General features: G+C 43.2%; 1 long non-coding RNA gene across 1 annotated transcript; it reads left to right on the top strand.

The window, feature by feature from the left end:
* The first annotated feature begins 83,516 nt into the window (after positions 1 to 83,516).
* On the top strand, positions 83,517 to 119,205 carry LOC132397778 (uncharacterized). Its single transcript, XR_009513444.1, has 3 exons — positions 83,517 to 83,653; positions 117,723 to 117,857; positions 118,175 to 119,205. It is a non-coding gene; the product is annotated as an uncharacterized LOC132397778 (long non-coding RNA).
* Positions 119,206 to 144,179: the final 24,974 nt, after the last annotated feature.

Below are 144,179 nucleotides of genomic sequence, written 5' to 3'. Positions count from 1 at the left end.
ACCAATAATTATGAATATTATCACTGCCGTTACTATTCCAGTTGTGGGTATTTTTTAAACCTCCTCCAGCACACCCATTGTATCTTCAGGTCTTTGGCATGTCTTCAGTTGTGTGAGTGCATTCTTTTTTCTCCCTAATCCATCTTGCTCTTTGATCATTCATCACTCTGACCAGATATTAGACCAACATTTCATTATCTGTGTGGTTGTTGGTAATTCTGTGCTAAGTGGGGTGACATTTTGGTGCATCAAATGTAGCTTCAAGGTCCTGTATAAACATATTTCACTTACTGCTATCAGAGGACGGTGTCTGTGTGTAACTGTCTCTCTCTCTCTCTCACTCTCTAGTCCGCTGCTATCAGAGGACGGTGTCTGTGTGTAACTGTCTCTCTCTCTCTCTCACTCTCTAGTCCGCTGCTATCAGAGGACGGTGTCTGTGTGTAACTGTCACTCTCTGTCTCTCTCAAAGCTGTTGGAGGATAGTGATGGAGTCTCGGGCCTTGGGCAAGGTTTAGTCCACCCAGCTTGTGTATTGGTCTCTGTAGTTCACATTCCTGGCTTCTGGTCACTTCTTGTTTATCATTATTTTTGTGTGATTTTGATAACTGAAGTTAAACAACACAGCACTAGATTGAAGTGAACTGAGCTGGACTGAATATGCCTGGATGTTTCAGTGTTTTGTGGCGTGTATCTATTTAGATTGTCCATGTATGCATCACGCTTTTGTTTTATTTCTCAACTCTACAAAGTGTTTGTTAGGTTGATTGTATCTCGTATGGACCTTATTTCCTTAGCTTTTCTCTAAGCTTTCCTGCTCGGTTTATCCGTTCTCTACTCAATTAGCCAGGCTGCTTCTTGAAGTTTCAGTTTTCTGCTTCTTTTTATTATTATTATTATTATTGTATTTGTTCAGATTATTTTCTTTTTTACATGTTGGTTATTGTTAGCTTTGTATGTAGTTTTGTCACTGATTCTATCATGTTTCTTTATTCCTTTGTGAATACCTGCAAGAAAATGAATTGCAGGGTAATACATGGTGACATATATGTTCCAAACACAAAGTACACTGCAGATGCTGTGGTCAAATCAACATGTACAAACAAGCTGGAGGAACTCAGCAGGTTGGGCAGCATCCAGTGAAATGAGCAGTCAACGTTTTGGGCTGAGACCCTTCTTCAGGACTGAAGAAGGAGGGGGCAGGGGCACTATAAAGAAGGTGGGGGGAGGGGGAAGGTGCCAGGTGAAAAAGCAATCGGAGGAAAATTCAAGGGATGAGGGAGAGGAAGCAGGGAGGGGATAGGCAGGAAAGGTGAAGAAGGAATGTAAGGGGAAAGCACTAGGGGTAATAGAAGAAGGCAGAATCATGAGAGAGGTGATAGGCAGCTGGAAGAGGAGGCAGAGTGAAAGTGGGATGGGGGAAGGGAGAGGGAGGGAATTACCGGAAGTTAGAGAATTCGATGTTCATACCAAGGGGCTGGATACTACCCAGACAGTATATGAGGTGTTGCTCATCCAACCTGAGTTTAGCCTCATCATGGCAGTAGAGGAGGCCATGTATGGACATATCCGAATGGGAATGTGAAGCAGAGTTGAAGTAAGTGGCAACTTACTGTCTGTTGTGATGGATGGAGCGGAGGTGCTCAACGAAACGGTCCCCCAATCTGCGTCGGGTCTTGCCGATGTAGAGGAGGCCGCACTGGGAGCACCAGATGCAATAGGTGACCCCAACAGACTCTCAAGTAAAGTGTTGCCTCACCTGGAAGGATTGTTAACAGAGGAGGTGTAGGGACAGGTGTAGCACTTACACTTGCAGGGATAAGTGCCAGGTGGGAGATCTGTGGGGAGGGACGTGTGGACCAGGCAGTCGCAGAGGGAACAATCCCTGCCGAAAGCGGGGAGGGGTAGAGAGGGAAAGATGTGCGTAGTTGTGGGGTCCTGTTGAAGGTGGTGGAAGTTGCGGAGGATAATATGCTGGATCCGGAGGCTGGTGGGGTTGTAAGTGAGGACAAGTGGAACACGCTTCCTGTTGTGATGATGGGAGGATGGGGTGAGGGCCGAAGTGTGGGAAATGGAGGAGATGCGAGTGAGGGCATCATTGATGACGGCAGAAGTTGCCACCCACTTCAACTCTGCTTCACATTCCCATTCGGATATGTCCATACATGGCCTCCTCTACTTCCATGAGTGTTGTACATGTTTATATGTTCCAAAGTTACTTTGAACTTTGACCTTTCTTGCCGTGTTGCTACAACATGCTACTCTGCTGCTGTGGTTCCCATTGTGTGAAACTTTAATCCTCTCGTTGACTTTTCTTTTAAGGCAATGGACTCTCTTTCAGTACTATTTCATCTTTCTTGCCAGTTTCTTCTCATTTTCTATCTTACCCTTGTTTAAAATTAATTTCTTGGTGCTCCTTGGCTAAAATATACCAAATTTACAGGACACCTGCCCTTTCTAGCAATTTTTGGAAGCTTTTTTTGGATTTAATGTTCACTTTAATATCTCTCTTCTGTCATGAACTTTTTGTATTTAGGTTTCAAGCCTTAGAAAATACTATTTCAGCAAACACTACATTACTTCTTTATACGCCAGCCAATGTCAATCTAACAATATAACTTCTGTGTATTTTCCCAAACAAACCACAGCACCTCTGCAGTCATTTTGATTGTCCATTGGGGCAGTACATGTGTCTGGACAGAAGCGAGTCTGTTTAGGAGTCCGGAGTTTTGGCTCAGTTACCACAGGGACAGTTACTCCAGCGGGGATGTTCTCTAGCAGTACGGCTGAACAAGCTTCTTTTGTCTGCTTCCCAGTCTGACACAGGGTTTTTGAACAATCATTAATGCTGCTTCTTTTCCCAAAGGTGTAGCCTAATCTGCTGAGTGGTTCCAATATTTTTTATTTTTATTTTACTTATTTAAAATATGTTGAATTTGCCTATTTAGAAACCTTTAATTGGAAGATCTGCTCCATTTCCGGATACTGAGTGTTAATTAGTGGACAGAAGCAGGGAAGAAGCAAAATGGATAATTTTCATTTGTGACTTGGTATGCTTCAAGAATTATTTCTTTGCCCTTGGCTGCAGACAATCTATATCATAGAACATAGAATAGTACAGCACATTACAGGCCCTTCGGCCCTCAATGTTATGCTGACCCTCAATCTCTGCCTCCCATATAACCCCGCACCTTAAATTCCTCCATATACCTGTCTAGTAATCTCTTAAACTTCACTAGTGTATCTGCCTCCACCACTGACTCAGGCAGTGCATTCCACGCACCAACCACTCTCTGAGTGAAAAACCTTCCTCTAATATCCCCCTTGAACTTCCCTCCCCTGCCCTTAAAGCCATGTCCTCTTGTACTGAGCAGTGGTGCCCTGAGGAAGAGGCGCTGGCTGTCCACTCTGTCTATTCCTCTTAATATCTTGTACACCTCTATCATGTCTCCTCTCATCCTCCTTCTCTCCAAAGAGTAAAGCCCTAGCTCCCTTAATCTCTGATCATAATCCATACTTTCTAAACCAGGCAGCATCCCGGTAAATCTCCTCTGTACCCTTTCCAATGCTTCCACATCCTTCCTATAGTGAGGCGACCAGAACAGTACTCCAAGTGTGGCCTAACCAGAGTTTTATAGAGCTGCAACATTACATAGCGTCTCTTTAGCTCCATCCCTCGACTTATGAAAGCTAACACCCCATAAGCTTTCTTAACTATCCTATCTACCTGTGAGGCAACTTTCAGGGATCTGTGGACATGTACCCCCAGATCCCTCTGCTCCTCCACACTACCAAGTATCCTGCCATTTACTTTGTACTCTGCCTTGGAGTTTGTCCTTCCAAAGTGTACCACCTCACACTTCTCCGGGTTGAACTCCATCTGCTGCTTCTCAGCCCACCTCTGCATCCTATCAATGTTTCTCTGCAATCTTCGACAATCGTCTACACTATCTACAACACCACCAACCTTTGTGTCGTCTGCAAACTTGCCAACCCACCCTTCTACCCCCACATCCAGGTTGTTAATAAAAATCACAAGAAGTAGAGGTCCCAGAACAGATCCTTGTGGGACACCACTAGTCACAACCCTCCAATCTGAATGTATTCCCTCCACCACGACCCTCTGCCTTCTGCAGGCAAGCCAATTCTGAATCCACCTGGCCAAACTTCCCTGATTCCCATGCCTTCTGACTTTCTGAATAAGCCTACCATGTATCCATGGCCTTAATGGAACTGATGGCAGTGCTCCCACGTTTACTGATAGAATATAGGTAGATAAGAAAGTAATCTTGGAGAAGAATTCAGAGAAGCTACCAAAGGGTATCAACAGGTGAGAGGAATGGGAAAGAAAATAGCAGGTGGAGTAGAAAGTGCAAAAATGTGAAATGATACATTTTGGGCAAATAGGTAGAACATAAAATGTTGAGAAAAGGTTGAGAAAAGCTGATATTCAGTGGGAATAACAAGTACAACAACCAATTAAGGAAACAAATCATATTTTGGCTTCAAGAGAAAACATTTTACTGTAATTAAACAGGACTTTATTGAAAGTGCATGCTGGACACTATGTACAGATTGGTCATTTCACTGAAGAAAGGTTAATCTTATCTTAGGAGGATGACAGAGGTTGCAGATTGAAACAATGGAACTTTCCTTTGAATATTGAGTCAGCACATTAGCCCAGAATCTATAAAATTTAGAAGAAATAAAGTTGCTCTCACTGACAAGGGAAATGCTGGGACAATATCTCACCTGCTTTGAGAATTGAGAGCAATGTAGTCCCAAATGTTTAGAGGCTAAAATGAGGAGAAATTTCTTAAGTCAAAGGCATGCCAACTTTGGAATTGCCTACACAGGAGGTTAGTGAATACTTAGTTAATTTATTTTTTTTGAGACCTGAAGGGAACTGACAAATTTGTCTTCAATACAGGAAAGAACCTAGATGATAAACACAGAAATGAATGGTCACTGTGGGTTAATGGAAATGCTGAGATGAAACTGTAATCAGATAAGCCATGATTTTATGACACGGCAAAGGAAGATAGAAAGGTTGAGTGATCTTTTGCAGCTTCTATCTGATCTTATTCAACAACAGAAAAGGCTTGAAGCACCAAATAGCCTGATTTTATTTATGACTGTTCGCCAGAGGTGCTCTGATACAACACTTGCTCTCTCATACTTCATCCTGAGTTGGTATGGCTTCATGAGGAACAATTAATGCTACTGTCACACAAGTTAAGAAGCTGGTTGTCGTTTCTGCATTCTCCCTCTGAACATATGGGATTCCGCTACAGGCTGCAGGTTCTACCCCACCCCTGCTGCCCATATGCCAAAGACTCATAAGGGAAGGGGCGGGTAGTGTTAAGTAAGCAGTGAGTCTTTGGAAAGACTTGGACAGATTAGGACAATGGAAAAAGAAGAGGAAAATGGAATACAGTGTAGTGAAGTATATGGTCATGCACTTTGGGAGAAGGAATAAAGGTGTAGACTATTTTCTAAATGCAGCATTAAATTCAGAAATGAGAGGTGCAAAGGGACTTGAGAATCCTAGTGAAGGATTCCCTATAGGTTAACTTGCAGGTTGAGGAAAGCAAATGCAATGTCCATATTCATTTGGAAGAGACTGGAATATAAAAGCAAGCTAGGATGTAATGCTGAGGCTTTATTGGGCATTGGTCAGACTGCACTTGCAGTATTGTGAACCCCTTATCTGAGCAAGCATGCATTCACATTGGAGATGGTCCAGAGGAGGTTCATGAGAATGATCCTTGGAAAGAAAGGGTTAATGTCTAAGGAGTGCTTTATGAATCTGTGACTACAGTCACTAGAGTTTAGAAGAATGAGGTGGGGTTATCATTGAAACCTACTGAATGTTAAAAGGCCTTGATAGAGTGCAAGTAGAGAGAATGTTTCCTACAGTTTCCTAAAGACTAGGACCAGAGGGTACAGCCTCAGAAAACAAGGATGTGCCTTTAAAACAGAAATGAGGAAGAATTTCTTCAGCCAGAGGGTGGTGTATCTGTAGAATTCATGGCCACAGACAGCTGTGGAGCCTAAATCATTGGGTATATTCAAGGTGAAGGCTGATAGGTTCTTGATTAGTAAGTATGTCAAAGGTTACAGTCAGAAAGCAGGAGAGTGAGGTTGAGAGGGATAATAAATCAGTCATAATGGTATACCACAGACTCGATGGGCAGAATAGCATAATTACCCTATGGTTTATAGACTTAAAATAGCAGCTAACCATTAGGTGATCATCGTGAGGCAATAGTAGTGTTTCATTCTTGATATGATACTCGTAAAACAGCAATTACTGGCAACAGTAGTGTTCCATTGTGATATGATTCCAGTAAATCAGCAATTACAGACAGGAATTGTGTTCCAGTCTTGATATGATCACAGTAAATCAGCTCACAGTGAAAAGAACAGTTGAAATCACTATATCAATGCAAATAGCAGAGACACAATGGAATTGGAGTCAGGAATGGAAGTAAATGTGAACAAAATTGCAATACGAACTTTGACTGGCTAAATAAACCAGAGCTCACAAACACAAGACCAGTGCAGCTATCAAGGTGAAACCTGCGGAAAATACACACAAACAGCCTGTTGGGCAGTTAGAAACAGATTGACAGCACAGGGAAGAGATGAAGATGAAAAAGTCAAGTCGCAGTTAAAAAAAACACAAATCTGCTGGCTATTGAAATCATAAATCAGCAATTAGAGACAGGAGTAGTGTTCCATTCTTGATATGATCCTGGTAAATCAGCAATTACAGACAGTAGAAATGTTACATTATATTGATGCACCATCAATAACTCTCCGAGACGTGAGGCAAGATATAGGTTTTTATTGGCTGGAAGAAAGAACAAGTAGCAATTGACCACCATACTACATCCTGGAGACTGAGGGCAGGGCCCAGGCCTCAATCGCCTTTATACCGGGGTCTGTGGGAGGAGCCACGGTCAGTGGGAGGGGCCACAGGAGCAGTCAGTGGGTGGGGGGGGGGGGGGGGTGTGTCCAGACAGGTATATATAGTTCACCACAATTATGAAATGATCATCTGTGATATGATCCCAGTAAATCAACAATTACAGGCAGGAGTTATGTTCCATTCTTCATATGATTCCAGTAAATCAGCAATCACACACAGGAATAGTGTTCCATTATGATATGAACCTCATAAAACAGGAATTACAAACGGGGTAGTGTCCATTCTGGATATGATCCTAGTAAATCAGCAATTACTGGCAGGAATAGTGTTCCATTATGATATCAACCCAGTAAATCAGCAATTACAGACAGGAGTAGTGTTACACTCTTGAAATGATACCAGTAAATCAGCAATTACAGACAGGAGTAGTGTTACACTCTTGAAATGATACCAGTAAATCAGCAATCACAGACAGGAGTAGCGTGCCATTATGATATGATCCTTGTAAATCAGCAATTACCAACAGGAGTAGTGTTACATTCTTGATATGGTATCTGTAAATCAGCACTTACAGGCAGGAGTAGTGTTACACTCTTGATCTGATCCCAGTAAATCAACAATTACAAACGGGGGTAGTGTCCATTACGATATGAACCTCATAAAACAACAATTACACACGGGGTAGTGTACCATTATCTAACAATTACAGGCAGGAGTAGAGTCCCATTTTTGATATGATATGATCCCCAGAAATCAGCAATTATACACAGCTGTAGTGTTCTATTCTTGATATGATCCCAGTAAATCAGCAATCAGAGAGGAGCAGCGTGCCATTCTTGATATGATCCTGGTAAATCAGCGATTACAGACAGTAGAGACAATAGACCATAGACAATAGACAATAGGTGCAGAAGTAGACCATTCGGCCCCTCGAGTCTGCACCGCCATTCTGAGATCATGGCTGATCATTCACTATCAATACCCAGTCCCTGCCTTGTCCCCATATCCCTTGATTCCCCTATCCATCAGATATCTATCTAGCTCCTTCTTGAAAGCATCCAGAGAATTGGCCTCCACCGTCTTCCGAGGCAGTGCATTCCACACCTCCACAACTCTCTGGGAGAAGAAGCTCTTCCTCAACTCTGTTTTAAATAACTGACCTCTTATTCTCAATCCTCAATTATTCTCAAGAGGTGTTACATTATGAAATGATCAGCTGTGATATGATCCCAGTAAATCAGCAATCACACGCAGGAATACAGACAGACAGACAGACATACTTTATTGATCCCGAGGGAAATTGGGTTTGGTTACAGCCGCACCAACCAAGAATAGTGTAGAAATATAGCAATATAAAACCATAAATAATTAAATAATAATAAGTAAATTGTTCCAAGTGGAAATTAGCCAGGACCAGCCTATTGGCTCAGGGTGTCTGACACTCCGAGGGAGGAGTTGTAAAGTTTGATGGCCACAGGTATGAATGACGACCTATGACGCTCAGTGTTACATCTTGGTGGAATGAGTCTCTGGCTGAATGTACTCCTGTGCCTAACCAGTACATTATGGAGTGGATGGGAGACATTGTCCAAGATAGCATGCAACTTGGACAGCATCCTTTTTTCGGACACCAACGTCAGAGAGCCCAGTTCCACCCCCACAACATCACTGGCATTACGAATGAGTTTGTTGATTCTGTTGGTATCTGCTGCCCTCAGCCTGCTGCCCCAGCACACAACAGCAAACATGATAGCACTGGCCACCACAGACTCGTAGAACATCCTCAGCATTGTCTGGCAGATGTTAAAGGACCTCAGTCTCCTCAGGAAATAGAGACATCTCTAAGCCTTCTTGTAGACAGCCTCAGTGTTCTTTGACTAGTCCAGTTTATTGTCAATTCGTATCCTCAGGTATTTGTAATCCTCCACCATGTCCACAATGACCCCTTGGATGGAAACAGGGGTCACCGGTGCCTTAGCCCTCCTCAGGTCCACCACCAGCTCCTTAGTCTTTTTCACATTAAGCTACAGATGATTCTGCTCGCACCATGTGACAAAGTTTCCCACCGTAGCCCTGTACTCAGCCTCCTCTCCCTTGCTGATGCATCCAACTATGGCAGAGTCATCAGAAAACTTCTGAAGATGGCAAGACTCTGTGTTGTAGTTGAAGTCCGAGGTGTAGATGGTGAAGAGAAAGGGAGACAGGACAGTCCCCTGTGGGGCCCCAGTGCTGCTGACCACTCTGTCTGACACACAGTGTTGCAAGCTCACGTACTGTGGTCTGCCAGTCAGGTAATCAATAATCCATGACACCATCACTGTCAGCTTCTCACCCAGCAGAGAAGGGTGGATGGTGTTGAACGCACTGGAGAACTCAAAAAACATGACCCTCACAGTGCTCATCAGCTTGTCCAGGTGGGTGTAGACACGGTTCAGCAGGTAGACGATGGCATCCTCAACTCCTAGTCGTGGTTGATAGGCAAACTGGAGGGGGTCTAAGTGTGGCCTAATCATGGGCCGGAGCTGCTCTAGAACAGGTCTCTCCAGGGTCTTCATGATGTGGGAGGTCAATGCCACTGGTCTGTAGTCATTGGAGCCACTGGGGCGCGACGTCTTTGGTACAAGGACGAGGTAGGACGTCTTCCACAGCACAGGAACGCTCTGGAGACTCAGGCTCAGGTTGAAGACATGGTGAAGTACTCCACATAGCTGGGGGGCCACAGGCTTTGAGCACCCTGGGGCTGAAACCATCCGGGCCTGCAGTCTTGCTTGGGTGGAGATGGTTCAGCTGTCTTCTCACCTGTTCAGCTGTGAAGCCCACCGTGGTGGTTTCAGGTGGGGGAGGGGTGTAGTCATGAGAGCAGGGTGGGGGGCTGTGAGGAGGGGTAGGAGGGGAGAGTGGAGTATGTGTTGGTTGGGGGCCGACAACAAATGAATCATGTGGGGGATGGGCAGGGGCCACAGTGTCAAATCTGTTGAAGAACAGGTTAAGTTTGTTGGCCCTGTCCACACTGCCTTCAGCTCCTCTGTTGCTAGTATGCCGGAACCCAGTGATGATCCTCATCCCACTCCAGACCTCTCTCATGTTGTGCTGCTGGTGTTTCCACTCAAACTTCCTCCTATACCTCCCTGATCTTGGCTTTCAGGTCCCTCTGTATTGTCCTCAGCTCTTCCCTATTTCCATTTCTAAATGCCCTCTTTTTAGCGTTCAGGATGTTCTTAATGAACTTTGTTACCCATAGCTTGTTATTTGAATAACAAAGGACAGTTCTTGCCGGAACATTGCAGTCCACACAGAAGTGGATGTAACCAGTGATGCATTCTGTGAGCCCATCAACGTCCTCTCCATGTGGCTCACAGAGTGCCTGCCAGTCTGTCACCTCAAAACAACCCTGGAGTGCCTCATAAGTCTCCCCCGACCATTTCCTCGCTGACCTCGAGGTTGCAGGTTTACTCTTCACCAGAGGCACGTAGCAGGGTTTGCGATGCACCAGGTTGTGACCTGACCTTCCCAGTGGGGGAGGGGAGAGGAGTTGTAAGCATCCTTAACGTTAGCGTACATCCAGTCCAGGGTCCTCTCCCCTCTGGCTGTACAGCTCACATACTGCGTGAAGCTGGGCAGTGTTCTAGCCATGGTAACGTGGTTGAAGTCCCCCGAGATGGTAATGAGGACACTCGGGTGCTGGGTTTGTAGTCTGGCTGTGACAGTGTGAATGATGTTACATGGCGACGTCGGATTGGCAGAGGGAGGGATGAACACAACAACTACAACTGCATGTGAGATTTCCCTTGGCAAATAATATGACCGGAGTCCAACAGCAAGAAGTTCAATATCCGGGCTACAAACACATTCCCTGATCATAATATGACCAGGATTGCACCATCTGTTGTTAACCAGAACAGCAAGCCTCCCTCCTTTACACTTACCACTCTCAGTGCAATTTCGATCAGCCCGAACAGTCTGGAAGCCCTCTATAGAAACGTTTTGGTCGGGTATGTCCTCGTGCAGCCACATTTCAGTAAAACGCATAACATTGCTCTCCTGAAAAGTCCTCTGACTCCTAGTTAGCACTGTCAACTCATCCATTTTATTACCCAGAGTAATAAAATCATAACAGTGTTCCATTATGATATGAACCTCGTGAAACAGGAATTATAAACAGGAGTAGTGTCCATTCTGGATATGATCCTAGTAATTCAGCAATTACAGACAGGAGTAGTTTTCCATTATGATATAATCCCAGTAAATCAGCAATACAGACAGGTGTAGAGTTACATTCTTCATATGATCTTCGTAAATCAGCATTTACAGACAGGAACAGGAATAGTGTTCAGTTGTCATATGATCCCAATAATTCAGCAATTACAGACAGGAGTAGAGTTCCATTTGTGATATGATTCTGGTAAATCAGCAATTACACACAGGAGCAGTGTTACATGATGATATTACCCAGTATATCAGGAATTACAGACAGAAGTAGTGTTCCATTATGATATCATCCTCGTGAAACAGGAATTACAAACGGGGTAGTGTCCATTCTGGATATGATCCTAGTAAATCAGCAATTACTGGCAGGAATAGTGTTCCATTATGATATCAACCCAGTAAATCAGCAATTACAGACAGGAGTAGTGTTACACTCTTGAAATGATACCAGTAAATCAGCAATCACAGACAGGAGCAGCGTGCCATTCTTGATATGATCCTGGTAAATCAGCGATTACAGACAGTAGAGGTGTTACATTTTGAAATGATCAGCTGTGATATGATCACAGTAAATCAGCAATCACACACAGGAATAGTGTTCCATTATGATATTAACCTCGTAAAACAGCAACTTCAGACAGGTGTAGTGTCCCATTCTTCATATGATCCCAGTAAATCAACAATTACAGAAAGGAGTCGTGTTCCATTATGATATCATCCTTGGAAAACAAAAATTACAAACAGGAGTAGTGTCCATTCTGGATATGATCCTAGTAAATCAGCAATTACGGGCGGGAATAGTGTTCCATTATGATATCAACCCAGTAAATCTGATACTCGTAAATCAGCAATTACAACAGGAGTAGTGTGCAATTTTTGATCTGATCCTAGTAAATCAGTAATTACACACAGGAATAGTGTTCCATTATGATAATGAACCTTGTAAAACAACAATTATAGACAGGAGTAGTGTTCCATTCTGATCTAATACTCCTAAATTAGTGTAAAGGGTTTCTTATGTTATTGAGTACGTTAATCAAAATAAGTTCTTTGTTAAAAGTAAAAATGCTTCTTTGTTATGCTGCTTTCTCTTGCAGCTTGTTTGGGTTATGGTTACTGATAATGGGAATTGTATTCTTTTGTTAACCAATTGGGAGAGACGTTATTCTTTCTTGTGGGTCTGTGAGCTGTGGTTTTGTGGCTTTTTGGGGAGTTGCAGAGGCGATCGTGAGGAAGGTGGACGGTGCTGGAGACGCTACTGGTCAACCACCGAGGTCGTGGAGGTCGGAGAAGATCGAATAGTGGACCGAATACTTCGATGATTGAGCTCCAATGATTGTGCACTAATTGACTGAACCCTGATAAATTTTAGCACCTTTTCTTTCATATATATTGTATTGCTATTAATCACTTAGTTCTGGTAAGATTTATAAAGTGTATTCTGTAAACGTGTGTGGTATGCAGTTTGATATAGGTGTGCGAGTTTGTATTAGTGTGCATTTCACAGCATCCACGTATACGGGAGGTGCGGTTTGGCGGGTGGATGAATCTTCCCCTAGACGTACACCAGCTGATCGCATGAGCGTTACATTTGTGGGGTGCTCGGCCCAGATTGAATTTTCGGTAAGCTGTGTAAATCCCGCACGTTCAGTAGTGCGGAGATGGATCGAGATAAGATTGTAAACTGGTGCAAGTTAGAGGACGTACCGGTAAATTATGCGTGTGTGTTAAGCGGGGTGGATTTCCGCATTTCGGAAGATGTGTTAGTGCAGGGGTTGAGTTTGGTCAAAGGTATGGGGCAGATAGAACTGGTGGTTAGAAGGTGCAGTAAAGAAATAGAGGCTAGCTGGGTGTTGATTCGTACGAGTGCTTATGTCCTGACGTTGGAACTGCCAGCGATGGTCTGTGTCCAGGGGAAGGCGTGTGGGGCCTCCACGCCCTCCCAGAGGACGAAGGTGAGGAGACACCAGAGGAGGAGCTAGATGTGACCGTAGGGGAGGTGCCAGTAACCAGTAACGGGGGGTCTGAGTGGGAAGGCTTGGCCAGGCCCTGCCCCCCAGCTGGAGGGGAGGCCTCTGAGCTGGCAGCCGCCCTTAACTCCCTGGTGAGGGTGGCCGAGAGGCCACGGCTGAAGCTGGGGGTTTTCTCAGGAGCCACGTACTCCGGGCAGGGAGGTTGACTATGATAACTGGATCGAAAACACGCCCCTGTTGTTAGAGGAGTGGCCAGGCTCAGATGAGGAGAAGAGACAGCGATTGATGGGAAGTTTGAGGGACAGGGTGGCCAAAGTAGTCCGGGAGCTGAAAGCTGAACAGCCCTTGGCTTCATTGGAGGATTATTTAGAAGCTTTGGAGGGAGCGTTTGGGTTGTCAGGGGATCCCTGTCTGCTTTCAGCAGAGTTTCACCACTTGGAGCAAGAGAGAGGGGAAAAGCTCTCAGAATACATATTTCGGCTAGAGAGAATGCTTACTGGGTTGTGGCGCCAGGGGGTAGTGAAGGCACACGAAGTGGCAAGGCTGAGGTTGAGTCAGATATGTAGTGGTTCCCTGGAGGAGGACAAGGTGGCGTGGAGTCTCTGACCGTCCTATAAAAAGAGCCCCCCTCCATCATTCAGGTAGCTGATTAGAGAGGTGCGGGAGGAAGAGAGTGTGTTGGGCCAAGAAAGGGGCTCGGGCCACTGGGGGCAATCCTCAGCGGTACAGAAAGTGGTGGCCAGGTTGAGGACCGAGAAACCCAAGGGGTCCCAGGGGAGTAGGGACCCCCCCCCGTTTGAGGGGATGGACAGGGAGAGTACACCCCCCGGGGGACGACCCACGCAGTGGGCTGGGAGTCGCGGGCATCCTGGCAGAGGAGGGGCGGCAGGTAGCATGTGCTATAACTGTGGGAAAGAGGGGCATTTCCAGCAGGAATGTGAGTGGCGAAGGGTGTGCTACAGCTGTGGGGAAGAGGGACACTTTCGGAGGGATTGTGAGAGACAAGGTGCCCCGCGGAGGGCAAGCCCCCGGGTGACTAAGAAGGGAGAGGTGTCGGGAAACTTCGGAGAGACTCAGTGAGGGAACGGACTGGAGTCTCTGGAGGAACACGTTCCCAGAAATCAGCCAGGGGGCCACCGAAAGCCCAAGCCTTTATTCTGGCTGGGCTGGTGGGACCCCGTTCCAGTGTGTGCCTATGGATAGAGGGAGTTTACACCAAAGCCGTTCTCAACACAGGATTGCAGGTTACCTTATTGTACCAGTCGCTCTACAACAAATATCTAAAGCACTTGCCATTTGACGCCCTGGAGATTTGGAGTGTGAGTGGGGGTGATTATCCATATGATGGGTACCTGTCAGTGAGATTGGAATTCTCGGAGGGCGATGTGGGAGTGTCTGAAGCTATTGAGACGTTGGTGTTGGTTTGTCCGGACCTGGTGGAAACTGGTGGTGCTGCCCTTCTGGTGGGGACTAACTCCCCCCTTGTGCAACGGCTTCTCGGAGCCTGTAAGAAGGTGGGGGAGAAGTTTCTGGAGACCCTCTCAGTACACCCAGTGTTTCGAGCAGTGTTCGAAGAAGTGGGTGACCCCCAAGGGCTGGATCCTGAGTGCAAACAAGGGACAGTGTGGTGTACGCAGGCAAGGCCTAAAGTGATATGGCCAGGGGAGGTGGCTCTAGTGATGAGGATCGCTACATCAACTACTCAGGCGTTTCCCACTAAGGATCTGAAAGCGACTACAGTGGCGAAGGTGTTATGGGAGAAGTACTTTGTTCACTGGACTGGACTGGTCAAAGAACACTGAGGCTGTCTACAAGGGTCAGAGCCATCTCTATTTTCTGAGGAGACTGAGGTTCTTTAACATCTGCCGGACAATGCTGAGGATGTTCTACGAGGCTGTGGTGGCCATGTTTGCTGTTGTGTGCTGGGGCAGCAGGCTGAGGGTAGCAGATACCAACAGAATCAACAAATTCATTTGTAAGGCCAGTGATGTTGTGGGGGTGGAACTGGAGTCCCTGACGGTGGTGTCTGAAAAGAAGATGCTGTCCAAGTTGAATGCCATCTTGGACAATGACTCCCATCCACTCCATAATGTACTGGTTAGGCACAGGAGTACATTCAGCCAGAGACTCATTCCACCGAGATGTAACACTGAGCGTCATAGGAAGTCATTCCTGCCTGTGGTCATCAAACTTTACAACTTCTCCCTCGGAATGTCAGACACCCTGAGCCAATAGGCTGGTCCTGGACTTATTTCCACTTAGCATGATTAACTTATTATTATTTAATTATTTATGGTTTTATATTGCTATATTTCTTCACTATTCTTGGTTTATGCGACTGTAACGAAACCTAGTTTCCCTCGGTATCAATATAGTATGTCTGTCTGTCTGTTCATTATGACCTTCCCAGGCGGATCCATAGTGATCAGGGATGGGACTTCGAGAGCTGGCTTATCCATGAATTACTGGGTTGAGAAATCCAGGACCACCCCCTCTCACCCATAGGGTGATCCTCAGCCCAAGAGGTTTAGCCGGACCCTGTTGGATATGCTCAGGATGCTGGAGATTGGTCAGAAAAGTAAGTGGAGTTGGCATATCGGGCATTTGGTTCACTGTTACAGTTGTACTCGCCTTATTATATGATGTTCAGGCGGGAAGCAAGGATGCCCATTGACTTGTGTTTTGGGACTGAGGCGGGTGAATTACCTTCGAAGCACTATCTGATGTATGTGTCCGATATGAGGAGAGAGTTGAAAAGGGTGTACGAGTTGGCTGAGGTGGCGGCCACCAAGCAGAATCAGAGGAATAAGAGGAGGTATGATCAGAAAGTGAAGTTCGCTCAATTATTGCCGGGCAACCGGGTCCTTATACGGAATTTAGGACTGCCTGGTAAGCACGTTGGCGGATTGCTGGGCGGCCACCCCCTACGTGGTAGAGAGCCAGATGCTGAATCTACCTGTTTACCGGATGAAACCCGAGGATGGGAAGGGGCCTGTCAAGGTACTCCATCGGAACCACCTGTTGCCCCGGGTCAAGAAGTGCAGGTGGATCGAGAGTCCGAGTGGGAGGTTACGCCTAGTACCAGGACTCTGAGAGGGCGCGGGGCGAGAGAAGAGCCCGCTGCGGAAGAGACGGGACTGGTCCTCACCCTGTAAAGGGATACCGATTCGGAAGACGATGATTCAGATATATGGCCACTGTTTTTGTTTCACTAATTCCCCAGTACCGGAAGAAGAGGCTCCTGGCTCTCAGCTCCCCGCTGAGTTAGGTGAGAGGAGGGAGGGTGTTGAGGGGCAGACTGAGATACAGCCAGCATTAGGGCGAGAGAGGGTGGAACCCGAACACGAGACAGAGGGCCCTCAGGTGAAGAGGGATCCCAGTGAGGGAGAGGGTGAGGGTCCAACAGGTAGACCTGCGGTGTCCCCCATGGTGTCTGATCCAGAATGGTCAGCAGAGGAGGTCTCAGAGAAGTAGGCACCCCCAGAGCGATTGACCTATGCAGTGCTGGGAGAACCAAGTGTGATATCTACCGCCCTGGGAAGTTATGTCACTGCTTTCTGCACCTAGGTTAGGTTTTTTGTTTTGCAAGAAGCATTGGGGAGCTTTGTTAATGTCTTGAGGGTATGAATTTTGTTGGTGGGGGGAGAGTATAAAGCTTTTCTTATGTCACTGCGTATGTTAATCAAAATGGCTTCTTTGTTAAAAGTAAACATGCTTCTTTGTTATGCTGCTTTCTCTTGCAGCTTGTTTGGGTTATGATTACTGATAATGGGAATTGTATTCTTTTGTTAACCAAAGACGTTATTCTTTCTTGTGGACCTGTGAGCTGTGGTTTTGCGGCTTTTTGGGGAGTTGCAGAGGAGATCGCGAAGAAGGTGGACAGTGCTGGAGGCGCTCTCGTCGATCACTGAGGTTGGTCCCAGGCGCGGGTTGTGAAGGTCGGAGAAGATCAAATAGTGGACTGAAGACTTCAATGGTTGAGCTCCAACAATTGTGCACTAATTGACTGAACCCTGATAAGTTCTGACGCCTTTTCTTTCTTTTCTTTCATAACCATATAACAATTACAGCACGGAAACAGGCCATCTCGGCCCTTCTAGTCCGTGCCAATGTTCACACTCACCTAGTCCCACTGGCCCGCACTCAGCCCATAACCCTCCATTCCTTTCCTGTCCATATACCTATCCAATTTTACTTTAAATGACAATTCATGTATATTGTATCGCTATTAATCACTTAGTTCTAGTAAGATTTATGAAGTGTATTCTGTAAATGCACATGGTGTGCAAGTTTGTATTAGTGTGCATTTCACAGCATCCACGTATACGGGAGGGGCAGTTTGGCGGGTGGATGAATCTTCCCCTGGATGTACACCAGCCGATCGCATGAGCATTACATGAGCAATTACCAACAGGAGTAGTGTGCCGTTCTTGATATGATCCTAGTAAATCGGAAATTACAGGTAGGATTCGTGTTGCATTCTGGAAATGATTCTCGTAAATCAGCTATTACCAACAGGAGTGCTGTGCCATTCTTGATATGGTATCTGTAAATCAGCAATTACAGGTAGGAGTAGTGTTACACTCTTGATCTGATCCCAGGAAATCAAAAATTACAGATGGGAGTAGTGTTCCATTATGATATCATCCTCGGAAAACAGCAATTAACACAGGTAATGTTCCATTCTGATCTGATACTCGTAAATCAGCAATTACCAACAGGAGTAGTGTGCAATTTTTGATATAATCCCAGTAGATCAGCAATATAGACAGGTGCAGTGTTCCATTCTTGATATGATCTTCGTAAATCAGTATTTACATACAGGAATAGTGTTCAGTTGTCATATAATTCCAGTAATTCAGCAATTACAGACGGGTGTACTGATCCTTTCTTGAAATGATCTGCGTAAAGCAGCAATTACTAATGGGTAATGTGCCATTCTTGATATTATCCCAGTGAACCAGCAGTTACAGACAGGTGTAGTGTTCCATTATGATATGATTCCAGTAAATCAGCAATTATAGAGAGGAGTAGCTTTACATTCTTGATATGATCCCAGCAAATCAGGAATTACAGACAGAAGTACTGTTCCATTCTCGATCTGATCTTCGTATATCAGCAAATACAGAAAGGAGCAGTGTTCCATTATGATATGATCCCAATAAATCAGTAACTACCGACAGGAGTATGGTCCCATTATGATATAGAACATAGAATAGTACAGCACAGTACAAGCATTTTGGCCCACAGCCCCTTCAATTATGATATGATCCTGTTATATCAGCAGATTCAGACAGGAGTAGTGTACCATTCTTGATATGATCCTCGTAAATCTGCAATCAGACATAGGAGTAGTGTTGCATTCTTGATATTATCCCAGTAAATCAGCAATTACAGGCTCAAGTTGTCACAGGAACATGTCTGGGGACGAACCCAGGTGCAGGACACAGGCACTGAGGCAGAGTTCTTAGGCGTTAGCACCACTGTGAACGGAGAGCCGGTATCTCAGAGAGTCTTTATGCAAGACAAGGTTCATGTGAAAAATCCAGGAGATTTAGAACTTAGAGATGCAGAACTTAGAACTGGCAGTCCTAAGAACCATGAAACGAGATTACTCACACTGGAGATGACCAACAAACTGGCAGTTCCTTGTGTTTCCAGGGTTTTTATCCTGCAGTTCCTGATGGGAAGCAGGTTTGGGTAATTTGCTGAACTGGGAACGATTGGAACTCAGACAAGGGGTTTAGGGCCCAATTAAAGAGGTAATAGGGAATTGCCAGACGGGACCATGACAGGAGTAATGTTCTATTATAATATGATCCCAGTAAATCAGCAATTACAGACAGGAGTAGTGTTCCATTCCTTATATTATCCAGGTAAAACAGCAATTACAAATTGTAGTGTCCATTCTTGATATGATCCTAGTAAATCTGCAATTACAGAAAGGAGTCGTGTTCCATTATGATATGATCACAGTAAATCAATATTTACTGACAGCAGTAGTGTTCAATTCCTTATATTATCCAGGTAAATCAGCAATTACAGACAGTGTTCCATTCTTGATAGGATCCTAGTAAATCAGCTCACAGTTAAAAGAACAGTTGAAATCACTGTTTCAATGGAGATGGCAGAGACACAGTTGAATTGGAGTCAGGAATGGAAGAGTGTGTGAAGAAAACTGTGTGCAAATTTTGCCTGGCTAAATAAACAGGGTCTAACAAACACAAGACCAGTGCAGGTTTAATGGAGAAACCTGTGGAAAATACACACAAACAGCATGTTGGGCAGTTAAAAACACATTGACAGCACAGAGAAGAGATGAAGATTAAGAAGTTTAGTTGCAGTTTCAGAAAGAACACAAATCTGCAAGCTATTGAAATCATAAATCAGCAATTACAGGCAAGAGTACTGTTCCATTCTTGATTTGATCCCCTTAAATCAGCAGTTACAGACAGGAGTAGTGTTCCATTGTTGATATGGTCCTTGTAAATCAGCAATTACAGACAGGAGTATTGTGCTATTCTTTATATGCTCCCAGTTTATTAGCACTTACAGACAGGGGTAGTGTTCCTTTATGATATGATCCCAGTAAATATGCATTTTTTTCATTTTTAAATTTTTTTTTATTGATTATTACTGAAGATCAACTAAACAAAATTAAGGTGATCAAGTCAATATATCATTATGTACAGTGAAGAATTAATTATCAAATAACTGAATAACAAAGCTAAGCAATATATCAATAATAATAAGAAAAATAAAGTATTAAGAATATTTTTTGTTAGATAGAAAAGAAAGAAAAAAAGAACCTCTACTAACGAAAAAAAAACGAAAAAACAAACCATTGGGAGCAGAACCCTGGAGCTATACATCATACAAGCTTCCATAGAAGAAAAACATCAATCCGCCAACTCAAATCCATTTAAACAAAAATCAGAAGGAAACCATATTAATTAACTCAAATCAGATGATAGTAACGGGCAAATGAACCCCATCTTTTCTCAAAATCAAATCGAGGATCAGAAGTTTGACATCTGATTTTCTCCAAACTAAGACATAACATCAACAGAGAGAACCATTGTATCAAAGTAGGAGCAGAAGCATCTTTCCATTTCAACAGAATAGCCCTTTTGGCCAATAATGTAACAAATGCAATTACATGTTGCGCTGATAGAGAAATACTATGAATATATTGAGGGATTACTCCAAACAAAACTGTCAATTTATTAGGTTGTAAATTAATTCTTAAAACTTCAGAAATTGTAGAGAAAATAGATTTCCAAAAAATGTTTTAATACAGAACATGACCAAAACATATGTGTCAATGTGGCTGTCTTGGTTTAATATCTATCACATTGACTATCAACATTAGGAAACATTTTAAACAGTCTCTCCTTTGTCAAATAGTAACGATGTACAATTTTAAGTTGAATTAAAGAGTGACTGGCACAGATCGAAGAGGAGTTAACCAACTTCAAAATCTGCAACCAATCCTCTGTCATCAAGTTCGTGTTAAGCTCTCTCTCCCAATCTTGCTTAATCTTCAGTGAAGGGTAATTGTGCTGTTGTAACAATATCCCAATAAAACCTTTCACTAAAGGGTTCATTTTAATAATAATATCTAACAGGTCAGAAGCCTGTATATATGGAAAATTACTTAAATATTCTTGTAAGAAATGTCTGACCAGAAGATATTGCAGGAAATGTGAATACGAGAGAGAGCATTTAGTTACTAATTTCTCAAAAGACATCAATCAACCATCTTGGAACAGATCCATGAAGGAATAAACTCTTTTATTCCTCCAAAGAAGAAAGGTAGGACCACTTAATGAAGGTTTAAATAAGTAATTTTGAAAAATTAAACTAAAAAGTTTAAATTTTTTAAGATTGAAAAAATTACGAAACTGGAATCAAATTCATAATGACTGATTAATCGCAGGGTATAATTTTAAATTAATAATTTTGGCCAGTTGTACAGGTAGAGAAGCTCCTAATAATGAGGTTAAGAGAAACTGTTTCACAGCATTCAATTCCAAATCAGTCCAAGGTGGTCGTTCATTTTTATCAGCACAATATAAACAAAAACATATATAACGTATATTAACAGCCCAATAATACATTCTTAAATTAGGCAAAGCAAGACCTCCATGCTTTGGTAATTTTTGTAAATGATATTTACCAATTCTTGGTTTTTTATTATTCTAAGCAAAGGATGAAATAGAGTCAACTTGATCAAAAACCTCTTAGTTAAGAAAATAGGGACATTTTGAACTACATATAAAAATTTTGGTAAAATCATCATTTTAACTGCATGAATTCAGCCAGCAATGTAATTCTATCTACAAAATAATTGTTTCATAAAATCCACTAAAGGAACCAAATTAGCTTTATAAAGGTCTTTATAATTTTTAGTAATATTAATACCTAGATATTTTAAAGAGTCCGTAACTCTAAAAGGAATGTCATCATATATAGAAGCAGAATCATTTTGGGAAAATAATTCATTTTTACGAAGGTTTAGTTTATATCCCAAAAACTTTCCAAATTTGTCTAATAGTTTCAATAAGCTAGGATTGGATTCTTCAGGATTCGAAATATAAATTAAGAGATCACCAGCATAAAGGGGGATCTTATGAGTCCCATTTATGAAAAATCCATGAATATCTTTAGCGTATCTTTTTATATTTATATATTTTATATATTTTTATATATTTAGAATATCTTTTTGGATTCTTCAGGATTCGAAATATAAGTTAAGAGATCACCAGCATAAAGGGAGATCTTATGAGTCCCATTTATGAAAAATCCATGAATATCTTTAGCGTCATGAAGTGCAATAGTCAAGGGTTCCAACACCAAATTAAATAACAAGAGACTTAACGGACATCCTTGTCTTATACCTCGCAAAAGCCGAATAAAAGGAGATCTGCAATTATTAGTAATAACAGTAGCAATAGGGCTTTTATATATAATTTTAATCCGCTTATTAAAATTAATACCAAAGCCAAATTTCTCTAAAACATTAAATAAGTATTTCCATTCAACTCTGTCAAATGCCTTTTCAGCATTGAGAGAGACAACACATTGGAGAATCTTGGAAAAGGGTGAATACATTACATTTAACAGTCTTTGAACATCAGAGAATGAATAATGGCCCTTTACAAAACTGCTTCGTTTTGAGAGATAATTTTAGCTAGTATATTCGCCAGCTGATTAGCCATTATTTTTGAAAGAATTTTAGCATCCACATTTAATAATGAACTAGGTCTATAAGAAGCACAGTCAGTAGAGTCTTTATGTTTCTTAAGAATTAAAGAAACAGAAGCTTCATAGAATGTGGGAGGTAACTCTCCTATCAAAAAACAATCTTTAAACATTTCCAACATATAAGGAGAAAGCAATTTTTCAAATTTTTTATAAAATCCTACAGAATAGCCAACCAGTCCAGGAACTTTACCAGATTGTGTTGAAGGAATAGCTTTCTGAATTTCACTTTCAGTAATAGGAGCATCAAGAGTTTGTTGATCTGCAACAGAAAATTGAAGAAAATTGATCTTTTGTAAAAAGACATTCATTTTAGAAGAATCAACTGGAAACTGAGATTTATAAATGTAAAAGTCTTGAAAAATTTTATTTTATTAATATCTTCATAATTACATGTTAAACTACCGTCTCCCTTACGAATTTTTAAAATTTGTCTTTTAGCTCTAGCTGCTTTCAATTGAGATGCTAATAGCTTATTATTTTTATACCCAAACAAATAAAATTGACTTTTCAATTTAAGCAAATTTATTTCAATAGGATAAGTTAATAATAAATGACATTGTGATCGGAGTTCAACTCTTTGTTTGAATAAATCAATGTTAGGAGAGATTGCATTAACATTATCCAAGTCTTTAATTTGTTTTGAAATCCTATCTAACTCTGTTTTTGGCTGTTTCTTAAGCTTAGCTAAATAGGAGATAATCTGACCACACAAAAATGCTTTAAATGTATCCCATATAATCAATTTCAACACATCTCCCGTATTATTAAAAAGAAAAAAAAACCTTTTGTCAATAAATTTAACAAAGTCCGAAATTTGTAATAAATTTTCTGAAAAACGGCAAGGCAAATTTGCAATAATGACATCATTCAATTCAAAGGCTAAGCTCCGAGAGAACAAGAGCATCATATTCACATTTCTGGACTTTGGACAAAAGTCAGGGATCAGCTATAAAATAATCGATTCTCGAATATTTTTTGTGAGCATGTGAAAAAAGAATAATCTCTATCATTAGGATGTAAACATTTCCAAATTTCAACCAGGCCAAAATCAATTAAAAAGGAGTTAATAAGTGATGCAGAATAACTTGGAAGCAGTTGTCAATCAAAGGATTTAAAGAACAGTTTAAAATCACCCCCCCTCCATTAACAACACATTTAAATCCAGCAATACAGCACATACATTTTTAGAAAAAGAGGGTTAATCTATATGGACATTAGGTCCATATAGATTAACCAGGACAATTTTTCTATTACAAATTGTTCCTTTAACAATTAAAAATCTACCATTAACATCTGAAACAATGTCTTCTTGGATGAATAAAATATTACATTTAATAAAAATAGATACTCCCTTTGTTTTATTTTGACAAGCAGCATGGAATTGAGGGTCCTTCCACATCTTAAAAAATCTATTTTGATCGCCCATTCTGATATGCATTTCTTGAGCAAAAATTATATCGGGTTGGAATCAATTAATGATTTTAAAAGTCTTCTTGCGCTTAATAGGATGATTCCAACCATGTACATTCAAGCTTATAACGTTTATCTGTTTGGTTACCATAAAAAATTTGTTGCCCTGTTTTGTGATTCACATAATATTTATCAGAGGTATACACTTACAGAAAAGAGAGGAAAGAAAGAACAAGCAAAAGGAGAAAACTATGTCCAAGTAGAGAGTGATTTTTTTTACAACATATTCATTGATTTGTGAGAATAAAATCAGGCCTATGATGCGTTGTGTAGTTAAACCATTTTTCCAGAATGAATCAAATTGTTCTAACTTATGATTAACGGATTCTGTTATTGTCTCCATTTTGTAAATGTCCATTGTAATTTCCAGCCATGCATTTAAGGTTGGGCTCTGCTGTGATAAACATTTCCTAGTAAGAGTTTGTTTAGCACCCACCAGCAGTATTTTCTTCAAATGTTTATCTCTTTTCAACCATTCTTGAGCTATATTCCCAAAATATATGTTCTTACTTTCAAGGTGTATTTCGCTTTTAAAGATGTCTTGTAGGACCTTGTGTATCCCACTCCAATAGTCTTTGATAATGGGGAATTCCCAGAAAATATGATAATGGTTTGCATTTTGATTTCCACAATTGCCCCAGCAAACAAGGAGGTTACTATCATAATGGGATTGTTAGGGTCCGGTCCGGAGCCCGTCTTCTGGGTCTTGCTCCGGTCCATGGACTCCGGACCCCGGGCCTTGCAGCCAGCCCTCTTGTCACCCGGAGCCATTGGATCATCTTGGCTTAAGATCATCCTGTCGCCTATTAGGGGGTAAGTGTTTATTAGGGGCTCGAGCACTGAGCCTAGTTGTTGGGGCGGGGGGAATGTCCTGGTCCCTGTCCCAACCTGCTCTGTACCTGGTTCGTCTGCTCTGTATCCTGTTCTGCCTGGGTTCTGACCTGCTCTGTATTGGTTCTGTCCAAGTTCGTCTTGTTTTCCTGCTTTTCTTGTGTGTGCTGGTCCTGCTGTTCCACTGTATTTGCCTTGCCCGCACTGTCATGCTGTCTGCTTGCTTCTCCATATTTACCAGTGTATCCTGGTTGTTCTGCTGCTCACCCTGGACCTAGCTCCCTTCTGTTCCCTTGCCTCTGTTGGGTAAGCCAGGCTGTCGCCATTACCCCTCAGGTGGTTCTGTCCCTTCCTGTCCCTTTCTTCCGTCAGGGAAGCCAGGCTGTCTGCCGTTGCCCGGTGGGGGCACTCCGTCCCCTTCCTACCCCTCACCTCAGATGGGTTGCGCTCCGCACCTCCCAGGTGTCCACGCCTTGCCCAAGCCTCCGTGTTTCCGCCTGGGAGGTGGCCCTGCCAGGGATCCATGCGGCCTGCCCTGAGGACTCCTACCCTTTCCTCCCCTCGTTTCCGATGGGTTGTGCCCTGCACCTGCCCAGGTGTTCTGCGACTTGCCCAGGCTTCCGTGTTCCTGCCTGGGAGGCAGCCCTGCCCAGGAGTTAAGTGCCCACCCCAGGGGGCTCTTCTGCCTGCCTGAATTCTGGGATCCTCCTGTCTGCCATGAACTCTGGGATCCTGCTCCACCTGCCTCATTGGAACGCTGGGATCCTCCTGCCTTGCCAGAACTCTGGGATCCAGCCCCACCTGCATTACCCCTTACATGCCATGGCATCCCCATCCTGTCCTACCCCTAGTACTTCAGTGCCTGTGTCCTGCATTTGGGTCCTGTCCCTGTTCATGACAGGGATTTCTGAGAGGGTGTAATAAAATATTTTATTAAGTTTTTCCATCTGAACTCCCTCCATTTCTGTGAACTGGTACACTTCCATTGATACCTCCATATTGTTGTCCATTCTTCCTCAGATATAATTCTCCCTCCTTCCTTCTCCCATTTTGTTTTAATGTATGAAGTCAAGCGTGTTTTAAGATTTGACAACCCCTTAATACATGTTTGAAATGAGTCTACTACCATTATCTGAATTGTATGCTTTTCTAAAGAGCTCTATCAAGCATGTACTTGGCTGTGGTGAACTACGTATACCTGTCTGGACACGCCCCCCGCTGACTGCTCCTGTGGCTCCTCCCACAGACCCCGGAACAAAGGCGATTGAGACCTGAGCCCGGCCTCTCAGTCTCCAGGATGTAGTATGGTGGTCACTCACTGCTTGTTCTTTCTTCCAGTCAATAAAAGCTGATAGCTCGCCTTCACGTCTCAGAGAGTTACTGATGGTGCACCAATTTTATTGACAGGAAGTTTTAAAACATGGAAAGTATTTTATGTCCGGAAAAATTGGATTTGGACCCCCAAGCCCCTGATGCAGCTCTTGCCTTTGAACTCTGGCTTGCATGCTTCCAATCATACTTGGAGGAGGTTAGTGCAACTGAACCTGCTGTTATGCACAGAATTCTCCTCTCGAGGGTCACCCCGAAAGTTTACTCACTTATCAGAAACCTGGCGACCTACGAAGGGGCACTGGACGCCCTCAAAAGACAGTACCTGCGGCCGGTGAACACCGTCTATGCAAGACATCGTTTAGCTACCCGGCGGCAGCGGCCTGGCGAATCGTGCGCTGAGTTTCTCCGAGCACTACAGACACTCGTCAGGACTTGTAACTGCAAAACGCTCACGGCGGAACAGCGTGCAGAGCTGCTAGTACGAGACGCCTTTGTTACAGGAATTAGGTCAGTGTATATGCACCAGCGGCTGCTGGAAAATGCCGAATTTACCTTACGCTCGGCAATCGAGATGACCGACATGCTGGAGGCTGCTCTGCACAACGCTGACGCTGTCCAGCTGTGCGATTCTCCACTGGTTCTGTGGACACCTCGGACCCCACTGCCGCCGGTTCCCATGAGCGAATTCGCCAACGCCACTGCCAGTCATGATTCCACGAACTCCCCGGACCCGACCACGGCTGCGGCCAGGCGAAAGCCCGAGCTGTGTTACTTCTGCGGACTCGAAAAGCACCCCCGAAAACGCTGCCCGGCCCAAGAAGTGACCGGCTCCAGCTGCGGGAAGAAGGGCCATTTCGCCAAGGTCTGTAAGTCTAATCCACGAGCGAGGTCGAGCAGCACTGCATGCGAGGCACGGGGGCCACCATCTTGCATGCCCGGATGGGGGCGGCCATCTTTGTCGGCGCCAACATGCCCGGCCTCCTACCCACCGGTGCTTACCGGGCACCAAGACGGCAGTTCAAATCTGGTCTCCGTAACCCTCGACCAAAGCACCCCACACCAGCTTGCAAGGTCAATGATGGACATCCGGGTGGAGGGGCACAGGACTAGCTGCCTGTTTGACACGGGCAGCACTGAGAGTTTTATTGACCCGGACACGGTGCAACGCTGCGGACTCGTGACACGGCCGGTAAGTCAGAGGGTCACCTTGTCTTCTGGGATGTATTCCACAGACATCCGGGTGGGTTGTGTAGCGACATTGGTGGTGCAGGGCACAGAATATCGGAACTTTGCGCTACTAGTCATGCCTCAACTGTGCACACCTGTGCTATTGGGGCTGAATTCCAGAGACACCTCGAAAGTGTGACTATGGCATATGACGGGCCCCTCCCACCACTCACTGTCAGGAATCCTGAATTTTGTGGGACTTTGTCCTATACCCCGCTACTGGCCACACACACACACCGAACCACACATCCCACCCAGCACCATGCCAACAGCTGTGCTACTGACACCACTTGCAACCTCTCCACCCTCAAGATCTCTCCCCACTGCTGTTCGCCAACCTGACCCCCGACTGTAAACCTGTGGCAACTAAAAGCAGGAGGTACAGCGCGGGGGACAGGGCCTTCATTCAGTCGGAGGTGCAGCAGCTGCTCAGGGAGGGGATCATTGAGCCAAGCACAAGCCCTTGGAGGGCCCAGGTGGTTGTTGTTCGGACCGGGCAGAAAAATAGGATGGTCGTGGACTATAGTCAAACCATCAATAGGTTCACGCAGCTTGACGCGTACCCCCTACCCCGCATCGCGGATATGGTCAACCAGATAGCTCAGTACAAGGTGTACTCGACAATTGATCTGAAATCCGCTTATCACCAGCTCCCCATTCGCCCAGAGGACCGCCCCTACACCGCCTTCGAGGCGGGCGGCTGGCTCTATCACTTCCTGCGCGTCCCATTCGGTGTCACAAATCGTGTCTTGGTCTTCCAGAGGGAAATGGACCAGATGGTGGACCAGTGCCAACTGAAGGCCACATTTCCCTATCTGGATAACATCACCATCTGTGGTCATGACTGGCCGGATCACAACGCCAATCTCCAACGATTTTTCCAAGTGGCCGAAGCCCTGAACCTTACTTATAACAGGGACAAGTGTGTGTTCGGAACCACCCGACTCGCTATCCTTGGGTATGTCGTGGAGAACGGGATCATTGGCCCTGATCCTGACCGTATGCGCCCCCTGTTAGAACTCTCTCTTCCCACCACTCTCAAAGCCCTCAGATGGTGCCTGGGCTTCTTTTCCTATTAGGCCCAATGGGTCCCCCATTACACAGACAAGGCCCACCCCCTGGTCAAGTCTACCACTTTTCCCCTCTCAGCCGAGGCCTGCGTGGTCTTCAGCTGCATTAAAGGGGACATTGCTAAAGCAACGATGCATGCGGTGGACGAGACCATTCCCTTCCAAGTAGAGAGTGACGCCTCCGATTTCGCGCTTGCTGCTACCCTCAATCAGGAAGGCAGGCCAGTAGCATTCTTTTCTCACACCCTTCAAGGCTCTGAAATTCGGCATTCCGCGGTGGAGAAAGAAGCCCAGGCCATAGTGGAGGCTGTTAGGCACTGGAGGCACTATCTTGCTGGCAAAAGGTTCACCTTGCTGACCGACCAGCGCTCAGTTGCATTCATGTTCAGCAACCAACAGCGGGGCAAAATCAAAAATGATAAAATTTTGCGGTGGAGTATAGAACTCTCCACCTACAACTTTGACATCCTGTACCGGCCTGGAAGGCTCAATGAGCCCCCTGATGCCCTATCCCCGGGAGCGTGAGCTAGCGCACAGCTCAACCAGCTATACGACCTCCATGCACATCTTTGCCACCAGGGGGTCACCCGATTTTACCATTTCGTGAAAGCCTGGAACCTGCCGTACTCCCTTGAGGACATCAGGACGATGACCAGGGACTGCCAAGTCTGCGCTGAGTGCAAACCGCAATTCTACTGTCCTGAAAAGGCGCAACTTAATAAGGCCACCCGCCCCTTTGAGCGACTGAGTGTTGTCTTTAAGGGCCCCCTTCCCTCCACTGACCACAATGTCTACTTTCTCAACATTATCGATGAGTACTCGCAGTTCCCCTTTGCCATCCCCTGCCCCGACACCACTACCACATCCATCATAAAAGCCCTGCGCCAGCTCTTCACTCTGTTCGGATATCCCTGCTATATCCACAGTGATAGAGGTCCTCCTTTATGAGTGACGAGCTGCGCCAGTATCTGCTAGCTAGGGGCATTGCTACTAGTCGGACCACGAGTTATAATCCCCGGGGAAATGGACAGGTGGAGAGGGAGAATGCCACAGTTTGGAAGGCCACACTTTTAGCCCTTAAATCAAAAGGGATTGCCGGTCTCTCGCTGGCAGGAGGTCCTCCCTGAGGCACTCCACTCTATCCGCTCTCTGTTATGTACGTCCACCAATGCCACCCCTCACGAGTGCCGATTCTCTTTTCCCAGGAAGTCTGCCACTGGGACCACCCTACCAGCTTGGCTGATGTCCCCAGGGCCAGTGCTGTTCCGGAAACATGTGAGGGGCAATAAATACTCCCCGCTGGTCGAGAGGGTTCACCTTCTACATGCGAACCCCCAGTATGCTTACGTGGTCTTACCTGATGGGCGGGAGGACACGGTCTCCGTCCGCGACCTGGCGCCCGCAGGAGCAGCAGACCACTACCCTGAACACTCCCCGGTAACTATGAACCCTGTACCCGAGGTGACATCATGCACACCGAGCCCTACACAGACTCCTCACGACACTCCTATACCGGGTGTCTCGTACGCACATATACCAGGTGCTTCGCACACGCATGAGAGATCACTGATGCCTAGTGGGCTGACACCCCCAGTTAGGCCGGAACCAGCACAACCACCGTCTCCAGTGCAATCACCACCGGCACCTATGCAATCACAGCCGGTGCTACGTAGATCGCAGCGACAGATTCGACCACCTGATAGACTTAATCTGTAAATATACTTGTAAGAAACTTCGCCCCATGGGGACTCTCTTTTAAAACAAATGGGGGATGAATGTGGTGAACTACATATACCTGTCTGGACATGCCCCCTGCTGTCTGCTCCTGTGGCCCCTCCCACTGACCATGGCTCCACCCACAGACCCCGGTGTAAAGGCGATTGAGGCCTGAGCCCGGCCCTCAGTCTCCGGGATGTAGTATGGTGGTCAACTACTGCTTGTTCATTCTTCCAGTCAATAAAAGCTGATATCTCACCTTTACGTCTCAGAGTGAGTTATTGATGGTGCATCAGTGTCTTAGTTACATTTTTAACCATCCTATTAACGTATTGTTACATTTGTAAATACCGATAAAAGTCTTGTTTTTCTAATAAGTGTTTCTCTTTCAGTATTTCAAAACTGAACAGTGTTCCTTTCATTATATTGCAAAGAACTGTTATTCCTTTAGCTGTCCAGTCCTTAAATCTAGCATTCAGTTTATTTGGCGTAAAATCCAAGTCATAAGCACACCATTTAAGAATTGCAATATCTCCCTCTAGATTATATTCTTCTATAGTAGTTTTCCATATTATAAGAGTCCATTTCACTCATGGGTTATCAATAGTATTTATGTACCTTTTCAGGTTGTTATCAGCCAAAATTGCCTGTATGGGGATGGGAAGTATTCCCTCCTCAATTTTTTTTCCATTGAGCGTCATATGATGGGTTGCACCAACATATCACAGCTCTCAACTGTGCTGCAAAATAATAATCTCTAAGAGAAGGTAGGCCCCATCCCCCCTTTTCCTTGGCTAATTGCAATGCTTTGAGATGAACCCTAGGCCTTTTACCTTGCCATATATCTTGATAACATTTTGTTCGGTTCATTGAATTGATTTTGATTAATCTCTATTGGTAGGGTCTGAAAGAGATATAATAGTTTGGGCAGTATATTTATTTTAATAGATTCAATCCTTGAACTGAGACTAAAAAAAAGGAATTGGGTTCCATCTTGTTATATCTTCCTTAATTTTTTTTATATATAGGCTGATAATTGCATTCTGATAGCTTTGCCAAATCTTTTGGCATAATGATGCCCAAATATTTGAAAGACTATTTTTGCTATGCCCCAGGATATCTATTTTCAATTTCTCTTGGTGGGCTATAGTTATATGAAAGTAATTGGGTTTTATTTATGTTGATCTTATATCCTGATAATTGACCATATTGTTCAAAGGATTGCATCAATTTAGGTAAAGAGTATGTTGGTTGCCCTAAATAGATCAAAATGTCATCTGTGTAACAGGTCAATTTATGTTCTGTCCCTTTAATAGTAATTCCGCTGATATCTTCATTTTGTCTGATGTATTGAGCTAATGGTTCCAGATATAATGCGAAGATTAGCGATGTATCTCTTGTGCCCCTTTCTAGGGTAAAACTATTTGATAAATATCCATTGATTTTAATTCTAGCAGTAGGGTTGTCATATAGTGCCTGTATAGTTATAATAATTGTTTCATGGAAACCAAATCTATGTAAAACTCTGTAAAGAAAATTCCAATTAACCAAATCAAATGACTTTTCTGCATTCACACATCACTATTGCTTCGAGTTTATTTTTTTGTATATGATCCATAATGTGAAGTGTCCTTCATATATTGTCTTGTTTTTGAAGTTGTTGTATAAAACTTGTCCGATCCTTATGTATCAGTATGGGTAGAAACTCTTCTAATCGCTTGGCCACGATGGAGGTAAATAATCTATAATCTACATTAAGAATGGATACTGGTCTAAATGATCCACATTCCATTTTATCTTTGCCTTCTTTTGGTATAACTGAGATTATCGCTTCCTTCCAGCTGGGTGGCATTTGTGCCTTTATTAGAGCCCAGTTCAGTGTAGGGAATTAACTCATTTTTAAATTCTTTGTACCACTCTGCCATATCTGATCCTGGTGACTTGCTTAATTTAAGCCTACTAATTGCAGCTTTTAGTTCAACTTCAGTTATGTCAGCAGTTATTGTTCTATTTTGTTCTTTGCTTAAAGTTGATAACACTAGAGAATTCAGGAAGGTGTCAATTTGGGTTATGCTTCCCCATGGAACTTTGGAATATAGAGTTTTGTAAAACACTTCAAAAGCTTGTTGAATTTCACTTAGCTTATTTTTTATCATTCTTGTTCTTTGAATTGTATGAATTGTAGAAATACAATTCATATGAATTGTATTTTCTGCTATCGTTTTTATCAGTTTCCATGCCAGTATTTTCATAGACTTACATTCACTTTCATAATGTCTGTTTCAGAAACATTAAAATTTTCCTGATTTCTTGCGTGACCAAACTAATAATTTCATTCCTAATTTCTAAAATTTCCTCTAATGTATCCTGGCCGAATTCAATTTGTGATTTTTTTCCTACTTCCTCCAGCCTATTTTGTAATTCCTCTAATGTTTGATTCCTTATTTTTTCTTATATGAAGATATCACTATAATTTTACCTCTTAAAACAGCCTTCAGAGTATCCCATAGAATGGGAGGTGAAACCTCTCCATTATCATTGAATTCTAAGTAAAGTCTAAGTTCTTTTTTAATTTGTTCCTTAAAGCAGGGATCATTGAGTAGACTTGAAGTTAGTTTCCAAATAATATTCTTTGGTTGTAGGTCAAAATCAACAGTTAAAAATTATAATATATATATCAATATATAAATATGTAGGTGCACGGTCACTTACATCTATTGTCCCAATTCTACAGGTGTTCATTTTGTCTTTGTCTTTTCCAAATGTTATGAAATAGCCTATTCTTGTATATGCAGAATGGGGAGCAGAATAATGACTGTAATTCCTTCTGTTGGGGAAAAGGTCCCTCCATATATCAATTAAACCAACATCCTCAAAAAGTGTATTAACTTTCTTATGTAAGGATTTAGTTTCATAGGTTTTTTCTATTGGAAGAGTCTAACTTTGGTTGTAATTGTAAATTTAAGTCTCCCCCACATATCAGGAGACCCTCTGCTTCCATTAACATAATATTAGTAATTTTCTGAAAGAAACTAATATCACTTCCTGGGGTGTGTATATATTTAATAAAGTAACCTAATTTCCATCTATGTTCCCCCTTACCAGAATATATCTGCCCTCCTTATCTCCCATTTCGAATAGCAACTCTTCTCCGATGTCCTGATTTATATGAGGAGAAAAACAAATTAGTGAAGCCCATTCTCTTTAGTTTTCCATGCTCATTATCACTTAAGTGAGTCTCCTGTAAACATATTACATGGGCTTGTTGTTTTTTTATTTTGGATAGAATTTTACTGCATTTGATTGGATTTAACAGCCCATTGACATTAAAAGAAATGAATTTTACTTTGCCCTTAGCCATGTGTATTTATCTGTCAATGTATCATTGAAATTAGCAGAATAAAACTTAATCGATCTACTCCCTGAACAAATAAGAACCAAGAAATGCAAATAATAAAAAAAGGCAACGAAGGTGTGATTCCAAGGCTGAGGTCTCCAGTAGATGACCCTGGGTTGAGCGAGAGGAAATGTCTAGCTGTGGGGGATAGCCCCCACCTGTGAGTTGAGGGCCCCCATTGAAGTATTCATAAAAGTAAGTGAACAAATCTATGGCCATTACACAGAAAAGATTTCCCTGTGTATTCCTCCTATATATCTATATTCTCATTTAGATGGGGAAAAAGGAGTGAATGAATGAATAAAAAAGAATAATTGAGTAATTAAGTAATATAAAATCCACATTATAATAAGTATTTCCTCAGATAGGTATGGCACCGTCTATTTCTGTTTCCGTTTTGCTTATCAGCCCTTTTAAAGTTAGCCAAACCCTATGGCTCTTCTGGATGGAGTGAGGGCTGTCTTCGGAAAACTCACAGTCTCTTCCTGATATACTTCTCTCCCTCACTTTCTGGTCCCCTGTTTTTTCGATTCTCTCACCATTTCCCAAGCAGAACAGGATAACTGCTAAGCCAGGCTTTCCCTCGGTTTGATCACGCTGACGGGCTACCCTCTGGACTTCATGTCTGCAGTCGCCTCTTCCACTGTCTGATACTGTTGGATCCCATCTTCATAAAACACTCGCAGTTCAGCAGGGTGCGGAGTTTGGAATCTAATCGTTCCTTGCTTTAATATTCGCTTTCCTTCAGAGTTTTCTTTACATTTCTGCAGGACCGCTGCGGGTAATTTTGATTGAAATATATTAATTTCCCATCCAAAAATACCCTCTTCTTTCCCCAGACCCTTCGTAGAATCTCCGCTTCGGTTTTGTATCAAAGGAATCGAATCACTATTGAGCGTGGCTTATCTTTTCTGTCTCCAGTAGGCCTCAGGACAAGCGCACAATGCACCCTCTTAATTTCAAGCTCCATAGTTGAAGGAATCTGCAGCGCATCCCGTAGCAACTTTCCTACAAACTCCATCACAGACAAACCCTCTGTTCCTACGGGAACATTGTATATCTTGACATTTTTCTGTCATAGTCTTCCCTCCTGGTCAAGCAGTTTACTTTCTTGTTGATTTAATATTTTTATCATCTTACTTAGTATCCATCCCATGTTTTGCACGCGATCTTCCACCTTCTCAATTTGTGTCTCTGCCACCGCTATTTTTTGATTGACGTTGGCGAGCTCTGACTTGATATCATTTAGTTGCTGTTTTATATCTTTTTGGAATCCCTGTATCTCTTCCAGAATGTTTATCATCCTTGCTGCTTTGCCTGAACGAGGCCCATCGTCAGCCTCACTACCACGCGTTCGGGCAGGAGAGCCGCTCGCTGCTCCCCTCTCGTCCACAGGCTCAACAGTGATGCTTTTTTTATCTCTATTCTTTTTCCCCATTTTTGCCCCCCTTATCAATTCAGATATTTTCAAAAGATCTTATATTTGATGGATTAACAGGACAAAATATGTGTTTTTCTGGAGGAGCTATTGATTTAAGCTGCCACTCTGGATGATGATGTCACCGGAACCCCCAAACAAGATTTCTTAAGTTTGTCTGGGCAGAGGGGTTATCACCCTTTATATTAAGCCACTAGGTGAAGCAAGTGTTACACTCGTAATAGGGCATACGCCAGAGGTGAATGGCAAATTAATCAAAATGGGATTAGACACTGGATCAACTGTTTCAGTCATTCCACAAAATAAGTTTGAACTGCATTTCAAAGATAGTAAACTGAAGCTTGCAGATATCCAAGTAAGAACTCATACCGGAGAGAAGATAACTCCTGTGAAAATGACATTTTTAACTGAAATACAACAACCAACAAACCACATTGAGCTTTATTGTGGTAAAAACAAGATGGTCAGCATTGTAAGGCCGTGATTGGCTGAGACAACTTAAATGAAGATCCATCCACCATTTTCATGCCACATCACTTGCACTGAAAGCAAATTCAGAAAGGTACTGTATGATACCTCAGCCGTGTTCAGGCTGGCATTAAGAAACATAGACATATCAAGAGTAAAATTGTGTTAAGCTGCCACACCCAATTACTATAGCAGGCTCCTGCCATACTGTGATCCCACCCTTGAACTCATGGTTACAGATTGAAGAAATGGCAATGGACAGAGCAAAGTGAAGAGGCTTTCCAAAAGGTGAAGGAAATGGTGACATCAGACACTGTGTTCACATCATCCAGTGAAGCTTGCCTGTGACACCTCGCCTTATGAACAGGTGCAGTCACATCACATGTTATGAGTTGTAGAAGTGAATGCCCCATAGTCTTTGCACACAGTTTAATAGAGCAGCCTTGAGTCTAGTTTGTGGGTTAAAACATTTCAACCAGTACCTGTATGGGAGAGAGTTTACCCTCATTATTGATCATGAACCACCAGTGTCCATTTTTAATCCACAGATGTTCCACTAACAGCAGAATCATCAGCACAGAGATGAGCTCTGTTTCTTGGAGGACACAATTACAAAATTGAATTCAAAAGTATGACTAATCATAGAAATTGTGACAAATTGTCCCATTTACCATTGTAAAAGGAAATAAGAAACATAAGAAATACCTGAAAAACTATAAAAAGAGGACGCTTCTCTTGACATTTTCTCCCTGCTGCAAATCAAAAGACTTCCTATAATGGTACAGATGATCCAAAGGGAAAACAGAAAAGACCCTACACAGTTTCAGGTCTACATGGTCACCTAAAATGGCCAGAATGTGCAGCAGAAATCTCATTTCCCCCATTTTTACCAGAGTCGGGATAAACTTGCCCTTGACAGGGGATGTTTTAAGTGAGGATTGAGAGATGTGTCATCTAAGCTGAGAGTTACAGTACATGCTGGTCACATAGAGGTGGTCAAACTGAAAGCATTGGCTCAAAGCCTTGTCAGGTGGCTTGGGGTAGATCAGTTGATCAAGCAGCTTGCCTTGCAAGGTTTGGGATGCCAGCACGTCCAGAGCTGCCAGACCCTCTTTCTGCAGTCCCAGAGTCAACTCCTACAACCATCACAGAGGAGCCCCAGAACCTGAGATCGTTTCACAGCTACAAGTCTCAGCTGCCTCCCTCACCAGCAAGACATTACCCCACAAGAGTAAGAACCCCACCACAGTGATTAAATCTTTAGGCCTGAATGGAACAGTTAAAAATTTACAATGCTGTGGATGTCTATATAGGAGTTATATTCTATGGTATCCTGTATACATTACATATTTAATTTCAGTTATATTCTCTATTGAGTTGAAGTTTATAGCTAAGCTGGGAGGACTGTAGTGTATTTAATATTTCAGTAGTGTTTGAATATCCTGTAAATATATTGTTTGTTTAAACACGCTTTGTTGTTTGCTTATTGTATTGCAGGTGATATGTAAAAGTACGCAAATGACACACACCATCAGGCAACCACATCGTGAGTGTGCATCTTGCTAAAAGTAAAAATGGGAAGAACACGTTTATCTCAGTCTCTCCATGTTTTTCTTTTGATTAGTTTTATGTTTTGGAGTTACAAACCATAAAACTTACTGATCTGAAAATGTTTTAGGATGTAGAGGGTACTGATGAATCACTGAGTTGCTGAATTGGGATTGTGCCTGCTTATGTTGAAGAAGCTCATCCAGTTGTGCTCTGTGATCAAGCTAATTTTTATCCCTCAATTCACAAGAAGTCAAGATTCTTCTTATCAAATTTATTTTTCAGTCCCTTGTTATGCACAAGTACTGCATTATGACACTCAGTTTTCAAAGTAATGCTCATGTTTCCTTACCTTATGGAAACTGATGAAATATAGCTAGAAGAATAAACTTATTCCAGAATTGATGCACCATCAATAACTCTCGGAGACGTGAGGCGAGATATAGGCTCGGTGTGCGCGGTGTCACCTCGGTGGGTACAGGGTTCATAGTTACCGGGGAGTGTTCGGGGTAGTGGTCTGCTGCTCCTGTAGGCGCCAGGTCGCGGACGGAGACCGTGTCCTCCCGCCCATCAGGTAAGACCATGAAGGCATACTGGGGGTTCGCATGTAGTAGGTGAACCTTCTCGACCAGCGGGGAGTATTTATTGCTCCGCGCATGTTTCCGGAGCAGCACTGGCCCTGGGGATGTCAGCCAAGTAGGTAGGTACACAGTCTCCGTCTGCAACCTGGCGCCCACAGGAGTAGCAGACCACTACCCTGAACACTCCACGGTAACTATGAACCCTGTACCTGAGGTGACACCGCGCACACCAAGCCGATATCTCGCCTCACGTCTCCGAGAGTTATTGATGGTGCGTCAATTTTATTGGCTGGAAGAAAGAACAAGCAGCAAGTGACCACCACACAACATCCTGGAGACTGAGGCCGGGGCGGTGTCTCTAATTGCCTTTATACCGGGGTCCGTGGGAGGAGCCACAGGAGCAGTCAGCAGAGGCGCGTGTCCAGACAGGTATATGTAGTTCACCACGAGAATATGGCGGTGAGCAGGAGGAATTCTAATTCCTAAAGTAAAAGATTCCTCAGAAATTGGACAGTTTTGGCAAATGAATCTATTATATGTTGAAGGGAAAATATTTTTCAGTGTCATAGCACCAAAATTGTCTACTTACCTGGAGAAAAACAATTTCATCAACATACATGTGCAGAAGGCAGGGGTGCTGGGTTTCCCTGGCTGCTTGGAACACACAAGTATAATTTAGCATCAAATAAAATCTGATAAAAGGGAAAGAATGACCTCCATAGCCAATGCCTTTAGGTCAGTCTCACATAACCTCCTGTGGCCTTCATTTGAATTCTTCCATGTATGAGAATATGTTACAACCCTGGTCAAAGCCTACTTTCAAGATCTCCAGTTCTCATTGATAACTGCAAAATGTAACACAGCCTGGCACCCTGTAGAGATAGGCATAATGGCAGGTTGCACCATCTCTCCACTGGCTTTTACCATGCCTACCACCAATCTGGGCATTTATGGATTACCATACTGATAACTACCATCTCCCACACCAAACGGTTGCTTGAGAAGCTCCATTCATACATCAAGTGGGCCCGAATGATGAATAAAACAAAGAAGTCTAGGAGCATTTCTATAGTCAAAGGAAGCTTGGTCAACTATAAGTTCCATGTGGATGAGAAAGTAATTCCCACTGTATCAGAAATGACAGTTGAAAGCTTGGGACATTGGTACAATGTAAATCTCAATGATACAAATCAAGTGAAACTTCTGAGAGAAGAAATCATCAAAGGACTTAGAGCCTTTGATAAGACCTTGCTGCCAGGAAACATCAAGGTCCGGTGCCTTCAGTTTGGATTGCTCCCTCGGATGTGGAGGCCACTGACTCTGTATGAAGTCCCCATCACTCATGTTGAAAAGCTGGAGAGGACAGTTAGTTCCTTCATTAAGAAGTGGGTGGGCCTACCAAGATCACATATAACATCTACCTGTATGGCAAAGGAGCTCTGGAGTTGCCTGTCACAGGACTGATTGAAAAGTTCAAGTGCGCCAAGGAGAGGTTTAAGATGACTCTCTCAGAATCCCATGACACTGTTGTCCAGGATACCACATTCAGGACCTTAACAGGAAGAAAGTGGTGTCTAGCAGAGGCAGTAAAACAGGCAAGAGCAGCACTCAGGTTTGCAGACATGGTGGCCAGGTGCAATAGGGAAGAAGGGGTCTTGGTACAGGCTCGGATAGGCCCATTTGGCAAATGAAAGCAAAGGCAAGCTGTGGTGGTGGAGGAGGAATGGATCAGGTATGCAAGAACAGTGTCTCAGGCAAAACAGGGACAGTGGACAAAGTGGGAAAACACTGAGAAAAGAATATTCATCTGGAAAGACTAATGTGGAAAGGAAGGAAGAAAGATCAGCTTCCTTATAAGAGCAGTTTGTGATGTTTTCCCAACTCCCAAAAATCTGAGCCAGTGGCTCAGTGAAGACCCAACTTGTCCACTCGATGGAAGAACAGCAAACCTCAAGCACATCCTCTCATCTTGCAAAGTAAGCCTCACTCAAGGAAAGTACACATGGAGACACAACCAGGTCCTCAGAGGCTTGGCATCCATTGTGGAGAAGCAAAGGTAGAATTACAACTCTGACTGGAAGAACCACCATCCCTTTGTCTGGCAAGGACAGACAGTGCCACCCTCGGTGACATGGTTGGTGTCAGGCATACTGAAGCCTGCTCGAGAGTGGAACCTTGACAAAAGGCTAATATTTCCCCCAGAGATAGCCACAACAATCCTCAGACCTGACTTGCTCTTGTGGTCCAGCAGTCTGAAGGCTGTAGTGATCTCAGAGGTCACAGTGCCCTGGGAAGATGCAATCTTTCTTCTTTTTCAATCTTTTTATTGATTTTCATATATACACAAAAAAAATAACATAATAATAAGTAAATTATGAATACAATAGACTTGAAATCACATTGATAATAAGATAACAATATCCTACTAAACATCAACAGAAGAAAATACCTTAATCAATCAAGTCCATATGATTATATGAAAAAAAAACAAAAATAACCATTAAAAAAGAAAAAAAAATGAAAATATGTGAAAAAAGTACATATTAAAAAAAAATAAAACACTAAACTAAACTAACATGGGCAATAATAACAGTTTACAAGTATATGATAGTGTCAAAGAACTCTGGAACTCCATACCTGAACATGAATAAGCAGAAAGAAGGTCTGGAAAAGGCCAAATTAATTCATATGAAAATATCGAATAAACGGTCTCCAAGTTTCTTCAAATTTAATTGAAGAGTCAAAGATAGTGCTTCTAATTTTTTCCAAACTCAGATAAGAAATAGTTTGAGAAAGCCATTGAAATGTGGTAGGAGGATTTACTTCTTTCCAATTTTGTAATATAGACCTTCTGGCCATTAATGTTACAAAAGCAATCATTCGTCTGATTGAAGGGGAAAACTGATTACCATCTTCATTTGGTATGCCAAAAATTGCAGTAATAAAATGAGGTTGTAAATCTATATTCCAAATTGAGGAAATAGTAGTAAATATGTCCTTCCAGTAATTATGTAAAGTGGGACATGACCAGAACATATGGGTCAATGAGGCCACTTCTGAATGACATCTGTCACATTGAGGGTTAATATGAGAATAGAATCGAGCAAGTTTATCTTTAGACATATGAGCTCTATGTACAATTTTAAATTGTATTAAAGCATGTTTAGCACATATAGAAGAAGAATTAACCATTTGCAAAATTTTTTCCCATTTATCTGTTGATATGTTATATCGAAGTTCTTTTTCCCATTCTTGTTTAATTCTAACTGATATTTCTGGTTGTATCTTCATAATCATATTATAAATAAAAGCTACTAACCCCTTCTGACAAGGATTTAAGGTAAAAATCAAATCTGTAATGTCCTCCAAAGTTGAATTAGGAAAAGATGGTAAAACTTTATGTAAGAAATTTCTAATTTGTAAATATCTAAAAAAATTAGATTTAGGTAATTCAAATTTGTTGGAAAGTTGATCAAATGACATCAAAGTATCTTCAAAAAAGAGATCACGAAAACATTTTATACCTTTCCTTTTCCATATGTTAAAAGCTTGATCTGTCCAAGAGGGTTTGAAAAATAAATTAAGTAAGATAGGGCTATCAAGAACAAAGTTTTTCAAAGTAAAAAACTTACGAAATTGAAACCAAATTCGTAATGTATGTTTAATAACAGGATTAGATATTTGTTTATTAAATTTAACTAAATCCGCAGGAAGACAAGAACCAAGAACAGAGAATAGAGAATATCCCTTTACCTCATTACATTCCAAATTTACCCACTGTGGGCACAGTGGTGAATCCAAATCTAGTTTCCAATACAATAAATTACGAATATTATTTGCCCAATAATAAAATCTAAAATTGGGTAAAGCTAAACCACCATCTTTTTTTGATTTTTGTAATTGCTTTTTACTTAACCTAGGGTTTTTATTTTGCCACACAAATGAGGAAATTTTTGAATCAATGTTATCAAAAAAAGATTTAGGAATAAAAACTGGTAGGGCTTGAAATAAGTATAAAAATTTTGGTAAAATCATCATTTTAATAGCATTAATCTGACCAATTAATGATAAAAACAAAGGAGACCATCTGGAAGATGCAATCTGTGTGGTGTATGAGCGGAAACATGTAAGATAGGCTGAGCTGGCCACAGAGGCTGAGCAGTGTGGATGGAAGGTGCAGAGGTTCCCAGTACAGGTTGGCTGCAGATGGTCTGCAGCTAGTTCTATGGTCAGAGTGCTGAAGGGATCGGGCATCTGAAGCCAGGGCCAACAGCAAGCAAAAAGAACTCCTGGAGGTCGCCGAGTGAAGCAGCCACTGGTTATGGATGAAGAGGAGAGACAGCAGCTGGGCCCTGAAATGATCCATGATTTCTGTTTTTCAGCTTTCTACCTAAATACCAAAATTTTCTCTTCAGGACCTCCTCTCTTTTCCTCCCGATGTCATTGGAGTCAATATGTATCAAGATCTCTGGCTGCTCACTCTTCCCCTTTGGAATCTCATGGACATGATCCGATTAGACCCTGGCCCTGGCACCTAGGAGGCAACATATCACCTGGGTCTCTCCATCAGATCCATAGACTCTCTTAACTACTCCTCTGAGTATGGAATCTCCTACCACCACTGTATTCCTCCTCTGCCCCCTTCCCTTCTTAGCCATACTGCCAGAATCAGTGCCAGAGACCTGGCTGCTGTGGCTCTCTCAGGCAGGTCATACCGGCCCACCTCCCAACGGTATCCAAAACAGTTCCTCTTATTGAGGGAAGTAAACAGTCCCTCCAACAGTATCCAAAGCAGAATCCTCTTATTGAGGGGAGTAAACAGTCCCTCCAACAGTATCAAAAACAGAATCCTCTTATTGAGGGGAGTAAACAGTCCCTCCAACAGTATCCAAAACAGAATCCTCTTTTTGAGGGGAGTAAACAGTCCCTCCAACAGTATCCAAAACAGAATCCTCTTATTGAGGGGAGTAAACAGACCCTCCAACAGTATCCAAAACAGAATCCTCTTATTGAGGGGAGTAAACAGTCCCTCCAAAAGTATCCAAAACAGTTCCTCTTATTGAGGGGAGTAAACAGTCCCTCCAACAGTATCCAAAACAGAATCCTCTTATTGAGGGGAGTAAACAGTCCCTCCAACAGTATCCAAAACAGAATCCTCTTATTGAGGGGAGTAAAGATCCCTCCAACACTATCCAAAACAGTTCCTCTTATTGAGGGGAGTAAACAGTCCCTCCAACAGTATCCAAAACAGTTCCTCTTATCGAGGGGAGTAAAGATCCCTCCAACAGTATCCAAAACAGTTCCTCTTATCGAGGGGAGTAAAGATCCCTCCAACAGTATCCAAAACAGTTCCTCTTATTGAGGGGAGTAAACAGTCCCTCCAACAGTATCCAAAACTGTTCCTCTTATTGAGGGGAGTAAACGGTCCCTCCAACAGTATCCAAAACAGTTCCTCTTATCGAGGGGAGTAAACAGTCCCGCCAACAGTATCCAAAACAGTTCCTCTTATTGAGGGGAGTAAACGGTCCCTCCAACAGTATCCAAAACAGAATCCTCTTATTGAGGGGAGTAAACAGTCCCTCCAACAGGATCCAAAACAGTTCCTCTTATTGAGGGGAGTAAACAGTCCCTCCAACAGTATCCAAAACAGAATCCTCTTACTGAGGGGAGTAAACAGTCCCTCCAACAGTATCCAAAACAGTTCCTCTTATTGAGGGGAGTAAACAGTCCCTCCAACAGTATCCAAAACAGAATCCTCTTACTGAGGGGAGTAAACGGTCCCTCCAACAGTATCCAAAACAGAATCCTCTTATTGAGGGGAGTAAACAGTCCCTCCAACAGTATCCAAAACAGTTCCTCTTATTGAGGGGAGTAAACGGTCCCTCCAACAGTATCCAAAACAGAATCCTCTTATTGAGGGGTCTAAAGATTCCTCCAACAGTATCCAAAACAGTTCCTCTTATTGAGGGGAGTAAATGGTCCCTCGAACAGTATCCAAAACAGAATCATCTTATCGAGGGGAGTAAACAGTCCCTCCAACAGTATCCAAAACAGTTCCTCTTATCGAGGGGAGTAAAGATCCCTCCAACAGTATCCAAAACAGTTCCTCTTATTGAGGGGATTAAACAGTCCCTCCAACAGTATCCAAAACAGTTCCTCTTATTGAGGGGAGTAAACAGTCCCTCCAACAGTATCCAAAACAGTTCCTCTTATCTAGGGGAGTAAAGATCCCTCCAACAGTATCCCAAACAGTTCCTCTTATTGAGGGGAGTAAACGGTCCCTCCAACAGTATCCAAAACAGTTCCTCTTATTGAGGGGAGTAAACAGTCCCTCCAACAGTATCCAAAACAGTTCCTCTTATTGAGTGGAGTAAACGGTCCCTCCAACGGTATCCAAAACAGAATCCTCTTATTGAGGGGACTAAAGATTCCTCCAACAGTATCCAAAACAGTTCCTCTTATTGAGGGGAGTAAACGGTCCCTCCAACAGTATCCAAAACAGTTCCTCTTATCGAGGGGAGTAAACAGTCCCTCCAGCAGTATCCAAAACAGTTCCTCTTATCGAGGGGAGTAAAGATCCCTCCAACAGTATCCAAAACAGTTCCTCTTATTGAGGGGAGTAAACAGTCCCTCCAACAGTATCCAAAATAGTTCCTCTTATTGAGGGGAGTAAACTGTCCCTCCAACAGTATCCAAAACAGTTCGTCTTATCGAGGGGAGTAAAGATCCCTCCAACAGTATCCAAAACAGTTTCTCTTATCGAGGGGAGTAAAGATCCCTCCAACAGTATCCAAAACAATTCCTCTTATTGAGGGGAGTAAACAGTCCCTCCAACAGTATCAAAAACTGTTCCTCTTACTGAGGGGAGTAAACGGTCCTTCCAACAGTATCCAAAACAGAATACTCTTATCGAAGGGAGTAAACAGTCCCTCCAACAGTATCCAAATCAGAATCCTCTTATTGAGGGGAGTAAACAGTCCCTCCAACAGTATCCCAAACAGTTCCTCTTATTGAGGGGAGTAAACGGTCCCTCCAACAGTATCCAAAACAGTTCCTCTTATTGAGGGGAGTAAACAGTCCCTCCAACAGTATCCAAAACAGTTCCTCTTATTGAGGGGAGTAAACAGTCCCGCCAACAGTATCCAAAACAGAATCCTCTTATTGAGGGGAGTAAACGGTCCCTCCAACAGTATCCAAAACAGTTCCTCTTATTGAGGGGAGTAAACGGTCCCTCCAACAGTATCCAAAACAGTTCCACTTATTGAGGGGAGTAAACAGTCCCTCCAACAGTATCCCAAACAGTTCCTCTTATTGAGGGGAGTAAACGGTCCCTCCAACAGTATCCAAAACAGTTCCTCTTATTGAGGGGAGTAAACAGTCCCTCCAACAGTATCCAAAACAGTTCCTCTTATTGAGTGGAGTAAACGGTCCCTCCAACGGTATCCAAAACAGAATCCTCTTATCGAAGGGAGTAAACAGTCCCTCCAACAGTATCCAAAACAGAATCCTCTTATTGAGGGGAGTAAACAGTCCCTCCAACAGTATCCAAAACAGAATCCTCTTATTGAGGGGAGTAAACAGTCCCTCCAACAGTATCCAAAACAGTTCCTCTCATTGAGGGGAGTAAATCGTCCCTCCAACAGCATCCAAAACATAATCCTCTTATCGAGGGGAGTAAACAGTCCCTCCAACAGTATCCAAAACAGAATCCTCTTATTGAGGGGAGTAAACAGTCCCTCCAACAGTATCCAAAACAGAATCCTCTTATTGAAGGGAGTAAATGGTCCCTCCAACAGTATCCAAAACAGAATCCTCTTATCGAGGGGAGTAAACGGTCCCACCAACAGTATCCAAAACAGAATCCTCTTATCGAGGGGAGTAAACGGTCCCTCCAACAGTATCCAAAACAGAATCCTCTTATTGAGGGTAGTAAACGGTCCCTCCAACAGTATCTAAAACAGTTCCTCTTATCGAGGGGAGTAAACAGTCCCTCCAACAGTATACAAAACAGTTCCTCTTATTGAGGGGAGTAAACGGTCCCTCCAACAATATCTAAAACAGTTCCTCTTATTGAGGGGAGTAAACGGTCCCTCCAACAGTATCTAAAACAGAATCCTCTTATCGAGGGGAGTAAACGGTCCCTCCAACAGTATCCAAAACAGTTCCTCTTATTGAGGGGAGTAAACAGTCCCTCCAACAGTATCCAAAACAGAATCCTCTTATTGAGGGGAGTAAACAGTCCCTCCAACAGTATCCAAAACAGAATCCTCTTATTGAGGGGAGTAAACAGTCCCTCCAACAGTATCCAAAACAGAATCCTCTTATTGAGGGGAGTAAACAGTCCCTCCAACAGTATCCAAAACAGAATCCTCTTATTGAGGGGAGTAAAGATCCCTCCAACACTATCCAAAACAGTTCCTCTTATTGAGGGGAGTAAACAGTCCCTCCAACAGTATCCAAAACAGTTCCTCTTATTGAGGGGAGTAAACAGTCCCTCCAACAGTATCCAAAACAGTTCCTCTTATTGAGGGGAGTAAACAGTCCCGCCAACAGTATCCAAAACAGAATCCTCTTATTGAGGGGAGTAAACGGTCCCTCCAACAGTATCCAAAACAGTTCCTCTTATTGAGGGGAGTAAACGGTCCCTCCAACAGTATCCAAAACAGTTCCACTTATTGAGGGGAGTAAACAGTCCCTCCAACAGTATCCCAAACAGTTCCTCTTATTGAGGGGAGTAAACGGTCCCTCCAACAGTATCCAAAACAGAATCCTCTTATTGAGGGGAGTAAAGATCCCTCCAACAGTATCCAAAACAGTTCCTCTTATTGAGGGGAGTAAATGGTCCCTCCAACAGTATCCAAAACAGAATCCTCTTATTGAGGGGACTAAAGATCCCTCCAACAGTATCCAAAACAGTTCCTCTTATTGAGGGGAGTAAATGGTCCCTCCAACAGTATCCAAAACAGAATCCTCTTATCGAGGGGAGTAAACAGTCCCTCCAGCAGTATCCAAAACAGTTCCTCTTATCGAGGGGAGTAAAGATCCCTCCAACAGTATCCAAAACAGTTCCTCTTATTGAGGGGAGTAAACAGTCCCTCCAACAGTATCCAAAATAGTTCCTCTTATTGAGGGGAGTAAACTGTCCCTCCAACAGTATCCAAAACAGTTCGTCTTATCGAGGGGAGTAAAGATCCCTCCAACAGTATCCAAAACAGTTTCTCTTATCGAGGGGAGTAAAGATCCCTCCAACAGTATCCAAAACAATTCCTCTTATTGAGGGGAGTAAACAGTCCCTCCAACAGTATCAAAAACTGTTCCTCTTACTGAGGGGAGTAAACGGTCCTTCCAACAGTATCCAAAACAGAATACTCTTATCGAAGGGAGTAAACAGTCCCTCCAACAGTATCCAAATCAGAATCCTCTTATTGAGGGGAGTAAACAGTCCCTCCAACAGTATCCAAAACAGAATCCTCTTATTGAGGGGAGTAAACAGTCCCTCCAACAGTATCCAAAACAGTTCCTCTCATTGAGGGGAGTAAATCGTCCCTCCAACAGCATCCAAAACATAATCCTCTTATCGAGGGGAGTAAACAGTCCCTCCAACCGTATCCAAAACAGAATCCTCTTATTCAGGGGAGTAAACAGTCCCTCCAACAGTATCCAAAACAGAATCCTCTTATCGAGGGGAGTAAACAGTCCCTCCAACAGTATCCAAAACAGTTCCTCTTATTGAAGGGAGTAAATGGTCCCTCCAACAGTATCCAAAACAGAATCCTCTTATCGAAGGGAGTAAACGGTCCCACCAACAGTATCCAAAACAGAATCCTCTTATCGAGGGGAGTAAACGGTCCCTCCAACAGTATCTAAAACAGTTCCTCTTATCGAGGGGAGTAAACAGTCCCTCCAACAGTATCCAAAACAGTTCCTCTTATTGAGGGGAGTAAACGGTCCCTCCAACAATATCTAAAACAGTTCCTCTTATTGAGGGGAGTAAACGGTCCCTCCAACAGTATCTAAAACAGAATCCTCTTATCGAGGGGAGTAAACGGTCCCTCCAACAGTATCCAAAACAGAATCATCTTATCGAGGGGAGTAAACAGTCCCTCCAACAGTATCCAAAACAGTTCCTCTTATTGAGGGGAGTAAACAGTCCCTCCAACAGTATCCAAAACAGTTCCTCTTATTGAGGGGAGTAAACAGTCCCGCCAACAGTATCCAAAACAGAATCCTCTTATTGAGGGGAGTAAATGGTCCCTCCAACAGTATCCAAAACAGTTCCTCTTATTGAGGGGAGTAAACGGTCCCTCCAACAGTATCCAAAACAGTTCCACTTATTGAGGGGAGTAAACAGTCCCTCCAACAGTATCCCAAACAGTTCCTCTTATTGAGGGGAGTAAACGGTCCCTCCAACAGTATCCAAAACAGAATCCTCTTATTGAGGGGAGTAAAGATCCCTCCAACAGTATCCAAAACAGTTCCTCTTATTGAGGGGAGTAAACGGTCCCTCCAACAGTATCCAAAACAGTTCCTCTTATTGAGGGGAGTAAACGGTCCCTCCAACAGTATCCAAAACAGAATCCTCTTATTGAGGGGACTAAAGATTCCTCCAACAGTATCCAAAACAGTTCCTCTTATTGAGGGGAGTAAATGGTCCCTCGAACAGTATCCAAAACAGAATCCTCTTATCGAGGGGAGTAAACAGTCCCTCCAACAGTATCCAAAACAGTTCCTCTTATCGAGGGGAGTAAAGATCCCTCCAACAGTATCCAAAACAGTTCCTCTTATTGAGGGGAGTAAACAGTCCCTCCAACAGTATCCAAAACAGTTCCTCTTATCGAGGGGAGTAAAGATCCCTCCAACAGTATCCAAAACAGTTCCTCTTATCGAGGGTAGTAAAGATCCCTCCAACAGTATCCAAAACAGTTCCTCTTATTGAGGGGAGTAAACAGTCCCTCCAACAGTATCCAAAACAGTTCCTCTTATTGAGGGGAGTAAACGGTCCCTCCAACGGTATCCAAAACAGAATCCCCTTATCGAAGGGAGTAAACAGTCCCTCCAACAGTATCCAAAACAGAATCCTCTTATTGAGGGGAGTAAACAGTCCCTCCAACAGTATCCAAAACAGAATCCTCTTATTGAGGGGAGTAAACAGTCCCTCCAACAGTATCCAAAACAGTTCCTCTCATTGAGGGGGGTAAATCGTCCCTCCAACAGCATCCAAAACATAATCCTCTTATCGAGGGGAGTAAACAGTCCCTCCAACAGTATCCAAAACAGAATCCTCTTATTGAGGGGAGTAAACGGTCCCTCCAACAGTATCCAAAACAGAATCCTCTTATTGAGGGGAGTAAACAGTCCCTCCAACAGTATCCAAAACTGTTCCTCTCATTGAGGGGAGTAAATCGTCCCTCCAACAGTATCCAAAACAGAGTCCTCTTATTCAGGGGAGTAAACAGTCCCTCCAACAGTATCCAAAACAGAATCCTCTTATCGAGGGGAGTAAACAGTCCCTCCAACAGTATCCAAAACAGTTCCTCTTATTGAAGGGAGTAAATGGTCCCTCCAACAGTATCCAAAACAGAATCCTCTTATCGAAGGGAGTAAACGGTCCCACCAACAGTATCCAAAACAGAATCCTCTTATCGAGGGGAGTAAACGGTCCCTCCAACAGTATCTAAAACAGTTCCTCTTATCGAGGGGAGTAAACAGTCCCTCCAACAGTATCCAAAACAGTTCCTCTTATTGAGGGGAGTAAACGGTCCCTCCAACAATATCTAAAACAGTTCCTCTTATTGAGGGGAGTAAACGGTCCCTCCAACAGTATCTAAAACAGAATCCTCTTATCGAAGTGAGTAAACGGTCCCTCCAACAGTATCCAAAACAGAATCCTCTTATCGAGGGGAGTAAACAGTCCCTCCAACAGTATCCAAAACAGTTCCTCTTATTGAGGGGAGTAAACAGTCCCTCCAACAGTATCCAAAACAGTTCCTCTTATTGAGGGGAGTAAACAGTCCCGCCAACAGTATCCAAAACAGAATCCTCTTATTGAGGGGAGTAAGCGGTCCCTCCAACAGTATCCAAAACAGTTCCTCTTATTGAGGGGAGTAAACGGTCCCTCCAACAGTATCCAAAACAGTTCCACTTATTGAGGGGAGTAAACGGTCCCTCCAACAGTATCCCAAACAGTTCCTCTTATTGAGGGGAGTAAACGGTCCCTCCAACAGTATCCAAAACAGAATCCTCTTATTGAGGGGAGTAAAGATCCCTCCAACAGTATCCAAAACAGTTCCTCTTATTGAGGGGAGTAAACGGTCCCTCCAACAGTATCCAAAACAGTTCCTCTTATTGAGGGGAGTAAACGGTCCCTCCAACAGTATCCAAAACAGAATCCTCTTATTGAGGGGACTAAAGATTCCTCCAACAGTATCCAAAACAGTTCCTCTTATTGAGGGGAGTAAATGGTCCCTCGAACAGTATCCAAAACAGAATCCTCTTATCGAGGGGAGTAAACAGTCCCTCCAACAGTATCCAAAACAGTTCCTCTTATCGAGGGGAGTAAAGATCCCTCCAACAGTATCCAAAACAGTTCCTCTTATTGAGGGGAGTAAACAGTCCCTCCAACAGTATCCAAAACAGTTCCTCTTATCGAGGGGAGTAAAGATTCCTCCAACAGTATCCAAAACAGTTCCTCTTATCGAGGGTAGTAAAGATCCCTCCAACAGTATCCAAAACAGTTCCTCTTATTGAGGGGAGTAAACAGTCCCTCCAACAGTATCCAAAACAGTTCCTCTTATTGAGGGGAGTAAACGGTCCCTCCAACGGTATCCAAAACAGAATCCCCTTATCGAAGGGAGTAAACAGTCCCTCCAACAGTATCCAAAACAGTTCCTCTTATTGAGGGGAGTAAACAGTCCCGCCAACAGTATCCAAAACAGAATCCTCTTATTGAGGGGAGTAAGCGGTCCCTCCAACAGTATCCAAAACAGTTCCTCTTATTGAGGGGAGTAAACGGTCCCTCCAACAGTATCCAAAACAGTTCCACTTATTGAGGGGAGTAAACGGTCCCTCCAACAGTATCCCAAACAGTTCCTCTTATTGAGGGGAGTAAACGGTCCCTCCAACAGTATCCAAAACAGAATCCTCTTATTGAGGGGAGTAAAGATCCCTCCAACAGTATCCAAAACAGTTCCTCTTATTGAGGGGAGTAAACGGTCCCTCCAACAGTATCCAAAACAGTTCCTCTTATTGAGGGGAGTAAACGGTCCCTCCAACAGTATCCAAAACAGAATCCTCTTTTTGAGGGGACTAAAGATTCCTCCAACAGTATCCAAAACAGTTCCTCTTATTGAGGGGAGTAAATGGTCCCTCGAACAGTATCCAAAACAGAATCCTCTTATCGAGGGGAGTAAACAGTCCCTCCAACAGTATCCAAAACAGTTCCTCTTATCGAGGGGAGTAAAGATCCCTCCAACAGTATCCAAAACAGTTCCTCTTATTGAGGGGAGTAAACAGTCCCTCCAACAGAATCCAAAACAGTTCCTCTTATCGAGGGGAGTAAAGATTCCTCCAACAGTATCCAAAACAGTTCCTCTTATCGAGGGTAGTAAAGATCCCTCCAACAGTATCCAAAACAGTTCCTCTTATTGAGGGGAGTAAACAGTCCCTCCAACAGTATCCAAAACAGTTCCTCTTATTGAGGGGAGTAAACGGTCCCTCCAACGGTATCCAAAACAGAATCCCCTTATCGAAGGGAGTAAACAGTCCCTCCAACAGTATCCAAAACAGAATCCTCTTATTGAGGGGAGTAAACAGTCCCTCCAACAGTATCCAAAACAGAATCCTCTTATTGAGGGGAGTAAACAGTCCCTCCAACAGTATCCAAAACAGTTCCTCTCATTGAGGGGGGTAAATCGTCCCTCCAACAGCATCCAAAACATAATCCTCTTATCGAGGGGAGTAAACAGTCCCTCCAACAGTATCCAAAACAGAATGCTCTTATTGAGGGGAGTAAACAGTCCCTCCAACATTATCCAAAACAGTTCCTCTTATTGAGGGGAGTAAATGGTCCCTCCAACAGTATCCAAAACAGAATCCTCTTATCGAGGGGAGTAAACGGTCCCACCAACAGTATCCAAAACAGAATCCTCTTATCGAGGGGAGTAAACGGTCCCTCCAACAGTATCTAAAACAGTTCCTCTTATCGAGGGGAGTAAACAGTCCCTCCAACAGTATCCAAAACAGTTCCTCTTATTGAGGGGAGTAAACGGTCCCTCGAACAGTATCTAAAACAGTTCCTCTTATCGAGGGGAGTAAACAGTCCCTCCAACAGTAACCAAAACAGTTCCTCTTATTGAGGGGAGTAAACAGTCCCTCCAACAGTATCCAAAACAGTTCCTCTTATTGAGGGGAGTAAACGGTCCCTCGAACAGTAACCAAAACAGAATCCTCTTATTGAGGGGAGTAAAGATCCCTCCAACAGTATCCAAAACATTTCCTCTTATTGAGGGGAGTAAATGGTCCCTCCAGCAGTATCCAAAACAAAATCCTCTTATTGAGGGGAGTAAAGATCCCTCCAACAGTATCCAAAACAGTTCCTCTTATCGAGGGGAGTAAACGGTCCCTCCAACAGTATCCAAAACAGTTCCACTTATTGAGGGGAGTAAACAGTCCCTCCAAGAGTATCTAAAACAGTTCCTCTTATCGAGGGGAGTAAACAGTCCCTCCAACAGTATCTAAAACTGTTCCTCTTATTGAGGGGAGTAAACAGTCCCTCCAACAGTATCTAAAACAGTTCCTCTTATCGAGGGGAGTAAACAGTCCCTCCAACAGTATCCAAAAGAGAATCCTGTTATTGAGGGTAGTAAACAGTCCCTCCAACAGTATCCAAAACAGAATCCTCTTATTGAGGGGAGTAAACAGACCCTCCAAAAGTATCCAAAACAGTTCCTCTTATTGAGGGGAGTAAACAGTCCCTCCAACAGTATCCAAAACAGTTCCTCTTATCGAGGGGAGTAAAGATCCCTCCAACAGTATCCAAAACAGTTCCTCTTATTGAGGGGAGTAAACAGTCCCTCCAACAGTATCCAAAACAGTTCCTCATATCGAGGGGAGTAAATATCCCTCCAAAAGTATCCAAAACAGTTCCTCTTATTGAGGGGAGTAAACAGTCCCTCCAACAGTATCTAAAACAGAATCCTCTTATTGAGGGGAGTAAACGGTCCCTCCAACAGTATCCAAAACAGAATCCTCTTATTGAGGGGAGTAAACAGTCCCTCCAACAGTATCCAAAACAGAATCCTCTTATTGAGGGGAGTAAACAGTCCCTCCAACAGTATCTAAAACAGTTCCACTTATTGAGGGGAGTAAACAGTCCCTCCAACAGTATCCAAAACAGAATCCTCTTATCGAGGGGAGTAAACAGTCCCTCCAACAGTATCCAAAACAGAATCCTCTTATTGAGGGGAGTAAACAGTCCCTCCAACAGTATCCAAAACAGTTCCTCTTATTGAAGGGAATAAATGGTCCCTCTAACAGTATCCAAAACAGAATCCTCTTATCGAGGGGAGTAAACGGTCCCTCCAACAGTATCCAAAACAGAATCCTCTTATTGAGGGGAGTAAACAGTCCCTCCAACAGTATCCAAAACAGTTCCTCTTATTGAGGGGAGTAAATGGTCCCTCCAACAGTATCCAAAACAGAATCCTCTTATCGAGGGGTGTAAACGGTCCCACCAACAGTATCCAAAACAGAATCCTCTTATCGAGGGGAGTAAACGGTCCCTCCAACAGTATCCAAAACAGAATCCTCTTATTGAGGGGAGTATACGGTCCCTCCAACAGTATCCAAAACAGTTCCTCTTATTGAGGGGAGTAAACGGTCCCTCCAACAGTATCCAAAACAGTTCCACTTATTGAGGGGAGTAAACAGTCCCTCCAACAGTATCCAAAACAGTTCCTCTTATTGAGGGGAGTAAACGGTTCCTCCAACAGTATCCAAAACAGAATCCTCTTATTGAGGGGAGTAAAGATCCCTCCAACAGTATCCAAAACAGTTCCTCTTATTGAGGGGAGTAAATGGTCCCTACAACAGTATCCAAAACAGAATCCTCTTATTGAGGGGAGTAAAGATCCCTCCAACAGTATCCAAAACAGTTCCTCTTATCGAGGGGAGTAAACGGTCCCTCCAACAGTATCTAAAACAGTTCCACTTATTGAGGGGAGTAAGCAGTCCCTCCAACAGTATCTAAAACAGTTCTTCATATCGAGGGGAGTAAACAGTCCCTCCAACAGTATCTAAAACAGTTCCTCTTATTGAGGGGAGTAAACAGTCCCTCCAACAGTATCTAAAACAGTTCCTCTTATTGAGGGGAGTAAACAGTCCCTCCAACAGTATCTAAAACAGTTCCTCTTATGGAGGGGAGTAAACAGTCCCTCCAACAGTATCCAAAACAGAATCCTCTTATTGAGGGGAGTAAACAGTCCCTCCAACAGTATCCAAAACAGAATCCTCTTATTGAGGGGAGTAAACAGTCCCTCCAACAGTATCCAAAACAGTTCCTCTTATAGAGGGGAGTAAACAGTCCCTCCAACAGTATCTAAAACAGAATCCTCTTATTGAGGGGAGTAAACGGTCCCTCCAACAGTATCCAAAACAGTATCCTCTTATCGACGGGAGTAAACGGTCCCTCCAACAGTATCCAAAACAGAATCCCCTTATTGAGGGGAGTAAACAGTCCCTCCAACAGTATCTAAAACAGTTCCTCTTATCGAGGGGAGTAAACAGTCCCTCCAACAGTATCCAAAACAGTTCCTCTTATCGAGGGGAGTAAACAGTCCCTCCAACAGTATCTAAAACAGAATCCTCTTATTGAGGGGAGTAAACGGTCCCTCCAACAGTATCCAAAACAGAATCCTCTTATCGAGGGGAGTAAACAGTCCCTCCAACAGTATCCAAAACAGAATCCTCTTATTGAGGGGAGTACACGGTCCCTCCAACAGTATCCAAAACAGAATCCTCTTATTGAGGGGAGTAAACAGTCCCTCCAACAGTATCCAAAACAGTTCCTCTTATTGAGGGGAGTAAACGGTCCCTCCAACAGTATCCAAAACTGTTCCACTTATTGAGGGGAGTAAACAGTCCCTCCAACAGTATCCAAAACAGTTCCTCTTATTGAGGGGAGTAAACAGTCCCTCCAACAGTATCCAAAACAGAATCCTCTTATTGAGGGGAGTAAACAGTCCCTCCAACAGTATCCAAAACAGAATCCTCTTATTGAGGGGAGTAAAGATCCCTCCAACAGTATCCAAAACAGTTCCTCTTATTGAGGGGAGCAAACGGTCCCTCCAACCGTATCCAAAACAGAATCCTCTTATTGAGGGAGTAAACAGTCCCTCCAACAGTATCCAAAACAGAATCCTCTTATTGAGGGGAGTAAACGGTCCCTCCAACAGTATCCAAAACAGAATCCTCTTATTGAGGGGAGTAAACAGACCCTCCAACAGTATCCAAAACAGTTCCTCTTATTGAGGGGAGTAAACGGTCCCTCCAACAGTATCCAAAACAGAATCCTCTTATTGAGGGGAGTAAACAGTCCCTCCAACAGTATCCAAAACAGTTCCTCTTATTGAGGGGAGTAAATGGTCCCTCCAACAGTATCCAAAACAGTTCCTCTTATTGAGGGGAGCAAACGGTCCCTCCAACAGTATCCAAAACAGAATCCTCTTATTGAGGGGAGTAAACGCTCCCTCCAACAGTATCCAAAACAGAATCCTCTTATTGAGGGGAGTAAACAGTCCCTCCAACAGTATCCAAAACAGTTCCTCTTATTGAGGGGAGTAAACGGTCCCTCCAACAGTATCCAAAACTGTTCCACTTATTGAGGGGAGTAAACAGTCCCTCCAACAGTATCCAAAACAGAATCCTCTTATTGAGGGGAGTAAACAGTCCCTCCAACAGTATCCAAAACAGAATCCTCTAATCGAGGGGAGTAAACGGTCCCTCCAACAGTATCCAAAACAGAATCCTCTTATTGAGGGGAGTAAACGGTCCCTCCAACAGTATCTAAAACAGTTCCTCTTATCGAGGGGAGTAAACGGTCCCTCCAACAGTATCCAAAACAGTTCCTCTTATTGAGGGGAGTAAACGGTCCCTCCAACAGTATCTAAAACAGTTCCTCTTATCAAGGGGAGTAAACAGTCCCTCCAACAGTATCCAAAACAGTTCCTCTTATTGAGGGGAGTAAACAGTCCCTCCAACAGTATCCAAAACATAATCCTCTTATTGAGGGGAGTAAACGGTCCCTCCAACAGTATCCAAAACAGAATCTTCTTATTGAGGGGAGTAAACAGTCCCTCCAACAGTATCCAAAACAGTTCCTCTTATTGAGGGGAGTAAACGGTCCCTCCAACAGTATCCAAAACAGAATCCTCTTATTGAGGGGAGTAAAGATCCCTCCAACAGTATCCAAAACAGTTCCTCTTATTGAGGGGAGTAAATGGTCCCTCCAACAGTATCCAAAACAGAATCCTCTTATTGAGGGGAGTAAACAGTCCCTCCAACAGTATCCAAAACAGTTCCTCTTATCGAGGGGAGTAAAGATCCCTCCAACAGTATCCAAAACAGTTCCTCTTATTGAGGGGAGTAAACAGTCCCTCCAACAGTATCCAAAACAGAATCCTCTTATCGAGGGGAGTAAACAGTCCCACCAACAGTATCCAAAACAGAATCCTCTTATTTTAGGGGAGTAAACAATCCCTCCAACAGTATCCAAAACAGAATCCTCTTATTGAGGGGAGTAATCAGTCCCTCCAACAGTATCCAAAACTGTTCCTCTTATTGAGGGGAGTAAATCGTCCCTCCAACAGTATCCAAAACAGAATCCTCTTATCGAGGGGAGTAAACGGTCCCTCCAACAGTATCCAAAACAGAATCCTCTTATTGAGGGGAGTAAACGGTCCCTCCAACAGTATCTAAAACTGTTCCTCTTATCGAGTGGAGTAAACGGTCCCTCCAACAGTATCCAAAACAGTTCCTCTTATTGAGGGGAGTAAACGGTCCCTCCAACAGTATCTAAAACAGTTCCTCTTATCGAGGGGAGTAAACAGTCCCTCCAACAGTAACCAAAACAGTTCCTCTTATTGAGGGGAGTAAACAGTCCCTCCAACAGTATCCAAAACAGTTCCTCTTATTGAGGGGAGTAAACGGTCCCTCGAACAGTAACCAAAACAGAATCCTCTTATTGAGGGGAGTAAAGATCCCTCCAACAGTATCCAAAACATTTCCTCTTATTGAGGGGAGTAAATGGTCCCTCCAGCAGTATCCAAAACAAAATCCTCTTATTGAGGGGAGTAAAGATCCCTCCAACAGTATCCAAAACAGTTCCTCTTATCGAGGGGAGTAAACGGTCCCTCCAACAGTATCCAAAACAGTTCCACTTATTGAGGGGAGTAAACAGTCCCTCCAAGAGTATCTAAAACAGTTCCTCTTATCGAGGGGAGTAAACAGTCCCTCCAACAGTATCTAAAACTGTTCCTCTTATTGAGGGGAGTAAACAGTCCCTCCAACAGTATCTAAAACAGTTCCTCTTATTGAGGGGAGTAAACAGTCCCTCCAACAGTATCTAAAACAGTTCCTCTTATCGAGGGGAGTAAACAGTCCCTCCAACAGTATCCAAAAGAGAATCCTGTTATTGAGGGTAGTAAACAGTCCCTCCAACAGTATCCAAAACAGAATCCTCTTATTGAGGGGAGTAAACAGACCCTCCAAAAGTATCCAAAACAGTTCCTCTTATTGAGGGGAGTAAACAGTCCCTCCAACAGTATCCAAAACAGTTCCTCTTATCGAGGGGAGTAAAGATCCCTCCAACAGTATCCAAAACAGTTCCTCTTATTGAGGGGAGTAAACAGTCCCTCCAACAGTATCCAAAACAGTTCCTCATATCGAGGGGAGTAAATATCCCTCCAAAAGTATCCAAAACAGTTCCTCTTATTGAGGGGAGTAAACAGTCCCTCCAACAGTATCTAAAACAGAATCCTCTTAGTGAGGGGAGTAAACGGTCCCTCCAACAGTATCCAAAACAGAATCCTCTTATTGAGGGGAGTAAACAGTCCCTCCAACAGTATCCAAAACAGAATCCTCTTATTGAGGGGAGTAAACAATCCCTCCAACAGTATCTAAAACAGTTCCACTTATTGAGGGGAGTAAACAGTCCCTCCAACAGTATCCAAAACAGAATCCTCTTATCGAGGGGAGTAAACAGTCCCTCCAACAGTATCCAAAACAGAATCCTCTTATTGAGGGGAGTAAACAGTCCCTCCAACAGTATCCAAAACAGTTCCTCTTATTGAAGGGAATAAATGGTCCCTCTAACAGTATCCAAAACAGAATCCTCTTATCGAGGGGAGTAAACGGTCCCTCCAACAGTATCCAAAACAGAATCCTCTTATTGAGGGGAGTAAACAGTCCCTCCAACAGTATCCAAAACAGTTCCTCTTATTGAGGGGAGTAAATGGTCCCTCCAACAGTATCCAAAACAGAATCCTCTTATCGAGGGGTGTAAACGGTCCCACCAACAGTATCCAAAACAGAATCCTCTTATCGAGGGGAGTAAACGGTCCCTCCAACAGTATCCAAAACAGAATCCTCTTATTGAGGGGAGTATACGGTCCCTCCAACAGTATCCAAAACAGTTCCTCTTATTGAGGGGAGTAAACGGTCCCTCCAACAGTATCCAAAACAGTTCCACTTATTGAGGGGAGTAAACAGTCCCTCCAACAGTATCCAAAACAGTTCCTCTTATTGAGGGGAGTAAACGGTCCCTCCAACAGTATCCAAAACAGAATCCTCTTATTGAGGGGAGTAAAGATCCCTCCAACAGTATCCAAAACAGTTCCTCTTATTGAGGGGAGTAAATGGTCCCTACAACAGTATCCAAAACAGAATCCTCTTATTGAAGGGAGTAAAGATCCCTCCAACAGTATCCAAAACAGTTCCTCTTATCGAGGGGAGTAAACGGTCCCTCCAACAGTATCTAAAACAGTTCCACTTATTGAGGGGAGTAAGCAGTCCCTCCAACAGTATCTAAAACAGTTCTTCATATCGAGGGGAGTAAACAGTCCCTCCAACAGTATCTAAAACAGTTCCTCTTATTGAGGGGAGTAAACAGTCCCTCCAACAGTATCTAAAACAGTTCCTCTTATTGAGGGGAGTAAACAGTCCCTCCAACAGTATCTAAAACAGTTCCTCTTATCGAGGGGAGTAAACAGTCCCTCCAACAGTATCCAAAACAGAATCCTCTTATTGAGGGGAGTAAACAGTCCCTCCAACAGTATCCAAAACAGAATCCTCTTATTGAGGGGAGTAAACAGTCCCTCCAACAGTATCCAAAACAGTTCCTCTTATTGAGGGGAGTAAACAGTCCCTCCAACAGTATCTAAAACAGAATCCTCTTATTGAGGGGAGTAAACGGTCCCTCCAACAGTATCCAAAACAGTATCCTCTTATCGACGGGAGTAAACGGTCCCTCCAACAGTATCCAAAACAGAATCCCCTTATTGAGGGGAGTAAACAGTCCCTCCAACAGTATCTAAAACAGTTCCTCTTATCGAGGGGAGTAAACAGTCCCTCCAACAGTATCCAAAACAGTTCCTCTTATCGAGGGGAGTAAACAGTCCCTCCAACAGTATCTAAAACAGAATCCTCTTATTGAGGGGAGTAAACGGTCCCTCCAACAGTATCCAAAACAGAATCCTCTTATCGAGGGGAGTAAACAGTCCCTCCAACAGTATCCAAAACAGAATCCTCTTATTGAGGGGAGTACACGGTCCCTCCAACAGTATCCAAAACAGAATCCTCTTATTGAGGGGAGTAAACAGTCCCTCCAACAGTATCCAAAACAGTTCCTCTTATTGAGGGGAGTAAACGGTCCCTCCAACAGTATCCAAAACTGTTCCACTTATTGAGGGGAGTAAACAGTCCCTCCAACAGTATCCAAAACAGTTCCTCTTATTGAGGGGAGTAAACAGTCCCTCCAACAGTATCCAAAACAGAATCCTCTTATTGAGGGGAGTAAACAGTCCCTCCAACAGTATCCAAAACAGAATCCTCTTATTGAGGGGAGTAAAGATCCCTCCAACAGTATCCAAAACAGTTCCTCTTATTGAGGGGAGCAAACGGTCCCTCCAACCGTATCCAAAACAGAATCCTCTTTTTGAGGGAGTAAACAGTCCCTCCAACAGTATCCAAAACAGAATCCTCTTATTGAGGGGAGTAAACGGTCCCTCCAACAGTATCCAAAACAGAATCCTCTTATTGAGGGGAGTAAACAGACCCTCCAACAGTATCCAAAACAGTTCCTCTTATTGAGGGGAGTAAACGGTCCCTCCAACAGTATCCAAAACAGAATCCTCTTATTGAGGGGAGTAAACAGTCCCTCCAACAGTATCCAAAACAGTTCCTCTTATTGAGGGGAGTAAATGGTCCCTCCAACAGTATCCAAAACAGTTCTTCTTATTGAGGGGAGCAAACGGTCCCTCCAACAGTATCCAAAACAGAATCCTCTTATTGAGGGGAGTAAACAGTCCCTCCAACAGTATCCAAAACAGTTCCTCTTATTGAGGGGAGTAAACGGTCCCTCCAACAGTATCCAAAACAGAATCCTCTTATTGAGGGGAGTAAAGATCCCTCCAACAGTATCCAAAACAGTTCCTCTTATTGAGGGGAGTAAATGGTCCCTCCAACAGTATCCAAAACAGAATCCTCTTATTGAGGGGAGTAAACAGTCCCTCCAACAGTATCCAAAACAGTTCCTCTTATCGAGGGGAGTAAAGATCCCTCCAACAGTATCCAAAACAGTTCCTCTTATTGAGGGGAGTAAACAGTCCCTCCAACAGTATCCAAAACAGAATCCTCTTATCGAGGGGAGTAAACAGTCCCACCAACAGTATCCAAAACAGAATCCTCTTATTTTAGGGGAGTAAACAATCCCTCCAACAGTATCCAAAACAGAATCCTCTTATTGAGGGGAGTAATCAGTCCCTCCAACAGTATCCAAAACTGTTCCTCTTATTGAGGGGAGTAAATCGTCCCTCCAACAGTATCCAAAACAGAATCCTCTTATCGAGGGGAGTAAACGGTCCCTCCAACAGTATCCAAAACAGAATCCTCTTATTGAGGGGATTAAACGGTCCCTCCAACAGTATCTAAAACTGTTCCTCTTATCGAGTGGAGTAAACGGTCCCTCCAACAGTATCCAAAACAGTTCCTCTTATTGAGGGAAGTAAACGGTCCCTCCAACAGTATCCAAAACAGTTCCTCTTATCGAGGGGAGTAAACAGTCCCTCCAACAGTATCCAAAACAGTTCCTCTTATTGAGGGGAGTAAACAGTCCCTCCAACAGTATCCAAAACAGAATCCTCTTATTGAGGGGAGTAAACGGTCCCTCCAACAGTATCCAAAACAGAATCCTCTTATTGAGGGGAGTAAACAGTCCCTCCAACAGTATCCAAAACAGTTCCTCTTATTGAGGGGAGTAAACGGTCCCTCCAACAGTATCCAAAACAGTTCCACTTATTGAGGGGAGTAAACAGTCCCTCCAACAGTATCCAAAACAGAATCCTCTTATTGAGGGGAGTGAAGATCCCTCCAACAGTATCCAAAACAGTTCCTCTTATTGAGGGGAGTAAATAGTCCCTCCAACAGTATCCATAACAGAATCCTCTTATTGAGGGGAGTGAAGATCCCTCCAACAGTATCCAAAACAGTTCCACTTATTGAGGGGAGTAAACAGTCCCTCCAACAGTATCCAAAACAGAATCCTCTTATTGAGGGGAGTAAACAGTCCCTCCAACAGTATCCAAAACAGAATCCTCTTATCGAGGGGAGTAAAGATCCCTCCAACAGTATCCAAAACAGTTCCTCTTATTGAGGGGAGCAAACGGTCCCTCCAACAGTATCCAAAACAGAATCCTCTTATTGAGGGGAGTAAAGATCCCTCCAACAGTATCCAAAACAGTTATTCTTATCGAGGGGAGTAAACGGTCCCTCCAACAGTATCTAAAACAGTTCCACTTATTGAGGGGTGTAAACAGTCCCTCCAACAGTATCCAAAACAGAATCCTCTTATTGAGGGGAGTAAACTGTCCCTCCAACAGTATCCAAAGCAGAATCCTCTTATTGAGGGGAGTAAACGGTCCCTCCAACAGTATCTAAAACAGTTCCTCTTATTGAGGGGAGTAAACAGTCCCTCCAACAGTATCTAAAACAGAATCCTCTTATTGAGGGGAGTAAACGGTCCCTCCAACAGTATCCAAAACAGAATCCTCTTATCGAGGGGTGTAAACAGTCCCTCCAACAGTATCCAAAACAGAATCCTCTTATTGAGGGGATTAAACGGTCCCTCCAACAGTATCTAAAACTGTTCCTCTTATCGAGTGGAGTAAACGGTCCCTCCAACAGTATCCAAAACAGTTCCTCTTATTGAGGGAAGTAAACGGTCCCTCCAACAGTATCCAAAACAGTTCCTCTTATCGAGGGGAGTAAACAGTCCCTCCAACAGTATCCAAAACAGTTCCTCTTATTGAGGGGAGTAAACAGTCCCTCCAACAGTATCCAAAACAGAATCCTCTTATTGAGGGGAGTAAACGGTCCCTCCAACAGTATCCAAAACAGAATCCTCTTATTGAGGGGAGTAAACAGTCCCTCCAACAGTATCCAAAACAGTTCCTCTTATTGAGGGGAGTAAACGGTCCCTCCAACAGTATCCAAAACAGTTCCACTTATTGAGGGGAGTAAACAGTCACTCCAACAGTATCCAAAACAGAATCCTCTTATTGAGGGGAGTGAAGATCCCTCCAACAGTATCCAAAACAGTTCCTCTTATTGAGGGGAGTAAATAGTCCCTCCAACAGTATCCATAACAGAATCCTCTTATTGAGGGGAGTAAAGATCCCTCCAACAGTATCCAAAACAGTTCCACTTATTGAGGGGAGTAAACAGTCCCTCCAACAGTATCCAAAACAGAATCCTCTTATTGAGGGGAGTAAACAGTCCCTCCAACAGTATCCAAAACAGAATCCTCTTATCGAGGGGAGTAAAGATCCCTCCAACAGTATCCAAAACAGTTCCTCTTATTGAGGGGAGCAAACGGTCCCTCCAACAGTATCCAAAACAGAATCCTCTTATTGAGGGGAGTAAAGATCCCTCCAACAGTATCCAAAACAGTTATTCTTATCGAGGGGAGTAAACGGTCCCTCCAACAGTATCTAAAACAGTTCCACTTATTGAGGGGTGTAAACAGTCCCTCCAACAGTATCCAAAACAGAATCCTCTTATTGAGGGGAGTAAACTGTCCCTCCAACAGTATCCAAAGCAGAATCCTCTTATTGAGGGGAGTAAACGGTCCCTCCAACAGTATCTAAAACAGTTCCTCTTATTGAGGGGAGTAAACAGTCCCTCCAACAGTATCTAAAACAGAATCCTCTTATTGAGGGGAGTAAACGGTCCCTCCAACAGTATCCAAAACAGAATCCTCTTATCGAGGGGTGTAAACAGTCCCTCCAACAGTATCCAAAACAGAATCCTCTTATCGAGGGGAGTAAACGGTCCCTCCAACAGTATCCAAAACAGTTCCTCTTATTGAGGGGAGTAAACGGTCCCTCCAACAGTATCTAAAACAGTTCCTCTTATCGAGGGGAGTAAACAGTCCCTCCAACAGTATCCAAAACAGTTCCTCTTATTGAGGGGAGTAAACAGTCCCTCCAACAGTATCCAAAACAGAATCCTCTTATTGAGGGGAGTAAACGGTCCCTCCAACAGTATCCAAAACAGAATCCTCTTATTGAGGGGAGTAAACAATCCCTCCAACAGTATCCAAAACAGTTCCTCTTATTGAGGGGAGTAAACTGTCCCTCCAACAGTATCCAAAACAGTTCCACTTATTGAGGGGAGTAAACAGTCCCTCCAACAGTATCCAAAACAGTTCCTCTTATCGAGGGGAGTCAAGCTCCCTCCAACAGTATCCAAAACAGAATCCTCTTATTGAGGGGAGTAAACAGTCCCTCCAACAGTATCCAAAACAGTTCCTCTTATCGAGGGGAGTAAAGATCCCTCCAACAGTATCCAAAACAGTTCCTCTTATTGAGGGGAGTAAACAGTCCCTCCAACAGTATCCAAAACAGAATCCTCTTATTGAGTGGAGTAAATGGTCCCTCCGACTGTATCCAAAACAGAATCCTCTTATTGAGGGGAGGAAAGCTCCTTCCGCGACCTGGCTGAAATCAAGCTCCAACTGGGTGCTGTATAAGCTCAGTCCCTCAAGTCCTCGAAGCTTCCTTGTAAATCTTTCCTTTATTTCCAAAATAAAAGATGGCAGCTTGCATAGCTGCAGCAGCTTCAAGCTCTCCAAATCACAGAATTGTTGTACAATATAGCTGACAGGGAGTTCTGAATATCAATGTCAAGTGTATTAAGAACATTAAGAGCTCTCACCTCACTCTCACAGTACACATACAATCAGACATCACCATAACAGTGGGGCAAGCCCGGACACCAGCTCCAGCTGGGAGGCACTGTAGATAGCGCAATGAGAGGAAATGAACTGTGGTCTGTGGTGAGTGAACTGGGATCCATGCTCAGTTACATGGGGTCCGTGGTAAGTGAACTTGGATTGGTGCTGAATGATCTGGGATCCCTTGTGACTGAACTGGGATCATGGTAGGAGAACTGGAATCACTGGTGAGTGAACCGGGTCCGTGGAATGTGAACTGGGATCTGAGTTGTCAACTGGGATCTGTGGTAGGTGAACTGGGATCCATGGCAAATGAACTGGGATCTGCGGTGAGTGAATGGGGTCTGAGGTGAGAGAACTGGGATCCATGTTAAGTGAACTGGGATCTGTGATAAGTGAACTGGGATCCATGTTAAGTAAACTGGGATCTGTGGTAAGTGAACTGGGAACAGTGTTAAGTGAACTGGGATCAGTGGTGAGTGAACTGGGATTCAGGGTAAGTGAACTGGGATCTGTGGTGAGTGAACTGGGATCCATAGTAAGTGAACTGGGAACAGTGGTAAGTGAACTGGGATTCATGGTGAGTGAACTGGGATTCAGGGTAAGTGAACTGGGATCAGTGGTGAGTGAACTGCGATTCATGGTGAGTGAACTGGGATTCAGGGTAAGTGAACTGGGATCTGTGGTAAGTGAACTGGGATTCATGGTGAGTGAACTGGGATTCATGGTGAGTGAACTGGGATTCATGGTGAGTGAACTGGGATTCAGGGTAAGTGAACTGGGATCTGTGGTGAGTGAACTGGGATCCATAGTATGTGAACTGGGAACAGTGGTAAGTGAACTGGGATTCATGGTGAGTGAACTGGGATTCAGGGTAAGTGAACTGGGATTCAGGGTAAGTGAACTGGGATCTGTGGTGAGTGAACTGGGATCCATAGTAAGTGAACTGGGAACAGTGGTAAGTGAACTGGGATTCATGGTGAGTGAACTGGGATTCAGGGTAAGTGAACTGGGATCAGTGGTGAGTGAACAGGGATTCATGGTAAGTGAACTGGGATTCAGGGTAAGTGAACTGGGATCAGTGGTGAGTGAACTGCGATCCGTGGTGAGTGAACTGGGATCCATAGTAAGTGAACTGGGAACAGTGGTGAGTGAACTGGGATTCAGGGTAAGTGAACTGGGATCAGTGGTGAGTGAACTGGGATCCATAGTAAGTGAACTGGGAACAGTGGTAAGTGAACTGGGATCTGTGGTGAGTGAACTGGGATCCATAGTAAGTGAACTGGGAACAGTGGTAAGTGAACTGGGATTCATGGTGAGTGAACTGGGATTCAGGGTAAGTGAACTGGGATCTGTGGTAAGTGAACTGGGATTCATGGTGAGTGAACTGGGAACAGTGGTAAGTGAACTGGGATCAGTGGTGAGTGAACTGGGATCAGTGGTGAGTGAACTGGGATCAGTGGTGAGTGAACTGCGATCCGTGGTGAGTGAACTGGGATTCAGGGTAAGTGAACTGGGATCAGTGGTGAGTGAACTGGGATCAGTGGTGAGTGAACTGGGATCAGTGGTGAGTGAACTGGGATTCATGGTGAGTGAACTGGGAACAGTGGTAAGTGAACTGGGATCAGTGGTGAGTGAACTGGGATCAGTGGTGAGTGAACTGGGATCAGTGGTGAGTGAACTGGGATTCATGGTGAGTGAACTGGGAACAGTGGTAAGTGAACTGGGATTCATGGTGAGTGAACTGGGATTCAGGGTAAGTGAACTGGGAACAGTGGTGAGTGAACTGGGATCAGTGGTGAGTGAACTGGGATCAGTGGTGAGTGAACTGCGATCCGTGGTGAGTGAACTGGGATTCAGGGAAAGTGAACTGGGATCAGTGGTGAGTGAACTGCGATCCGTGGTGAGTGAACTGGGATTCAGGGTAAGTGAACTGGGATCAGTGGTGAGTGAACTGGGATTCAGGGTAAGTGAACTGGGATCAGTGGTGAGTGAACTGCGATCCGTGGTGAGTGAACTGCGATTCAGGGTAAGTGAACTGTGATCCGTGGTGAGTGAACTGGGATCAGTGGTGAGTGAACTGGGATCCGTGGTGAGTGAACTGGGATCAGTGGTGAGTGAACTGGGATCCGTGGTGAGTGAACTGGGATCAGTGGTAAGTGAACTGCGATCCGTGGTGAGTGAACTGCGATCCGTGGTGAGTGAACTGCGATCCGTGGTGAGTGAACTGGGAACAGTGGTGAGTGAACTGCGATCCGTGGTGAGTGAACTGGGATCAGTGGTGAGTGAACTGCGATCCGTGGTGAGTGAACTGCGATCCGTGGTGAGTGAACTGCGATCCGTGGTGAGTGAACTGCGATCAGTGGTGAGTGAACTGCGATCCGTGGTGAGTGAACTGGGATCTGTGGTGAGTGAACTGCGATCCGTGGTGAGTGAACTGCGATCCGTGGTGAGTGAACTGCGATCCGTGGTGAGTGAACTGGGATTCATGGTGAGTGAACTGGGATCAGTGGTGAGTGAACTGCGATCCGTGGTGAGTGAACTGCGATTCAGGGTAAGTGAACTGTGATCCGTGGTGAGTGAACTGGGATCAGTGGTGAGTGAACTGGGATCCGTGGTGAGTGAACTGGGATCAGTGGTGAGTGAACTGGGATCAGTGGTAAGTGAACTGGGATCAGTGGTGAGTGAACTGCGATCCGTGGTGAGTGAACTGGGATCAGTGGTGAGTGAACTGCGATCCGTGGTGAGTGAACTGCGATCCGTGGTGAGTGAACTGGGATCTGTGGTGAGTGAACTGCGATCCGTGGTGAGTGAACTGCGATCAGTGGTGAGTGAACTGCGATCCGTGGTGAGTGAACTGGGATCTGTGGTGAGTGAACTGCGATCCGTGGTGAGTAAACTGCGATCCGTGGTGAGTGAACTGCGATCCGTGGTGAGTGAACTGGGATTCATGGTGAGTGAACTGGGATCAGTGGTGAGTGAACTGCGATCCGTGGTGAGTGAACTGCGATTCAGGGTAAGTGAACTGTGATCCGTGGTGAGTGAACTGGGATCAGTGGTGAGTGAACTGGGATCCGTGGTGAGTGAACTGGGATCAGTGGTGAGTGAACTGGGATCAGTGGTAAGTGAACTGGGATCAGTGGTGAGTGAACTGCGATCCGTGGTGAGTGAACTGGGATCAGTGGTGAGTGAACTGCGATCCGTGGTGAGTGAACTGCGATCCGTGGTGAGTGAACTGCGATCCGTGGTGAGTGAACTGGGAACAGTGGTGAGTGAACTGCGATCCGTGGTGAGTGAACTGGGATCAGTGGTGAGTGAACTGCGATCCGTGGTGAGTGAACTGCGATCCGTGGTGAGTGAACTGGGATCTGTGGTGAGTGAACTGCGATCCGTGGTGAGTGAACTGCGATCAGTGGTGAGTGAACTGCGATCCGTGGTGAGTGAACTGGGATCTGTGGTGAGTGAACTGCGATCCGTGGTGAGTGAACTGCGATCCGTGGTGAGTGAACTGCGATCCGTGGTGAGTGAACTGGGATTCATGGTGAGTGAACTGGGAACAGTGGTAAGTGAACTGGGATTCAGGGTAAGTGAACTGGGATCAGTGGTGAGTGAACTGCGATCCATAGTAAGTGAACTGGGATTAGTGGTGAGTGAACTGGGATTCATGGTGAGTGAACTGGGATTCAGGGTAAGTGAACTGGGATCTGTGGTAAGTGAACTGGGATTCATGGTGAGTGAACTGGGATTCATGGTGAGTGAACTGGGATTCATGGTGAGTGAACTGGGATCTGTGGTGAGTGAACTGGGATCCATAGTATGTGAACTGGGAACAGTGGTAAGTGAACTGGGATTCATGGTGAGTGAACTGGGATTCAGGGTAAGTGAACTGGGATCTGTGGTGAGTGAACTGGGATCCATAGTAAGTGAACTGGGAACAGTGGTAAGTGAACTGGGATTCATGGTGAGTGAACTGGGATTCAGGGTAAGTGAACTGGGATCAGTGGTGAGTGAACTGGGATTCATGGTAAGTGAACTGGGATTCAGGGTAAGTGAACTGGGATCAGTGGTGAGTGAACTGCGATCCGTGGTGAGTGAACTGGGATCCATAGTAAGTGAACTGGGAACAGTGGTGAGTGAACTGGGATTCAGGGTAAGTGAACTGGGATCAGTGGTGAGTGAACTGGGATCCATAGTAAGTGAACTGGGAACAGTGGTAAGTGAACTGGGATCTGTGGTGAGTGAACTGGGATCCATAGTAAGTGAACTGGGAACAGTGGTAAGTGAACTGGGATTCATGGTGAGTGAACTGGGATTCAGGGTAAGTGAACTGGGATCTGTGGTAAGTGAACTGGGATTCATGGTGAGTGAACTGGGAACAGTGGTAAGTGAACTGGGATCAGTGGTGAGTGAACTGGGATCAGTGGTGAGTGAACTGGGATCAGTGGTGAGTGAACTGGGATCTGTGGTGAGTGAACTGGGATCAGTGGTGAGTGAACTGCGATCCGTGGTGAGTGAACTGGGATTCAGGGTAAGTGAACTGGGATCAGTGGTGAGTGAACTGGGATCAGTGGTGAGTGAACTGGGATTCATGGTGAGTGAACTGGGAACAGTGGTAAGTGAACTGGGATCAGTGGTGAGTGAACTGGGATCAGTGGTGAGTGAACTGGGATCAGTGGTGAGTGAACTGGGATCTGTGGTGAGTGAACTGGGATCAGTGGTGAGTGAACTGCGATCCGTGGTGAGTGAACTGGGATTCAGGGTAAGTGAACTGGGATCTGTGGTAAGTGAACTGGGATTCATGGTGAGTGAACTGGGAACAGTGGTAAGTGAACTGGGATCAGTGGTGAGTGAACTGGGATCAGTGGTGAGTGAACTGGGATCAGTGGTGAGTGAACTGGGATCTGTGGTGAGTGAACTGGGATCAGTGGTGAGTGAACTGCGATCCGTGGTGAGTGAACTGGGATTCAGGGTAAGTGAACTGGGATCAGTGGTGAGTGAACTGGGATCAGTGGTGAGTGAACTGGGATTCATGGTGAGTGAACTGGGAACAGTGGTAAGTGAACTGGGATTCATGGTGAGTGAACTGGGATTCAGGGTAAGTGAACTGGGAACAGTGGTGAGTGAACTGGGATCAGTGGTGAGTGAACTGGGATCAGTGGTGAGTGAACTGCGATCCGTGGTGAGTGAACTGCGATCCGTGGTGAGTGAACTGGGATTCAGGGTAAGTGAACTGGGATCAGTGGTGAGTGAACTGCGATCCGTGGTGAGTGAACTGGGATTCAGGGTAAGTGAACTGGGATCAGTGGTGAGTGAACTGGGATTCAGGGTAAGTGAACTGGGATCAGTGGTGAGTGAACTGGGATCAGTGGTGAGTGAACTGCGATCCGTGGTGAGTGAACTGGGAACAGTGGTGAGTGAACTGGGATCCGTGGTGAGTGAACTGGGAACAGTGGTGAGTGAACTGGGATTCATGGTGAGTGAACTGGGATTCAGGGTAAGTGAACTGGGATCAGTGGTGAGTGAACTGCGATCCGTGGTGAGTGAACTGGGATTCATGGTGAGTGAACTGGGATTCAGGGTAAGTGAACTGGGATCAGTGGTGAGTGAACTGCGATCCGTGGTGAGTGAACTGCGATCCGTGGTGAGTGAACTGCGATCCGTGGTGAGTGAACTGGGATTCATGGTGAGTGAACTGGGATTCAGGGTAAGTGAACTGGGATCAGTGGTGAGTGAACTGCGATCTGTGGTGAGTGAACTGGGATCAGTGGTGAGTGAACTGGGATCCGTGGTGAGTGAACTGGGAACAGTGGTGAGTGAACTGCGATCCGTGGTGAGTGAACTGGGAACAGTGGTGAGTGAACTGGGATCCGTGGTGAGTGAACTGGGAACAGTGGTGAGTGAACTGCGATCCGTGGTGAGTGAACTGGGATTCATGGTGAGTGAACTGGGATTCAGGGTAAGTGAACTGGGATCAGTGGTGAGTGAACTGCGATCCGTGGTGAGTGAACTGCGATCCGTGGTGAGTGAACTGGGATCAGTGGTGAGTGAACTGCGATCCGTGGTGAGTGAACTGGGATTCATGGTGAGTGAACTGGGATTCAGGGTAAGTGAACTGGGATCAGTGGTGAGTGAACTGGGATCAGTGGTGAGTGAACTGGGATCAGTGGTGAGTGAACTGCGATCCGTGGTGAGTGAACTGGGATTCATGGTGAGTGAACTGGGATCAGTGGTGAGTGAACTGCGATCAGTGGTGAGTGAACTGCGATCCGTGGTGAGTGAACTGCGATCCGTGGTGAGTGAACTGGGATTCATGGTGAGTGAACTGCGATCCGTGGTGAGTGAACTGGGATCAGTGGTGAGTGAACTGCGATCCGTGGTGAGTGAACTGGGATCAGTGGTGAGTGAACTGGGATCAGTGGTGAGTGAACTGCGATCCGTGGTGAGTGAACTGGGATTCAGGGTAAGTGAACTGGGATCAGTGGTGAGTGAACTGGGATCAGTGGTGAGTGAACTGCGATCCGTGGTGAGTGAACTGCGATCTGTGGTGAGTGAACTGGGATTCAGGGTAAGTGAACTGGGATCAGTGGTGAGTGAACTGCGATCCATAGTAAGTGAACTGGGATCAGTGGTGAGTGAACTGGGATTCATGGTGAGTGAACTGGGATTCAGGGTAAGTGAACTGGGATCAGTGGTGAGTGAACTGCGATCCGTGGTAGGCTAAAAGCTGCAACTTTCAAGCTCCTGCTTCCGAAAACCCTCCTTAGAGACACCTGATCAATCATGAGTAAAGTGGATGAAATCTGACTGAAATTCACCACACAGAAGAGTTTGCTCAAATGCAGCGTGATAATCTTCACTGAAGTCCGGCTGGAACACTAGAGTCCCGATTCAGGGCCTGCCTAAGAAATCAGGTGGCAGTCTATGTGTTGACATTAACAATGAATCTGCAAAAAATGACCCGTCCCAACCTGGAATACACTATCTCATGCTGAAGTGCAAGGAATTCCATCTGCTGAGAGAATTCACAGTTGTTTACATCACAGCAGTTTGCATACCAACTCTAAATCAGCAATGGCATTAATAAGGAGCTGTCTTGCCAATCTGACAGTGCCATGATCGTAACCGATGATTTCAATCACACCAATCTTAAAATAGTATTTCCTAAATTTTGCCGGAATGTGAAATGCTCACAAGGATCAACAGTACCAGGTTTACACCATATTGCAGACACAGACAGGGTTCATCAATGCTTCACATGGGATCATCCGACTACCTGTCTGTCTCTAACTTAGGCCTACACCGGGGGTCGGCAACCCGCGGCTCCGGAGCCACATGTGGCTCTTTTACGTCTGTGCTGCGGCTCCCTGTTGCTTTGGGAAATAATTGGTTGTGGCGACCCTTTTCCTGGCACATCCGAACCGACTCACAATTAGATAGCCTACGGGGTTTTGCAAGCACAGAGCTTTGGAGCCTCTGCGCCATGGGGGGGGGGGCAGGTTGAGGGAGGCTTAAAAGTGAGGCTGAAGATTTCGAATAAAGTTTTTTCCTTCGACTGCAGTTACCGACTCCATGTCGTAATTTTAGCGCTGCGTGTACACACCGCTACATGGTCAGTATTTAATTAAAATGTATTTTATGTTAGTTTGTTAGTTTTTGAAATGTAAATCTAAATTTGAAGATTATGGTGATCTTGTACAATCTAAATAAGACGTCGTGGCGACCCATTTCCTGACACATCCGAACCGGCTCACAATTAGCCAGCGTTCAGGCTAAGGGAGATAGCCTACGGGGGTTTGTGAGTACGTGTCTTTTGCAGCATCCGCGCCCATGGGGGGCGGGTTGAGGGAGGCTTAAAAGCAAGGCTGTTTAGTTCGAATAAAGCTATCTTTGACTGCAGTTTACTGACTGCGTGTAGCACACCGCTACAACGTGTTTTTATCGCTGGCTGTCCAGAGGGGAGGTGCTGAAACGCTTTGTCGCGTGTCTGGAAGAAGTGAAAACTTTCCTGGGCAGCCAAGGGGCTTACCTTTCCTGAGCTGGAACAGCCAGAGTGGCTGGAAAAGCTACACTTCATGGTAGACATGACAGCGCACCTGAACACGCTGAACACAGCTCTTCAGGGGTAAGGACGTACAGCCCTGCACATGTTGGAGGATGTTTTGGCATTCGAGCGCAAGTTGACGTTGCTTGCCAGAGATTTACAGAAAGGCACAATGTCTCACTTCCCCAATTTGAGAGAGTTCAAACAAGGTCACGACATGATAAATTCGGGGTATTTACATTCTGCAATCATCGCAATGCAAACATCGTTTGGGAAACGCTTCTGTGAGTTCAGAGAGGAAAAAAACACATTATCCTTCCCGGTCACTCCCCTAAGCATCGATCCATCCCTACTGAATACGACTGCATTGTCAGGTGTGAGTCAACCTGAACAAGTATGATAAATATTTTAATTGCCTATTATTTTACGTATATTCATATGTTTTCATTGTTCAGTGAAATAGTCCTTTTATTTTTCAGGTTGACAGCTGGCTGACGTTATTTTTGGTTTGCTGCTGGCGGCAACTTTAAGTTTGGCGTTTTTCATAAATAAAAGAAGGACTCAAATAGCCGTTGAGTATTTTACTTAAAAGTAACCTTCAACCCAACGTCTTTTTTTCGGAGTTCAAAATGTTTTTGTTGCATGCAGAAATGTAATTTCGTTTTCTCTGCAGGAGTTCATCAATTTCATAAATGCAACACATTATAGTTTGTTTATACATAGCATAAAGGCAAAACAAAACGTTGTATGCAGTGTTATTTCATTTTAAATGTCAAACGGGTTTTGCGGCTCCCAGTGTTTTCTTTTCTGTGGGAAACGGGTCCAAATGGCTCTTTCAGTGGTAAAGGTTGCTGACCCCTGGCCTACACGCCAGTGATAATAACTAAACCAGTGACAGTATGGCCTGGAAAAGCTGTCTCATGGCTTTGAGTGCACAGACTGGACCCTGTCTCTAGTGCATGGATTGGATACTGTCAGTCATGCACAGACTGTACCCTGTCTCGAGTTCACAGACTAGACCCTGTCTGAAGTGCATGGAACAAATGCTGTCTTTTGTACATGGACTGGACCCTGTCTCTAGTGTAGGACTGGACCCTATATCTAGCGCACAGACTGGACCCTGTCTTGAATGCACAGACTGGATCCTGTCTCTAATGCATGGTCTGGACCCTAATGCTGGTGAATAGAGTGGACACTGTTTCATCTCCACGTCTGGACCCTGTCTCTAGTGCCTGGAATGAATGCTGCCTTTAGTACATGGACTGGATCCTGTCTCATCTCCACTGACTGGTCCCTGTCTCTAACGCATGGACTGGACCCTGTTTTGCATGCACAGACTGGCCTCTGTCTCGAGTGCACAGTCTGGACCCAGTCTCTGGTGCACAGATGGGACAATGTCTCTCGTGCACGAAGTGGACACTGTCTTGAGTGCATAGACTGGACCCCTTCTCTAGTGCACGGAGTGGACACTGTCTGTCATGCACGGAATGTACCCTGTCTTGTGTACGTGGACTGGTTCCTATCTCTATAGTGTATGGACTGAATGTTGTCTCTAGTGCACGGACTGGACCCTGCCACGAGAGCACGGACTGGAGCCCTTCTCTAGTACATCGACTGAACCCTGTCTCTAGGGCACAGACTGGCACCTGTCCCTACTGCACGGACTAGACCTTGTCTCGAGTGAACAGACCAGACACCATTCTAGTGCATGGAGTGCACCCTGTCTCTAGTACATGGACCCTGACACAGTTTATATTGCATGGACTGGACCTCTCTCTAGTGCATGAACTGGACCTTGTCTCTATTTCACAGTCTGGTCTCTTTCTCTAGTGCACAGAGTGGAACCTGTCTCTAGTGCATTGACTGGACACAGTCTCTAGAGCACAGACTGGTCCTGTCTCTAATGCATCAACTGGACCCTTTTTCTAGAGAATAGACTGTTACCTATCTTGAGTACACAGATTGGTCCCTATCTTGAGTACACGGACTGCTTCCTGCCTCCAGTGCATGGACTGGACCCTGTTTCTAGTGCATGGACTGGACGCTGCCTTTAGTGCACAGAATGGACACTTTCTCCAATGCACACACTGGACCCTGTCTCCAGTTCACAGGCTGGACCCTGTTTTTAGTGCACGGACTGGACACTGCTTTTTGTACATGGTCTGGACCCTGTCTCTAATGAACAGAGTGGACACAGTTTCGTGTGCACCGTCTGGACCCTGCCTGTCATGCACGGACTGTACCCTGTCTTGTGTACATGGACTGGACACTTTCTCTAGTGCACAGTCTGGACCCTGTCTCCAGTGGATCTTTCGTGCACAGAATGGACACTGTCACTAGTGCACGGACTGAAGCCTGTCTTTAGGGCTTTGACTGGATGATGTCTGTAATGCACGGAATGGTCCCGGTCTCTAGTGTACGGACTGGAAACTGTCTTTGGTGCACTGACTGGACACTGTCTCCAGTTCATGGACTGGTCCCTATCTGTAGTGCATGAAGTGGACCCTGTCTCTAGTGCATGGAATGAACACTGCCTTTAGCACACGGACTGGACCCTTTCTCTAGTGCACAGACTGGACCCTGTTTCTCATGCATGGTGTATTGTCTCTGTCTCTGGTGTATTGTGACGAGATCCGAAGGTTTATTCGTTATGGACTGTGCCTTTAAAAAGAGACAGAGTGTGTGTGCACTGATTCTGAGAGAGAGAGAGAGAGAGAGAGAGAGAGAGAGAGAGAGAGAGAGAGAGAGAGAGAGAGAGAGACAGCATGTTTGGGTTATACATAAGGTCAGCTGGCTTTTCAGACAGACACACAGGACAAACGGAAGATAGAAATACAAAAGAAATAGACACTGGATGAGCTTTGAGTGCCCACGAAAGGGTGGGTTTTGCTCACAGTGTGGACAAGGGGTGACCAGTGGAAAGCTATCAGTGTGTTTAACTCTTACCTGGGTTGATAGCTTTACCGCGTAAAGACGGTACCCATTTGTGTGGTCACAGTCGGTGACTTTAACAGGACTTCAGAGGAAGAATCAATGGCATCGGCTTACTTGGAAAACAAATCACCTCTCTCTCTCTCTCCTCAATTCTACTCAACTCAATATCACAAACTGAACTGACTTCATACCTATATCATCATAAGACTGTATCATTTACCACCTGAGCTTGAAGAAATGTGGGGTTTTATACATACACAAACTCTGCTAACCTGTTTGATTTATCTGGTTTTATATTACTATATTACATAGATACTAATAAATAGTGTCGTGTTTGTAGCAAAATCAGGTTCCAGGTGTGTTTCATTTCTGCTGGTTCTTTTAACCCGTTACGGGGTACGTAAAAGTATGGAGTGGACCCTGTCTTGTCTGCACGGAATGGTCCCTGTCTCTAATGCATAGATTGGACCCTGTCTCGAGTGCAGGGCCTGGTGCCTGTCTCTAATACACAGACTGAATCCTCTCTCTAATGCATAGACTGGACCCTGTCTCGAGTGCACGGACAGACCCCTGTCTCTAGTGCAGAGCCTGGACTACGTCTCTAATACACAGACTGAACCCTCTCTCTAGTGCGCGGACAGGACCTTGTGTCTTGTGCATGGACTGGACCCTGTCTTGCAATCACGGACTGGACACCCTCTCTGGTGCACTGACTGGACACAGTCTCGAGTTCATGGCCTGGTCCCTGTCTCTAGTGCACGAAGTGGACCCTGTCTCGAGTGAACAGATTGGACCCCGTTATAATGCACTGGCTGGCACCTGTCTCTAGTGCACAGACTAGACCCAGTTTATAGTGCATGGACTGGATGTGTCTCTCGTGCACGGACTAGGCCCTGCTCTATTGCACAGACTGGATCCAGTCTCTAGTGCACGGACTAGTCCCAGTTTATAGTGCATGGACTGGATGTGTCTCTTGTGCATGGACTAGGCCCTGCTCTATTGCACAGACTGGACCCAGTCTCTAGTGCATGGACTAGACCCAGTTTATAGTGCATGGACTGGATGTGTCTCTTGTGCATGGACTAGGCCCTGCTCTATTGCACAGACTGGACCCAGTCTCTAATGCTTGAAGTGCACCCAGTCTCGAGTTCACGGACTGGACCTTGTCTCTAGTGCACAGACAGGAACATGGCTCTCATGCACCTACTGGAGCCTATCTCTGATGTATGGAGTGGATGCTGTCTCATCTGCATGGACTTGACCATGTCTCTAGTGCACGGACTGGTCTCTGCTTTTAGTACACAGACTGGACCCTATCTCTAGTGCACAGAGTGGACCCTTTCTCGAGCACACGTACTGGACCCTGTCTGTAGTGCACGAACTGGAACCTGTCTCTTGTGCACAAACGAGACCCAGTTTGCGTTCCAAGCACTCACCCCTGTAGCCACCAAGTGCCTGTTATATTCCACATCAATACAGCCATCTCTGTTACTCTGGACCAGCACCAGCTGGTCTCTAAGGCAAAGTGATTAAGTGCGGATGCCATCTCCCTTGCTCTCCGCATTGCACTGGAGCACTAGAGCATATGGACACTTATAGCATATAACAATTACAGCATGGAAACAGAACATCTCCGTCCTTCTAGTCCATTTCCCAATGCTTACTCTCACCTAGTCCCACCTACCTGCACTCAGCCTATAACTCTCCATTCCTTTTCTGTCCGTATACCTATCCATTTTTTTTTAAATGACAAAATCAAACCTGCCTCTACCACTTCTACTGGAAGCTCATTCCACAAAGCTACCACTCTCTGAGTAAAGAATTTCCCCCTCGTGTTACCCCTAAACTTTTGCCCCTTAACTCTCAACTCATGTCCTCTTGTTTGAATCTCCCCTACTCTCAATGGAAAAAGCCTATTCACATCAACTTTATCTATCTCCCTCATAATTTTAAATACCTCTATCAAGTCCCCCCTCAACCTTCTACACTCCAAAGAATAAAGACCTAACTTGTTCAACCTTTCTCTGTAACTTAGGTGCTAAAACCCTGGTAACATTCTAGTAAATCTCCTCTGTACTCTCTCTAATTTGTTGACATCTTTCCTATAATTTGGTGACCAGAACTGTACACAATACTCCAAATTTGGCCTCACCAATGCCTTGTATAATTTTAACATTACATCCCGATTCCTATACTCAATGCTCTGATTTATAAAGGCCAGCATACCAAAAGCTTTCTTCACCACCCTATCCACATGAGATCCCACCTTCAGGGAACTATGCACCATTATTCCTAGATCACTCTGTTCTACTGCATTCCTCAATGCCCTACCATTTACCATGTATGTCCTATTTTGATTATTCCTACCAAAATGTATCACCTCACACTTATCAGCATTAAACTCCATCTGCCATCTTTCAGCCCACTCTTCTAACTGGCCTAAATCTCTCTGTAAGCTTTGAAAACCTACTTCTTTATGGACAACGCCACCTATCTTAAACCAGAGTGCTTTTCATCGAATACACTTCTGCCTTCAGCATCATTCTCCCCAACAAGTTGACTGTTAAACTACACCATAAGTAATATCATCAGGGACTCTACATCAATTTGCAACCGGGTTCTGGACTTTCTTAGCAACCACACCCTGACATTCAGACGAGGCAAGTAGACATCACCCTCCCTGACCCTGTACCCCAGTGCACTGCAGGGATATGTACTGAACCCCCACTTCTTTACACTCTTTTCACCCCTGCCTGTGCTATCAACTCCATCATCAAATTTGCAGATGACTCCACAGTGACTGGATTAATTACAAAAGACTGAGAAGAGATGCAGAAACTGTCTGAATGATGCAGTAAGCTTAACCTTTCACTCAACATGAAAAAAAAAGAATGGCTATTGACTTCTGGAAATCAAGAAGGTTTGAACAAGCTCCACTAGCTAGAAATGGTGAAGCAGTGGAAAGCTTTAAGTTCTTAGGGGTGAACATCACAGAGGAGCTCTCTTGAACCACCAACACCTCCTTGATAGTAGGAAAGGCTCAGCAATGCCCATACTGTCTTAGGAGTTAAAGAGAGCAAATCAGCCCCAGAAGCTGCTGGTGAACCTTTACCGATGAGTAATTGCGAGCAGACTGACCTACCTACAAGATGGGTCAAAGCGCATTTCAGTGAGTGATCATGAATTCACAGAACATCATTGGGATACAACTACCAGATATGAAACCATCCATAATCCAAAATGTCTACAACAGGCTTGTAAAATCATGACAGACTCATCCCACCCCATTGGTCAATCTCCTGCTATCTAACAGGTGATACGGAAAGATCTCTGCAAGAATATCCAGACTGAAAAACAGCTTCACTGTGCAGTTGAACAATGTCCCACGCCACCCACACATTGTTCAGATGCACTATGAACAATCTTTAAACACAGTACACGGGAACATGCAATATTTAGTTTCAATGGGACAGCTACCTTGTTTTGACTTTAGAGCTCTTTTTTTAAATCTCATCTTTTGTGATGCTATTTTATAATGAATTATTGTATTCTATAATATGGGCAGGTACAAAATTGAATGGGGCAGCCACTGTTTCTTTTAGAGTCATTTGTTTTGAATTTATTTGTAAATGATTTGAAATGTAGTCACTGTGTTTTCAGTAATTGAATTCCCAGAATGCTGTTTTGCAGAAGGGAGCAGCACTGCAATCTCATTGTCATCAGAAATGACAATAAACCTCTAATTATCTAACTACAGCACAGAAACAGGCCCTTTGGCCCATCTAGTCCACACCAAACCATTTAAACCACCTGGTCCCATCGATCTGAGCCTGGACCAGTCCCTCCATACCCATCCCATCCATATACCTATCCAAACTTCTCCTAAACATTGAAATCAAAATTGTATCCACCACTTGTGCTGTCCATACTCTCACCAGCCTCTGAATGCAGAAGTTTCCCCTCTTGTTCCCCTTAAACATTTCACCTTTCAACATTAACCCATGACCTCTAGTTGTAGTCGCACCCAACCTCAGTGGAAAAATCCTGCTTGCATTTACCCTCTCTATATGCTTCATCATCATGTATACATCCTTCAAACCTTCCCTCAGTCTTCCATGCCCTAGGGAATAGAGTTGGAGATCTATTCAATCTTTCTTTTTAACTGAGGTCCTTGTAAATTTTCTCTGCACTTTCAATCTTATTTACATCTTTACTGTAGGTAGGTGACCAAAACTGCAGACAATACTCCATATTAGATCTCACCAATATCTTATACAACTTCAATATTACATCCAGTTTCCTGCACCCTCTGGACATGTTGGTGTGTTTGAGACGGCGGGCAGAAGAGCACATGGCTTTCAGGTGGAATCCATGGACCGGCAGGTTATTCTCTCTTTACCAACACTGACTGAGTGTAATGAGATTCTGAATAATCGCTCTGAAATCCCCACACTGGAAGCAACACTGCATCATGCACATCTGAAATGAACAGGAGTTACAGGGAGATAGTGACCTTAAGAGTCAGGAGACAGGTAGTTGGCTGACTGTCAGGAGAGGGAAGGGGAATAGACAGAATGAGCAGAGCACCCCTGTGGCCGTTCCCATCAACAATAAGTATACCGTTTTGGATACTGTTGGCAGGGATGACCTACCAGGGACAAGTTGTAGTGGTTGCGTCTCTGGCACCGAGACTGGACCCTCAGCTCAGAAGGGAAGGAGGGAAAAGAGGAGAACAGTAGTGATAGGGAATTCAATAGTTAAGGGGACAGATAGGAGGTTCTGTGGAAGAGATCGAGAATCCCAGATGGTCTGTTGCCTCCCTGGTGCTAGGGTCCGCAGAATCTCGGATCGAGTTCTCAGTATTCTCAAGAGGGAGGGTGAGCAGCCAGATGTCGTGGTCCATGTAGGGACCAATGACATGGGTAGGAAGAGTGAGGAGGTCCTGAAAGGTGAGTTTAGGGAGTTAGGCACAAAGTTAGAGGACAGGACCTCCAGGATAGCAATCTCAGGATTGATACCAGTGCCACGTGCAGGGGGCTTAAGAAATAGTAAGATAGTGGAGATCAACACATGGCTGAAGATGTGGTGCAGGAGGGAGGGCTTCAGATTTATAAGGCTGCAGTTTTCCAGGGAAGGTGGATGTTGTCTATATGGACTTCAATAAGGCCTTTGACAAGGTTCCGCACGGAAGGTTAGTTAGGAAGGTTCAATCTTTAGGTATTAATATTAAGTAGTAAAATGTATTCAACAGTGGCTGGATGGGAGATGCCAGAGATGGAGATGTTAGAGCTAGTTGTCAGGTTGGAGGCCGGTGACTAGTGGTGTGCCTCAGGGATTGGTACTGGGTCCAATGTTGTTTGTCGTATACATTAATGATCTGGATGATAGGGTGGTAAATTGGATTAGTAAGTATGCAGATGATACTAAGATAGGTGGCATTGTGGATAATGAAGTAGGTTTTCAAAGCTTGCAGAGAGATTTAGGCCAGTTAGAAGAGTGGGCTGAAAGATGGCAGATGGAGTTTAATGCTGATAAGTGTGAGGTGATACATTTTGGTAGGACTAATCAAAATAGGACATACATGGTAAATGGTAGGGCATTGAAGAATGCAGTAGAACACCTACCATACCAACACTCTGGAAATGGTCGTCACTCTGTCTTTGAACCATGCCCTAATCGCTATATCATCAAGTAAACGTGGTACGGCAGCAAAGCCCCAGGTTTCCCTGCACTTGTCCATGTGGAGGGCTCCACATGTGGGGACTACAGAGAGTACCTGTGATGTCGTGTCTTTCATCAGACAAAAGATGATGACAAAATGGGCCCTTCGGTTGAGGATACACTCTTTCTGAAGACTATGCAACTGGGAGCCTATAAAGATGAGGACAATAGCTGGGTAGCTCCCCTGCCACCTTCCCAACAACATGTCACAAGCAGCAGACAGTCTTTCTTCACTGAGCCACTCCTTAAACAAGAAGCCTGAGATGAAGGATCATTTCATCTAATTCATGGAAAAGATATTCCAGAACGGCCACACACAGGCAGCTCCTCCTCTCAGTGAAGACAACGAATGTTGGTACCTCCCTTGCTTTGGGGTTTACCATCCAAAGAAACCAGGCCAGATTTGGGTGGTCTTTGATTCAAGTGCTCAACACAAGGTAGTCTCACTGAATCAGGTCCTCCTGACTGGTTCGGACCTCATCAACAGTCTTCTTGGGGTATTTATCCGCTTTCGTACGGACTCCATTACCATCACAGTGGACGTACAACAGAAGTTCCACTGTTTTGTCATCAGTCTGGGAGACAGAAATTTCCTGCGATCTCTTTGGTATCGAGACAACAACCTGGAAAATGACATCACAGAGTATCGCATGAAAGTGCATGTCTTTGGGAATAGTCCATCGCCAGCAGTCGCCATTGACTGTCTCAGACGAGCTGCTGCAGAAGGGGAGAGGGAGTTAGGCAAGGATGCAAAGCAGTTCATTGAAAGAGACTTCTACGTTGATGATGTAAAGTCCTTGCCCACATCAGAGGCTGCTATTGACTTGCTCAAAAGAACGCAGAACATGCTGACTTGCTCCAACCTCAGGCTACATAAAATACCCTCAAACAGCAGAGAGGTCATGGAGGCATTCCCCACTGAGGATCACGCCAACGACCTTAAAGATTTGGATTTTAGTGTTGACTCCCTACCTATACAGCGCAGACTTGGACTTTCCTGGGACTTGACACAATCCTATTCCAGGTGGCAGAAGAAAGGAAGCCGTTCACTCGCCAGGGGTTATTATCAACAGTGAAGAGCTTGTATGATCCATTGGGTTCATAGCACCTGTTACTATATGAGGCAAGGCCTTACTTCAAGAACTCTCAATGGAGACAAATGATAGGGATGCTCCATTACCTCCAGACAAAGAACTATGGAAAAAGTGGAGAGAATCCTTACAAGAGCTTCAGCACCTGAAGATCCCAAGGCCATGTACAAGTGTGTTTCCAACAGAGGCCCAGCATAAGGAACTCCTTGTCTTTTCAGATGCTTCTGATAAGGCAATAGCTGCAGTTGCCTATCTAGAGATCTGAGGTGCAGAGAGGAACTGCCACATAGGCTTTATATTAGGCAAGGCAAGATTAGTTCCACGTCCAGAACAAACCAGACATCAGTTAGAGTTGAGTGCTGCTGCGATGGCTGTGGACATGGTGAAGCTCATCTCCTTAGAGATTGGCATTGAGTTTGATGCAGTCACTTTCTATACAGGCAGCAAGGTAGTTCTGGACTACATTTACAATGAAAAGCAGAGATTCTACATTTATGTCAACAATCTGATCCAGAGGATCAGGAGGGGCATACAGCCACAACAATGGCATTATGTGTCCACTGAACACAACCCTGGGACCACGCCACAAGGTCCATCCCTGCAGCCCGTCTGAAAGACACCACCTGGTTTACCGGGCCTGCGTTCTTATCTCATCCAGAGAAAACTTATCTCAAGACAACCGTCTTTGAACTAGCAGCCCCAGAACAAGACAAAGAAATTCGCCCGCAAGTGACAGTGCTCACCTCCACCACCCAAGATAGCTGACTTGGATCTCAGCGCTTTGAGCACTTTTCTACCTGGAGCGCTCATACTAGTGCCATACCTTGTCTCAGACATATCGCATGCCTCTTCAAGAAGACCTCAGAAGACTCTACAGGAAGCTGCAAGGGATGGCATCATTGAGAGACACCATACACAGTGGAGGACCTCAGTCAGAGCAAAAATGTCATCATTCAATCTGTGCAGCAGGAAACTGATGCTGAAGGAATGGAATGCATCAGGACCCTAAGGACAGTCCTCTGAGGATGCTAGATCCATTTTACTGATGAGGTGACAGCCATTGTGAACAAGTGCCCTTGTCAACAGATGCAGAAGATCCATTCATCCTCAATCCTGGCATACTGCTCACAGAAAAGCGGCCCTTATCCCATTCCCCCAGGTGAGTTTGACAGCAAGAACCTGTACAAGAGACAGTGGCGGCAGGAGCAAAGTCTCGCCAGTACCTTCTGGGACAGATGGCACAAAAAATATTTGTTTACCTTGTAGTCACGAAGGAAATGGACGCCCAGTAGGCCAAACATCTCACCAGGACCTGTGGTGCTCATGAGGGATTGTCAATCCAAGAGAAATGACTCACCTTTAGGAGTCATAACTCAGGTATTTCCCAGCAAGGACAGAAGAGTCCGTAAGGTTGAGGTGAAGATCAACACAGGTGATGGAACAAAGCTGTTTCTCAGGCCTGAGCCTGAAGAGGTCCTGCTGCTCTTCCCTGAGGAATAGGAACAAGGGACTTGTTCATTCCGAGGTTAACTGTAAAGTGTTAAATTGTGATATCTAGGGATACCAGGCAGGGAGTGTGCTGCCTCAGTAGTCAGTTATTTTTATTTGTTATTTAGCACCCTCTGCTGGTGGTTTTGTATAACAGTCATGTAGTTTATGTGATCTGTGTCACTAGTTGATGACATCATCAGTAGGTATTTAAGCAGTTCTTTATGTTAGAGCTGTGGGAAGTTCCTGCTTTTTCATTCTGACGTTTAGTACTTTGAAAGCATTGGAATTTTACCCCACTGCCAGTTGCTACATTAAAGAAAGTCAACTTGGGACATCTTTTTCAGTGTAGTAATTGGGGAGGGTGTATATTTGCCTGTCAATTCATGCAAGGTGTGTGAAGAGGACAGGAAAGTTGAGGTGAGTGTTGAAACTGGTTCAGAATTCTAATGGCTGAAGGGTAACAACTTTTCCTGAACCTGATGGTGTGGGATATAAGGCTCCTGTCCCTCCTTCCTGATGGAAGCAGTGAGAAGAGAGCATGTCCTGGATGGTGGGGTCCTTGTGACAGCTCTCCTTATTGGTGTGCTCAGTGGTGGGGAGGGCTTTTAACTGTGATGAACTTGGTTGTGCCCACAACTTGCTCTCGGCTTTTCTGTGCAAGGGCAATGGCGTTTCCATTCCAGGCCACAATGAAAACATTTGGGATACTCTGCACTCTGCATCTGTAGAAGTTTATTGAAGTTCTAGATGACAGACTGACTCTGCACAAACTTCTAAAACAGTTGGGGCAATTTCAGTTTTCTTTGTGGTGGCATTTACTTAGTTGTTATCCAGTTTGGTAGTCCTAATCCTGATGGAAGAGGGTTGGATGTGTTATAGGAATTTTTAACAATGCTTTGTACTCTTCATATCCAACACACCCAGTAAATGCCACAAAAATGGGGAGGGAGGCCCTGGTGATCCTCTCAACAGTACTCCAAGTGCAGTTTGACCAATTTCTTATAAAGCTCCAATATTACATCCTTGCTCTTATATTCTAGACCTCTCCAGATGAATGCTCACATTGCATTTGCCTTCCTCACCACTGACACAAGCTGCCAAGTTAACTTTTAGAGAGGCCTGCACAACTTCCTTTATACCTCCGATTTTTTAAATATATTTTCTCCCAGTTTAGAAAATAGTCTACATTTTATTCCTTCTAGCAAACTTATTATGAACAAACTCTGGTCACTGACAGTCTCTACATTGGAGATTGTCTTCCCTTTGCTCTGACATTTCCAGTGCACATCATGACAGAAGGACTCACTAAGTAATAAGCCTAGCAGAGATTGAACATTGTTTTGACATTGGCTTGGTTTAGATAAGAATGTCAACTGTTCTCAAATCCACGTTCTGAGTTTCTCAAGAGGTAATGTGTTCTGAATGACTATGTTCTGTTTTTTTTTACTTTGTACTGTCACAACCTAGCATTATCTTCTGACTTTTGAAAATTGCTCAAAATGGAAAGACAATCATACACAATGAATGCTGAAGTTCTGTGTACTTGTCAAAAGAAACCCTTTAGTGTTGGTCTTCTTTGATTTGACTTAGCACCTAGGGCAAGATTTAAGGAGTTTCTTGTGATTTGCTTTATGTGCATTGCATTTAAAGTAAACAATTGTTTTTCCTCTGTGCAGCACACTAGAGCTGTTGCCTCGTAGTGCCAACCACTAGCATTCAATCCTGACCTCAGATGATACCTGTGTGTCCTCTGGGTGAATTGACCCCCTCTCACATCCCAATGTTTTTAAATGGGATTAAGATAGCATTAGTGTAAATGGCCAGCAGGGACTTGGAGTGCTGAAGGGCCTGTTTGCATATTGTATTTCTCTCTGAAAAAAGATAGTAGTTCCTTGGGCAATCCAGTTACTTACTTAACAAGCATGAATTTTGTCACAAGCATGTAAAAATACAAAACAATCTGAATTTCCTGCGATCATGATGTTCTAGATTTCCTATAATTGTTCCTTAGCAATAACTCTCAATACAATCCAACAGATAGAATTCCAGCCTCCAACAATTCCTGAATCCATACATTTGGGAATCTGGTTACTTAAGTTAGATCTGTCTGAGGATAAGTGACTGCATTCATTTTAATGCAAAGTAATCGTTGTAAAGAAGTAGCATTAGTATTTGACAAAATTGCACTTTATTGAATTTACTCCTTTCTTTGGGCTTTGAGTATTTAATTTTAAAAAATATTTATTAATTTCAAAAGCAAGTGTAACTTCCTGATTTTGAATGTTTCTGAATTTGAAGAAACATTCAATGTTGTTGACAGCTAGTCAAGTCACATGAAATGTATTAGCTGTCTGCCAGTGCTTTACTTGTATGTTTTAAGGAGTGGATAAAATAGGTGGGAAGTTCATACCATGGGATGTACACTTGTATAACCCTCAGGTTCTGTCGGCTGTGTAAGTCTAGGGAAGACTCTCTCCCTTTCTAGGAAATATTATCTCTGATCCCACCAAATGTATGAGGTTGATGAGCAAAACCTCCTGTTTGTGTGGATGCTGTGTGATGTGTTACCCTGTTGCAAATCAGTACCATGAAATAACAGAAAGTACACAATATACACAATTAAATGATTTAGTTTTATAATTCTTAATTTGACTAAAGGGTTAGTAAAGTAAAACAAAAAGAAAAGGGGCTATTTTAATGAAACAGTCTAATGTGCACAAGTTGGAGCTCACGACTTCCCTTCCTTTGGTCCTCCATCAATTTCACCGGGCTTCATCAACTCCCAGCCCCACTCCAAGTCCACTCCTTTCTGGTGTTTGCAACCTCTCTGTTCTGACATCTTCTCTCCCCATCATCCGCCAAATGAAAGACCCAGATCACCTCAGTCTCAGGCACACAACAAGAAAAAACACTCCCTTCATTGGACGGCTCACATTCCAAAACCCCACTATCTCTAACCATAACCCAAACACTGCTGCTACAGAACAATCATTACATTAGCAGTGCTTCTACAGAAAGACCATCACGTCAACAGAGAAACCTTTCCCAGGGTGTTACACAGAGGAGGACCTCATCCGCAAAACTTTGCTACAGGGAAATCCATCTGTCAAGAGCAGTAAGAAACAGAATTGAGAGCTTACTGCTGCCAGCTCATTCACAGCCATTCAACGTCAAATTGTTCTGTAGCTCTTCTATCTCAAATCACAATCTCCGGAGATAAATCCCTGCAAACATGACAGGTGCTGCATCTGCCTCTATACCTGCTCCCTCAACACCATTTGGGGCCCCAAGTTGTCTGCCCAAGTGAGGCAACACTTTACTTGACTGTTTACTGTTGGGGTTGTCTATTGCACCCATTATTCCTAGATGATTTTAACATGGTGCCGGTAACTGGCGACTCTGCCAAGCAAACTACCCTCTGCACTATCCTGTACCCGAGAAACCCTTCTAAACCTCCAATTTGCTACATCTAGTAAGATCAACAACACCCTGGCGAAGTTATTGACTCAGCTGGAGATCATCGATGCACCAGAATTGCTTCAACTCCAGACCATACCGGGACCCGATCATCGAGGTCTGGTCCGAGGTCCACCACATTCCCGGAGACCCGCGGCCTGCTACCATGTCAGAGCGCCTGGAGACACGGCCCATTCCGACCAGCAGCTCGTCGAAGCAAGCGAGCACACAGAAGTGATGTCAGAGACCTCAAGATACCCAGACGCTTCCCAGGAGCGACCACCGTAGAGCCTCGTTGCCGGAAGTGAGGCCTCCGCTGCCGACCTCGGAAATCGAGCCCGGGGCTCAGCTGGATCGGAGGCCTCCGCAACCGTGACACAGTTCACGGTCTTGTTTCAGCCAGCAGCCTGGACCTCTGGGATTAAGTTTTGGCTTCGGGGCCTGACCCGATCGACAGCCCAGGCCCCCAACAGTTGGAAGTGGCACTCGGCCTGACCTGGAGCACCCAACGTTGCGACCCGCCGATCGATCCCCGCGGGATGCGTCCACCAAACTCAAAGAGCTGCCAACAACACACTGCATCGATGGAAATCTGGAATGATGCACTATTTACTGAGGAAGCATGGGAAAAGAGCTGGGCTGCTGCTCAGATTGAAGAGGAGGGGCTTTAGGATCCCTCTGTCCACCATTTTCTTTTGTACTTCAGGGAGCGCGAAGCACAGAAACAGATATCACTGTGATGATTGTACGCTCTAGTACCAATTGTTTGGTGACAATAAAACATTGTATTGTAGTGTCCTGACACAGTTTGGAGAACTGCTTTGTCAAACACCTTTGTTCTGCCTGCTGCAAAAGGCAGGATCTTCTGGTGACCTTCCATTTCAACTATTTCCTATTCCCATTCCAACGTGTCTTTCCACGGCCTTCTCTACCACCATGATGAGGCCACTCTCTGGTTGGAGGAGCAACACCTTGTATTCCATCTGGGTAGCCTGATGGCATGAACATTGATTTCTCCACGTTCCAGTAATCTCTACCCCTTCCCTTCCTTTATCTTTTTCTATTTCCCCTCCTGGTTATCCTCTCACCCTTTCTCCTCAGCTGTCCATTGCCTCCCTCTGAGTTCCCTCCTCCTTCTCTTTCTTCCATGGTCCACTCCTATCAGATAATTTCTTCTTCAGCCCTTTACCATTTCCACCTATCCCTTCCCAGCTTCTTACTCTATCCCCCCTCACTCCACCCCCAGCCACCCACCTTCCCCCTCACTTACTCACCTATCACCTGCCAGCTTGTGCTCCATTTACCTTCATATTCTGGCTCCTGCCACCGCCCTTTCTAGTCTTGAGTGTGAAACTCCAACTGTTCAATTTCTCTCCATAGATGCTGCCTGACTTGTTGGATTCCTACAGCATTTTGTGTGTGTTGATCACCATAAATCATGCTAGGTATTTCCCTCCTAATGAGAGATTGAGTACATGAACACCTGTCAGCTGATGAGATAGGACCAGCATTGAATTTCAAAGGAGCCAGAGTAATCGGGTGAGTCAGCCATACATAGAACATAGAATAGTACAACACATTACAGGCCCTTCGGCCCACAATTTTGTGCTGACCTTCAAACCCTGCCTCCCATATAACCCCCCACCTTAAATTCCTCCATGTACCTGTCTAGTAGTCTCTTAAACTTCACTAGTGTATCTGCCTCCACCACTGACTCAGGCAGTGCATTCCACGCACCAACCACTCTCTGAGTGAAAAACCTTCTTCTAATATCCCCCTTGAACTTCCCTCCCCTGACCTTAAAGCAATGTCCTCTTGTACTGAGCAGTAGTGCCCTGGGGAAGAGGTGCTGGCTGTCCACTCTGTCTATTCCTCTTAATATCTTGTATAACTCTATCATGTCTCCTCTCATCCTCCTCTTCTTCAAAGAGTAAAGCCCTAGCTCCCTTAATCTCTGATCATAATCCATACCCTCTAAACCAGGCAGCATCCTGGTAAATCTCCTCTGTACCCTTTCCAATGCTTCCACATCCTTCCTATAGTGAGGCGACCAGAACTGGACACAGTACTCCAAGTGTGGCCTAACTAGAGTTTTATAGAGCTGCATCATTACATCGCGACTCTTAAACTCTATCCCTCGACTTATGAGAGCGAACCCTCCATAAGCTTTCTTAACTACCCTATCTACCTGTGAGGCAACTTTCAGCGATCTGTGGACATGTACCCCCAGATTCCTCTGCTCCTCCACACTACCAAGTATCCTGCCATTTATTTTGTACTCTGCCTTGGAGTTTGTCCTTCCAAAGTGTACCACCTCACACTTCCCTGGGTTGAACTCCAGCTGCCACTTCTCAGCCCACTTCTGCATCCTATCAATGTCTCTCTGCAATCTTCAACAATCCTCTACACTATCTACAACACCACCATCCTTTGTGTCATCTGCAAACTTGCCAATCCACCCTTCTACCCCCACATCCACAAAAAGTAGAGGTCCCAGAACCGATCCTTGTGGGACACCACTAGTCACAACCCCCCAATCCAAATGTATTCCCTCCGCTTTCTGCAGGCAAGCCAATTCTGAATCCACTTGGCCAAACTTCCCTGGATCCCATGCCTTCCGACTTTCTGAATAAGCCTACTGTGTGGAACCTTGTCAAATGCCTTACTAAAATCCATATAGATCACATCCACTGCACTACCCTCATCTATATGCCTGGTCACCTCCTCAAAGAACTCTATCAAGCTTGTTAGAAATGATCTGCCCTTCACAAAGTCATGCTGACTGTCCCTGATCAGACCATAATTCTCTAAATGCCCATAGATCCTATCTCTAAGAATCTTTTCCAACAGTTTTCCCACCACAGACATAAGGCTCACTGGTCTATAATTACCCGGACTATCCCTACTACCTTTTTTGAACAATAGGACAACATTCGCCTCCCTCCAATCCTCCGGTACCATTCCTGTGGACAACGAGGACATAAAGATCCTAGCCAGAGGTTCAGCAATCTCTTCCCTTGCCTCGTGGAGCAGCCTGGGGAATATTCTGTCAGGCCCCAGTGACTTATCCGTCCTAATGTATTTTAACAACTCCAACACCTCCTCTCCCTTAATATCAACATGCTCCAGAACATCAACCTCACTCATACTGTCCTCACCGTCAGCAAGTTCCCTCTCAGTGGTGAATACCGAAGAGAAGTATTCATTGAGGACCTCGCTCACTTCCACAGCCTCCAGGCACATCTTCCCACTTTTATCTCTAATCGGTCCCACCTTCACTCCTGTCATCCTTGTTCTTCACGTAATTGAAGAGTGCCTTGTGGTTTTCTTTACTCTACTCGCCAAGGCCTTTTCATGTCCCCTTCTTGCTCTTCTCAGCCCCTTCTTAAGCTCCTTTCCTGCTACCTATATTCCTCAATAGACCCATAGGGTAGGCGAGTAGGGTAAAGGAAAACCCCAAGGCATTCTTCAATTATGTGAAGGTGGGAAGGTAGTGTGACCATCATTACAGAATTGCCCAGGACATTGCATAATGTGGGTATATAATGTGGGAATAATCTAGAAACTGGAGAATCATGATTCAGACCATTGATGAGGTCAAGGCAAGAGCACCTGTACAATTCTGGTCACCACACTATGGGAAGGATATTGAGAGGGTTCAGATAAGTTACACTGGGACCTTGCCCAGACTGGGACATTTCCCTCATGAGGAAACACTGGATTTGTTTACACAGAGGCTAAGGGGAATCTGACGAACATATCAAAATTTTGACAGCAGAGATTGGAAATATAGAAGACTTTCCGAGATGCAGATATATCTAAAACGAAAGGGCACAGATTTAAGATAATGTATTTTAGTAGGTCAGGGACCTAGAAGGCCAAATGACTGATTTCATGCTGTCTGACGAGCTTTACAAGTGTTTTGTTATCAAAAATTAAAACACACAGATTTGACAGTAAGTTTATGACGTACTTGGCAGTTGGTTAGGAGATGGGAGAAAGCATGGATGTACGTGCTTTATATTCATTTGTGGTTGGAAACACAAAAATTGTAGCTGCAGCACATTCTTTTCAGTTTCTGAAATTAAATTCCATTGAAGTTATTGGAAATGAAGCTGGAGGAGAGTAGAAAGTGCCAGGATGAATTTCTCAGCATTGAACAGCCATTATGGGTTCCAGGTGAAGTGACACTTGTGAGGCATTGAAGTTGTTTTACAACTTGGATGAAAGAATAGAGAATTTCCAGTCAAGGATATCCAGTTCTCATTATGCTTGGGAGTGCAATATTTTGTAAATGAGTGTACAGGAAGTGAGTAAATAATACTTATAGATTACCTGAGCAGCAAAACCATAGAAATGATGTTCTGTGCATAGGGTTGAACATCCCACCATTTACTCAGTAGCTGGGCTGTTGAAAGGCCCAGAACCTGAATCGATACTGCACTTCACCTGTATCCTTCCTGCAGTGCAATGCTGACACTGGTAAGACTCATTTAGCTTTCAAAATCTGTAAATACCTCTATATAATTGAATGTGTTATATTACTTTTAGAACTTGCATTTCTATTTGCTTGTGCAGGACTAGTATTCTATTTCAGACTTGATATTTACAAACAATTGGAATGTTCACCCTTTGCTTTCTGTAGCTGCTCAAGTATTATTTTCTAACTAAGATAGATAAAATTGAAAACTAAATGGATTAATAAATTTAACTAAGTGCCTTGAAGTGCTAATTGTGTCAATAAAGAGATTCTCAGATTATGAGCAATTCTTCTATTGTTTTATAAACTTGAATTAGTTTAAAAATAACACCTGTAAACAATTTTGAGAAGAACCATGAAGCTGGTTATGAGGTAAATAGCCTTTGCCACTGTTAAATTTATCTGGGATGTCTCTCTCAATCGATCAACCTGGACTTCAATGTGAATATAAATGTGCATTGTGAATTCTATATCCTTCATACTGTCGGCTGGGAGAATATTGCTGTTGGCTTTTAAACTGATTGAGTGACTGATACTCTGCTGTGAACTGGATTGGTATTATAGCGGCAAGGTGAATGTCATTGCTGTCTATCACTAAGCTTTATTGTTAATGCAAAGGAATTCCCAAACTTCAGAAAGTCTGCAAAACAAGATAAGTTCTTGTCCCCTTTATCTACTTGTAATTTCACAAATTCACAGCTGTTGGCACTTAGTCACTCAGCAAGTGCTAATATAAAGAAGTTTGAGTGGAATGGCTACTTTGGGAACAAACAACGTGTGAATGCACAGGGGTACGGGGGGAATCTGATCCATTGGCTCAAGAGGCTGCGGTGAGGGAGTGGAGGCTAAGTTGAGGTTATTCAAGTTTTAGTTTCTTTCTTTCAAACTAGAGTAGCAAGAATAGATCCCAGAGGAGTGGTGTGAACCTTTCATATATTGTGGGAAACTTGGGAGACCTTCAGTCTCCCTAATTGCTAAACTGTGAAAAATGCATCATGGAGCAACTCCTTACAGACGACAGTAGGGACCTGGAAATGGAACTGGACTCATTTTGCAGAATGTGGAGCTCAATTCAATTGTAGTTGAATTGTCATTTCAAGACAGCATTACTGTGGGGTCAAGGTGCTAAAATACAATACCAATAGTCATTACAGAATAAAGGACTCCCAATGTCCATCCCAAACTAGTTTGATTTCCCTGTCCTTGCACATGCAAGTGAACAAACACATAGAATATCAGGAAAATACAATGATGCAAAATATGCATGTGCAAAGTCCAGACGCCCCCACCTCACCGATATCATATGTCCACCTGTTCCCACGCCTACTAGATGACACTGTGGTTTTGAGGCCCAGTTCTCATGTATACGAGCACAGATAGAAGATTAGTAAAAATACAACGATGCAGACCCCTGAGATCACCTCTCGACCTTCCCTGACACCCACTAGGTGATATTGCAGCTTAGAGGCCCAGTCCTTGCATATACAGGCACGTATAGAATAATTAGTAAAAACACTACCAGACAATCTATAGAGTCCAGACTCCTCAGTCAACCACAACTGGGTGCGCTATCCCCAGTGGAGCTCAACGGCTCGGACACATCACCCGACAGCTGAAAAGCAGCTTACAAGTGTCAAAGCTCTGCAGCTGACCACAAGAGAGCTTGTCTTCTGCTGAGCAGAACTCTGGGAGAGCAGCTCCAACCCCATTCTGGACACCTTGCCACACCGCTCACAGCGAAGAGTAACGGCTTCATCCCCTCACTCTGGGCAGCCGCAAACAGGCAATGCCACAGCTTCAGGCCTCGTCCACAAGGGCAGGGAGCTCCCCAACCATCCGCCCCTGCTCTCATGCAATAAATCAGTGGATTGAACTTGCGGTATATCAGATTAACAATGCCCAAAAGGTCTTGCGAACACAACAAAACCGACCACAACGGCCACTTGCTATTTGACTGTAAGCCTCCATTGACTCAGGCAGCAGCACATTGCACGGATCCTCCGTTACCTCCGCCAGCCAGCGACCCGCTGATGGTGCAGACCTGCAGTACTTACAGTTTTTAATGCGTAGCAGGATCTTTAGATTGCTAAAGTACGTTTAAGCAGAGCAGTAGCACCTTCTGTTGACCCCGTAGGTGCTGCTGCAGCCAGTCTTGCCGCCATCTTGCCAGGAGATCCGCCATAGTTAGCAGCTACAGGGACAGCTCCTAGAGTCATAGGAGAGGGAAAGGGAACAGACAGACAGTGCAGCATTCCCGAGGAGTTCTCCTCAATAACTCTTTGGATACTGCTGGGGGATGGGAGAAACTATCAGGGAAAGCCACAGTGACCAGATCTCTGGCTTTGACCAGCTTTCAGTTATTTTGAAGAAAATAGAATATTGAAAACAAGTGGGAGATGTTGATTGGTGGATGATAATGAGCCATTTGACAAGGTCTCACAGGTTATGCTAGTCCAGAAGTTTAAGGCATCTTGGATCCAACGCATGCTTGGATTTTTATGAACAGACAGACCTTGGGGTTCAAGTGCACCATTTCCTAAAAGTGGCATAGGGAGATGAATTGGTGAAGAATTTGTATGGTATGCTTTTGTTCATCAGTCAGGACATAGAATATAAGAGTTGGGAATTTATGAGCAACATTACACTGCCTATTCTCCTCACTGCATTATAGGAGGTGGTAAAGAGAAAATTAACCAAGCTGTTACCTTCACCATTATAGGAAGAGTTCAGATCGGCTGTGGAGGAGAGGAGAGACCTGACAGAGAGGTATAAATTACAAGGGACAGAATCTCTTTCACAAGTAGTCAGAATCTTTTTCACAGGGTAGGATTGTCAAAAACAAGAGGTCATAGGTTTAATGTGAGATCAGGGAATTTTTAAGATGCAATTTGAGGGAATTGGCTTTACATAGTGGTTAATACTGTGTTCATTAAGAGGGAGTGTACAGAGCACAGCAGCATGCAGGCTACCCAGCATGCAGGGTATGTCATATCCAGAATTATTTCCAGGTAGATGATTGGTAGCAGACAATTTCCTTCCACGCCACTCTGACATATTGGAAAATCACACAAGTCACAGCAGTAGTTTGCCTTCTGCCAGAAGAGATCACCAGCTGGTAACGGGATGCGGCTGGATTCGAACTTGGGATTCGAAATTGGATCTCGCCCCAAAGTCCAGCATTGATACCACTACGCCACCAGCCGGCTCTAACTGAACTTTATTGATAACCTTGCTTGTATAGTATGTGAACTCCCATGTGCGAGCAGCTAACTGAGTGGAATAGGATTAACCTGTTAACTACCACAACAGTTGATATCTGGAACCATCTGTTAGAGGAAATGGTGGAATCTAATACAATCACTGTGTTTAGGAAGTAGTTATACTGACTGTTAAACAGGCAACACAGAAGGATAAAGACAAATGGGATTCATTTATATGGGCAAAAAGCTTGGCATGAAAATAGTGAGCTGAGGGCCCAGTTTTCATGTTCCGCATTGCAGACTCTATAGCAAACTCAGTCAGACAGCACCAGAGGCAAGGGTTGAACTGTGGTCTCAACACTGTTAATAACTATTCCTACTGTATCACTAGATGTGTTTATATTAATTATCAAGTAAATTTATGGAGTCAGCTGGAGATGCTTATGGAGTGAGTACTGTTTTGGATTCGCTCCATAACCTTTACTTTTTTTTAACCTTTGATCACCCTTATTCAGCTTATTTTTACCTATACCGAAAGTTTCTTTGTTAATTATTTTTGAACTTACTGCCAAGAGTTTGTTGTGAACTTTTGAAGATATGCAAACAGAAATGTCTCTCAGGTCTAAGGGACGGGATCCCGGACGCAATCAGAACGGTAACGGAAAGAAGCAGGCTCCGCCACAACAAACTCAATTAACTTATGAATTGTTTATGGAGGTTTTGGATAAAAAATTTGATGAACTACAACAATTTTTTAAAGAAGATATAAAGGGTTTTCAAGAGTACATGGTTAAGACGGATTTAGTAATTAAACAGCAACAAGCTCTTATTGCGACTCTGCAAGAAGATGCTCAGAAGTGAGATTTGACTATTGAAAAACTGCAACAGGATTTAATTTCGACCATTAAGCTGATGGAAGCCCTTAAAGCCAAGAGTGACGATTTTGAGAATCGGTCCAGAAGACAGAGCTTACGTATATTTGGTCTTCCAGACGGCATAGAAAAAGATGACCCTTCGAAATATTTTGCTCAACTTTTAATAGACGCGTTTCCAACGATTTTCCCGAATAACCCTCCTTTATTGGATCGGGCACATAGAATTCGGCGTCAATCACCGAGTGCTACAGACAAACCTTTGGTGGTAATTGTCCGGTTCCATTATGTACATGACAAAGAACAACTTATACGAGCAGCTCGTCGGGCAGGAATGATTAAATTCAAAGAATTCTGCTTCCGCCTGGTCGAAGACTTTAGCCCTGACCTTTTAAAAAGAAGGCTTCTTTTTAAACCATTGATGGCTGAATGTTATGAGAAAAATCTGAAACCTGCGCTTCTATACCCTGCGAAGCTTCGAATCTCTCCGTCGAATGCTCCACGCCAGGTTTTTCTTTCAACTTCAGAAGCGAGAAAATATCTGGAGGAGAACTTCCCTACTGCTACAGACACCGGTCTCTAATAAACGAACAATTCTGATCGTGTAAGATGGTTCTCGATCTCTTAAACCAGAATTAAAATCTGGTTATTGGTGTAGGTTCATCCTATACTTTATACTTAAGTTAAAGTGCGTTTTCGTCATATTAATTGTTTTTGCCTTATACACTTTAATCATTATACTACATACTTGTCCATTAACTTTGTTCCTTCGAAGGTATATTTTTAATTCTTTGAAAGTGAATTTTTCTTTGATTAAGATGGTGGTTTTTTGAAAAAGATTTTTGGTTTTGCTTAAGATGGTGTTATTTATTTTCTTTCTTTCGTCTTCTTCCTACAATGCATCGCTTATCATAGCTTAAATATTTTTTGTTTTGTCTGGGCTAGAGCCCGATTTATAATTTTTTTTTAGTGACTATATTTTTATTTTTTTTTACAACTAACTATACTTAGAAATATGGTTTTTATTATAACGATTTTAATTTTTAAAGTTGGGGTGATTTTTTTTATATATATCCTTTATATATGTTCTTCAGCTGACATGGGAGTAGGATTAGTCTTACTTTTTCCTTTTTTAAGTCATATGTTGGCTTTTTCTCTTTTTCTTGGGGGGTGGGGGGATGGTCTGTTTTCTAATTCTATTTTTTTTGCACCAGTTTGTGTTAGTTTTTTTATTTGGGCTGTTTTTGAACTTCAAATATGTCTGTGTTGTTGTCACTTCCGGGTCTTCTCTTTACTTTTGTTCCTCTTCCGGGTGCATGAGTTTATAAGTTGGTTAACCCTTTCTATACCAAAGGGTTGATTTTAGAATTATGGCTCAGACCATTAATTTTGTGTCTTGGAATACTAATGGTTTAAATCATCCAATTAAACAAAAGAAGATTTTCAAAGTATTCCAAAGACTTAATGCTCATATCATTTTTGTACAAGAAACTCATGTGGGGAAGGAGGACAAATTTCGTTTTTTTAGATTTTGGAGGGGTCAACAGTATCACGCAAATTCGAATGCTAAAGTAAAAGGAGTTTCAATTTTTATTGACTCCTCTATTCCATTTGTTCAACATGATATTTTTTCGGATCCGAATGATAGATTTTTGTTAATTATGGGTTTACTTTGTAATAAAAAGGTTGCTTTGGTTAATGTTTATGCTCCAAATGTGGATTGTCCTGACTTTTTTAAGTCCTTATTTACCTCCTTACCCAATCTAAACGAATATAAGTTAATAATGGGTGGTGACTTTAATTGTTGTTTAAATCCTCTGATGGATAAATCTTTATCTATTCAGACTTTTCCTAATAAGTCGGCCACTTGTATTAACTCTTTTTTGACTGACAATGGAGTTTTTGATATTTGGAGATTTCGGCATCCTAAAGACAAAGAGTTTTCTTTTTTCTCACATGTTTATCACTCTTATTCGAGAATTGATTATTTTTTTGTAGACTCTTGTTTTATTCCATTGGTAGTCGGTTGTAACTATGATATTATAGCTATCTCTGATCATGCTCCATTATTACTTTCTATGAAATTTACGGATACAGCTTCTAATGCCAGACAATGGCGATTTGACTCTACCTTGTTGCAAGACTCTGACTTTATAAAATTTATGGAGCAGATCGACTTCTTCTTTTCTACTAATTCTACAGATGATATCTCCTGCGGAACACTTTGGGACACTTTTAAAGCGTATATACGTGGACAGATTATTTCTTATTCTGTTGGTTTGAGGAAACGCACTAAGATGGAAACTCTTTTATTGGTTGATAAAATTAAAGAGATTGATAAGAAATATTCGATTGCTCCTAGTAAGGAGCTGTACAAACAAAGGGTTGAACTTCAAATGGAACATAGTTTATTACTTACATCCTCGATTGAAAATCAATTAATGAAAACTAAATCTCATTTTTATATACATAGTGATAAATCTGGTAAACTGTTAGCTAGTCAATTGAAGAATGCTTTGGTTAAACGTCAAATCACTAAGATTTGTCAGCAGAATGGGAATCTGACAGTTAATCATGATGAGATAAATAAGGCATTTCAAGACTTCTATACCTCCCTGTATCAATCTGAATTTCCTCAAGATCATAATACCATGTCTGATTTTCTTGAGAAATTAAATTTTCCAAGACTATCATCTGATGATCTTTTAATATTGGGTACTCCTATTACGGATGTAGAAATTAAAGGGGCTATTTCCTCAATTAATTCTGGGAAAGCACCGGGTTCAGATGGTTATGCAGTTGAATTTTTAAAATTTTTTTCCGCTACTCTTTCCCCTTGGTTAGGTAAGGTTTTTGAGGAAGCCATTAGATTGGGGAAGTTGCCACAATCTTTTTATAGAGCTTCCATTTCTCTAATATTGAAGAAAGATAAAGACCCTACTAACTGTGCTTCTTTATTGAATGTAGACTCCAAGATTTTTTCCAAGTTACTGGCATCTAGGTTGGAGAAGGTATTACCCAAAATTATTTCAGATGATCAAACCAGTTTTATTAAAAATCGCTATTCTTTTTTTAACATTAGGAGAATGTTGAATATTGTTTATACTCCCTCACATGACACTTCAGAATGCGTGATTTCATTAGATGCGGAGAAAGCATTTGATAGAGTTGAATGGCCTTACTTATTTAATGTGTTGGAGAAGTTTAATTTTAGTCCGATATTTATATCATGGATTAAATTGATTTATCATACCCCAGTAGCCTCAGTGTTTACCAATAATCAAAGATCTCCCTTTTTTCGCCTATTTCAGGGCACTAGACAGGGATGTCCTCTTAGTCCATTACTATTTAACATTGCCTTAGAACCTTTGGCAATTGCCATCAGACAATCACAGGATATTTTGGGTATTAATCGTGGGACAGATATTCATAAGTTATCTTTGTATGCAGATGATTTATTACTATTCATTTCTAACCCGGAGAAATCCATTCCAGCAGTTTTATCATTATTGGCTCAATTTAGTGAGTTTTCTGGGTATAAGTTAAATCTTAATAAAAGTGAATTGTTTCCTTTGAATAAACGGGTCCCAATTTATGGAAATTTACCTTTTAAATTAGTTAATGACTCTTTTACTTATTTAGGGATCAAAATCACAAAAAACCATAAAGATTTATTTAGATTTAATTTTTTTACCCTTAATTGATCAGATTAAAGGTTTGTTTACTAAGTGGTCACCTTTATCTTTATCCCTAATAGGTAGGATTAATGCTATTAAGATGGTTATTTTACCTAAGTTTTTATATATTTTTCAAGCGATACCAATTTTTATCCCGAAATCATTTTTTACTAATGTTGACTCTAAAATTTCTTCATATATATGGCAGAATAAAAACCCCAGGTTAGGTAAAATATATTTACAGAAGACAAAAAAGGAAGGCGGGTTAACATTACCTAATTTCAGATTTTACTATTGGGCAGTTAATATTAGATATTTGTTATGTTGGTTGAAAGATGGGGGTGGATCTTTCGGCCCTCGTTGGGTGAGTTTAGAAACTAAATCTGTATCAGCTTATGCTCTGGGTTCTATTTTAGAGACTTCTCTCCCTTTTGCTCTTTCTAAATTGCCGAAACGAATTGACAACCCGATAGTTAAACATACTTTGCGTATATGGTTTCAATTTCGGAGATTTTTTGGGTTGACTCAATTCGTTTTAAATAGTCCTATTGTATCTAATTGTTTTTTCCACCCTTCCATTATAGATCAAGCTTATTCGGCTTGGAAAACTAAGGGATTACTAAGATTTTCTGATTTATTTTTGGACAATTGTTTCATGTCTTTTGAGCAATTATCCAACAAATATAACTTGCCTAGATTTTATTTTTATAGATATTTACAGATTAGACATTTTTTAAGTTCTGTACTCCCTACGTTTCCAAATTTTGTGTCTTCAGATATTTTGGAGAGTTTATTTGAATTAGACCCTTTTCAAAAAGGTCTTATTTCAAAACTTTATAATATAATTATGAAGATACGTTCAGAGTCACTTTATAAGACTAAAAAGGATTGGGAAAGAGAGCTTAGTCTTATTATTTCTAGTGAGAATTGGGATAGGATTCTTCAATTAGTTAATACATCATCGTTATGTGCCAAACATTCATTAATACAATTTAAGGTCGTACATAGGGCCCATATGTCCAAGGATAAATTTAGCTCATTTTTACTCTCATATTAGCCCTATTTGTGATAGATGTCAATCTGAAATTGCGTCTTTAACTCATATGTTTTGGTCTTGTTCATTTTTGGAGAAATATTAGAAAGATATTTTTGATATTATTTCTGCGGTTTTGAATATTGATTTACAACCTCATCCTATTACTGCAATTTTTGGTTTACCAATGTTAGACTCACTGCATTTATCTTCTTCTGCCCTTTGAATGATTGCATTTCTAACTCTGATGGCTAGAAGATCTATATTGTTGAATTGGAAGGAAATTAATCCTCCCACTGTATTTAATTGGTTCTCTCAAACTATGTTATATTTAAATTTAGAAAAAATTAGAAGTGGTGCTTTTGAGACTTCTATTAAATTTGAAAAGTTATGGAGACCATTTATTCAACATTTTCATATGATGTAATATGACCCTGTGCCAAGTTCATTTGATTTCCCAGCTTTTAGCTTATGTATGTTGAGAGGACCGGAAGTGACGGCATTGATGAATATTTATTTTTGTGAGATATTATAAACAGCCCCCTTTTTTTCTCTCTTTTTTTTGCTTTTTTTTTCTTCTATATTAGTTATTAGTTATTAGATTAGTAGATTAGCTAGTTTTGCATTATATATATTTTTTATTTTTTTTCTTTCTTTTTTCTGTTTTTTATATCATATATTATGAAATATTTAGACTTACCATGTTCATACATATATTTTATGGCTTATGTCTTGGTAAACTCATTTATATTGTAACTATTATGTATGTTTTTTTTCATATGTAATGGAATTTGTATGTTGGTAATTTCTTTATCAATATATCATTTGTATTCTGTCCATATTACTAATAATAATAAAAAAGATTTAGAAAGAAAGTAAATTTATGTACCTGGACATTTAAATAAAACAGTCACACAAAACTACAAATTACTGTAAAAATTTCTTCAGAGCAAGAATTCTGACATCTTTCTCCAATTTTCACACATAATTCCAGACAGGCAATGTAATTAACTTTTCATTTCCTCCTCAATTCCAGGAGAATTAGTGGTGGATAATAAATGCTGGTATTAACAGTGGAGTCCACATCTCCTGATCTAGAGTTGTCAAAATTTTCCAGACACCAGACCAAAAGATTGAGATATAGGAACAGAATTAGCAGTGTTGGGACTACTTTTTATGCTGTATATTAATGATTTAGATGATAGAATAGATGGTTTTGTTGCCACGTTTACAGATGATATGAAGATTGGTGGAGGGGCAGGTAGTGTTGAGAAAACAGGTGGGCTGCAGAGGGACTGAGACAGATTAGGGAAAAGGGCAAGAGTGGCAAACGAAATACAATGTTGGAAAATGCATGGTCATGCATTTTGGTAGAAGAAATAAATGTGTAGATAATTTTCTAAACGGGGAAAAAATCCAGGAATCTGAGATGCAAGGTGACTTGGGAGTCCTTATACAGAACACCCTAAAGATTATCTTGCAGATAGAGTGTGTGGTAAGGAAGGCAAATACAATGTTATCATTCATTTCAAGAGGTCTAGAATACAAGAGCAGAGATGTGATGCTAAGGTTTTAAAAGGCACTGGTGAGGCCTCACCTTGAGTATCGTGAATAGTTTTGGGCTCCATAATCGAAGAAAAGGTGTGCGGGCATTGGAGAGGGTTTGGAGGAGATTAACAAGGATAATTCTGGGAATGAAAGGATTATCATATGAGGAATGTTTGATGGCTCTAGGTGTGTACTCACTGGAATTTAGGATGGTAGAGGGAGGGATCTCTTTGAAACTTTGAATGTTGAAAGGCCTTAAGAGAGTAATTGTGGAAAGTACATTTCTGATGGTGAGGGAGTCAAGATAGAGAAGTGCCCATTTAAAACAGATGCAGAGAAATTTCTTTAGCCAGAGGACGGCAAATTTGTGGAACTTATTACCAAAGACAGCTGGAGAGGCCAGGTCAGTGGGTGTATTTAAGGCTAAGATTGATAGGTTCTGGTTGGCCACAGCATCAAAGATTACAGGGGCTATGCCAGGGAGTGGAATGCTGAGGAGAAAGAAAAGGATCAGACATGATTGAATGGCAGAGAGCAGACTCAATGGGCCAAATGGCCTAATTCTGCTCCTGTCTTCTAGTCTTGTGGCCTTATCTTGTTAAGCAGCCTCATGTAGAACTTTGTCAAAGGCCTTCTGAAAATCCACATTAACAACATCCACTGACTTTCCTTTGTCTATCCTGTCTATTATTTCTCCAAAGAATTCCAAGAGATTTGTCAGGTTTCTCTTTAAAGAAATGATACTGAATATAGCCTATTTTTCATGTGCTTCTAAGTACGCCAGAACCTCAAACTAAATAATGAATTCCAACACCTTCTCAACCATTGAAGTCAGGCTAACCCTATAATTTCCTGCTTTTTGTCCCCTTCCTTCTGAGTGGAGTGACATTTGCAATTTTCCAGTTTTCTGGAACTATTCCAGAATCTAGTGATTGCTGGAAGGTCACCACTAATGTTTCCAAAATTTCTTTAGCCAACTCTTTCTGAACCCTTGGATGTAGTCCATTTTATCCAGGAGATTTATCTACCCTCCAGACCTTTCAGCTTTCCAAGCACCTTCTCCTTAGTAATAGCAATGACACTCATTTCTCCCCCTGACACTTTTGAACTTCTGGCATACCGCTTCTTCAGGTTCAAGTTCAACTTCAAGGTTATTGTCATTCAGCCATATGCATATATATTGCCAAATGAAACAATGTTCCTCTGGACCATGGTGCACAGCACAGTATATGACCTCACATACACAACAAGTAACTTAATATTATCACAAACAAACAATAAGGTACATTTATGACACAAGTTGAAAAGTATAATGTTACTGACACTTCACTCATGATGAGACCTCAGTGGTGGCAGAGAAATCAGCAGCCTCACAACCTGGGTAAGAAACCACTTTGTATCTTAACAGTGTTGCACGGTGCAAATGAGAATAACCCAAGTGCAGGACACGGGCATGGAGATTGAGTTGGGGATGCTGGTGCAGATGTGAATGTTGAACAGCAAACATGAGGAATCTTGACACGAAGCTCTGATATGGAGTCTTGACACAGAGACGGGGTTTTCATGGAATATCTTGAAACTGGAGCTGAACTTGGAACAAACAGTTCTAAGCAGTCAAGAAACAAAGTTATCACATGGGAATAGACCAACAAACTGGTAACCTGTGATACTGACACTATTGTACTTATTTCACAGTCTCTGATGAAAACCAGGTGTATGGTAATTGAGTAAACTAGCAGCAATTGGAGATCTAATGACTGAACTTAGGGCATAATCAGGGAGAAAGGAGTGTTAAAGGAGAAAGGCCAACTGGAACCATGACAAACAGTGTTTCACAGTGAAGACTGATGCAAAATACTTACTCAATTTGTTTGTCATTTCTTCATTCCTCATTACTACCTCTCCAGCATCATTTTCCAGCTCTCTGATATCCACTCTTGCCTTTCTTGCCTCTCTTTTACACTTCATATATCTGAACAAACTTTTGGTATCCCCACTTTTATATTATTCGATAGATGAAAGTTCAATGTAAATTTATTATCAAAGTACATATACAGCCCTGAGATTCATTTTCTTGTGAGCATACTCAATAAACCCACAATAGAATAATAAGCACAATGACAGACCACACAAACTTGGGTGTTCAACCAGTGTGCAAAGGACAACAAACTGTGTAAATACAAAAAGAAATAATAAATAAATAAACAAACAGACAAACAGACAAACAAACAAACAAAGAATAAATATTGAGAACATTAAATGAAGACTCTTTGAAAGTGAGTCCACAGGTTGTAGCAACATTTCAATGAAGGGGCAAGTGAAGTTGAGTACAATTATCCCCACTGGTTCAAGAGCCTGATGATTGAATGTCAATAAATGTTCCTGAATCTGGTAGTGAGAGTCCTGAGGCTCCTGTACCTTCTTCCTGATGGCACCAGCATGAATAGACCATGACCTGGGTGGTAGGGGTGCCCGATGATGGATGCTGCTTTCCTGCGACAATGCTTCATGTAGATGTGCTCATAGTGGAAGAGATTTACCCAAGGTTAACTGGGCTGTATCCATTACTTGTTGTAGGGTTTTCCATTCAAAGGCATTAGTGTTTTCGTACCAGGCTGTGATGCAGCCAGTCAATATACTCTCCACCACACATAGAGAGAAGTTTGTCAGTTTTAGATGTCATACTGAATCTTTGAAAACTCTGAATGAATTAGAGGCACTGCTGTGCTTTCTTCATAATTGCTCCAATGTGTTGGACCCAGGGCAGGTTTTCTGAAATGATAACACCAAGGAATTTAAAGTTGCTGACCTTCTCCACATTTGATCCTCTGAGGACTGGTTCATGGACCTTTGGTTTCCTTCTCCTGAAGTGAAAATCAGCTCTTTGGTCTTGCTGACTTGAAAGGTTGTTGTGGCACCACTCAGCCAGATTTACAAACTCCCTCCTATATGTTGATTCATTGCCATGTTTGATTCAGCCTACGACAGTGATGTTGTCAGCAAACTTGAATATGGAATTGGAGCTGTGCTTAGCCATACAGTCATAAATGTACAGTGAATAGAGCAGAGGGCAAGCATGTAGACTTGTGGTGCATCTGTGCTGATGGAGGTTGTGAAGGATATGTTGTTGCCAATCTAAAATGGGCAAGGGTCTGCAAGTAAGGAAATCAATGATGCAATTGCACAGGGAGGCATTAAGGCCAAGGTTTTAAAGTTTATTAATTAGTTTTGAGGGGATGATGGTGTTGAATGCTGAGCTGTAGTTGATAAAGAGCATCCTGATGCATGTACCTTTGCTGTCCAGGTGTTTGGAAATGGCATCATGTAGTATCTCAATCACTCGATTATAGTCAGCCTTCATATTTCATCTTACCTCTCCTTATTGCTTTAATTGTAAGCTTCTGTTGGCTTTTATAAGCTTTGTAATCCTCTAACTTCCTGGTAGGAATGATCTCATCTTCAACAATGGGGCACATCTATGTGCAAGTAGGTGTGGTATTGTATCCCTATTCGTTCATGATGTACACTCCTTTCTTGGCCCATATCATTCAAAATCGTTCCTATCCACATAGTCCTCTAGATGATGGAAAATAATAGTTTTGTACCCAGCTTTATTATTACTTCTAGCTGCTCATTCCATATACTAACCATCTTTTGTGTGAAGAATTTGTCCCTTTTAAATCTTTCCCCACTTCGTTTTAAACTTATGTGTGGTTTTGGATTCCTCTATTCTGGGGGCAAAATTTTAGCTATTCACCTTTCGGTGCTCCTCATGATCTCAAAAGTCATAAGACCAGGACCAGAATTAGGCCATCTGGCCCATCGAGTTACTCTGCCATTTCATCATGGATGATGCAATTTTCCTCTCAGCCCCAATCTCCTGCCTTCACCCCGTATCTCTTAATGCCCTGACCAATCAAGAATATATCAAACTCTGCCTTAAATATACACAAAGATTTGGGTCCAAAGCTGCCAGTAGCAAATAATTCCATAGATTCACCACTCACTGGTTGAGGAAATTCCTTCTCATCTCTATTTTAAAAGTACAACACTCTATTCAGAGTGTGTCGTCTATACTCTCCCACCATAGGAAACATCCTCTCCACATCCACTCTATCAAGGCCTGTTGAGCCTCCAGAATTTGGTGGAACTCCCTTGGAATTCCTGCATCTGCAGATTTTGGCATCTAGATATTCTCTCTCCTGGAATCCAGCACCAATCCAATTTTCCCAATCTGCCTGCATAGTGAAATCCCCCATGACTATTGTAACATTGTCCTTCTAGCATGCATTTTCTATCTCCCATTGTAATTTGTAGACCACATCCTTACTACTGTTTGGTGGTCTGTATACAACTCTCATCAGGGTCTTTTTACCCTTGCAGTTCCTTAGTTCTATCAACAATGATTCAACACCTTCTGACCCTATGTCACCTCTTTCTAATAATTTGATTTCAATTTCTACCAACAGAGCAACACCACCCCCTCTGCCTTCCTGCCTTTCCTTTTGATACGATGTGTATCCTTGGACATTAAACTCCCAGCTATGATCTTTGAGCCATGATTCAGTGATGACAACAACATCATGCCTGCCAAACTGAAACTGTGCTACAAGTTCATCCACCTTATTCCATATACTGCATGCATGCAGATACAACACCTTCAGTCCTACATTCACCCTTTTTCGGTTTTTGTCCACCTTTTACGTTGACTCCAATTTTGCTCTGTCAACAGCCTCTCCACACTACACATTGCCTCTGTTTGTAAACCAGCTACCTCATCTTCAGCACTATTATCTGCATTTCCTACGATGCTTCTTGCATTGAAATATACACAGCTCAGGACACTAGTTGCACCATCCTCAACCTTTTGATTCCTGACTTTGTTTGAGATCTTACAAACATCTGCCTCCACAGTCTCTCCACTAAGTATTCTGGCACTCTGGTTTCCATTCCCCTGCAACTCTAGTTTAAACCCCACTGAGCAGCATTAACTACCTTCCTGCTAGAGCATCAGTCCCTCTCCAGTTCAGCTGCAAATTGTCCCTTTTGTACTGGTCCAACCTTGCATTGATCAAAAGATCTTATGCCTTCCTTCCTGCACCAACTCCATAGCCACATATCAAACTGTATAACCCTAGTTCTGGCCTCACTAGTACATGGCATGAATAACAATCCTGAGATCACAACCCTGGAGATCCTGCTCTTTAACTTAGTACCTAACCCCCTGAACTCCCTACGCAGAACCTCATCACTCATCTTACCTATGTCATTGGTACCATAACCTCTCACCATTCACCTCCCACTGAAGGCTCAATCTGAGTTGTCCTGTCCTAGCAACGAGGAAGCAACGTACCTTCTACAACTTTCTTTCTGGCCACAGAATCCCCTACCACTACAATGTGCCTTATCTCTTCCCTTCTGAGTCACAGAGGCAGACTCGGGGACAGAGATCTTTGACTGTGACTTTTCTCTGTTAGGTCAACCTTCCCCCCCCACCCCAATGGTATCCAAAGTGATAAACCTGTTGTTGAGGAGGATGGTCACAGGGGTACTCTGCATTGGCTCTTTAACCTCTTTCTTCTTACTAACTGTCACCCGGCACCTTGTCATCCTGTGCCCTGCACCTTGGACATGTCTCTATATGCCCTATCTATCACCCCTTCACCTCCCAAATGTTCTGGAGTTCACCTAGATTTCAACTGTTCCTTTAAATGTGAGTTGTTCTTCAGTTAGGAGCCATTTTTTTTAATTGCTTTCTGGTAAGATTCCATAAACTAAATGATTTATCAGTGCATCATTAAGCCCATTGTTGAACTCACAATGCTCAGAAAATTTCTTGAATTTAGCCACATAAACTGATATGGACTCCCCTTCCTTTAGATTCCACTGAAGAAACCTAAAGCATGTGTAATCAACAGTGGTTTTAGTTCTAAATGTTCCTGCATTAGTTTCATATTTGCCAAGCTCATTTTGGTTGGTTTGCTCCAAGCAAACTGTATGCTCTTCCACAAATTGCACTCAGCAGAATTGGCACTCCTTTCTCATTGGCTGATCCACTTTCTTTAAAATAGGGCTCAGTTTCCTTAGTATACATCACTCAGTTATCTTTTGTGTAATTAAATGCATCTGTCTTTCTAATGTTGCCAGCCATTTCTACTTTTCTATTTATTTCTACTTTTTTATTTATTATTATCACATTTCTACTTTTCTATTTATTTCTACTTTTTTATTTATTATTATCACATCACGTGGTACTCACTGTTTATGAACCCATAAATTTCATCTGTTTTCTGCCTTCTGTTTTGAACTCAACCGCCTTTCTCCTCCTTCTGAAGGAAAAGGTGTGCTGCACTTCAACGGGTTAGGTGGTCACCTCAGGTTCACTTCCTCATTGCCGCAAGTTACGTTTTATAACTCCAAAACATAGAACTAATTGTAATGGGCTGGGATGATCAGACCAAAACTATTTGAGAGTCCCGGAGATGTGGTAAAAAGTGTACTAGACAATAAAGTAACTTAAGCCTAATTTATTATCATAAAATAGAAAGCACAAAGACACATAAAGACACAAAGGTTTCAGGGTTCACGGTTCTTAATCATCATTGATTGTTGCTGTTGTCAGAGAAACTCTGAATTCCAACTCACTTCTGAAACCACCCCTGGGTTCCAGGCACCAATCATCATTTCCAGTCTGGGTAAAGTCGTCTGGTGAATTTATTATGGGGAACAAGGAAATGGCAGATGAGTTGAACAGGTACTTTGGATCTGTCTTCACTAGGGAAGACATAAACAATCTCCCAGATATAATAGTGGCCAAAGGAACTAGGGTAAAGGATGAACTGAAGGAAATTTATATTAGGCAAGAAATGGTGTGGGATAGACTGTTGAGTCTGAAGTCTGATAAGTCCCTGGGACCTGACAGTCTGCATCCCAGGGTACTTAAAGAGGTGGCTCTAGAAATCGTGGACGCATTGGTAATCATTTTCCAATGTTCTATAGATTCAGCAACAGTTCCTGCTGATTGGAGGGTGGCTAATATTGTCCCACTTTTCAAGAAAGGAGAGAGAGAGAAAACAGAGAATTATAGACCGGTTAGCCTGACGTCAGTGGTGGGAAATTTGCTGGAGTCAATTATAAAAGAGGAAATTACGACACATTTGGATAGCAGTAGAAGGATCAGTCCGAGTCAGCATGGATTTATGAAGGGAAAATCATGCTTGACTAATCTTGAGTTTTTTGAGGATGAAACTATGAAAATGGACAAGGGAGAGCCAGTGGATGTACTGTACTTGGACTTTCAGAAAGCTTTTGATAAAGTCCCACAAAGGAGATTAGTGGGCAAAATTAGGGCACATGGTATTGGGGGCAGAGTACTGACATGGATTGAAAATTGGCTGTCTGACAGGAAAAAAAGAGTAGTGATTAACGGGCCCCTTTCGGAATGGCAGGCTGTGACCAGTGGGGTACGTCAAGGTTTGGTGTTGGGACAATATACATTAATGATTTAGATGAAGGGATTAAAAGTAACATTAGCAAATTTGCCGACGACACAAAGCTGGGTGGCAGTGTGAAATGTCAGGAGGATGTTATGAGAATGCAGGGTGACTTGGACAGGTTGGGTGAGTGGGCAAATGCATGGCAGATGCAGTTTAATGTGGATAAATGTGAGGTTATCCACTTTGGTGGCAAGAACAGGAAGGCAGATTACTATCTAAATGGAGTCAAGTTAGGAAAAGGGGAAGTACAACAAGATCTAGGTGTTCTTGTATATCAGTCAATGAAAGCAAGCATGCAGGTACAGCAGGCAGTGAAGAAAGCTAATGGCATGCTGGCTTTTTTAACAAGAGGAATTGAGTATAGGAGTAAAGAGGTCCTTCTGCAGCTGTACAGGGCCCTGGTGAGACCCCATCTGGAGTATTGTGTGCAGTTTTGGTCTCCCAAATTTGAGGAAGGACATTCTTGCTATTGAGGGAGTCCGGAATGGCAGGACTGTCATATGTTGAAAGATTGGAGCAACTGGGCTTGTATACACTGGAATTTAGAAGGATGAGAGGAGATCTGATTGAAACATATAAGATTATTAAGGGATTGGACACACTGGAGGCAGGAAGCATGTTCCCGCTGATGGGTGAGTCCAGAACTAGAGGCCACAGCTTAAGAATAACGGGTAGGCCATTTAGAACAGAGATGCAGAAAAACTTTTTCACCCAGAGAGTGGTGGATATGTGGAATGCTCTGCCCCAGAAGGCAGTGGAGGCCAAGTCTCTGGATGCATTTAAGAGAGAGTTAGATAGAGCTCTTATAGATAGCGGGGTCAAGGGATATGGGGAGAGGGCAGGAACAGGGTACTGATTATGTATGATCAGCCATGATCACAGTGAATGGCGGTGCTGGCTAGAAGGGCTGAATGGCCTACTCCTGCACCTGCTGTCTATTGTCTATTGAAACTAGGAAAGGCAATTCCATATATTTACAGGCTTCACAAGGCAGAGACCCAGGAACAGACCAACTCTTTGATGTTTTTGTTCTCGTTAACTCAATGTGGTTTCTTTCATTCAAGCAATGTGTGTTCATTAACACAGTGTTCAGAATGCACTTTTAAAATAATTAGACTCTTTAATGGTCACTCCTCATCCATCAGCCCAATAAAGTTTTGGACACAACATTCCTCAGACTCACAAAGAAAATTAATATTACATGAAAATGATAAGACCAAACCCAAAAAGGAATTCATCAAGTCGACTTTTCAGACACTAAGAAGCTAGCTCTCAAAGCAACCATCAAAGTTTAGTCAGTAACAAACATCCTCATGTTCATGGTGGTGAGACTAAGAAAGGATCCAGCTGCTGTCAGCAAGCATTAGGAGTTAGCAGACTGACAGTGTTTACTTTGTACAGACACTGCTAACATTACTCACCAACAGACATACAGACCTCACAAGCTAGGCGTTCAGAAGAGTTAAATTGCCATTTTAAACTGTTCAGACACGTATCCAATATTTAATACAACACACTAATTGAAAGAAAAACACGGTGCCTGGGATAGACGTATGTACTTGGTTTTTAATTTAGTGATGCATGCACATCTGATATGGTGGTGTAATCAGTTACACAGTGACCTAATGACAGACACCTTGCATGTACTTTTACATATAACCTGTAAATATGCAAACAAGCAAAGAAAGTTTAATCAAACTATATAATTCCAATATTACTCAAATATTACTGAATATTACTGAAATATTAAATACACAACAATGAAGAACGTATCTGAAGCACTTTCAGGTAAGTCTTTCATTCATCAATGGTTATTAACCTAAAGTCATGGCACTTTTGCAATGGGTGAGGTTTAACATGAAAGTACCAGTGTTTTGCTGGGTCATCTTTAAGTACAGGTTCATTCTGAGCTATAGGTTGGGAGATATTGATCTTATGATCTGACATTGGAGTCGTAATTCTTGTGTGCTTTAGAAGAGCTGTAGGTGGGAAGAGCGAAGCTGGGGACTTTTTTTTGCAAACAAATAGGTGCAGGAGGGGGGAATTTAGTGACACTATTCTCCTCTTTACACTTTCAACCTTGAGAAATCTATCTCTCTTACAAAGAATGTCACAGCTTTTCAACAATAGAACTAATGTCACAGGCAGTGTCTAAATAAGCTAAATCAAGTAGATAGCCGTCTTCCTTTGCTGAAAGAAGCTTAATTAACAGATGCTCAAGTTCTCTTAACTTGTAGTTATCCTCATTTAAAATTTTGGATAGGCGAGCAGCTTCTTGAAAAGGATGATTTGTATTACCTCCTATTTGTTGAGCCTCTCCCAGGTCAGTGTTAAAGCTGTAGCTGGTTTCCAACATGAACTGCTCTAAAGTACCTAACATAGTCTGAGGACTCCTTACAATGCTATTTTGACAGCAAGTCTGATTCTTTGCCAACAGTAAGCTGCAGATCTTTGATTCTATTGTTAAAAGCTGACTTCCATGCTCTATTACTTTCTAGACGGTCAACAAATGTGAAGGACTGGTCTTTGTGTGCCAGATAATTGGTCATATTCATGATGACTGAAGTCTTCTTGTAAACTACCTTTGTACTGAGGCTTGGCTGTCAATGTGAATTACCATTGTCTCCGCTGTTTTAACAGTAGACAAAGTCCTTGTTTGGTGTTGGACAGGTCGGTTAGAGTTGTGTGACATATGTGAAGGACTAAGTATTTCTGAACTTTGCTGTAAGCAACTTACTGGAGGGTGACCATTGGCTACTGTTGTTTTCCAAAGGGTTGGGTAAACAGTAAGAGGTAAATTGAATGGAGTGCTGTGCTACAAGCTGACTCCATCTGCTGGCTGAGACGTTTGGCTTGGTTCCTGACCTGACCACTCACGTATCATGTGTGCCTTGTATTATTGCTGGGTGGCTGTTTTTACAGTAAAACTCCTCACCCTCTTGCTCCACTGTGGCCTCCAATATCTCAGCCTGATCAATAGCAACTGCAGCATCTTTTTCAAAATACAGGGCTTCCAAAATGGCCTCTAGCTGAGCTTTGTCTCTTTTCTTGGCGATCCTGCTCTCTGCAAACGTAGCACACTCTCATTCAGCCTCTGCCTTCAGTCTGGCTCGTGCAGTCTGCATGACCACAGTGAACTGTTGTCAGACGCTTTGATTTCCTGTGGTGTTGTGTGCTTTGAGAATCACTTGTCCATAGTGCTTGTTATTCACTGCCATTGACTGTTTGAACACTGTTTGGCCAGCTGTGTTGCAGTATTTTCACCGTAGTGCTCTCCTTGTGTGTGAAGAGTATCAAAGCTTGCAGTTGGAAAAATGGGCTGAAAAATGGCATATGGAATTTAATACAAACAAGTGTGAGGTGTTGCACTTTGGGAGGACCACCTAGTGTAGGTCTTACAAAATGAGTAGTAGGGCAATGAGGGCTGCGGTAGAACAAGGGGATCTGGGAATACAGGTCCACGGAGAGGGTCATAAAGAAAGCTTTAGGCATATTGGCCTTCATTAATCAACTTATTGAATACAAGAGATGGGATGTGATATTGAAGTTGTATAAGACATTGGTGAGGTCAAATCTGAAGTATCATGTGCAGTTTTGGTCACCTACCTACAGGAAAGATGTAATTAAGGTTGAAAGAGTACAGAGAAAATTTACAAGGATGTTGCCAACACTAGAGTATCTCAGTTATAAGCAAAGATTGAATAGGTTAGAATTTTATTCCCTAGAATGAAGAAGATAGACAGGAGCTACGGGGAGGTAGTCACCCCAAGGCTACAGGAGACAGATAAATAGTTGACTGGCAGAAGAGGGAAGGGAGAACATCAGATAATGGAGAGCACCTTTATGGCCTTCCCAATCAACAATAAGTACTCCATTTTGAATACTGTTGCAGGGGGACAACCTACCTGGGAGAAGAAACAGCGGCCGTGCCCCTGGCACCTTGTCTGGCCCCGTTGTTAGGGAACTGAAGAGAATGGCAGCAGTAATAGGAGACTCTATAGTTTGGGGGACAGACTCTGTGGACGTGAAAAGGAAACACAGATGGTAGTTTGCCTCCCAGGTGCCAGGGTCCGTGATATTTCTGAACACATCCACAACATCCTGAAAAGGGAGGGTGAGCAGCCAGAAATTGTGGTACATATAGGTACAAATGACATAGGTGGAAAATGGCAGAAGGTCCAGAAAAAAGAATATAGGGAGTTGGGAAGGAAGCTGAGAAGCAGGACTTTAAGGGTATTAATCTCGGGCTTGCTGCCTATGCCAGGTGACAGTGAGGATAGGAATAGAATGAGGTGCCAGGTAAATGTGTGGCTGAAGAATTCAAGCAGTGAGCAGGGATTCAGATTTCTGGATAATTGGGACCTCCTTGGGGGTAGGTGGAACCTGTACAAAAGGGACAGGTTGTACTTGAATCCAAGGAAGACCAATATTCTTGTGGGCAGATTTGCTAGAGCTGTTGGGAGTGGTTTAAACTAATATGGCAGGGTATGGTAACCAATATAATAGAGCTGAGGATGAGCCAGCAGGTTTACAAGTAGATGATGTATGTAACTTGAATGTAAGGAAGGACAAGCCCATAATTGGGATAAATGCAGTCAGATCAAGGAGTTAAATTGTAACACAAAAGTAAAATTCATAAGCACAAAGAATGCAGGACTGAAGGTGCTCTATTTAAATGCGCATAGTATTTGGAATAAGATGGACAAACTCGTGGCACAATTAGAGATTGGTCAGTGTGACATTGTGGGCATAACTGAGTCATGGCTGAAAGGCCATAGTTGGGAGCTTAGCATCAAAGGACGAAAGGACAGGCAGGAAGGCATAGGTGGTGGTGTGGCTCTGTTGGTAAGAGATGGAATTACATCCTTAGAAAATGGTTAAATGGGGTCAGAGAATGTTGAAGCTTTGTGGAGTTAAGGAACTGCAAAGGTATGGGAATCATACAGAATATAGGCTTCCATATGGTAGCCAAGATATGGAGTTGAGATTGCAAAGGGAACTGGAAAAGGCTGTATCCTTGGTATATTGAATAGTAGCCAGTCGTGAGACCCTGAGAGTGGGTTCCACTCCCGCAAAGAACCAAAGTCAGCATGTAACTCCAGGTCAGGGTCTTCAAAAAAACTCTGAAAGGAAAAAATGGAGATATTGAAGATGGAAATAGAGCTGTTTCTGAAGATGCAGGCAAAGGAGTCGCTGTAAGGTGCTGTCGTCTCCTACGCTCCACTCCCTAGTGAAGACTATTATGTTACGAATGTGGAGCAACTCTGAAGGGCCGAAGGGTGCAAAGTTGCCCCCTCCTTTTTGAGAATCGCAAGATCGCTAGTATTTCGGGTCTGAGACCCAGGAAATGAGAGAGATACACAGCATGTCAGGAAATGAGAGAGAGAAACGCAGGATACACAACCAGGTGGAATGTCTCCTGACATAAGTGGAACGGAACCACTGATTGCTGCCATTGTCTCTTGGAGAAGGACTTGTGTATTGAGTACTGTACTATTCATTGAAACCCCTCAGGGGACAACCAGAGTGGTCTGGTTGAGGGATTGTATCATCCCAACCTGATTATCATCTGAGACCCCGTGAGTGAGGCATGTCTGGGGAAAATGCCTTTAGACGCACCAGGAGAAACGCTAGAAATCCAGTGACAGCGTTTTATAGTGAAAGCCGGTGGGGGCTCGTGTGCGTCCTCCCTTGCCTGGGTGGCGGGCTCATCACGGAAGAACGGTTTAGCTAAAGGAGAGGTCACACTTGAACGGCCACACCAACGAGACACCTGACGGATCGAAATCATAAAGGAAGGTTGGAAAAACCCGTAGTGGTAACTGTTCCCATTCTCCTATCTCTCTGTCTCTCTCTCTCTCTCTCTTTCTCTCTCTCTCCAACGATTGCAACACAGTGACAAACAAACGACGGCAGCCTGTGTGAACTGAAGCAAACTTTATATTTCCATTGGACAATTCATTATCCCCTAGACAACGATGGAGCTTATTTCTTATTGATTTTTATTATATCCGCACTTTCAGGTTTAGTATTGATGACGTATATTATCTGTATATTTGCATTGATATTATTTTTGTGTATTTTTACTAATAAATACTCTTAAAAATAGTATCATCAGACTCCAACGGATGTCTCTATCTTTGCTGGTAAGTAACCCAGTTACGCGGTTCGTAACAATGATCTAAATGGGAAGAAAATTCAAACATCAGTGGTGAAAATGGACTTAGGAGACCTTGTGCAAGACTCGCTGAAGGTTAGCTTACAGGATGAGTGTGTGTTAAAGAAGTCAAATGCAATATTGGCATTTAGTTCAAGGGGAGTAGAATATAAAAGCAAGGAGATCATGCTGAGGCTTTATAAGACACTAGTCAGGCTGCACTTGGAGTATTGTCAACAGTTTTGGGACCCATATCTCAGAACAGATGTACTGTCATTGGAGAGAATCCAGAGGAGGTTCACAACAATGATTCCAAGAATGAAGGGGTAAACATGAGGAGCATTTGGCAACTTTGAGCCTGTACTCACTGGAACTTAGAAGAATGCATGGGGATCTCATTGAAACCCACTGAATGCTGAAAGGATGAGATAAGGTGGACAGGATGTGGGTGGGGGTATCCAGAAATAGAGGACACAGCCTCAAAATTGAGGGAGATATTTTAGAGCAGAGTGAAGGAGGGATTTATTTTATCCAGAGAGTAGTGAATCTGTATAATGCTCCACTATAGACTGCTGTGGAGGCCAAGACTGTGGGTATACTTAAAGCAGATGCTGATGGTTTCCTTATTGGTCAGGGCTATGGCGAGAAGGCAGGTGTATGGGGTTGAGTGGGATCTGGGATCAGCGAGTGGGAGAAGGCAGTTTAAATGGTTTAGCCTGGACTGGATGAGCGTAAGGGACTGTTTTGGTGGCAACTTTCTATGTTTAAATTCTATGATTCTATGACTTTCTATGAGTATAACAGAGGAACAGAAAAATACCATAAGTACTTAATGCAGCAAACTGCATTGTCACACATTCATGAGAAATTAGGAATATGAAGCTAGACTTACATGTAATATTTTCAGAATATCACTGGCATACGTCATGAAATTTCTTAACTTTATGGCAGCAGTTCACTGAAATACATGATTAGTAAATATAGAGAAAAAACTGAATTACAGTAGTATATACATGTATATTAAATACTGTGAAAATTATACACAGAATGAGCAATCAATGTTTTAAAATATGCCAGATGATTAATATCATGTAAGCATTCCTTAAATGTCCAAGGCTGGGCAAATACTGTACTGATAATCAGTAATAAACCTTTACATAAAATTAACACAAAATATTGCTCAGATAGTGTTTTCCTTTATGAACTAAAGCAACCATCACAGATGATGGTTTCAATGGCACAAACAAAAGAAAGATGGCACAGGATTGTTTGCATGTACTTCAGTCTGACTGAAAACCTCTACTAAAAACAAAAATGGCTGCCTGCCTGTTGTGGTCCAACTGAATTTCAAAATGAAAGTCTTCAGGGCTATTAGTTAACAAATAAAAGCCTGAACAAAGGAGATATTTGTGTTTTGAAGTAGGAGTAGACAGATCTTCACAACCTCCTAAATTAATCATGTTGCTTGCGGAACCTCTGAGAGCCTATTATCTGAAAACAAGCACCTCAGGTGCATGCTCAGGGTCTAAAAAAATGTAAAGGAATATTTAAGGAGTAGGGAAGTAAATAATGAACAGAAAATAATTGTGATGCACTTATTCTTTTTCATTTATAAATAGTGATAGAATGAAAAGTGTTGCTACACTAGGAAATTAAAAATCCTGCAATAAAAATGAACTAAATGACAAAAAAATGGCCAAGCTCCAAACAGATCTGTCACCAATCATTATGTGCCATGTCGTATGTCTAAAACCATGATTGTTCTTGGCAGATTTTTCTACAGATGTAGCTTGCCTTTCTTTACTCAATGGTGACCCCAGCCATTATCTATACTTTTCAGAGACTGTCTGCTGGTGTCAGTAGTCACATAACCAGCTACACATACAATCATCCACCATCCACTCCCGTGGCTTTACGTGATCCTGTTTAGTGGAGCTGAGGGGCTAAGTAGGTGCACCACCTTGCCCAAGGGTGACATGCAGGTTAGCGGAGGGAAGGAGTATCTTACACCTCCTTTGGTAGAGACCTATCTGCACCCTGCCACAAGACGATAAACCACTAGACCACTGTGAAATGTTCGAGGGTATAGATCAAAGGTTTGGTGTTACAATTTTACAAACTTACTTAAATAAGCAACCGGTGGCCTGGAGAAGAAGGAACATTGTGTGCTGGGTAACTTGAAATAAATTTAATTGAAGTTGAAGCTAACTAAGAATTCAAAAGTAAAAATTAAGAAAAAATGAAGATCTTCAAATTACAGATGACCTCTCAGTTTTCAGAGCATGGGATGTAGAACTTCACCTTTATAAAATTCTCAAGTCACAACTCAAAAATTTGAGATAATTTTACACAACTTTATTGTCAATCAGTTGGTATTGTAGGCCAATGAGAGTTGGATACAACGCTGTGTCAATTGAGTTGGTAATCACAACCCAGTCCCTTCTTTGCCATATGCTCTCCCAGTCTGAAGACATGTGAACAGGTGTCTTAGAGTGTAGCGCTACCATGCTCTTCATCTCTGAGAAGATAAGCACAGTAAACTCCTTTTTTTTACTCCCCTTATTCAGCTGTTTCATCACGTTTGCTGAGCTTTAAACGGGCATCTCAGGGTTCGCTACCACAACAAGTCTCAAGACAAGATCCAAAGAGTAACCAGTTGCATCCAGGCATTCTGATTCCACAGAATGATGTCATTCAACCAAGTATGTGTGGATCTGAGTGTTTTGTTCTAAACCTGTATATCAATTTACTCTCTTCTTTTCCAGTCAATATAGAAAGTTCATAGAAAATCCAGAGAAAATTAAGAAGACGTAAGATAGAGCAGGCAACAAACCAAAGATGTTTTATAAATGTGGGGAAATTCAAAGACATCTGAAGGAAGAGAACATACCGTCAGAGACCAAAAGAGCAACCTGTTGTTTGTAGCTGTCAGGGAATGTAGTTGAGAAAGAAAGGACTGTAGTGCCAGCTGAGATAAAGAAAGAGTACTAACCATCTTTCAAATTGTATTAATTGCTAGGTCTGATGTGTCTTCCACCCAGTGACGGATAGCAGATGTTCTGCTCGCCCTGCGAGTGATTTGCAATTTGAGAAAATGATGCCTGTAAAGCCTGTTTAAACCCTGACTGAGCACCAGGCAAACAAAGAATGAGAAGAAAGTGCTTATGATGAGCAGCTGATCAAATGCTGGAAGTGAGTTTGGAACCCAACGAGATTGCTGTAGAGCTCAGCATTTCCACCTTTCACCTTTATTTCACATCTCTTGCACCTGTATTGTTCTGCATCTCAGCCCTCCAACTTTATCTTTCTGTTCTCTCACCTCTTATTCATTTCCTACTGATATCCTCTCTGAAAAGATTAGTTGTAATTAACTATACTGCTTCGCCCCACCTACTCACCATCATCAGTTTCAATGTGCCCACCACATACATTCCTCTGCTCCCTTCACCTATCACCCTTCTCTGCAATTGTTTCTCACATCTGCAAGTTGTGATGAAAGGTTATTGACCTTTCTCTCTCACCAGCTGCTGCCCGAACTGTTGGCTTCTTTGATATTCTGGAATTTGTGAAAAATTCTGTTCATGAAGTTTCACATAAACTTCCTTTTCATTGCAGCAGAAGCCTCTGATCTGTATTCACAGGTGATCTATTGCCAAAATGTGCAGAAGCTGAGAGTATTTTTCCTGTAAATTGAGTTTAGGTGGACCTCATGCTCATGTCATTGGAATCATGTTATAATTAAAATCAAACAGAACATTGAGATCTTGATATAGTTTTTCAAAATGTGCAACTCATTAGGCATCCTGGATCTTGCAACTGCTTCAGTTTTTGTGCTTTCAGTAGTTTTCTTGTGTTCAGTAGTCAGTATATTCAGTAGCTTCATGTTCAAGAGGCAGTTTAATGCCCACTTTAAAGTCACATGATCAATACAAAGAAGTCACATGCATCTATTTTATCCATCCACCCAGAACATTCAAATTCTTTTCTCCCTTGTTGTGCATCAATAGTCGTTATGGAGCCAAGCCCGGAGATACTAAACAGTTGGGTAACAGAGACTCTGAATTATATATGGATCTTCAATCTGAAACGTAATCAACAACAGAACAATAAAAGCCTTTCTTTTCATGATGGTTTGCTGACCTTTTAACCTACTTTAATTAGAACAATCTAATCCATCTCTCCTATATTGCTCCAACCGAACACAATAATCCAGGTGTGGTCTAATCAGGGTTTTATAGAGCAGCAGCATTACTTCGTGGCTCTTGAACTCAACTTCTTTAGAAATGTAATGTTGTTAAGAATTTCTTGTTCAGATTGGTCAATAAATACTCAATATAAATACTCAAAAATTTTCTAAAGCAAAGGTCCACAGGAGCAATGACTTTTGAAAGTTATCACCTATTGACTTATAGATGTGTACAAGCTGAAACAGGCCGTCAACCCAAATTGTTCATTTCAACAAAGAGATCCTTCTCAAGAATGTGTAGGAGGGAGATTTGTGTGCAGAGCTGAGACCAGGAAGGAGGCAACTGAATCTGCTGATCTGCCAGTGTGGCAAGTGTTTGATGTTACTGACACTTGCCCAAAACTCCTTCTGTTAGTGAGAACCAGAGCTGTGATTGTGATGGTGCTGGAGTTTTGGAGCAATACCCATCATGCTGATAGGGACTCTCACCTTGTTGAGTCTGATACTCTTTAGAAATATAACCCTTTATTCAGCTGGAATTGTCATTGGGGATAGAGTTAGCAGCACACTTGACTCCAACTCATTCAAGATTCATGACTGGTTAATGTTACTTTTAGTACACAAGAGTAAAGGAGAATGAAATAATTGCTATTCCAGATCCGAAACAGCAGAAACAAACAATAATATAAAGAACACAACAATAAAAACAACACAATAAATATAAATATAGGGATAGCTTATAGACATAGATTGATTATATGTCCATTAAACTGATGCAAGGTACAGGAGTGTCTGTACAGAAGATGACTCTGACAGGAAATGATAATTATTGGTTTTGGCGATGTGGCGGAGTAGGTTAGTGGGTGGAGGTGTTGATCAGCCTTACTACTTCAAGAAAGTAATTGTTTTTGAGTCGAGTGATCCTGGTGTGGATGCTAATGGGAGTGAGACAGATAGTCCATGAGCAGGGTGGGAGGGATACTTTGTGATATTGCTGGCCTTTTTGGGTACCTTTCTGAATAAAGGTCCTTTATCACCGGCTGGTGCCGGTGATGAATTGGGCAGTTTTGACTACCCATTGTAGTGCCTTCCTGTCTGCTGCATTGCAGTTTCCATACCCTGCAGTGATGCAGTTTGTCAGGATGCTCTCTACTGTGCATCGATAGATTGATGTGAGTATGGATGTGCACAGTCCACCCATCTTCAGCCTCCTCAGAAAGTAGAAGCTTTGCTGAGCTTTCTTGACTGTGTAGAACGTGTTCTGGGACTGTGAGAGGTAGTGTGAGATGTGCACTCTCAGTAGTTTGAAACTGCTCACAGTTGTGCCACAGATGTGAATCAGGATGTGAGTGGTGTGAGTTTTTCTCAATTCGAAAGCTATCTTCTTGTTGACAGTGAGGAAGAGGTACTTGTCTGGCACCAGGCCTCAAGCAGGTTGTCTCATCGCTGCTGACAATGAGCCCCATCTTTGCCGTGGTATCAGTGAACCTGACAGTGTGATTTCTTTGCTGTTTGGCCCTGCAGTCAAGACTGTATAGCAATGGGCTCAGCACACAGCCCTGGGGGCAACCTGTGTTGAGGATGAAGGGGAGGGAGGGCCAGTTGTGCATCCTGACTATCTGTCCAACACCTAGTTTCAGTGTGGTGTATTTCGACTGAGGAGTAACATTTTGTTGCCAAGGTTTGTGGGACAATAGTGTTGAATGCCAAACTGAAATCCAGAAACAGCATTCTGACATAAGTGTCCTAGCTGTGTCGGGGCCAGGTGCGTGACATCTGTCATAGAGCGATTCTGTTGGTAAGCACGTTAGTGAGTGTCCACTGTGGTAGGAATGGATTATTTGGTATGTACCACTACCAGTCATTCACAGCACTTCATGATGATTGGTGTCAGTGATACTGGGGGGTGGTTAGTTGTGAAGGTACAGAACTCTCTGGTACAGGGATCAGGGTTGCTGATTTGAAACGTGCGGGGACGGCGGCCTGGATGAATGAAATGTTGAAGATGTCAGTGAGCTCGTGTGCACACTCCAATTACTCAGCCTGGGGTGCTGTGTGGCCCAGCAGCTTTATGGGGGCTGACTTTCTGTAAAGTTCTTCTCACATCTGCTGCTGTTACACACTGTGTCTGTTCAGTTGGGAGGGGGTAGCTTTCTTTTGTGAGTTTGAGTCCCATTGCAGCTACAAAGCTATAGAGGACAACAGCACAGAAAAAGACCCTTTGCCAAACTGTGATCCTGCCTAGTCCCATTGATTCATACCTGGACCATCCATGCCCTTTACTCAAACCCCTTGAATATTCAAACTTGTTGCAATTGAATCCCTATCCACCACTCCCACTGGCAACTTGTTCCTTACTCAGACCACTCTCTGAATGGAAAAATTCCCTCACTTACCCCCACCCAACATTCCCCCTGAATATTTCACTTTTCACTCTTAATCTATGATGTGCAGTTCTAGTCTCACCCAACCTTAGAGGAAAAAGCCTGCTTCTGTTACAATAACATTTAGAAGACTTTTGGATGAGTACATGGATAGGAAAGATTTAGAGCAGCAGCTCTCAAACGTTTTTGGGTTACTATCCTGGAGCTTTCAGACCACACCCTCCCATCTCTTTTTCTGACCATTACATAAAAATTCTAAAGAGATTTGATTTACGATGCACAGTGAAAGAAAATAGGAACTGCAAACTCAAAGCAGTGATGAATAATTGAAAAAATGACTCAAACTTGTTAAAAGCAACAAATAAGATAATTTCTTTATTTAACTACAATAAAAAACAACTTTCATCAACAATTTTCATCATTTCCTTGAGATTGAAGATCAATTTCATTAAACTTTGTAACAAATAAACAATGTCATGCCTAATATTCTCGAGTTGATTACTGAATGAAGCATTCAAGTCTTCAAATAATTTTATCAGTTTCAAAAGCACATAAAAGTGTCTCGGGCAGTTATCTTTTGAGAGCCATCTGACCGCTGTGTGTAACAGCAAGAGTTCAAAGTGTTCATCATTTTCAATACAAAGGCCTCAAAATAGTTGAGGATTGAAGGCATAGGACCTGATTTTATTTACTGCTGTGAAAACAGTACTTAATAATTTATGCAGCCAATCACAGGTTTTTTGTGATAAGCTGTTGTCTTTGAATTACACAGCAAATGGTAAATATGTTATGTAGAGGTTTTACCTTCACTAGGTATAATGAAGAAGCAAAGATTCGTTGCCTGGCAAAGTTGACTCATCCAAATGCAGAGCAAATTCTGTTGCCCTAAGTATGTTCTTAAGTCAGAAGGTGTCTTCCACATTCTCAGAAATTTCATATATTTGTCTTTGAAAAAACGTCACTGAGCAGTATCAATTTAATCTTTTGGTCTGGTGACTTATGCAAAACTGTACTCAGAACCTCCTTTAGTGCTGGAAGGATAAGTTCTTCTCCAATAGTATTGGGTTTTCCAGACTTACCAATGAGTAATGAAATGTTGTATGAAGTACAAAAACTATCCCTGTTCTGTTCTCAAAAGCTGGCAAACATGTGTCTTCCGTTTCTGAAAGTTTTTGCAAAGTGACTGAAGTTCTCGTTTGCTTTATCAGAGAGTATTCTCTTCAAATGCTTAAGGAGCCTGGATGGTTTCATTAACTTACTTGGAAAAACTTTTCACACAACAGACTCATTAGTTGCTGCTGTTTGTTTGGTGCTGCTATAAATCCGTAATTTGGATATTCCACACTATGCTGTCTACACTCATTTGTCTGGTCTGCTTCTGCCTTTTCATTACGGATTAATGACCACGGTCAATCACCTCTTGTTTAAGTCAAACCTCAATAAAGGGGAAAGTTATGACATCATAATGGTTCAGTCAAAACCTGACTGAGCCTGAAGGTACATAAAGTGGGGCAGTGATATTTCGGTTGGGGCCATGAGCTAGACAAATATGGTAAAGAGCAGATTCTGAACTTTCTCCCATTGAACAAAATACCTAAATACACAGGAATTGTGTCACTGTGTGATCAGAGTATGGGAATTGCTCTAGCTAAATAGTGAATAGCAATACTGACCAGAAATAACATAATTTCCTTAGTCTAGATTTCTCACAATATGCCAGATACTGAAGTATCATATTGCTCTTCAACAACTGTATTGTGAGCAGTTTTGGGCTTCTCATCTAAGAAAAGATGTGCTGGCATTGGAGAGGGTCCAGAGGAGGTTCACAAGGATGATTCCGGGAATGAAAGGGTTATCATATGAGGAATGTTTGATGGCTCTGGGTCTATGCTCATTGGAATTTAAAAGGATCATTGAAACCTTTTGAATGCTGAAAGGCCTAGACAGAGTAGATGTGAAAAAGATGTTTCCAATGGTGGGAGAGTCTAGGACAAGAGGGCACAGCCTCAGGATAGAGGAATGTCTATTCAAAATAGAGATGCAGAGAAATTTCTTCAGCCAGAGGGTGGTGAATTTGTGCAATTTGTTGCCACGTGCAGCTGTGGAGGCCAGGTTGTTGGGTATATTTAAGGCAGAAGATTGATAAGTTCTTGAATGCACATGGCACCAAAGGTTATGGGAGGAAGGCCGGAAACTGGAGTTGAGGAGGAGCAAAAAAAGAATCAGCCATAATTGAATGGCGGACCAGACTCGATGGGCTAGATGGCCGAATTCTGCTTCTATGTTTTATGGTCTTATAACGTGCTTTGAGCAAAGTCTAAGAGCAGGGTAGGTTAGCAAGATCCGAGATGATTACGTGATCATTGTAATCAATTATGAGGCACAGAGGATCAAATGTTTATAATAAGTAATTAATTTAATTAATCCGTCAGAGGCTACCCTTGCTACTGAGCAACCACTCTCATCAAGCCCTTTATATTTATTGCCCCTTAGAAACTCCCACTGCCCTCTGAAGGGGGGATATTGCCCAGCTGGAGAGTCACTGGGATATGGGCAAATGGGACTAGCTTCATCAGCATGAGTGAGTGTTTGACAGTAGCTGATTAACACACTTGCTGATGTCTGGGACGAGAAAGCAGATATCCAAGTTGGCATCCCACATAATACTAAGTAAACACTGCACTGTCTATGGGCAATTTCTTTCAGAGGAGGATATTAAACTGAGGCACTGTCTGTACTCTTGGATAAGCAGAGAAGGTCACATGGTCCTATTTTGAAGATAAATCATAAAATTATACAGATACAGCATGGTAACAAGTCCTTTAGTAAGGTAATGTCATTGGTGGAAATGTACTAGATTCACAGCTCCCAACAACAAAGCTGGGGTTCACTTTAAGAGGCTGGTCTGATGGGACAATGTAATTATATAAAGGACTGTTATCACACTTCGTGTTTAGTGTTTTGGCTACAATAAATGAGTTGTTACAGTTTTTCTTAAACGTAAAAGTTCCTCTGCCATTTTTATTTGTGAAAAACTACGTTTGTGATCACAATGCTCCAGAGTGATTCCAAAGTTATAGAAATTGCTGTCCATTCCAGTTGCTTGGAAACAGCCAGAGTTTTGGGAGCAAAATTCTGTTTGGTTTGTACATGCTGAGGCCCAAGATGCACTATGAGAAATCACCAATAACACCAAATATTTCTGTGTGGTAACATCACTCAGCAACTCCACAGCTGTGAGAGTGGTGAGTCTACTAGAACACCCACCTGAACATGATAAATAACGATTGCTGAAAACTCACCTTTTACTGACTTTTGGACTACCGAAGTCTGATCATGCCAAGTCAGGGACCGGTGCATCATGTCGTGGTTTCTTGAAATAACCAGGAGATGCAGAAGATTCTTTGAGAAATTTAAGCCTTTATTTGCAAACAAAAGCTGAGACAATTAATGAACGTGTCACCAATTGCCCGCCGAGCCTAGAACACAGTATTCTTTATAGTAATTTCTTATCTCAGTTACATTAGCATACCCTCATCTCCTATCTCAATTACATTAGCATACCCCGTCTCCTATCTCAGTTACATTAGCATACTTTATCCGCTTGCAACGCTTATCACCAGCACATTAGCTTCTCGATTCACCAGCAATATTGCTGCTCAGTAGCCCATACTTGCTCTAGTCTACTCCCTGGAACACGTGTCCCCCTTCCTGGCCTTGACTTGTCCCCATACCATCACACCACTCCATGATCCTGTCTAACAGCGTTATCTCTATATGCTTACTTTCACTGTTAGCTACATTCTTAAGGCACTGATGCGTTCAATAGTACAGAGACAATACAGAGATTACATTCTGGCTAATAAATTGGATACATAGTAAATATAAGGCTGGATTTTCACTGTTAGCTACATTCTTAAGGCACTGATGCGTTCAATAGTACAGAGGCAATACAGAGATTACATTCTGGCCAATAAATTGGATACATAGCAAATAGCAAACACAAGGCTGGTCACACAGTTCTGGCCACAGAGCAAACGTTGCAACTTTATTCTCCAATATAATCCCCCCTTTGATAGCCATAGGGTCTCACACAGAGAAAGAAGACTAAGAGTCTGCACACAAAAGCCCCAATAAAGTCCAGCACTTATTCCCAAATCTCAGATTAAACTACAATTTTCTGTGCCAAGACCTCAAAGTATTCTCTCCCTGTTACCCTAGGCAAACCTTTCCCTTTGTACCCGAGACAGGGAAAAAAAACTCAATAACCCTTACAATCTACTCCCACACTGTCGTTTTGCTCTTGTTCATCCTGCAGATGTTGTAGGCTGTAACAATACATCTTCGGTGCTTCTTTCTCCACTAAGCTTGGTTCAGTAATCGCCACGAGCATCGGAAATTGTTTGGTTGCAGCACGCACTACAAGAGACTTGAGACAAGGAAGAAAACAGCACAGAACAAGCACACAGCTCAGCAATACAATACCGACAATCATTGCCACCTTAGTCAGCCATACTCCCCATCCTCCGAGTCTACTTTTTAACCAGTCAAATAACTGGTGTCCGAACTCTGCATTCTGTTTAACTTCCTGTCTGAGACTTTTCAACTTATACTTTGCCTTAGTAAACGATCCTTCTGGGCTAGTGTTATTTGGCATAAAAGTACAGCACTGCTCTCCAAACATCACACAAATTCCTCCTTTTTCTGCCAACAGCCAGTCCAATGCTTGTCTATTCTGCCACGCCATTTTGCTAGTTGCATCTAACTGTTGTCCCAAGGCTTCCAATGCATCATCGGTGTCGTTGATGAATCTTTGCTGATTGTAACACGTAATTTATCCTTTCAACATTCTTAATAGTTCCTATCAAGGGTAGAAATGCTTTGAAGCCTGCAGCAATCTCATTCCTCGCCTTAAATTCGTTAGGTATACCTCTGGGCTGTCCAATACTATTTATCCAAATCATCAAGTCAGGTTCATATTTTCTCCCTTTTCACAATAGCGTCTGCTGTTCAGAGATATCAGTGTTGAAGTGTATTTCAGGGGATACTATAACTTCTTGAAGTAGCATAACAAGTGTACACGTACCTGCCCAATTGAGGGGAAGCGTGGATCTCAGACCTCCTTCCTCACTACACAGCCACCAGGTGTCTTTTAAGGGGATGGTCTGGGCGTCCAATGCACATTCGGGTGGAGGGGAACCTACTACGTGTCTTTCGCCTGGGGTTACATCCCACATCTGAGTGCAGCTACCTCTGAAATGACCCACTGGACGAGCACCTTTCCACGTAAAACATTCATAGCTCAACTGATATTGCATTATAAGCTGTTCCAGTGTAGGTGTCTTGCTTCTTTTGTTTACAGCCCATGGTCTGCTGTAGTTGCAGTCAGAGGCAAGCTTGCGTTGATCAAACTGCGAGGAAGCCTGATATAACATACACCAATATGGGCACATTGGTCCATTTCTCATACAGCTTTGATAGCAGGGATCTGTTACAACACAAAGCTTCAGGAAACAAGCCTTAATCGAACCTGGACACTGTCATTCACATCGCTCCCTATACTCTCTTTGCCACCGCGTGCAAGTGGAGGAGTTATAAGGCATGGGAACTACATGCTTGCCCTTGAGCACAGGTAGCAAATCTGTCTCTTCATCATTCCTGCCATGTAAGTTGCCCATTTGATACCACTGATTAGTACATGTCTGTAACCATGGCGAGGAGGTAAGTGTTGTGCTCCTCTTACTTCTTTTCTGTAGGCTCTGTGGGGACTTAACAGTCCCATTCCATGTCTGCCACATTAATGGTTTCCAAGTCTGCCCTGGAGTATGTGGGTGCTTTGTCTCCAGGGGCACAACTGGTCATTCCCAGCTCATCCCCATTATCTGAAGAAGCACTACTATCCACCACCACATCATGAGGGTCTTCGGGCCCGTCCTCAGGACCAAAAATTTCCCTTACTAATTGATCAAACTCCTGAGGTGTAGTGTCAGCTTCTTGTTCCTCCTGTTTGTCTTCTGCTAACTGCTCCTCCGCATCACTTACCTCGGACTCCTCCCCTGATTGTCCTTGCGGGACTGCCCTCGTGCAGTGGTTCAGATGGTACCAGGTGGAGCGTCCTTCTACCTGAACTGCGGTGGGTGATGCCTTGGTCACCGTAAAGGGTCCTTCCCTTCTTGACTCATTCCACTTTCTCCGAAAAACTCGCACGTAAAGCTGGTCTCCTGGTTTGATTGGTCCTTCCCCTTGTATGGTCTTTGGTTCTTTCTGTTTTTCCTGTGCATAAATAGACTTTTGTATCATAGTTAGCTGCTGCATGTATTGTTTCAATTTTATTTCCAATTGTTCCAAACTAGGTCCTTTATTCGGCCCTCTACACTGGGGCACTGGCATGGGCCTCCCAGTTAGCATCTCATGCGGTGTCAGGCATGTCATTCGATTAGTTTGCATGCAATAACTCATCAATGCTAATGGTAAAGCATCGACCCAATTAAGTTTAGTGTCTGCATAGATTTTGTTCAGTTTGGCTTTTAGGGTTCCTTTAATTCTCTCTACCATGCCCTGTGACTGAGGGTGGTATACACATCCAAATCTTTGCTTTATCCTCAGCGCTTGTAGTACCAATTTGGCCACTTTCTGGATAAAAGCTGAACCATTGTCTGAGCTAACTTCTGTAGGTATTCCAAACCTTGGGATCACTTCATTTGTCAGAAATTTTACCACCGTCTTTGCCCCTTGATCTTTCGAAGGTACCGCCTCCACCCATCTGCTAAATCGATCAATTACTACCAGCATGTATCTTTTCCCTCTCACTATCTTTATCATGTTTACGTAATCGATCCTTCAGGTACAGGAATGTGACATATTGGGGTTGTAATTCCCTTCCGAACATTATTCTGTGCACATTCCTCGCACTGTGACAAGACAAAGTCCACTGAAGCATGTAAATAAGGCAACCAAAAACCATCCTTTATTTTCTTTATCACTTCCCCCCTTGCACAATGGTCAATCCCATGCGCTTCTGAAATCAGAATCATCAGGGAATCGTCACAGTATGCCCTTCACCTTCCCTGACATGGGAAGGTGAAGGGCATACTGTGGCTGTACACAAGTGTACGTGGCTCCAGTATCTATCATCATTGGTGTCAGTTGCCCTTTTAATATAACCTGAACAATGAGTTCCTCTTCTGCCTCCCTTGTTATCGTTGGGTAATGTCCCTTCCCACTCGAGTTCTCGGGGCACCCCTAATACCTCGCATAGGGGTTCACAGGTCCGCTTGGGCCTGTGGGGGCTGGTCCTTGGCTAAACTGTAGTTCCCTTCTTATTGATTCCTGCCGGTGTGTGACAGGCCATGGTGTAAACGGACAATCTCTTCTCATGTGACCAGACTGATTACATCCCCAGCACAATCTCTCTACCTCTCTTTCCTCCTGTTTCCTCACTGGGGTCCCCTCTGCCCATAGCTCCTCTGTCCCCCTCCTTGGGACTTCTAGTCCTGTCTGGGCTGTTTGAATTTAGTCTGTTCCTGATAGGGCATTTGTGGGAATGCTCCTCCAAAGATGTTGATTATTGGCATGGGGTTTTCCGGCCCTTGTCTTACAGTATGATCGGTCCTCCATACAGCGGAGCTTCATCCAGTTCGATGGCTGTACTCGGACCGGTGGTTGCTGGCAGCATCTTTTTGCTTTTCTCCTTTTCCTTCTTTTTGAGTTCTTCGAGCTGCATTTGTATTAACTTTCTTTGCACCTCTTCTTGCTGCTCAGCCAACCTTCATTTGTCTTTCCGGTATTTCTCAACCGCATGGACTACGTGGTCTCTAAATTCTTGTGGGGTCATTGACATCAGCCCAACCATTTCCTTCAGTTTGGATTTAACTTGCGGAGGCATTGCATCCAAGATGCTATGTCAGAACAGTGTGGTGATAAATAAGCTATTTTCCACCTCTCGCTCCGTCTCCAGTCCCCACCTTTTCAACTGGTTTTCTACATAGGCTGCTGGGTTTTCAGTGTCTCCCAGTGGATCCCCCTTTGGGGTCCACTTTGGGTGGATAAAGCTTCCTGAGGGTCTGCCATACCCTCTGCCTCATTCTGTCAAACCCATCTCAGTCAGTTCTTGGGTCGTTCAAGTTTATTATGCCAGCCATTTCCATTAGTTCATTAAATTTGGAGGTTCCCATCAACCTTATCAATAGTGCCTTTAAATCTCCCATTGCCAATAACTGTCCCACCATTTCTTCTTCAAAGGCTCGAATACATTTCCCTGCTCCTTCATGTAGACTGGGAAGAGTGTTTTTCAGCCCTTCTAGGTCCTGGGATCCCCAAGGGATATACTGCACTTGTCCCGATCCTTTTACTAACAATGGCATCATTCTTCCTCCTCCTTCCCACCTGCCCTGGCTCTCCTCCTCGCCTGACTCCCCATCTGTCTCTGGGTATGTCTTTACTGCCTCCCACACAAATTTCTCCCGGGTCCTCTTCTTCCCTCGGTCTCCCTGTGGAGTCCTTCCTTTCTGTCCTGTTTCAATACTTGGTCGACCCCTGGAGTACTTTTCACATCTCCTCTGGTAATTCCCTCTCTGAAATGTCTCTAGCTCTCACTCTACTTCTGCTAGTCACTTCCCTACCACCTCCTTCTGCTCTTCTGCCTCCTACCTCTTCCCCACAAATTCTCGCATCCTCTCTCTCACCACTTAACTCTTGCTCCTCCAATGAGTCACCTTCTCTTTCTTCCTGTCCGTGTCTGTACACACGTGGCAGGGACTCCTCATGATCCTCACTCGTGCTTGATTCCCTTCACTCTTGTGTTTCTCCAAGACTCTCATCTCCTACCTTCTTTCCACTTCCTCTTCAATCCCTCAGCTGATCCTGCCCTGATGAGCCACTTTCCTTTCCAGTCTTTTCATTTCTACGGTATAACTGGTACTCCTCATACTCCTTTTCCTCTCTCAAGTATTTCATCCATTTAACCTCTTCTCCCATTTTTCCCTTTGCCTGTTCCACCTTTATCCTTTCTGCCTGTATCTCCTTCCATATCGCCGCTTTTTCCTTCTCGTATTGTCTTTTTTCCTCCTCCTTATCCCAAATTTGTACTTCTCCCTGCATGTTTACTGTACCCATCAGCATGGGGCACTGCTTAGGGGTTCCTTCCTCATTATAGGGAGGGGGCCTTTCTGTTTCTTTCACATCTGGGAATTGAGCTGAAGGTAGCTTCTCACTGTACCTTCCTCTCTCTCTCTAACAGGCTGTTTCTCCTTCTCCTTAGTGTCTTCCTCGCTTGTAATCAATATTCTACTTGTCCTCCTCAGCCTCTCTCCCTCCATTCTGAAGAGTTTTAGCATTTCAATTTCTCGTTCTCTTTTTTGCTCTCTTTTCTTAGATTTATCTTTTGGTTTGTAATTTTTAATTAGCGCCTCTATTTCTTCGCACAAGTGTACATCAAACGTTGGCCATTTTGTGACCAGGTTCTTGGTTCTTTTTTCCCATTTTTCTGAAGTTTTTGTGATCTCACTTTTACTTACCGGGAATTTTTTGCTCAGAATCTCTACTGCCGTTTCTTTATCTATCATGTTGTTCTCTTTTTTTAAGGTATTTCAGAGATTCACAGTTCGTTTACTGGATAATACTATTTACTTTAATCCTATGCCTAGTCTATTGTCTATCTACCAGCGCTTTAAGCTATTTATCGGACTGTCTTTGTTTCCTATTCTGTTCTGCCCGTGCAAACCCCTAGGGCAGTATCCACAGAACTTTCTCTTTGCACCTTGTCTATTCAGACCCTTATCTCTTAAGGCGGTACCACAAGGATTTTTCTATTTTTCCTTTCCCTGCCCATTCAGACCTTCATTTTGTACAAAGCGGTATCCACAGGGACTTACCAACACCATGTGGAATTTTTCTTCACTTAACTTCTTATTAGCTTATTCGTACTTACCCCCACTGCAGTGTTCTCCATCAATCCTCTGAGCCTCCTGTTAGCCCCAATTCTGCCAGATTCTTTGGACCGGAGAGACCCTTCAGCAGTGGTTCCACACTTCTGATTCTCCGAGAGCTCCCTGAAACCAACAGAATTCTTAGTCCAAATTGTTGCAAAAAGCGCTTAACTTTTGTTTGGCTGCACCCTTAATTCTGTTAGCCCTGTGGGGGTCCCTAGACGACCGGGAAGTTTCCCCAATCTGCTGTTTCCTTTCCGTGGGTCTCTTTGTGGTCCTGCCGCGGTCGCCAATTTTGTCATGGTTTCTTGAAATAACCAGGAGACGCAGAAGATTCTTCAAGAAATTTAAGCCTTTATTTGCAAACAAAAGCTGAGACAATTAATGAACATGTCACCAATTGCCCGCCGAGCCTAGAACACAGTATTCTTTATAGTAATTTCTTATCTCAGTTACATTAGCATACCCTCGTCTCCTATCTCAGTTACATTAGCATACCCTATCCGTTTGCAATGCTTATCACCAGCTCATTAGCTTCTCGATTCGCCACCAATATTTCTGCTTAGTAGCCCATACTTGCTCTAGTCTACTCCCTGGAACACGTGTCCCCTTTCCTGGCCTTGACTTGTCCCCATACCGTCACACCACTCCATGATCCTGTCTAACAGCGTTATCTCTATATGCTTACTTTCACTGTTAGCTACATTCTTAAGGCACTGATGTGTTCAATAGTACAGAGGCAATACAGAGACTACATTCTGGCCAATAAACTGGATACATAGCAAATAGCAAACACAAGGCTGGCCACATAGTTCTGGCCACACAGCAAACATTGCAACTTTATTCTCCAATAATCATTCCTCTTTTCCATATCTCAATAAGCCTGTTTGCCAAGGCCCCCAGTGTATGGACATCCGTGGCTGCGAAACAGGGTTTGTGTTTTTATCATGCTCACTTTGGTAGGAACGCTTGGAAATGCCGACTGCCTTGCAACTTCGACAGTGCCAGAGCATTGGAACGTCTGAGGTCTGTGAAGACTGTGATTCCAGCTGCTAGGGTTGTCTACTGTCCATTACAGACACCCTGTCAGGGCAACATTTTCTATGTGACGTGGATGCCCAAGTGAGTGTGCTTCCAGCATCGCCTATTTCGTCGCAAGGAGCGATGAAACCTGGCTGGAGGCCACCAACGGCAGCAGGATCCAGACCTATGGGACTCGATGGCTGCTTCAGTGGGCAATGTTACACGTGGGACTTCATCCTGGTTAAAGTTGTTGATCCTCTGCTTGGTGCAGATATCCTGTGTGCCCAAAGACTATTTGCTAATCTTAAGAACTGCTGGCTTGTGGATGTCAAGGACTTTGGGTCATTACTCTGCACCGTAGTAAGTTCCCCACAATGACCCTTAAGTGCATGCACTATCACACGTGAGTTTAGTCGTCTGCTGGGCAAATTCCCCAATAACACCAAGCCCACATTCTCCACTACTGTCACAAAACAGGGGGTTGAGCACCACATTCCCACAATTGACCAGCCGCTCTGTGCCCATGTGTGTAGAATGGATCCTGAAAGGCTGGCAACCACAAAGGCTGAGTTTGCCAGCATGGAAAAACTTGGCATCGTACGCTGGTCCAATAGCCTCTGGTACCTAGGTCTGATGGTAGTTACTGCCTATTGGCAACTATCATAGCCACCACCCCAATCATTACCTAACCCTTCACATCCACAATTTTTTGGCAACTTTAGTTGGAAGTTGTTTGTTCTTCCAAAGTTGATCTAATTCAGGGCTACCTGTGTGCTCTGAGGGCTTTCCTGGGGGATGAGAGTTGGAATGATTGTCTCCTGTGGGTTCAGCTCAGAACAGCTAAATGAGCACCTGCAGTTGTCTACTGCTGAGTTGGCATATGGGCAGGCGTTACCAGTGCCAGGTGATTTTATTCCTGATGCCACGACCACCTGGTTGGCCTCTCAATAGCATTCCACGCCCCTCAGTAAATCCAATTCCTTTACACCTATTCCTACCTCGCATCACTTTTAGGTACCCATTGTCCTACTTTCATTTGTTTTCAACCGCCATGACACACATCACCATCCCCTTGGGCCTTTTATGAAGGCTCATTCTGCATTTTGGAATGGAGAGAAAAGACTTCTATCATGGACAAGATGGGTAAACCTGAACGTATATGGTAGATTGCCTTAAACTGGCCCACCAAGATTTGGAGCATTCTACTGCCATACTCATGACATGGCCATGAGTGTGTCAACACACCTCTAGAGAGCCAGAGACACTTGCGATTCCTCCAGTCATGGAACACAGGACTCGAGCTGGGCGCTCATCTAAATACCAGACAGGCTCATAATGTCAGTTTTAGTGAATAATGGGGGGGGGGGGGCTTGCTGTGTAGGGAAATATAATTGATGAAACATACAGAATTCACAGCCACCAACATTGAGTTGGGGTTCACTTTAAGAAGGTTGTCAGATGTGATGATGTAATTACCGAAAGCCTTTTTTTACCATGCTTTATGTTCAGTGTTTGGAGTACAATAAGTGAGTTGTTATATTTTTTTTACATAAAATGCCTCTGTCATTTTTATTTGCAAAAACCTACATCATGACCATTCATTAATTACTATTTCTTCACTAATCCTATCTCATCCTATTTTATTCCCATCAGCTTCTGTTGCCAGAAAGAACTACGATCAGTGAGCAGGAATGGAAGTGGATATTTTGGTAAACTGCCTTTCCAGATACCACTTTGAACTGTTTGACAAACTGATTTCAACTCTGGGATAATTTAATCAGAGCAATTGAATGTGGACAAAAGGAGTTTCTACTAATGATCTGTTAAATCTGAGACCATTCTCAGGGAAAATATTCATTGTCTGCGATGGCAGGTTTGCAGAAATAATCTCATCATCTCGGCAGTGTCTGGGCGAGCTGGTTTGACTGATTTGAAACATTCAGAGTTAAACCGAACAACTGAAGTCACCAAAGGAAGGCATGAAGCTGAAAGCAATGGACAGCACTGCTTGTAGCCTGGGCCATCCGATGGGAACAGCACTGCTTGTAGCCTGGGCCATCCGATGGGAACATCACTGCTTGTAGCCTGGGCTATCCGATGGGAACAGCACTGCTTGTAGCCTGGGCCATCCGATGGGAACATCACTGCTTGTAGCCTGGGCCATCCGATGGGAACATCACTGCTTGTAGCCTGGGCCATCCGATGGGAACATCACTGCTTGTAGCCTGGGCCATCCGATGGGAACAGCACTGCTTGTAGCCTGGGCCATCCGATGGGAACATCACTGCTTGTAGCCTGGGCTATCCGATGGGAACATCACTGCTTGTAGCCTGGGCTATCCGATGGGAACATCACTGCTTGTAGCCTGGGCTATCCGATGGGAACATCACTGCTTGTAGCCTGGGCTATCCGATGGGAACATCACTGCTTGTAGCCTGGGCTATCCGATGGGAACATCACTGCTTGTAGCCTGGGCCATCCGATGGGAACAGCACTGCTTGTAGCCTGGGCTATCCGATGGGAACAGCACTGCTTGTAGCCTGGGCTATCCGATGGGAACATCACTGCTTGTAGCCTGGGCTATCCGATGGGAACAGCACTGCTTGTAGCCTGGGCTATCCGATGGGAACAGCACTGCTTGTAGCCTGGGCTATCCGATGGGAACAGCACTGCTTGTAGCCTGGGCCATCCGATGTTAATCTGACGCAGATAAACCAGATGACCTTGAACCAATTAAATGGAAACATCAAAGATTGATTTGATAAGGAAATGTATATGACCTTGAGTCAAAGCAACTGAAACATCGGAGATTGATCTGATAAGGGAATAAGAATGCAGGATTTTAGGAGCACAAGCAGCAACAACTCTCTGGAGACCAACCATTGCAGATGTGGAACCCCATATCAGACATGTGGTTATCACATTGGGATCATGAGAATCACCCAGTCGATGTTGTCCTGAGCCCTGTGGATTGCCAAAGCATGTTGAGTTTCAAGGGTTTCTGAGCAGCTATACTTAATACCGTATCTACAGCTGATAAGCCCTTGTCCTTGTGTTTTTGGTTTAATCTTGTCAAGTTAATTGTGCTAGCACATGCTTCCCACATTCTGTGAGGACTTAAAGAGGACTCTCATTCAGTGCCTGAGTTGGTAATTGTGTTGGAGAGAATGAATTGTCTCAAGGTGTCATGGCTCCAAGGCTCTGTTCGTGTTCCGATGTCAATAGCCAATAGACAATAGGTGCAGAAGTAGACCATTCGGCCCTTCGAGCCTGCACCGCCATTTTGAGATCATGGCTGATCATCTACTATCAATACCCGGTTCCTGCCTTGTCCCCATATCCCTTGATTCCTCTATCCATAAGATACCTATCTAGCTCCTTCTTGAAAGCATCTGGAAAATTGGCCTCCACTGCCTTCCGAGGCAGTGCATTCCAGACCTCCACAACTCTCTGGGAGAAGAAGTTTTTCCTTAACTCTGTCCTAAATGACCTACCCCTTATTCTCAAACCATGCCCTCTAGTACTGGACTCTCCCAGCATCTGGAACATATTTCCTGCCTCTATTTTGTCCAATCCCTTAATAATCTTATATGTTGCAATCAGATCCCCTCTCAATCTCCTTAATTCCAGCGTGTACAAGCCCAATCTCTCTAACCTCTCTGCGTAAGACAGTCCGGACATCCCAGTAATTAACCTTGTGAATCTACGCTGCACTTCCTCTACAGCCAGGATGTCCTTCCTTAACCCTGGAGACCAAAACTGTACACAATACTCCAGGTGTGGTCTCACCAGGGCCCTGTACAAATGCAAGAGGATTTCCTTGCTCTTGTACTCAATTCCCTTTGTAATAAAGGCCAACATTCCATTAGCCTTCTTCACTGCCTGCTGCATTTGCTCATTCACCTTCAGTGACTGATGAACAAGGACTCCTAGATCTCTTTGTATTTCTCCCTTACCTAACTCTACAGCATTCAGATAATAATCTGCCTTCCTGTTCTTACTCCCAAAGTGGATAACCTCACACTTATTCACATTAAACGCCATCTGCCAAGTATCTGCCCACTCATCCAGCCTATCCAAGTCACCCTGAATTCTCCTAACATCCTCATCACATGTCACACTGCCATCCAGCTTGGTATCATCAGCAAACTTGCTGATGTTATTCTCAATGCCTTCATCTAAATCGTTGACGTAAATCGTAAACAGCTGTGGTCCCAATACCAAGCCCTGTGGCACCCCACTAGTCACCACCTGCCATTCCAAGAAACACCCATTCACCGCTACCCTTTGCTTTCTATCTGCCAACCAGTTTTCTATCCATGTCAATGTCTTCCCCTCAATGCCATGAGCTTTGATTTTACCCACCAATCTCCTATGTGGGACCTTATCAAATGCCTTCTGAAAATCAAGGTACACTACATCCACTGGATGTCCCTTATCTAACTACCTGGTTACATCCTCGAAAAACTCCAATAGATTAATCAAGCATGATTTACCCTTGGTAAATCCATGCTGGCTCGGCCCAATCCTATCACTGCTATCTAGATATGCCACTATTTCATCTTTAATAATGGACTCTAGCATCTTCCCCACTACTGATGTTAGGCTGACAGGTCGATAGTTCTCTGTTTTCTCCCTCCCTCCTTTCTTAAAAAGTGGGATAAAGTTAGCCATTCTCCAATCCTCAGGAACTGATCCTGAATCTAAGGAACATTGGAAAATGATTACCAATGCATCAGCAATTTCCAGGGCCACCTCCTTTAGTACCCTAGGATGCAGACCATCTGGACCTGGGGATTTGTCAGCCTTCAGTCCCATCAGTCTTCTCATCACTGTTTCCTTCCTAATGTCAATCTGTGTCATTTCCTCTGTTACCCTATGCCCTTGGCCCATCCATACATCTGGGAGATTGCTTGTGTCTTCCTTAGTGAAGACAGATCTAAAGTACTTATTAAATTCTTCTGCCATTTCTCTGTTTCCCATACAATTTCACCCAATTCATTCTTCAAGGGCCTAACATTGTTCTTAAATATCTTCTTTGTCTTCACATACCTAAAAAAGCTTTTGCTATCCTCCTTTATATTCCTGGCTAGCTTGCATTTGTACCTCATTTTTTCTCCCCGTATTGCCTTTTTAGTTAAGTTCTGTTGTTCCTTAAAAATTTCCCAATCATCTGTCCTCCCACTCACCTTAGCTCTGTCATACTTCCTTTTTTTTTAATGCTATGCAATCTCTGACTTCCTTTGTCAACCACTGTAGCCCCTTTCCCCCCTTTGAATCCTTCCTTCTCTGGGGGATGAACTGATTTTGCACCTTGTGCATTATTCCCATGAATACCTGCCATTGCTGTTCCACTGTCTTTTCTGCTAGGATATCCGTCCAGTTAACTTTGGCCAGCTCCTCCCTCATGGCTCCATAGTCTCCTTTGTACAACTGCAACACTGACACCTCCGAGTTGCCCTTATCCTTCTCAAATTGCAGATAAAACCTTATCATATTATGATCACTACCTCCTAATGGCTCCTTTACTTCAAGATCGCTTATCAAATCCTGTTCATTACATAACACTAAATCCAGAATAGCCTTGTCCCTGGTCGGCTCTCAGACAAGCTGTTCCAAGAATGCATCCCTTAGGCACTCTACAAACTCCCTATCCTGGGGTCCAGCACCAACCTGATTCTCCCAGTTCACCTGCATGTTGAAATCCCCCATAACTACTGCAACATTACCTTTGCCACATGCCAATGTTAACTCCCTATTCAACTTGCACCCAATATCCATGCTGCTGTTTGGTGGCCTATAGACAACACCCATTAGGGTCCTTTTGCCCTTACTGTTCTTCAATTCTATCCACACAAACTCCACTTTTCCTGATCCTATGTCCCCCCTTGCAAAGGACTGAATCTCAATCCTCACCAACAGAGCCACCCCACCCCCTCTGCCCACATTTCTGTCCCTACGATAGCACGTATACCCTTGCACATTCATTTTCCAGGTCTGATCTCCCTGCAGCCATGTCTCTGTTATCCCAACAACATCATAGTTACCCATTCGCACCTGAGCTTCAAGCTCATCCGCCTTATTTCTGACACTTCATGCATTCAGATATAGAATTTTTAGCCCATTTCTTCTCTCTCTGTTTGAATCTCTGCCTATTGTGCTTAACCCAGCTCCCCGAACTCACATCGGGCTATACACTCCTAGAATTTTGTTTTCCTTCCTAAATTTACTTATTCTTTCTGCACATTTAACTCCATGTTCCGTCAGACCATCCCTCTGTACATGTGTCCTCCTTTTCACTTGTTCCGCCTCACCTTTCTCTACTACACACTTAATATTCTGGAACCGTGTAGTCCCCACCTGTCCTTTATTCTTCATCTCGGTATCCTCTCTCACATTCTGGATCCCCACCCCCTGCAAATTTAGTTTAAACCCCCCCAAAAAGCACTAGCAAACTTCCCTGCAAGAATGTTAGTACAGCTCCAGTTCAGGTGTAAACCTTCCCTTCGGAACAGATCCCACCTTCTCTGGAACAAAGCCCAATTATCTAAAAACCTGAAGCCCTCCCTCCTGCACCATCCACTCAGCCACATATTAATCTGTATAATCCTTCTGTTCCTCGCCTCACTCGCACGTGGCACAGGTGGCAATCCTGAGATTGTTACCCTGGAGGTCCTGCTCTTCAGCTTCGCACCTAACTCCCTGAACTCCCTACACAGGACCCCCTCACTCATCCTACCCACGTCATTGGTCCCTACATAGACCACAACATCTGGATTTTTGCCCTCCCTCTCGAGAATAACCTGCAGCCTGTCAAACCTCTTGTTTCTGTTTCTTCCTGGGGATCCTGCCTTTCCTGTGCACCTGGGTCCAGTGCATCATGTCAAATGTAAAATCCTTTCTCGAGGATTACCTTTTCAATTCAATGACTGTTCATGGAAGGTCAGAGGATCTTAGTAGGTGTACATATCTGTTTGCAAATACAGATTCTTTCTGTGCCTAACTGATCAATATTACCAAGGATTCTATCACCCATCTGCACACTATGGCCGATTGGTCTACGAAATCACACATGTTCAGCATTCGGGAGGAACCTGGAACACCTGGGGGAAATCCGTGAAATCACAAGGAGAACGAGTACAGCCCACACAGACAATGCCTGAGGACAGGATTTATCTGGATTGTTGGAGCTGCTCAGCCAATGTGCCACCCTATAAACAGAGTTTCTCTGCTACTTGTCCCTAATCCAAACCATATAACAATTGATGGCTGTATTATTTTGCTTTCACATGCTAGCTGCTTTTCCATTTCAGAGACCTCACTTTCAATAAGTGTTTTCCATTCTGAGATCATGCAATGCTGCTTTTAAATGCAAACATTTCCTTTTTATTGATCCTATTGTCAGTTGCACAGGGACACTCAGTGTCTGAATGGAAACTCAGTTGAAACAAAATCTGCCTGACCTTCCAGACTATGCATCATCGCATCTACATCTGAGTAGTGGTCTTTGGACTGCTAGAAAATCCAAGTGACTTTACCCAAGCAAGTTGGAAAGTAATCCAAAGAGGCTGCCCATAACCTACATTAGCGAACAGCCCACTGAATTTTGTGATCATTGATCAGAGGCCATTGTTCCCAAAGGTTCATTTATTATCAAAGTTTGTGTGTAGTATACAGCTGAGATCGCCTCTGTATAACCAGAAATCAAAGAAAACCATAGTTATTCACAGAAAAAAAATATAAAACCCACCACCCACACACATAAACACTTACAAATCATCCCAAATTTAAATCAGTGGCAACAAGATCGTCACCACCCCCTCCCCTTTACAGTTGTGCTTAGTGCTCCCCCTTGATCTTGCTAAACGTTGTGTCAAACACAAGGCTAACTCAACAGAGTGATGTTGCTTTGACGCTGAGTACATTACATTTGCAGCAAAGTCGTCAGCCAATCTACTCATCATCTGTGTCATGGTTCCTCATAAAACAGATTTATACCAGACAGATTCCTGCAAGGGCAGGACAGACTGCTAAAGAAAAATTGAATCAATTAGCTTTTTATCACTGGCTACAGGAATCTCATTAAAACCAATAGGACTGAAAAGGTTAGCTCTGCTTTCTGTTCAAAGATTTCCTCTCTCCACTCTCAGTCTTGGTGCAAAACTTTGACCTGAACCATCAATATTTACTTTCACCTTACAGATGCTGCTCAGTCCACTGTGTTCCTCCCACAGATTGTTGCTCCAGATTCCGTGTCTTGAAATACACAAAAGCACAGGAAGAATCAGTGGGTCAGGCAGTTTCTAGGGAGGGTAAGAGACAATTGACATTTCAGGTTGAGAGTCTTCATCTGGACTGATAAAAAATGTAGGGGGAGGCTTCCAGTGCTTTGTGTGTTGCTCCAGATTCCAGCATCTTCAGTCTTTAGATTCTCTATTTTACTACTTCACTGCAATGTCTCTTCAAATTATGCTTACCTTGAAAATGTGTTCCTCCTCTCTCTGATCTGTAAGACTATCTGATACTGCTGTCCTGCCCTTTGACCGCCTTTCTTCACAGATCAGATGAAGGGTCTTGACCCAAAATGTCGATGGTCCATTTCCCCTTAACTTCCATTGATCTATGTGACATGCTGAGATTTTCCAGCATCTCTTTGTTCCAGATTTCAGCATCTGCAGTCTCTGTGTCTCTCTTCTGAACAGATTAGATGTAGGAAGGATATTCCTGATGACTGTGTAAACCTGGACCAGTGATCCCAGTCTAAGGATAAGGGAATTGAGATGGAGAGAAATAGTTTCCCTGAAAGAGAATTCTCTACTAGTTGAAGCTATGTGATCAATATTCAAGAAAGAGTTATTTTTTTTTTGGGTTACATGATCAATGGACCCAGTGCGAAAACAGGAGCAAATCTGAATGATCAGCCATGACTGTATTGAATGGCAGAACAGGTTCATAGGACAAAATGGCTTCATACGTTGTTCCTGGTTACAATGCTTTTGGGTCTCTATTCTATTCCCTCTGAATACAGAGGGAATCAGAGTACTCAGGAAACATACAGGAAAGGGCACTGAGCTGTGAATGGCAGAGCTGTTTAATGGGCTGGATGGCTTATTCCTGTTCCTGTTTCTGATATTTTCAAGGCTATTCCCAAACTGATCCTGAAGGTTTCAGAATTTCAAAGATACAGTTAATGTCAAAGAAATGTAGACAATATACATCTCAAAATGCTTTTTCTTCACATCCATCCACAAAAACAGAGAACATCTCCAAAGAATTAATGACAGCTAAATGTTAGAACCCCAAAGTCCCCCCCTCAGCTTCCCTCCCTCCCGCATGTATGTGGCAGCAGTGAGCCCCCTCCCCCACCGGCAAAATAAAGTATTGGCACCTGCCACCGAGCACTCAAGCATGAGCAAAGCAACAACAAAGACACCGGCTTGCAGTACTCCAAAAACTTCATGGTTCACCCGGCATTCAACATACCACAGGCTCTCTCTCTCTCCCCCTGATTAGGGAGAAGGAGATATCTCCATTTCACAGTGAGCGGGGAGACATAAGAATAAAGACTCATTCTTATCCCATTTTGCCTTTTGTCTTCCTCTGCAGGTACTTATTTAATTTTCTCTTAAAGCTTGCAGTGCTCCCTGCCTCAACCCTTAATGTAGCATTCTACTTTGCAATAATTCATTCAGTAAACAATCTGTAACACTCTGTGAGGATTTAAATTAATATTGCTTGTTGACTTTTCAACAAGACCAAGTAATATTTTTCTACAAATGCTCTATCAATGTCAAAATTAAAATACAAACCTAATAGCATTTCCTGTTCCAGTGAATCTATGACTTGTTCGTTAATTATATGTTTTCTATCTACTGTATCCACTAGCCAATTAATGTTGTATGTTTTTGTAGGCTTTGGATACTCATGAAGCATTAGGGTATTTGACTTCGCTGAATAAAACCTGACACTGTGCTGCCATGAATAAAGCCCAGAATGCCATTGAACATCTTATATTCTGAAAGTAGATATGCTTTCACTTATTTTTTCTAAAACTGTATTTTATTCAAAAAATATGCAGTACCCAATCACTGTATCAAACAATCAAACTTTTAATATGTTAAAATTACAAATGTCTTATTTCTATTTTATGTTTTGTTTTATTTAATCAGTGAAGTCTTTGAAGATGGTTACACAGAACCAAGCGGTAGTTGGACCCTAGAATTTGTCTCTATCCATAGACCTCGCATTAGGTTCATAAGATATAGGAACAGCATTAGGCCATTTGGACCATTGAGTCTGCTCTGTTATTCCATCATGGCCAATCCATTTCCTTTCAGCCCAAGTCTCCTGCCTTGCCTTCGTATCCCTTTATGCATTTGGCTATTCAAGACCCTCTCTTAAACATCATGATTATGCCTGACTTGACCACCTTCTCTGGCATCATGAAGCTGTAACTCCCACCACCCCCTACCCACCTTGCTATTTTATCTAAAACATCGAAACTTTAGAACTTTATCCATCTACGTCTCTCACTATCTCAGCTAAGCCAATGTAATTGCCACATTATAGATCAACAGATTGATCATGCTCTAAGTTCATCACCTTTATCCCTGATACTCCAAGCACGAGAATAAACACATTCCAGCCCCTCCTTTCCATTGTTTATATTACCTTGCTCCTGCCTGTGTTTCCTTAAGGAACTGCACTCTCTTCAGGACAACCCCATTTCCTTTAGGGTAGCCACCAGAATTGCACGCAATGCTCCAAGTGCAGTTTAACCTATTTTCTTAAAATAAATATGCAACATACCGTCCCAACTTTTACATGTTTTACATCCTGACTTATAACCAGTGCAGTAGTGACCAGGATGTCTAGTTTAGCGAAGATAACTGTCTGTCTGTCTAGGTACCATAACCGATGCGGACGTTGGTGACCATGGTTTTCCATACAGACCTATCCTCCGTTCTATGGATGACATCCATTTCCTCGATGTGTAGCCACCTGGCTAGGCTTTTAATGTACATAAGCTGAGGTCTTCCTCCAGGTTTGCTCCCCTCGATCTTTCCAAAGAGTGTGAGTTTTTCTAGTTCATCTTTCCGCATGATGTGTCCTAGGAATCTGAGCTGTTTTTCTCTTTTTGTTGGTGTGAGTGATCCAACTTCTTGGGCTCTTCTGAGAACTTCTTCATTTGATGTGTGTGTAGTCCATGATATTTTTAACATTCTCCTGTTGAACCATAATTCAGCTACTTCTAGTCTCCTTTCCATTGCTGGGGAAGTGGTCCAGCATTCGCTTCCATAAGTCAGGATAGAATAAATGTAGCACTGCAATATTCTGTTTTCAGTGTACATGCTCACCTTTCTGTCTGTTAATATGGTCTCGATTTTCTGGAAAGATAAGTAAGGGATAAATATTCTAAATAACCTTATGCTGTTCTTTGAACACTGTATAGAATTTTTAAATTTACTTCACTCACCTCAGGCCATTAACTGCCTAAGTCCTTTA

The sequence above is a fragment of the Hypanus sabinus genome, chromosome 8 (genome assembly GCF_030144855.1).
Source record: "Hypanus sabinus isolate sHypSab1 chromosome 8, sHypSab1.hap1, whole genome shotgun sequence".
Lineage (NCBI taxonomy): Eukaryota > Metazoa > Chordata > Chondrichthyes > Myliobatiformes > Dasyatidae > Hypanus > Hypanus sabinus.
This window is presented reverse-complemented; position numbering and strand designations above follow the sequence as displayed.